Here is a 144,179-nt window from a genome sequence, read left to right as displayed (position 1 = left end):
AATTGAGTCTCATTATAAATGTCCATACTTTTCTACTACAGTTAATCTGCTCACAAGAAGACCAATGGCAGAAGATCAAAGGACACAAGCAAGGGCTGCTGGGCACGGCAGAATGATGACCAGCATTCCTTCCATCATGACACAACAAGACCCAAGTGCCCAGCAAGTCTACAAGAAATTGCAGCAAACATACTGTACCACCAACTCTGTTTCTGAAACAGCTTGGCATTGTGAGTGTCTGAAATTTCAAGTACATTGTTTTTCACTGTTGCAATTATAAACCTCTGAAGTTAAGAGTCATGGAAAAATGTTGGTAATGTCTGTCCTCCGGCACTACATGGGCAATGGATATCAACGATATTTGTGCTTTCCTTGGAGTAGCTCTTATGCTTCAAATTGTTTACTGTTTAATTTTAGATTGAACACCAATAACATCTGAAAAAATAACCTTGAAAACCTATACTTGCAGTGACTAAAGATAATGTTCTGTAAAACTGTAATTTAGCTGTTGAGCATATTTATGGAACAGCTGTGAACCAACAGATTCTGTCAAGATCTGAAGTAGGCACAAAATATATAGATGACAAAGTCCTTTTCTTAAAAAAATTTATACTCCACCTGGGGCCCAGAGCATGGGAAGTAACACTTGAATTTAGCAAGGAAATGTTGAAACTAGTCTGAAATCAAATTGAGAATGTAAATGCTGAGCTTATCAAAAGAAGGTGTGAAACAAATCAGAAAGTGTTAAACATGTCTGGATCCAAACTCAGAGGAGCTTGGTTAAGGGGAAGGTGCAATAAAGGGAAACATTTCCTGGCTTAGTAGAAATGGCGAGAGCCTCAAGGCTGGAAATAAAAATTTTAAATGGCAATAGGAATTTCAGATAGAGAGGAATCAGCAACATTTTGTAAGAATCATTCTGATTAATGCTTCTTGAGTCATTGCCTAGGGCAATAAAAGAGTGGGGTGTTGGCAGGGATACCCAAAGTGCCTGTAAGCCCTCTAAGAGCAAAGATAAGAGTGGTGACACTAAGCACTCATGTTATCAGGAAATTCCAGAAAAAAAAAATAGAGTGGTGTATCTTGTGTGCCTAGTCATACTTTGGGGTTCCACTTTGGAATTTGTAACCACTGTGCAATGGTAACAAACAGTATCAATGCTGCGGATACCAAAGCAGTCACACCTCAACCTGGTTGGTGTTCCCACAAACTTTCAAATAGTTACACGTCAGCCTGAACCATATAGAAAAAGAAAAGGCTGCGAACCATTTGTATAAATAAATCCTTAATATCAGCTTTTCTATTTTCCTTGTTTCTTTCACATAAAAGTACATTTAAAAGCTTCTAGCATCAGCCATAATGGAGTAGTTTGTATCAAACTAATCCATCCCACTGAAAAAATTACAAAACCTAGACAAAATATGTTAAAATAATGGCAGGAATGGAGGGGGGATGAGTACAGGGAGGATTTGAGGAGCCGTGATGCATGTAGAAAAGAAGGAACCGGTAGTGGGCTTTGTCATTTTCATCTGGCTCTTCCCTTAGGTTGCTTTCCAGTTTTCTGGAAGCAGAGGATTAGAGCTCTGCCAGAAATACACTGGTCTTAACGGGCTATGGAGAGAGTTTGGTATCTGGGCAACCACAGGGGCTAAAACTTTAAGATTAAAATCACAAAGAGAGGGGAGCCCTGGGAAAGAAACTTCCATGATCTGCATGTAAATTTCCCTCAATCATTGATCACAGGAAATTTCACTAAATTTCCCTAAACTTCACAGGAAAAGTGTGAGCATAAAAGAGGTAATTCATAGCTAATCCAATAAGCAAGAAAGAAAGCCATACAGATTGTGACCTATTCTCAGACAACATGATTATCATAGTGGAAATCCCACTGAATCTGGAAAAAAAGAAAAAACCCTAGAACTAATAAGTGAGCTTAGCAAGATCGTAAGATACAAGGTCAATATTCAAAAGTCTATTGTATTTGAACACACAATTAAAAAATGGAAATTGAAATTTTAAAAACTGTACTACTTATAATAGCACCTCAGGTACTATTTAGCAAAATATGTGCACTGATGAAAGAAATAAAAATTAGGTCAAAGACCTAAATAAATGGAAAGATATACAGTGTTCATGGATTAGAAGACTCAATATTGCTGTCAATTTTCCCCAAACTGACCTGTAGATTCTATACAATCCTAGTAAAAATCCTAGCATTCTTTTTGTAAACAACAAGCTATTTCTAACATCTATAGGAAAAGCAAAGGAACTAAAGAAGTCAAAACAATTTTCTTTTTAAAGGAGCAAAGCTGGGGGATTCCTTTACCTGACTTCAAGATAATCTGAAGCTTTAGTATTCAAGAAGTAAAGCACTGGTAAAAGGATCGACACAGGCCAACCTAACAGAGTAAAGATTCTAGAAATAGGTTCATGGATATATATTTCACAAAGATGTATATGCAATTCAGTGCATAAAGACATAGTCTTTTTTTAAAAATAGACATGCATATGAAACTAAAATAGTCTCCCAAAACTAGAAATAACCAAATGTCTATCAACAGCGGACTGGATAAATAAGTTGTGGTGTATTCATACAACTGAATATGTCACAACATTGGAAGAGAACGAATAAATTTCACAGCCATAATGTTAGAAGCCAGACACAAAAGACTTTTTATTCAAATGTATACGTTAGGCAAAACTAATCCATGAAAATAGACATCAGAAAGTGGTTTCCTTTGAGAAATATTGACTGGGAAGTGACAAAAAGGAGTCTTTTCGGATGGGGATAAATTTCTATATCTTGATCTGGTAGTGATCACACAATAAAAAATTCACTGAATTGAAAATTTAGGATTTGTGCACTTTGCTGTATACATGTTATTATACCTCAGTTTTGAAAATCAAGAAGAAAAGAAAAAGAAAGTAGAGGGAGGAAGGGAGAGGGGAAAAGCAAAAGAGAGGGACAGAGAGAAGAAGGGAGGGAGAGAGAACTTCATACACTGCTCTGTGATTGATCTCCGGGATATAGTATCAAGTGGAAAATCAAAACACAGAACAATATTTATTATATGACAGCCTTTATCTAAGAATGGAGGTAGGAAGATATAAATATGCTTATTTGCCAAAAAGCAGCAATTGATGAATAAACCAAAAATGAATAAACTAGGGAGGAAGAGAATAGGGTACAGGCAACAAAGATGAAAGCTATGTCTCTGAATGTACTTTGTTTATTGTTCTGATTTTGGAACCATATAAATGTTTTTATGTAACTTTAAAAAATAGATTTAAAAAAGAATACTCTATAAAAATAACAATCTGAAACAGATGTATTTAATAGTGTATCAAATTAATAGTATGACTACATCGAGAAGAATCATATCAAGTGACTGTTAAAATATTATATTTTGAATGTATCTTCCTCCGGGAATGAATACAAAAGACAAAAGAACTGCCATGAAATCACAAGCTACATTCAGCTATATTATTTTTAGCAGAAATATTATGACTGTTACTTTTAAAATACAGTAAATAGGAAATGTTATTAGGAAGTAACATTTTTTGCATAGGAGAAAAGAGACACAAACATAAAATCAAAAATAATCTGTTCTAGTCTCAATCTTTATCCCCATATTTCTTCAAAACAAGTGTTATTCATCACCTCAGGCTTGGGAACAAGCTTGCAGATCTGGGAAATGGGGAATCAAGTTTGGGGCCCAAATAAATTTGAGGACTAACAAGCACTACATTACACTGATTTGATTCTGCTAGGAACACAGCGGCAGCTTAGCACTGAATCTGCTCATCATAAAGAACAGCAAGGAGAATAAACACGTAAACTTTATTCTCAGTGAAACCAGGAAACAGAAAATGAGAAAACTTTAAATAATTCCTGCCCAATGATGGAGTAGTCCTGGAAGGGAAGAATAAAGAGTCAGAGAAAGACAAATACCATATGATTTCACTCATATGTGGAAATTAAGACACAAAACAAATGAGCAAAGAAAAAAAAGATAGACAAAAAAGCAGACTCTTAGCTATAGAGAACAAACTGGTGGTGACCAGAGGGGAGGTAGGGGAGATGGGGGAAATAGGTAAAAGGGATTAAGAATACACTTATCACAGGGGTGCCTGGGTGGCTCAGTTAAGCATCTTCTTTCTGCTCAGGTCATGGTCCCAGGGTCCTTGGATCGAGCTCCACATTGGGCTCCCTGCTCAGCGGGAAGCCTGCTTCTCCTTCTCCCACTCCCCCCTGCTTTTGTTCCCTCTCTCACTCTCTCTCTGTCAAATAAATAAATAAAATCTTTAAAAAAAAAAAGAATATACTTATCACAATGAGCACCAAGTGATGTACAGAAGTGTTGAGCCATTATACTGTCTACCCAAAACTAATATAATGCTGTATGCTAATTATACTTGAATAAAGAAATAGTAATAATTTTAAAAGTTGGAACCACACAAGAAGGCCATACTTTAGGTTTTTCACTAGGGCAGCAGAGGAGGATGCCCTTGAGCTGTGAAGCCTAGGATCTACCCTGGCCTTATGCCTCCACAAGAACCCCCTGTAAATATCACAAAAATCCATCTCATTAAAATATGATTAACAACAAAGCAATATGCTCTACATTCACACAAAGGTCCTATGAAAAAAAATTTAAAAGATGGAGAAGAGTTTATCTTTGTGTATGGTGTTAGAGAATGGTCAAAGACAACTCAAAATGGATGAAAGACCTCAGCGTGAGACAGGAATCCATCAAAATCCTAGAGGAGAACATAAGCAGTAACCTCTTTGATGTCGGCCACAGCAACTTCTTTCAAGATACATCTCCAAAGGCTAGTGAAACAAAAGCAAAAATGAACTTTTGAGACTTCATCAAGATAAAAAATCTTCTGCACAGCAAAGAAAACAGTCAATAAAACAAAGAAGCAACCCACAGGATGGGAGAAGATATCTGCAAATGACACTACAGACAAAGCGCTGATTTCCAAGATCTATAAAGAACTTCTCAAACTCAACACCCAAAAAACAAATAATCAAGTCAAAAAATGGGCAGAAGACATGAACAGACACTTCTCCAAAGAAGACATACAAATGGCTAACAGACACATGAAAAAATGTTCATCATCATTAGCCATCAGGGAAATTTAAATCAAAACCACATTAAGATACCACCTTACACCAGTTAGAATGGCAAAAATTGACAAGGCAAGAAACAACAAATGTTGGAGAGGTTGTGGAGAAAGGGGAACCCTCTTACACTCTTGGTGGGAATGCAAGTTGGTACAGCCACTTTGGAAAACAGTGTAGAGGTGCCTCAAAAAATTAAAAATAGAGCTACCCTATGACCCAGCAATTGCACTACTGGGTATTTACCCCAAAGACACAGATGTAGTGAAAAGAAGGGCCATATGCACCCAATGTTCATAGCAGCAATGTCCGCAAGAGCCAAACTGTGGAAAAAGCCGAGATGCCCTTCAACAGATGAATGGATAAAGATGTGGTCCATATATACAATGGAATATTACTCAGCCATCAGAAAGGATGAATACCCAACTTTTACATCAACATGGATGGGACTGGAGGAGATTACGCTAAGTGAAATAAGTCAAGCAGAGAAAGTCAATTATCATATGGTTTCACTTATTTGTGGAACATAAGGAAGAGCATGGAGGACATGAGGAGAAGGAAGGGGAAAATGAAGGGGGCGGAAATCGGAGGGGGAGACGAACCATGAGAGACTATGGACTCTGAAAAACAAACCGAGGGTTTTAGAGGGGAGGGGGGTGAGGGGATGGGTTAGCCCAGTGATGGGTATTAAGGAGGGCACGTACTGCATGGAGCACTGGGTATTATATGAAAACAATGAATCATGGATCACTACATCAGAAACTAATGATGTATTGTATGGTGACTAACATCACATAATAAAATAAAATAAAATAAATAATTTTAATATTTAAAAATATATTTTATATTATAAAAATATAATAATATAATATATAAATATACATATTTAAATATATAATATTTAAAATAAAAAATAAATAAATAATTAAATTTAAAAAACAAAAGATGGAAAAGAGTAAAATAGCTTTTTTACAGTGAAAACACCAGAAAAATACCAACACAAAGCAGATAAGAAGTGTAATCTAACATTCCAATTGAGATTCTTAAACTTTTATGCAGTAATTGAAACACCCAAACTCAGAGAACAGATGGCCAGATGAGAGGAAGTGATAGTAGATAACAGGAGGATATGCAACAGGAACTGAGAGCACGCAGGACAAAAAAAAAAAAAGTAAGAAAAAGACAAAGCCATTTCAGAAATGAAAACTAAATTACAAAGAACACAAGGAGGAAGAGGCACCAAAAAAAGCACAGTAAGGATGTAGAGGATAGAGAAAATAAAATAAAATAAAATGCAAAGTGGGGGAAAAAGGACTACATTAAAAATATATTTTTTTAAGATTTATTTATTTGAGAGAAAGAGAGAGAGGGAGAGAGAGAATCCTGAAGCAGTCTCCCTGCTGAGTGCAGAGCCCAATGCAGGGTTTGATCCCAGGACCCTGAGATCATGACCTGAGCCCTGAGATCAGGACATGTCCTTGCCCAACCGACTGAACCACCCAGGCACCCCGAAAATATACATTTAAAGAATAAATAAGGGGCACCTGGGTGGCTCAGTCATTAAGCATCTGCCTTCGGCTCAGGTCATGATCTTGGGGTCCTGGGATTGAGTCCCACATCGGGCTCCCTGCTCAGTGGGAAGCCTGCTTCTCCCTCTCCCACTCCCCCTGCTTGTGTTCCCTCTCGCTGTGTCTCTCTCTGTCAAATAAATAAATAAAATCTTTGAAAAAAAAATAAATAAGACTTAAGGGAGTTTTGCCAATCAAATTTTTCTTCATAGATACATTTCACAAATATCCAATATGATAATTCACACCTGAAAACTTTCAGAGCACAGAAGGTATCTCTTTGGTTTTGATTGTCACTGTAAGACTGTTGAGATAATTTTTTCAACCTTAACATGGACTTTTCTAGACTAACAGAATCACAGGCTCTAGTTTTATAAATCTCTTTTCTTCTTATGTTAATAGTTAAAATTTGTGGAACAAAAGCATTTTCCTAAAAATGCAAAATCAGTGACTACTCATGGGAAAAAAAGCTCCTACTTTCCAATAACTTAACATGAGATAGATGGTTGATTGGAAGACTGGTAGATGATGAACACACATAAATAGGTTAGATAGATAGATGATAGATAGATGATCAATAGATAGACAAGCAGGATAGAGTGTTTAAGAAAAGATGTAACTTTTTCATTCATGTTTTATTTTTCCATTGATTGAAAGAATAGGAGTCAACAATATAAATTTTGTAAGTAAGAGAAAAATATAAAGATTTGAGAAGGCCCTGGATATGAATTCAGTAATCAAGTAGACAAAACACATCCATCCTACTGGGTTTTTCCCCTCAATCTCTAAGCATGCCTAGAAACTACTCCAGCGACTCATCACTTCCTTTGTGAGGACTACTGTGAGCCTCACCAGTCATACCATGAGGACCTTTTGTAGGACAGGTAGTGCCAAGGGGCCCCAGCCAGAAGCAGTGTACCCTAAAAAGTTGCCTAGTTGGTTCCAGAGTAAACTGTGTAAATGGAACAAAACGAGAAAAGGGAGCCGAGTGAAGAGGGAATGGAGGTGGGAAGATGTGAGGCAGACCTTTAGGAATAAAAGGAAGGAGGGACTCTGAACCAACTCTGGGGCTTGCCATGGCTTTCTAGGCACTACCCTCCATTCCATGCTTGAGGTGGGCATGCTAGGTCTGGCACATCAGAAGATGGTGCTATGCTATGGAAACTAATATACAGCAGGTATCAAAAGTACCCCACCTGTTGATGCACAGCCTGTGGAGGTAATATCACCTTGAGACAGATAGATAGAAGATGGATGGGTGATAGACAGATGGATAGGTAGGTAGGTAGGAGGATAGATGATAGATAGATAGATAGATAGATAGATAGATAGATAGATAGATAGATAATAGATAGATAGATAGATATCCACCCCCCACCTTGACTAATCTTCTTCCTCTAGTTAATGCCCCCTCTTCTACTTCCATCAACATCTACCTTGGCTCCCTCCATTGTTTCTAGTACCCATCCACTTTTCAACCCGGGATGTGCTAGCATCTGCCCCCATCATCATTTTAAAATTGCTTCCACCGCGGTCACTTGTGACCCTCTATTACTGAAGCCTGTGAAGACTGGTAACTTCTTCAAATAGAATATTCTGCTGCCCTTGACGTTGTCCACTGGTTCTTGTTATGAAACTTTTCCTTTCACTTGCAGAGCACCACGCTGAGTCTTCTCTTTCTCTCCACTGATGATTTCCAAATTTACATCTACTGCCTCCTCATGCCTGATTTCCAGTCAATCCCATTATTTTGACTTCTTATAGAAAGGTGGAGGAGTGTGGTAGTTAAGATCGTGGACTTGAGCCAGAATGCCTGAGCTGTGTGGTCTTGGGGAAGTCACCTAAGCTCTCTCTGTGCTACAGTTTTATCTGTAAAATTGGGGGCGGGTAGTAAATAACAGTGTCTACTTCATACGATTAATGTTCCAATTAAATGCTTTAATTTATGTAAAGGTTTTTTATATGTAATATATGTAAAGTTTTAGAATAGTACCTGAAACATAATAAGCGCAATGTGTTTGTTCTTCTTATTTTGTTATTAGGTATCACTTTCTAGAATTTCCTATAAGCATCTCAAGCTTATTTCCTAAATCTGTTCCTGATATATTCATTTATTCACTTCTCTCCATCTCTAGTTCCAACATCCTATCTGATATCAACTATCTGGATGATTAGTCCATATTTACCACTGTAGCTTTATTTCTGGTCCTTTCTCCCCTACCTCACTACCCCATTCTTTCACTCTACAACAGAAACTAAAATCCATTTTTTTTACTGCTTGACCATTTCATGGTTACTCCTACCTCTGAGCTCCTATCTTCTCTTGTGGCCTACTCTTCCAGGAACTCTCTCTCTCTCTCTCTCTCTCTCATTCCTTTCTACCTAGAACACCCAATACCCATTCCCATATAGGATCAGCATATATGGTTGCACAGGTTATGCACTGAAGAACTCCATGGGAACTCCATTCAGATCTGAGTCCATATGACCAGAATCCCCTGGAGTCGTATAGTATCTACACAGTTACATATGATGGCTCTGATCTACCAATCTTATCCAGATAACTCTTGTTCTTTTTTTTTTTTTAAGATTTTATTTATTTACTTGACAGAGAGAGAGATAACAAGAGCAGGAACACAAGCGGTGATCTGCCAATCTTATCCAGATAACTCTTGCTCTTTTTTTTTTTTAATTTTATTTATTTATTTGACAGAGAGACACAGCGAGAGAGGGAACACAAGCAGGAGGAGTGGGAGAGGGAGAAGCAGGCCTCCCACGGAGCAGGGAGCCTGACACGGTGCTCGATCCCAGGACCCTGGGATCATGACCTGAGCCGAAGGCAGATGCTTCACAACTGAGCCACCCAGGTGCCCCTTGCTCTTTCTTTAAGCATCTCTGTAGAGGTGCCTTCTTTCAGGAATCTCTTCTGGACTTCCTCACTTGGTCAAAGTTAGTGCCCATCTTCTGTTCTCCCTTGGTACCCCATGCTATTGATCACAGCCCTTTTCACACAATATTGCAACCATGTTTTCTTGTATTAGCTCTCACCAGACTGTTAGTGGTACAACATGTCCAAACCAAATTCACTAACTTCTTCATACTCCAACCCTCTCATCCAGTTTTTTACTTTCTATCACCCAAACTTCCCTTCTATATTCTCTTCTATATTCTCTATTTAGATGGAACCACCCATTCACCCAATCCTTCCACCTACTTTCTGACAATATTCTCATTTTCTAATCAGACTTAATTCGTATCCATAGCAAATTCATGTAGATTTCCATGATGGCACATATCAACCTGAGTTATACTGTAACTACTGGTTCCTGTGCTAATCTTTCCATAAACCATAAACTTAATAAAAGCACAGGATAACACCCCATCACCAATACCTGACATAGTGCTTTCATCTATTCTGTATTAATATTTTTGAATATGTGAAAAATAAATAAAATAACTTTATAGGATTTAAGTAAAATACAAATCCAAATAAACCATTTATTAGGACCCTGTTAAATTCAATCATATGTCTTGGGACATTTTTCTTTAATATATTTTATTCATTTAAAATATTGGTTTTCATTCAGAAAAATACTGAGATGGGCATGTTTCTATAACCAAATGAACATATTTGTTTACTTATATTACTCATATAAGTAAAAATCATTTTAGTATACACTCACATATGTCACTAGTTGCAAAATCTATTTCAGTGCTGACAATTTAACTGGCATCAAAGAAATATTGACAATTATGGTGATAAAAGGATGTTGCTTCAAAGAACACTGTAAATAGTAAAAACCTCCAAAAATAAAATCAAAGTGCTAAAAGCTGTTTTTTAAAGTAAATTCCCATCACTTTTCTGATACCAAAACATTTGTATTGCTCATAGATGTAAAAACATAAATGTTTCCTTTTAACAATGAAGTTTCTCCTCCCCCCCCAAAAAAAGAAAAAGAAAAAGAAGTAACCACTGTATTTGAGTTTGGGTTCTGATCCTTACTGATTTGGGGACCTTGGACAAGTCAGCTAATCTCACAGACTCTCTGTTTCCTTATGTGTAAACAAAAGAGAGAGTAATAATAATATGATCTCACAAAGTTAAATTAAATCAAGATTAAATGTGACTTGGCGTACAAAAGTGATTTCTAAACTGTACACTCCTAGGTCACCATTATTACTACTAATATGACTCCTACCAGGAAAACTGCTTTCCAAAGAATGACTCAGTCCCAGATTGAATTCACTTCTCACATCCCTATGTCTCTTTATTATTGGAACCAACACTGGAAGATAAAAGTTTCAAGATAGTGTTATCTTGAAAGTAGAGAAGAAAATCTAGCTTGTATGAGCAAAGTGTACGTGCACATTAGTATTTGAGTGTACATTTTATTTGCATTGGATTTTGTTTTTTTAACTGCATTGGATTTTAATGATTTTTAGAAAACAAAGCCATAAAAAGCCAATGCTCAAAGTTTCACTTCCAGCCACCAAATAGTGTAGAAAAGGGTCAGCAAATTTGTTCTGTAAAGTACCAGATAGTAAATATTTTCAGCTTTGAGAGCCATATTGTCTGTGTCACAACTACCCAACTCAGATGTTGTGCAAAAACAGCTATAAACAATATGCAAATGAATGAGTAGGGCTGTGTTCCAATAAAACTTTATTTAGGCACACTAAAACTTAAATTTCATATGATTTTCATGTTATGAAATAATCTTTTTCCTTTGGTTTTTTAAAAAACATTTCATGATGTGAAAACCCTTAGTTCACAGGCTGAATGACAACAGGTGGCAGGCTGGATTTGGCCAGTGTGCCAATCCCTGGTAGAAAAGATAACATCCCACATTGGACAGTTTTCTGGTAAAAGAGCAAAGCAAGTTAATTCTTTTTGGTGTAGTGATTTAGCCAGGGTTGGTAGTTTTACAAATTAGAATACTTTTGAGTTAAAATTATATGTAAAATTCTTGAAAATCTGCTCCTGAGAACATTGAGGAAATGGGGAGGTCACTGTTCCAAGGGAGGTCATTGTTTGCATTAATTCAAGGTCCACCAAATTGGTACTTGTGCATATCCTATACCACAGCATCGGCCTACAGGTGACGTGTCATGTAACCTGGAAAGACATATATATATAAATGTGCAACCTCAAAATCCTTGCATCCTGCTCATACGTTCTATTGCCCAGGCAAGGTAATGAGCACTTGAGAGCTACTCAAACCGGGTTTTGGGGGGTTTTTTTTAAGATTTCATTTACTTATAAATAAATGAAGAGAGAGACAGAGCACATGAGCAAGAGAGCATGAGTATGGGGAGGAGCAGAGGGAGAGGGAGAAGCAGACTCCCCACTGAGTGTGGAGCCTGACATGGAGCTCAATCCCAGGACCCTGGCATCATGACTTGAGCCAAAGGCAGCCGCTTAACCGACTGAGCCACCCAGGCGCCCCTCAACCGAGGTTTAAATCCCAGCTTTGCCACTTCATAGGTGTGTGATTTGAAGGGAGTTTGTCAGATCCTTTAAACTTAATCCCTAATCTGTAAAACAAGAAAAATGACGAGAATATTTGCAAGGTTGATGGAAAGTAAAAGGAGATCATGTATCTAAAGCACATAGCGAGGGGCTCCTGGGTGGCACAGCCAGTTAGGCGGCTGCCTTCGGCTCGGGTCGGGATCCCAGGGTCCTGGGATCGAGCCCCGCATTGGGCTCCCTGCTCGGCAGGGAGCCCGCCTCTCCCTCTCCCTCTGCCTGACTCTCTGCCTACTTGTTCTCTCTCTCTCTATGTCAAATAAATAAATAAAATCTTTAAAAATAAATAAATAAAGCACATAGGGAAACACATGGTTCCTTTTCCTCATCCTATTTCCAATTTCAAAAAATGTTTCAAAATCTACCTGCTACTCTAAATTAAGGTGAATTCTCACATTTTATTTTTCCTTTTGTCTGAATCTATTGATTATATGAGGAACCACTAATGTTTCTAAAATTCTTACCACGTATTAGTACAATATTATCACATTTTTACCTACATTTAAAAATGCCTTTTATCAGTGAAGGTGCATACTCATTTAATGGAAACAAAAAGCAAAGAGATTCGCAAGAACATCCAAGCATTAACCTCAAGTGTACAAAGTGCCAAAAAGTTTCAGAAATCATGCTTATTTTCCCATGTAAAACATTAATATCCTTTAAATTTGTCCACAAATACAAGCCTACTTTGTTTTCTTTTTTAGATATACAGTTCCTTAATTGTAAATCTTTCCATTCTATTAGACATCAAGCCAAAAATCTCCTGAGAATTCTCATCACGAAACTGGAAAAGACTGAGGGGAAATAAAAAAATCTCTTGACATTGAAGAGACAATGACATATGGCTATCAGAGCCAATCAAGTCTAACTGCTCAGGTATTCTCTCCCTTGCCCATCAGGTCACTGTTTTGGTGGGCAAAAAGTTTGGGAGTCAGGGTGCCTGTGTTCAAATCTCAGCTCTTCAACTAGTAGGCTGAATAACCCCAGGTAAATCTATCTACCTCCTCTGTGTGTCAGTTTCCTCATTTTTATAATGGGGTTAAGCATTCCATTATCTCACAGGAAGACCTATTGTGAGGACTAAATGTGTATGTCTCAATTTGGGTATTCCCAAAAGTGGAGCCTGAGATAGGACTCAGGTTCAGAGAGTTTGTTTAGGGGGTGTTCCCCGGGAGACGGGAGGGTAGGGCAAGAAAAGGAGGAATGCCAAGCCAACTAAGAATACATTGTTGGACTGGTTACCATTCCAGGCAACTGGTGTTCAATCCTGCAAGGGGCCTTTGGAGGAACCTTATAAGAATGGCCCTCCAAAGTGTGCTTCTGCAGGATAGGAAGCTGGGACATTTATCCACTAATCCCACTCCTCATTCGCTAAGGAGCTTTAATCTTCCCCTCACCTCCCAGCTGGCTTGTTCACTGGCTAAGCAGCCTCCCCAGCTTCAGAGGAAGCCCTGAGGCATGTCCTTGGGGTAGGGTGATGGCAACCAGCACAGAACTTTTCACCATAGCTGCACTAAAATCAAGCTGATATAGGCCATATGTCATGGGTTCAGAATCTATCTGGTACATGTATGAAACACTAAGTACACGATACGGAAAATCCTAACTGCTTAATGAATTATAGTTCTTATTATTAATATGAAGACAACACCATTAATCTTCTGGGTCCTGAATACTGAACAACGTCACATACCCAGATAGAAAATGTAGGCAAGGGTGCAAGTAGCAGAAGGCCACAAAATGATGAGCTTATTTAGGACTTCGCAGGGTTCTAGGTGGCTGTAGGATGTTGTGGTGCAAAGATCTAACAAACAGACTAGAACTTCAGTCTGGAGCTCAGGAGAAAATGGGTGCAGCTGAAGCTGGAGACTGGAAACCATCAGTGTCAACATCAAGAGTTCGAATAGTGATGTGTGACCACAGAGGAAGACAAGTGGGATGGAGAAAAGAGAGCTAAGAATAGGACCTCAGCCACAAGAGTATTTAAGAGACCATGAAAGGAGGTTGATGCTGGATAACAGACAAAAAAATAATCCTGCCAGGGAAGTAGGAGGCAAGCAGGAGAGGATGGTGTCATGGAAACCAGAGCAGAGATGAAGACAAATGCTTCCAGGAGGAGGGAGTACTCAACAGTGTCGAATCCTGCCGAGACCAACACGAAAACAGCTGAAAATGCTCAAAACATGTATTTGTTTTTAATGGAATAGGATTTTAGGTGGGAGAAGTAGAAACAAGAACAATTTAAGAACTGAGGCACAGAGGGATCTATAAAATTCAATTAAGTGCAGAAGGCTTTTATTGAGTACCTATAGTATGCCCAGAGCATAACTGAGACAGATTATCCAAAAATCATCCAAAAGTAATAATTAGAGATCCTTTAAATCTCTTCTTCTCATCTTTTTCTGTCCTTGGAAACACTTCATATTATAAAATTGGCCTCAAGCTTTAAGTCTACTTGTGTGCATTATTTGATCAGCAAGCATTCCCAACTGCGCTTTCTCCACTAGAATGCAAAGCATGTCATCTGAACAATGGAAGCTTTGCAAGCCAACCTAATTATTAATACGCCCACTGGCTTTTCCAAACACATGCTTAAATATCTTCTTCACTCTAGGATTCGACAGCCTGGTATTGCAAAACCTCACTTGTTCCGCTGCCATAATAACCAATTGTCTTTTAGTTTTGTGGTTGGGAGGCACTGGCCACTAGGTGGAGAAAGACACCCAGTGACCCCCGAGGCAAAGGCATGAACTGAATTTTTAGTTTCTAAGATTCCTTTAGTGACTTCTCTGAACAGTAGGTTGGGTTCGGTTGCAAACAAAAGAAATCTCTATGAATGGCGATGCCAAGTATTTCATGCACTTAGAGGTCATTACTCTTTCCCCTGGAATCTATGCATTCACTTTCCAAGAGTGATTTCCCTGCCCTTCTGATCAAGATAATCCTCAGAATTTGAATTAACGAGTCATTGTTCTGATTCTCAGCGTTTAGCCTTCCACATAGCTCTGGGTAACACAGCTCTTGCTACATCTGTGAAATAGAAGGCATTATGCCCCTTTGTCTCTTCCTCCAGTCCCTGGGCTACACTCAGATACCACCCTTGCCTTCAAAACAACAAAGGACAACAATCATATCCTCCAGAAATATTTCCCCTTTTCCTGGGGGCCTTGGAGGGACAGAAGATCTTTCGAATCCAAAGGAATAAAACTCATAAGGGTGAAATTTGAGAACAACTGTCACACCCATAACCCACCCTAAGATCTGTCTTGATCTGGTAAATTTCCCATTATCCTTGAATAACTTACATGAATAGTATTTCATAAAGAAATCTGTTTCTCTAGTCAAAAGACATTTTTATTCAAATACATAAATTAACTCCATTAAATGCCTTTTGCTATATCCTTTATCTCTCAAACTTTTTAAATCACGGCATAATTTTTGTTCTTTTTCTTTATAATGTTTTCTTCTGGATACACATCTCTCCTATTTTTAATGCCTTAATCACTTTCACAAAATACCTCAAATACAGACTTTTAACTATCGCTTCAAATAAAGTTATACATTTATTTTCTCATCCCTCATCTAAACAGTTAGGCATGTCCAAATACGTGAGTTATTTACTGGAAAATGTTTTCTTACTTTCCAACTGATCGTTGTTGGCAGAGAGAAGAAATGAGAAGTCAGAGTTGTTTCACAGATATGCTTTTCCTTTTGCTCAAAGATATTACAGAATCTGCCATTTTAAACCTTATAATTTTTTTAAATATAAGAGAGTAGATCCTATGATTCTTACCACAAGTATAAAAATTTTTTTTGTATCTGAATGAGGCGATGGATGTTAACTAAACTTAATGTGGTAATCATTTCATGATACATGTAAGTCAAGTCATTATGCCATATACCTAAACTTATTTTTTTTTAAGATTTTATTTATTTATTTGACAGAGACAGAGATAGCGAGAGCAGGAACACAAGCAGCGGGAGTGGGAGAGGGAGAAGCAGGCTCCCCGCTGAGCAGGGAGCCCGACGTGGGACTCGATCCCAGGACCCTGGGATCATGACCTGAGCCGAAGGCAGACGCTTAACGACTGAGCCACCCAGGTGCCCATACCTAAACTTATTTAAAAAATGAAAAGATAAAAGTGGAATAGTGTAGACAGACACAGATACTTAGAGAGGGAGATCATAAAGCTAAAAAGAAGCTCAGTGAGAATATGAAAGAAGTGAGGACTGAATCAGAGAAAGACAATTATCATATGGTTTCACTCATACATGGAATATAAGAAACAGCACAGAGGATCATAGGGTAAAGGAGGAAAAACTGAATGAGAAGTCATCAGAGAGAGAGAAAAACCATGAGAGACTCTTAACTACAGGAAACAAACTGAGGGTTGCTGGAGGGGAGGTGGGTGGGGGGATGGGGTAACTGGGTGATGGGCATTAAGGAGGGCACTTGATGTCATGAGCACTGGGTGTTATATGCAACTGATAAATTATTGAACATTACATCAGAAACTAAGTATGTACTATATGTTAGCTAATTGAATTTAAATTAAAAAAAAGAAGAAGAAGAAGTAAGGACTGAATGGGAAAATATCTGTTGGGATCCTGGGGTTGTATCTGCAGAACTTGGTGGCATTTTTACTCTAGGATGGTCCCTTTCATATTTGATGCCTTACTCCTTTCATCTTCAGATTCACTGTTTTCCCTGATGTTTAAATCTTGCAAAGATACCCAAAAATCTAAAGATACCATTAACTTTGATTATTCCAAGAAGAAATCACTTTAATTAACTTAGCGATTAATTACTAATTTTACCTTTTATAATTAACTTGGTCTGAAAAGTATGAGATCAAATCTTTGGCTCTGCTTGATTCTTTCAGCCTTTAAGAAAGTGTGCCCCATGCACATGTACACTCTACATGCACACACAGGATCACAGAAACCTAGAGCCTAGACCTTTGGAAAATGAAATCCTAGCCCCATCATTTGAATGATAGGGCACCGGAGCCTGGAGAAGAGAAGCACCTTCGTCCACACCTCCTGATGCTGGTAGATGGAGTCAAACCTTAACACAGTGCTCCTCATACCTAGTCCAGTGCCTGTCCCACATAAAGATGTTCCTGAAATAAAGATAAGTTTAACCTAAACTGCGTGTATCTGTTACACTGATAGGAGAAGAGCAGACGCTTTCTGATTTCTACCAGCAGAAACAGAATAGTGATCTGTACAGCTCAGGTTTCTCTTTCATTGAGGCTTATCATGTAAGGGGCTAGGAGGGCCATTAGCCCGAGCTTCAAATTTAGACTTTTCACCTTAACCCCCAATAACGTTAAACACTCAGTTATAGAAACACCCAAACAGAACTGAAGGACATTCCCCATACAACTTTAAACCTGAGGCTCTTTCAGGCTCACCAGGATCATACGAACAACACAACCATGTTGCACAATGCTGTGTGTGTGTGTGTTTGTGTGTTAACAGCAGTGATTTGTTAAATGCAGTTATGTAAACTATAAATCTACTTTTATATTTCGCTTCTTCATACACCAGAAGATTCGAAAATGAAAGTGCTCTGACCTCTTTAGACATCTGAGAACTCTGCTGACAGGAATACCAGGTTGTTTTGTGGGAAAATAGGGCATTCCTCCAAAACAAAGGCACTGTTCCTAAACATTCACCACCTGCCAGACATTCTATTTGGAGCTTCGTAATATCATGTTGTGTAAGAACATATGATCCCAAGCAATCCTCACAATACCCTCTGACACAGGTACTATTATGGTACCCAGTTCATAGATGAGGAAAGTCAGGCCTAGGTTAAGTGCTCAAGCATAAACAATTAGCAAGTGGTTGAGCTAGGACTAGAGAGCGCCCCATCCTGGCTGAGACCAAAGCCATGTCCCAGCCACTCTGGATCACCACCTCCCATGGTTGGCTGAATTTCCATGCAGCAACCCTATTGCTTCAAGAAAATCACAAGAAGTTTTTCAATTCCCACTTAGTGACCTATCAATCACATATTAAGCTCTTCCCATCAGCCTGTACTGCCCTTATTAACCTGGAGGAAGTAAGGTGCTCCAGCCTGTCCCAGAGAGGTGAGCGTTTACGTGAGCATCTGAGTGTGTACATTACATCAAAGTTAAATGTTAGTGACGGGAGGTCTAACTGCTCGTCGTCTTGCCTGTGATCCCGCATCCTTTCCCTGGCCTTTATCCCTAACTCAATTCTGACACTAATCATTTTTAGGTGCTTATTTTACATTATAATCTATTGCATGGTGCACTTACGGCTCATTCCTCGGCTTTTCTGCCCACTTCCAAATAATAGCCAAATCCTGTTTCTGTTTCTTTCTCCATTGGCCCTAAAGGACAATATTTTTGCCCAATATTCTCTCAGTGTCCAAACTATATCAAAGTCTAAAGTGACGTAAGCTGCTATCCCAGGACTGGGACCAGATAAGGGCAGAAAAATGGGAAGAGTTGTCCTCGATCCTCCCTAACTTGTTCTCTGTATAAGTCTCCCTTCTGCTCTCCCTGGACTGCCTGCTACCCTTGGGCAGGCAGGATTCCTGCTATGTCTGCCTGCTACCCTGGATTCCTATAGTTAAGAAAGATAATGACATTACTAACCAATGGCCATAAGTGTTTGTAACTCACTGGTCACTGTCCCTCTCCCTGTCCCTCCTGGAGAGAAAAGTGCCTTTGACAGAATTTCAGACACTGCACACCTGGCAGGAAGGAGTATTCATTATAACATTTAAGTGATTATTTGCTCATATAAAGTTGGGTCCTTCCCAGATCTAAGCACCACATCTCAGAGGATGGATAAGTATGCACCCTCTTCCCTGAAGCAGGATCAGGAGGCTTAGGAAAGAACAGACATTGAACCAGACCCACCCAATAGAGAGAGCCAGGCCTCAAGGACAAGTTCAGAATACCATGTCCAGAGGATTCAAGGCAAAAGAGAAAGGAAGTGGTCCAGGGGAGCTGTCAACTTCAGGAACATAACACAAATTGCTAGGAGCATCTATATAGGCAAGTGGAACAATAAAGAGATTCACTCTGAAAGAGGTCACATTCCAAGATCTAATTAGAAAGGACCACTGGGGAAACTAGGAGCAGTAAGTAGGCTGGGGAGCAGAGCTCTGTTCAGATTCCTGGCCTGTGAATGGCCAGACCAAGACAGGTCCTTAACTCCAAAGGAACCAAAACACCAGGCATGTCTCTCAGATAGCAACTTGGCTCAGAAAATAAGACAAGAATCTCTCTCTTAGGTATAAGTGGAGAGCCTTGACCTCAGAATAAAACCTCCCTGATCAGAATGGAGACCCAGATTCAGGGCCAGATGCTCTGGCCCCTGGACAGAATCCTACAAGCTCTCTGGTTTGCAGTCAGGATGGAGACGTGGCGGCTGCTGGCTCAGCAACTGAGAGGGCAGTGGTCTCAGTTTGAAGGTCTGAAATGGGGTCAGGTTGGGCTATATGCCCACATAACACTTTATGCTAACTAGGAAACCGTATCCTGTCCACATGGAGGTAAAGGTGTGGGCACAGCGCTCGGCAAGTGGACAGCATCTTTGTGTTATCTATAGAAATACACCCCTCCCAGCTGGACACAGACCTGTGCAGGGCACAGCCTAGTGTGTGGAGCACAGGCTACATTCTAGCCCCCTTCTGGTTCCTCAGTCAGGCCCCTTGGGCAGTGAACAACCCATCCAACCATACCTGGCAGTCCTGGAAAGTACAGTGGCTTCACATAGGAGAAGGTTTTTTCCAGAAAGGTCTAGAATCGAGGACAAGCCAAGCGTTTTCCTTCTCTCCTCTAAGGTGTAATCAAGTGTCCTCCTCATATCCCATGGGACATAAAAAGTAGAATCAAGGAGAATATATATCAGCAGTTGATTAATAGACCCTTTTTCCTACCAGAAAGGACATTTCCATATGAATTCAAGCTAAGAAATATGAGAAACTCCAAAATGAATGCTTTGGCAAAAACATCTATTTCATGACTTTCTTTTCAAAGTCAAGTTATGCTTCTTCCTTGTTTTTTTCCAGGCTTCCTAGCAGAGTTTTCATCATCTATGATCAAGCGGAGATAAGTTGGACAGATGCACCATTCAGAGGCCAAGTTCCACAGCACTTTTTTTTCTAGAAACAACATCTGGCTTGATGGTGCTTTTTCCCTTGGAGACTCCGTGGCTGTGGACGTGGCTGGCTGCTTGGCTTGCTTCTCAGCTGTGGGGCCGCCTCCCAAGTCGCTGCCGGCGTCAGCTGCAGCTGGGCAGCATGTGGCTCCGTCCTTCCGCATCCCCTCCCTGTCCTTTGACATGGAGCAGACCCCAGAGGGGTCAGGGCAAGATTCTGAATGGCGTCAGCACTCTGGCCCTGGGCCCCTGGCAGCCACTGGAAGCGAGACCTGGCTGTGTGGGGACCCACGTTCTGTACCATGTTACAGGAAAGAGGCTAATCTCCTCCGTCAGGCAGAACCTGGGGCGTGGAGGGGATGAGTTTCCACTCACAGGGGAGATGAAATGAAAGATCTTTTTGGAGAGTGGGGCCTTTTCTGTTAGTGAAGCCTGAAGATAAAGAATGAGGAGAAAGAAAAGCCTATAAAGATATTTAGAAAGGAGTGCAGCAGTCCCTAAAGGTTCCAGAATTACCTTTGCATTGGAAGGACTCTGGTCCGGCAATTCTTTGAAAACAATGTTTTCATTTTCCAAATACTACATACTCATTAAAGGAGCTATAGGAAAAGAAAAAAAGTAATACACACCTGGAGAGAACCATGTTTCTACCATCCAAATTCAGCCCATTTGGGTATTTCCTTCCTACCCTTTTTCCTCTGTATATAGAATGCTGGGGGTTGGGAGTATCCTATTAATCGTACATGATGTATGTTTTCATAATTGTAATATCGAATTATACAAATTTTGCCATATTCATAGTCTTTGCCATTTTAGTGGCTACATAGCAGTTATATCAATTTTCTAAATCATTCTCTCATAATGTAGGCTCCGTGGACACCAAAGAGACATTTTTAAAAGATGAACAGACTCAGCAAAGAAAAGATTGCAACAGGCAATGAGAGGGAAGAAAAAGTGGAAGGAAAGTGCGAGGTTTCCCCAGCCTGCGAAACTAGAAGGCTGGTGACACAAAGAGCAGAAGTATTATAACTAGCAGGAGCCCCCTCAGAGTGTGGTCTACGGACCAGCCGCGTCACATTTCCTGCGAGCCTGTTAGAATGCAGAACTCCGGCCTCCACCCAGACCCACTGAACCCGAGTTTGCATTTTCCAAGCATCTACGAGCAGTTCATACGCATGTTAGAGATTGACAATCACCAGTTTAGAACAATTCCTCTCCCTAACCAGAAATACAGAATCTGTCCACACTCGCACAGCTGTATAATGGCAGACTTGGTCTCGGCTTCTATTTAACCCCAAATTTATCTTCTTCAACTAATAATAATAATAATAATAATAATAAATAATAGATAATAGTTATCAATGCCCAGGTGCCAGCAATTACTCTACTGGCTTTACATCTAGTTCTCACAACAGCTCTGTTAGTGCCTCGATTTTACAGATCAAACGACTGAGTTATAAGTAACTTGCCCAGTGTCCTATAGTAACTGGCAGAGCTAAGACTGAACCCTGGCTCCACCACTTGTGTTCCTTTTTTTTTTTTTTTTTAGATTTTTTAAATTTATTTATTTGAGGCAAAAAGAGAGCAAGCACGAGCAGGGAGGAGGGGCAGAGGGAGAGGGAGAAGCAGACTCCCCGCTGAGCAGGGAGCCCGATGTGGGACTCGATCCCAGGACCCTGGGACCATGACCTGAGCCGAAGGCAGACGCTTAACCGACTGAGCCACCCAGGCGACCCTACCACTTGTGTTCCTAACCACCAGCCTGGACTGGACGGATGGATGCAAGGATGCATAGATGCATGGAGCCTTTTGCTCTATTTAGCCCAGCTTATCTGACAAGTATCACATTTAAGTAGGGACATACTTAAATATGACAGTATGCATAGCTACGTGGATTTGAACCAAAGAAATCTAGTTTCCCACCTGCTCTTCATCAATCACTCTGCCTATAGAACTGCATCAATCAGTAAACCCTACTGACTGAAAAATCACGATCGGCTGTGCAAGGAGGTTTACATCTATAAGAAACTGGCTATGTGTCAGGCTTCCCTCCTTGTCGGATTTTCTATTATTTTCTATTTATCCATTGGCTTTTTCTCCCAACTCAGTCACTGACTTATTCTTTATGATGTTTATGTGTTCCTTATTAGTTATTACAGCCCTGCTCAGAGGATTATGATGATCAAAACAGGCAGTCTCTGCCCTCATAGAGTCTGCATTCTAGAGGGAAAGATAGAGATCAAATAAATCATTACACATATATAGGAAGCCATGCTAGGAAGGAAAAGTATGTAGTGCTGAGAAAACCCAGCAATGGGTCGAGACCTCATCTTGGAGTCCCCCTTCTTCTGCCCAGCCCCTCCCTGCAGTTCCCACATACCTTACCTTTCTCCATCATCATCTCTCCCCGCTGAACGTCAAACTCCTTTTCCTAAATCCCCCATTACCTTCAGCACCTGTTACCGTCCCATTGCTGCTATAACTAATTACCTCAACCTTAATGACTTAAAACAATTTATTATCTTAAAGTTCTGGAGGTAAGAAGGTCAAAATGGGTTTTCCTGGCTAAAACCAACGTGTTGGCAGGGCTGCATTCCTTTTGGCGGCTCCTAAGGGAGGCTGGGCTTCCTCGCCTCTCCCAGTTGCCAGAGGCTGCCTCCTTCTCACAAGCAATTGCACCATCCTGACCTCTAATTCTGTTGCCACATCTTCTCTGACTCTAATTCTCCTGCCTTCTTCTTTCACTTATAAAGATCCCTATGATTACGTTAAACCCACTAGATAATCCAGGATAATCTCTACCTCAAGATCCGTAACTTAATCACATCTGCAAAGTCCCCTTTGCCACATGTAGCAACATATTTACAGGGTCAGGGGGTTAGGACGTGGACGTCTTGTGGGGGCCATTATTCTGCCTCCCATATCAGGCTCATTCTATCTCCCTTACCCTGTTCCTTGGTTCCATCTGCATCTAGTCCCTTCATCCTATTACCCGTCTCCCTCTCATTCTTTCCCCTCATAACACAACCACGTAATGATTCCAGTAACACATCAGCCAAACAGGAAGAAGGAAGCGAAATGGGTCAACCTGTGAGCCATGACTTTTCCACTGGACCATAACCTTTCTTCTTTTTTTTCAAAAAAAGCTTTTGTCTTGGATTAGATTTTCTGAAAACCAAAACAGCACATTTCCTGGTTCAGAATGTGCCTACAAAACAATAGAAAGACTGATCATTTTTTCCAGGTAATTTTTGTAAAGGAAAGTTACATTGAAACATGTAACAAAGTTACATGAAGTTCATTATATTGGTACAGATGTAGTTAGTTAGTAGTCAGTTAGTATATATCAAAAAGAACAATTCCAAAAAGCTATCCCCAAAATAATTAGGGATAAATACAAAGATGCACAATTATTTATCATGATGAATAGAAAACCTAAATATTCAAGATCACAGGATTACAGGATCGCGACAATTCACTATGTAGCCTTTAAGATAATATTGTAACACATATTAAGTGACATGGAAATAGTGATATCAGTTTTCAGAACAATACAACATGGCTGGTTAATGTACATGATTATGTCCAGAATTATATACCTAATATGACCAGGATTGGTTTTTTTTTTTCTTTTGGCTTTAAATATGGTTTTCTAATTGTTCCACTGTAACTTAGATTACGAAGCAATAAAAAAGCAGAGTTTTAATAACTCTGCTTAAAGGAGGGTTTACTGATGAAAACATACAAATAAAAATTTAAAATAACAGCAATAATAACCAGAATGCATTTAGTTATTTTCAGTTCACAAAGCATATTCTCATGCAAACTCTCCATCCATAAGATGATTTGGACACTAACCAGGAATATTTATATTCAAAACAATCCATGAGGATCCACATAGCATAAGTAACAGGCACAAGATGACCCTTATCATCTACTCTTTTCCCCCTTGTCCACTGTGCTCCTGACACCCAGGCTTACTTTGGTCCTTTCAACACGCCACACTTACTATCACGGTTGAGCCTGTTTATTGGCTGTTCCATCTGCCTGGAATGCTTTTCCACAGATCTTCATATGACTGGCTCCTTCTTATCATTCAAGATTGAGCTCAAATATCACCCACTCAAAAGGCTTCCTTCATCACCTGATCTAATATATTCTCCTCTTACCCCTTCTCTAACCAATTTTCCTCATGGCCCATATCTCAAATAATTTTATCAATTAAGTCATTTATTTATAGTTGCTTCTCCCCGCTACACATGAACCTTTTACCTTGCCTAAAATGTAAAGCATATGCAAGCCAAGCTTGTTTTTGCTCTGTTCACCAGTTCCTAGAACATGCCTTATACACAGGAGGTACTCGATGCAGTTTTGCTAAATGAAATAATTACTAGTCCATGTTAACTTCAAAGAAATTTTATCCATTGCATTATAGAACATGGACTACAAGGCAAGTTTTATTTTTCTCTGTAATATTCAACTCCTTGTCATGATTCTATTTTTCTTAATTGAATTATCATTTCTATACAGCGAAATGCACAGATATTAAGCACAGAGTTTGATGAATACTGACAACTATATAAGCCCATTTAACCCCTATCAAGAGATGGAGCATTTCAATCCCCTAGAAAGTTTACTTTTAAGCTTTCTACTTCATTTAGGTAATGTTTATTGATACGGTTTTAAGAGCACTGATCTTTTATTCTGTGGTGCCCAATCTAGTTGATGTCCATACATTGTTCTGATTTTATTTCAGAAATTATATTTTTTTCAATTTGATAATTTTCATTTGGTTCTTATCTAGAATTTCTACTTTTCTCCTCAAATATCCTATCTCTTCACACGTTATAACCATCCTTCCTGTAAATTATTTTAACATATTTTAATGTCTTTGCCTGCTAATTTCAATAACTGGGTCATCTACAAGTCTGCATCTAGTGGTTCTGTTTTCTTCTAATTATTGGTCAAATATTCCTGCTTTTTTTCATGTCTCAATTTTTATTGTATTATAGACATTATATATAAAAAACAGTGATGACTGCGGTGCATGGGTGGCTCAGTTGGTTAAGTGTCCAACCCTGATTTCAGCTCAGGTCATGATCTCAGGGTTGTGAGATGGAGCCCCGCATCAGGCTCACACTGGGCATAGAGCCTGCTTAGGATTCTCTCTCTCCCTCTCCACCGGCCCCTGCTCCTCCCTCTCTTAAAAAAAAAAAAAAACAATGATGACCGAATATAATATTTTTGTTTTCTTTTGATTTAATGTTTTTTCAGAAAGTAACTCTCCTTCATCAGACAGTTGAATTGAGGAGTTCATATTCAATCAAGCTGAAGCTAGGCTACAGCTTTATTTTGTTTATGTTCACCTGTGATTAGCCCTGTGAGCCTCTACCTTTTGGTCAGTATGGGGAAACAATTTTTCACTTTTCACACATCTCTAATACTTCTTCATATCATACAAAGAAAGGCACTGACTATGATCCAGACTGATAGTCTTCCAGACTGTCTTTTCAAGGATGTTTGTATAGCACACAGTCTTGGAAGACAGGGATAGCAACAAAGAGCAGTCATGCCTACAACCCATTATAAAATATTTGGGTTCCCTGAGCTCAGGTTTACTTTCTTGTAACAGAACTCACTGCCTGTTCAGGAATCATCTGACCCTCTCTGCAACACCCTATATGAATTGGAGCTTGGGGAACCAATGCAAATATTTTTATTTTCTGGCTACTGCTATTTTTGTAATTAACAGACTAGCCTTCATCTATGAGCCGGGAGTTCTGCGTCTTCTCCCAGCATCCATGAACCTGTGGCAGTCTAACCTATTAGCTTGCGATTATGGTAAAATCTGACCCTCAGAATCTTTGACAACCAGCATTTAAGCTAGGAAGGGTTTGGAGACAGATTTTTTTTTAAATTCATCTTTGTGGGGCGCCTGGATGGCTCAGTCGGTTAGGCGACTGCCTTCAGCTCAGGTCATGATCCCGGAGTCCCGGGATCGGGTCCCGCATCGGGCTCCCTGCTCAGCGGGGAGTCTGCTTCTCCCTTGGACCCTCCCCCCTCTCGTGCTCTCTCTCTCACTCTCTCTCAAATAAATAAAAAATCTTAAATAAATAAATAAATAAATTCATCTTTGTATTTAACTCTGGTAGAGCCATGGAATCCACTCCTATAAGAATATGTGAAACAAAATGATTGCTCTCTGCTGTCCAGTGCCTTATCCACTGTAGCTTTCTCAACAATCTTCAAGGATAGTGGGAAAGGGAGAATTTTCAGATGACTTTGCTTTGGTCTCTACTGCTCTCCCAGATTTCAGTCCATCCCAGCAGCCCACACCATCATCTAAGATTCGGCTGATTACTCCTCATCCTACAGGAGTTCTACATCTATGGCAGGTCCGCAACTCCATCTACCCAAACCTGGAGTTGTGACTTGCCCCATGTATGGAAGCTGCCACACTTCTTTGTTATCTATAAAAGGCTGCTTGCTGGCTTGCTTTTGTTCTTTCTTTCTCTCCCTCTCTCTTTTTCTTTTTACCTAGAATTTGGTTCTTCAAGGCTTCCTGTGTTCACTTTTCTTCCTAAGCCCCATATAAAAGAATAATTTTTTTTTTTGACAGGAAGTAGGTTTTATTGGTGGGCATGAGTCGGGAGGGGGCAGTGCCGAGGTTCTCATGAGTGCAGAGCCCTCCATTTGTCCTAGGGGCCACGATTAGGGATGTATTTGACCCCACAGCCATCTGGGATAAGCCACTTTTCAGCCACCATGTCTTCAAATTCATCCGCATTAAACTTAGTAAAGCCCCACTTCTTGGAGATGTGGGGCCCCAAGATCCAGGTCTTTTTATTCAGAGAACATCTCCTCCTGATTATACCCCAGATGAAGTCATTCCCAACCTCAGGTGCCCTCTAGTGAACACAACTAACATGTATCCACACATCAAGCCTCCTAGTTCCTTGAACACACCCCAAAATGTAAATACATTATACCATAGGAAATCCAATAGTGTGTATCACCCATTCAGAACCAGACATTCTTTCATAGTCTCTTAGCTCCATCCTGGTATGCTTCTTGTCCTGATTGTTCCTTAGGGCAGAATGAAAATGGGAAGACCACAGATTCCATATATTTCTTATGTGAATTTCAGACCTGATCAGAGCATCTCTCAGATTTCCCTAGGTGTTCTCCAAGCCTAGATTTTTAGATGTAGAATTGCCTAGTATTTGTGGTAAATTGTTTAGAAAGATGGACACAACAGTTCCCATCCCATAAACCCTTTGCAATTAGGGTTTTCCACTATTTTCATAATGCTATGGAAGCCCCAAGAAGAATCAAGATGCCCCACCTGCAGCTCCAGTTGAACCCAGTCTTACACCAATCTGCCAGCTGAATGTATCCACCTGAGTGACTCCAGGCAACAGAAGAACCACCCAGCCAACCCACAGAAGCATGAAAAATAGCTACATTTGGGGATGGCTGTTACACAGCAACAAAAATTGAAAAAATATTTAAGGCCAATATTTCTAGAACAAGATTGCCTGGGCATTAATCTTACTTATTTTTCCACTTACTAGCTATGTGGCCTTAAGGCTAATTATCCAACCTCTCTGGAGCTAAATATTTACCCCTTCTTCCATAGTCACACAATATTCACTGCAACAGGACTGCTCAGCTACACTACATTTCCCAGCCTCCCTTACACTTAGTAACCACGTGACTAAGGAAGATGAACTGAATAAATGTGTACCATGTCTTGATCTGGACCTTAAGACATTGAACATGTGCTTCTTCATGCTCCCTTCCCTTTCTGAAGAATCAAAACATGCGTGTGCCCACAACCTAGCTTCAACCAAAGACAACCTAGCTTTTTTTTTTTTTTTTTAAATGCAACCTAGCTGGCACCTGGGTGGCTCAGTTGTTAAGCATCTGCCTTCGGCTCAGGTCATGATCCCAGGGTCCTGGGATCGAGCCCCGCGTCGGGCTCCCTGCTCAGTGGGAAGCCTGATTCTCCCTCTCCCACACCCCCTGCTTGTGTTCCCTCTCTCCCTGTGTCTCTCTCTGTCAAATAAATTGAAATTGGAGGGGGAGACGAACCATGAGAGACGATGGACTCTGAAAAACAAACTGAGGGTCCCAGAGGGGAGGGGGTGGGAGGATGGGTTGGCCTGGTGATGGGTCTTAAAGAGGGCACGTTCTGCATGGAGCACTGGGTGTTATGCACAATGAATCATGGAACACTACATCAAAAACTAATGATGTAATGTATGGTGATTAACATAACAATAAAAATTTTTTAAAAAATGCAACCTAGCTTCAAACCTAGCCCACAACCTAGTTTCAAGTTCTAGACAAAGACAACATCTGAGAAAATAGGGGGGGGAAAAGATGAAAGGAATGTTGTCCCCTGAATGACTCCATGGATCCCACTGCCTCCCCAGCCTAGACTCATTAGACTACAGCACAAGAGAAATAAGCTTCTGTGCTCTTTACGCTACAGTATTGTTCACTTTCTTTGGTGTAGCATCTGAGCTTTTATCCTAACTAATATACTCTCTGTGCTTTAGCTTTAAATAATGCTTAAGGTCAATTTGAAATTGTCTGATATTCTTTTCATGAAGAAAAGATGATAGGGACTTCATAATAAAATTATCAGTGTCTTTCAATATTCCTTTACAGGAAAAGTGTCTTGCTGCAATTGAACACTGTAAGACAGTCTGAAAAATTCTGTTCAAGAAAATGTCTTATAACTTATTATAAAGCACAATGTACTAAGGATACAAAAAAATTTTCTAGCAATTTTGACATTAGTTGAAAAGTATTCTAAGGGCATTCAATGTATTCAGGCTATTATTGGGCTAAGATTAGTTGCTCATCTTAGCAATGTATATTTTTGAAGTATCCAATCTCAATACTTGACCAAATGAGGTGAGATTCCTGTTTCAACTTGGATATTCAATAGTTTTAAATTTATTCATAGTAAATGAGGCAATTGACTTTTGCCAGATTTGACACACTACTTAACAGCATAAGATGTGCTTTCCTTTCTATTTTGTGGTCCATTCCATTACCTTGGGGGTCATCATGGAGACAACATGATTGAATGGAATAAATTTTTCTTACTGTTTTTAGCCCAGTGGAATTCATTTGAGGGTTAAATAACAGGAAACCAGGCTAAGAAGCCAATTTTCATGGGAAGATATTAAGGACAAATGTCTTATTTAAATATTCATGCTTGAAAGGAATTATTCTCTGAAATCTCTTTCATTTCATATACATTTCATACAGCAGGAATTTTGATAAATTTGTTACAAGCTTTGAGCAGATGTGGAACAAAGGCAAAATGTGACCCAATGTTACCAGGGTCTGAAAAATCATAGAACTGCACTATTTTACACTAGTCTGCCAAAATTCATACTGGATGACTCATTAGAAGCTTATAAAATAAAAATGGATAAAATATGCATAAAGCCTTACACAAGTATGTTGTTTTTCATGTTTTTATGGTTGTTACAAAATTTGTGTTAAAACTAATGATTACAGGGGCGCCTGGGTGGCTCAATCGTTAAGCGTCTGCCTTCAGCTCAGGTCATGATCCCAGGGTCCTGGGATCGAGCCCTGCATTGGGCTCGCTGCTTGGTGGGAGGCCTGCTTCTACCTCTCCCATTCCCCCGGCTTGTGTTCCCCCTCTTGCTATCTCTCTCTCTGTCAAATAAATAAATAAAATCTTAAAAAAAATTTTAAAAAAAACCCTCATGATTACAGGGCTGAGAGAATAACCATTTAATTTAAGAATAAAATGAAAATAAGCTCATTTATACATTGCTTCTTATTTATATGAGTAGATTCTTGGTGTTTTAAGGTTCATTTTGGCATCCTAAGATTGGTAAGTATAGGGAATGAGACAAGGTAAAAAGCCAATACCCAATTCCAGGATATTATGAATATTAGAATCCTTGTGTATGTGGGGAGCGGGGGAGGGGGTAGGAGAGATAAGCCAATGGTAATTTATGTAAAATAGTTTGGATGTATATTGAATAATCATCAGGCAAACTTTCTTTAGTACTGGGCTGTGAGGGAAAGTAAGGATGGTACAAAGACCAGAAGTTTTCTTCTATCTACCAGAATGGGCTGGAACCACATCATGAATATAATCACATACCACCCCTTTCCATCTTAGCCCTATGGTGTGATTAAGAGATTTAAACAAAATTAGAAGGTGAATATTAGAAACTGAGGAAATTAACATGGGGCTCCATGGCAGATTCTGTTAGTTGACCTCTAGATTCCTAATGTATCTTCCTCCTAGGGATCTGGCAATGAAAAAACCAGGTTCTGAGTTATAGATGTAGTAGCTATTACCTTAAAATTTAATTCTTTCACATTACTTAATATTATAAAGGGACAAATTATAATTTTGTTATGAGGAAACCTGACAAATACCACTGTAACCAAGAGACCAAAGTTAACACCACCAATAATCAGGCAAACCAGCATCATTTGCCTCCTAACATGGTACACCGAGAAGAACACAACCTTAACTTTTGTTGTATTCCTACCAAAAACTCATAACCTGAATCTGATCCTGAAGAAACATCAGACTAACTCAAAGTGAGGAGCATTTTACAAAACACGTTTATATATTCTTCAAAAATTACATCTTAAAAGACAAAGGCTGAGTAACTGCCCAAACTAAAGGAGACTTAAAGAGACATGATGACTAAATGAAATGCATGACCTTCGGTTGGGTCCTCTACTGGAGGGAAAATTGCCATGAAGAAATTTTAATATGGACAGCAAATTATAAAGTGGTATACAAAGATGTTATATTTCCTGAATTTGAAAATTATACTGTGGCTATAGATGAGAATGAACTCATTCTTAGGAAATATATGTTTAAATATTTAGAAGTAAAGGAATGATACCTGCAACATATTCTCAAAGGTCCAGGAAAGACTACATATAAAGGGAAAAGGCATGATAAAGCAAATATGGCAAAATGTTAATAATTGGTGATTCTGGATTAAGAATTTATGGGAGAATAGAGATAATCCAAGATGGCGGAGAAGTAGGAGACCTTAGTTTCATCTGGTCCCAGGAATTCAACTAGACAGTTATCATTCTGAACACCTGCAAACTCATCCAGAGATCTAAGAAAAGAATAGCTGCAACTCTACAAATAGAAAAGCAACCACTTCCTGCAAGAATAACAAGACAGAAAAAACTCACCTCAAAAAAGAGAACAAGAGGCAGGGCTGACTGCCAGGGACTTAACCAGTATGGATATAAGTAAGAGGTCAGAACTATAGTTCAGAATAATGATTATAAAGATACTAGCTGGGCTTGAAAAAAGCATAGAAGAAACTAGAGAACCCTTTTCTGGAGAAATAAAAGAACTAAAATCTAATCAAGTTGAAATTTTTAAAAGGCTATTAATGAGATGCAATAAGAAATGGAGGCTCTAACTACTAGAATAAATGAGGCAGAAGAGAGAATTAGTGATATAGAAGACAAAGTGATAGAGAATAAAGAAGCTGAGAAAAAGAAAAATAAACAACTACTGGATCATGAGGGGAGAATTCGAGAGAAAAGTGAAACAATATTAGAATAATTGGGATCCCAGAAGAAGAGGAAGGGGCGGGGGCAGAAGCAAATTATACCAGGCAACTTCCCTAATCTGGGGAAGGAAACAGGAGGCACAAAGAACCACCCTCAAAAGCAATAAAAATAGGTCAACACCTTGACATATAATAGTGAAACTTGCAAATCTCAGAGACAAAAAGAAAATCCTGAAGGCAGCTCAGGACAAGAGGTCTGTAACCTATAAGGTTAGAAACATTAGACTGGCAGTAGACCAATCCACAGAGACCTAGGAGGCCAGAAAGGACTGGCATGGTATATTCAGGGTGCTAAATGAGAAAAATATGCAGCCAAGAATACTATATCCAGCTGGGCTGTCATTGAAAATAGAAGGAGAGATAAAAAGCCTCCCAAACAGAAACTAAAAGAATTTGTGATCACTAAACCAGCCCTGCAAGAAATATTAAAGGGGCCTTTAAGCAAAGAGAGAGCCTAAAAGTAACACAGACCAGAAAGGAAAAGAGACAATATACAGAGTTTACAGGTAATACAATGGCACTAAATTCCCATCTTTCAATAGTTACTCTGAATTTAATGGACTAAATGCCCCAATCAAAAGATACAGGGTATCAGATTGGATAAAAAAAGGAAGACCCACTGATATGGTGTCTGCAAGAGACTTATTTTAGACCCAAAGACTCCTCCAGATTGAAAGTGAGGGGGGTGGAAAACCATTCATCATGCTAACGGACATCAAAAGAAAGCTGGAATAGCAATCCTTATATCAGACAAATTAGATTTTAAAGCAAAGACTGTAATAAAAGATGGAAGGACACTATATCATAATTAAAGGATCTATCCAAAAAGAAGATCTAACAATTGTAAATATTTATGACCCTAACATGGGAGCAGCCAACTATATAAGCCAATTAACAACAAAATTAAAGAAACACATTGATAATAATGCAATAATAGTAGGGGGCTTTAACACCCCACTCACAGCAATGGACAGATCATCTAAGCAGAAGATCAACAAGGAAATAAAGGCTTTGAATGACACATTGGACCAGATGGACTTCACAGATACATTCAGAGTATACCATCCTAAAGCAACAGAATACATATTCTTCTCGAGTGAACATGGAACACTCTCCAGAATGGATCACATACTGGGTCACAAATCAGGTCCCAACTGGTACCAAAAGACTGGGATCATTCCCTGCATATTTTCAGACCACAATGCTTTGAAACCTGAACTCAATCAGAAGAGGAAATTTGGAAAGAACTCAAACACATGGAGGCTAAAGAGCATCCTACTGAAGAATTAATGGATCAACCAGGAAATTAAAGAAGAATTTAAAAAGCTCACAGAAACAAATGAAAATTAAAACACAACTGTTCAAAATCTTTGGGATGCAGCAAAGGCGGTCCTAAGAGGGAAGTATATAGCAATACAAGCCTTTCTCAAGAAACAAGAAAGGTCTCAAATACACAACCTAACCTTACACCTGAAGGAGCTGGAGAAAGAACAGCAAATAAAGCCTAAACCCAGCAGAAGAGAATTAATAAAGATTCGAGCAGAAATCAATGAAATAGAAACCAAAAGAACAGTAGAACATATCAATGAGACTAGGAGCTGGTTCTTTGAAAGAATTGATAAGATTGATAAACCCTTGGCCAGACTTACCAAAAGGAAAGAGAAAGGACCCAAATAAATAAAATCATGAATGAAAGAGGAGAGATCACAACCAACACAAAAGAAATATAAATAATTATAAGAACATATTATGAGCAACTATATGCCAACAAATTAGGCAATCTGGAAGAAATGGATGCTTTCTCAGAGATGTATAAACTACCAAAACTGAAATAGAAAGAAATAGAAAACCTGAACAGACCCATAACCAGTAAGGAAATGTAAGCAGTAATCAAAAATCTCCCAACCAACAAGAGTCCAGGGCTGGATGGCTTCCCAGGGGAATTCTACCAAATATTTAAAGAAGAATTACTACCTATTCTTCTGAAGCTGTTTCAAAATATAGAAATGGAAGGAAAACTTCCAAACTCTTTCTATGAAGCCAGCATTACCTTGATCCCAAAATCAGAAAAAGACCCCACCAAAAAAGAGAATTACAGACCAATATCCCTGATGAATATGGATGCCAAAATTCTCACCAAGATATAGCCAGTAGGATCCAACAGTACATTAAAAGGATTATTCACCAACACCAAGTAGGATTTATTCCTGGGCTGTAAGTGTTGTTCAACATCTGCAAATTAATTAATGTGATATACTACACAAATAAAAGAAAGAACAAGAACCATATGAGCCTCTCAATAGAGGCAGAAAAAGCATTTGACAAAGTACAGCATCCTTTCTTGATTAAAACTCTTCACAGTGTAGTGATAGAGGGAACATACCTCAATATCATAAAAGCCATATACAAAAAGCCCACAGAGAGTATCATTCTCAATGGGGAAAAACTAAAAGCTTTTCCCCTAAGGTCAGGAACATGACAGGAATGTCGACTCTCACCACTGTTGTTCAACATAGTACTAGAAGTCCTAGCCTCAGCAATCAGACAACAAAAAAGAAATAAAAGGCATCTGAATCAGCAAAGAAGATGCCACACTCTCACTCATTGCAGATGACATGATACTCTATGTGGAAAACCCAAAAGACTCCCCCCCTCCCCCCCACAAGAAACTGCTAGAACTCATACAGGAATTCAGAAAGTGGCAGGATATAAAATCAAAGCACAGAAATCAGTTGCATTTCTATACACTAACAATGAGACAGAAGAAAGAGAAATTAAGGAGTCGATCCCATTTACAATTGCATCCAAAACCATAAGATACCTAGGAATAAACCCAACCAAAGAGGCAAAGGATCTTTACTCAGAAAACTATACCACACTCATGAAAGAAATTGAGGAAGAAACAAAGAAATGGAAAAACATTCAGTGCTCATGGATTGGAGGAACAAATATTGTTAAAATGCCTATACTACCTAGAGCAATCTACACAGTCAGTGCAATCCCTATCAAAATACCACCAACTTTTTTCACAGAGCTGGAACAAATAATCCTAAAATTTGTATGGAACCAGAAAAGACCCCAAATAGCCAAAGGAATGTTGAAAAAGAAAACCAAACCTGGCAGCATCACAATTCCGGACTTCAAGCACTATTAAAAAGCTGTAATCACCAAGACAGTATGGTACTGGCACAAAAACAGACACATAGATCAATGGAACAGAATAGAGAACCCAGAAAGGGACCCTCAATTCTATGGTCAACTAGTCTTTGACAAAGCAAGAAAGACTGTCCAATGGAAAAAGGACAGTCTCTTCAACAAATGATGTCAGCAAAAATGGACACCATGTGCAGAGGAATGAAACTAGACCATTTCCTTATACCATACACAAAAATAGACTCAAAATGGATGAAAGACCTAAATGTGAGACAGGAATCCATCAACATCCTAGAGGAGAACAGAGCCTGCAGCCTGTGTTCTCTGTGACCTCGGCTGCAGCAACTTCTTGCTAGACATGTCTCCAAAGGCGAGGGAAACAAAGACAAAAAATGAACTACTGGGACTTCATCAAGATAAAAAGCTTTTGCACAACAAAGGAAACAGTCAACAAAAACAAAAGACAACCAATAGAATGGGAGAAGGTATTTGCAAGTATCTTATCAGATAAAGGGCTAGTGTCCAAAATCTATAAAGAACTTACCAAATTCAACACCCAAAGAACAAATAATCCAATCAAGAAATGGGCAGAAGACACGAATAGACATTTCTGCAAAGAAGACATCCAAATGGCCAAAAGACACATGAAAAAATGCTCAACATCACTCGGCATCAGGGAAATCCAAATCAAAACCTCCATGAGATACCACCTCACACCAGTAGAATGGCTAAAATTAACAAGTCAGGAAACGACAGATGTTGGTGAGGATGCGGAGAAAGGGGAACCCTCCTACACTGTTGGTGGGAAGACAAGCTGGTGCAACCACTCTGGAAAACAGTATGGAGGTTCCTCAAAAAGTTGAAAATAAAGCTACCCTACAACCCAGCAATTGCACTACTAGGGAGTTACCCCAAAGATACAAATGTAGTGATCCAAAGGGGCACCTGCAGGGGGAAGGAAAGATGGTGGAGGAGTAGGGGACCCTATTTCAACTGGTCCCCGGAATTGAGCTGGATATCTACCAGACCACTCTGAGCACCCACGAAACCAGCCTGAGATGTAAGAAGATCTGGATCTCTACAAACAGAATATTGCAGGCAGTGGTTTTGAGGTATGAAGTGGGGAGTCATGATTCCATGGGCAGATATTGGAGGATAAACGGCAGCAGGAGGGTGCCTGGCCATGGGGATCCTGCACCGCTGGTGAGCGACAGCCTCACGCACTGCAGACGGGGCGCAGACTCGCAGACCGGTAGCGGTGGGGAAAGGACTCTAGGGCAGCCCCCGGGCAGAAACCCGGAGCGGCGGGGTCGCGCCTGCGAACTGCAGCCCCCAGGGCAGAATCCCGGGGCAGCGGGGTCACATGGGTGAACTGGGAGCGGCTGGTGGTTTTAGAAGCACAAAGGGCAGAGACGTGCCCCGACCTGGAGGCAGGACTGGGGGCACTGTGGAGGGGCTCACAACCCAGGACGCTGCAGTTTATAGCAGCACGGACAGAAACAGAGATGGTGTGGCCTGGAGAGCTCATTGAAGAACAGACTGCGGTCTCTCTGGCTCTGAGGCAGAGGGTTGGAAACGGTCTCTTCTGCTCTGACTCATGGAAGAGAAGCGGAAAGCCACCAGAGAACAAAAGCCCCAAAAACTGATTCCCGCTGAGCCCAGCCCCCGCCACAGGGGGGCAGGGCAACTCCGCCCAAACAGGGTTGCCTGAGTAACAGCACGGCAGGCCCCTCCCCCAGAAGACAGGCTGGGAAAACAAGAGGCCAGCAACCCTAAGGTCCCAAGAAAACAGGTGCATCTTGCTTGGGTTCTGGTCAATAATTTGGACTCTATACATTCCCTAAAACACCCATCAACAGAATGACTAGGAGGAGGAGCCCCCAAAATAGAAAAGACTCAGAGATTATGACTTATGCTGCAGATTTACAAATGGATGCAGATATAACCAAGATGTCGGAGATGGAATTCAGGCTAGCAATTGTGAAGACAATGGCTAGAATGGAGAAATCAATTAATGGCAACATAGAGTCTCTAAGGGCAGAAATGAAAGCTGAATTGGCAGAACTTAAAAATGCTCTCAATGAGATCCAATCCAATCTAGATAATCTAACAGCTAGGGTAACTGAGGCAGAAGAACGAATAAGCGACCTGGAAGACAATATAATAGATAAAAAGGGAAAAGAGGAGGCCAGGGAAAAACAACTCAGAATCCATGAAATTAGAATCAGAGAAATATGTGACACCATGAAGCGTTCCAATGTCAGAATAATTGGAATCCCGGAGGGAGTGGAGAGAGAGAGAGGACTAGAAGATGTATTTGAGCAAATCGTATCTGAGAACTTCCCTAATCTGGGGAATGAAACAAACATTCGCATCCTAGAGGCAGAGAGGACCCCTCCCAAGATCAAGGAAAACAGGCCAACACTCCAGCATGTAATAGTAAAACTTGCAAATCTTAGAACCAAGGAAACCATCTTAAGGGCAGTTAGGGGGAAGAGATTCCTTACATACAGAGGGAGGAACATCAGAATAACGTCAGACCTATCCACAGAGACCTGGCAAGCCAGAAAGGCCTGGCAAGACATATTCAGGGTACTAAATGAGAAGAACATGCAGCCAAGAATACTTTATCCAGCAAAGCTTTCATTTAGAATGGATGGAGAGATGCAGAGCTTCCGTGACCGGCAGAAACTGAAAGAATATGTGACCACTAAGCCGGCCCTCCAAGAAATATTAAGGGGGGATTCTATAAAAGGAGAAAGACCCCAAGAGTGATATACAACAGAAATTTACAGGGACAATCTATAAAAACAACGTCTTCACAGGCAACATGATGACAATTAATTCATATCTTTCAATAATCAATCTCAACATGAATGGCCTAAACGCTCCCATAAAACGGCACAGGGTTGCAGATTGGATAAAAAGACAGGACCCATCCATATGCTGCCTACAAGAGACTCATTTTGAACCTAAAGATACAACCAGACTGAAAGTCAAGGGATGGAGATCCATCTTCCATGCCAGCAGACTTCAAAAGAAAGCTGGGGTAGCAATTCTTATATCAGACAAATTAGATTTTAAACTAACGTCTGTAATTAGAGACACAGAAGGACACTATATCATTCTTAAAGGGTTTATCCAACAAGAAGATCTAACAATTGTAAATATCTATCCCCCCAACATGGGAGCAGCCATCTACATAAGCCAACTGTTAACCAAAATAGTCATATTGATAACAATACGTTAATTGTAGGAGACCTCAATACTCCACTCTCAGCAATGGACAGATCTAAGCAGAAAATCAACAAGGAAACAAGAGCTTTGAATGATACATTGGACTAGATGGACCTCATAGATATTTACAGAACATTCCACCCCAAAACAACAGAATACTCATTCTTCTCAAGCACACATGGAACTTTCTCCAGAATAGACCACATACTGGGTCACAAATCAGGTCTCAACCGATACCAAAAGATTAAGTTATTCCCTGCATATTCTCAGACCACAATGCTTTAAAACTGGAACTCAATCACAAGAAAAAATTTGGAAGAAATTCAAACACTTGGAAGCTAAAGACCACTCTGCTCAAGAATGTTTGGGTCAACCAGGAAATCAAAGAAGAACTCAAACAATTCATGGAAATCAATGAGAATGAAAACACATCGGTCCAAAACCTATGGGATACTGCAAAGGTGGTCCTAAGGGGGAAATACATACCCATCCAAGCCTCACTCAAAAAAATAGAAAAATCCCGAATTCACCAACTAACTCTACACCTTAAAGAACTAGAGAAAAAGCAACAAACGATGCCTAAGCCACGCATTAGAAGAGAAATAATTAAAATTAAAGCAGAGATCAATGAATTAGAAACCAGAAACACAGTAGATCAGATCAATGAAACTAGAAGTTGGTTCTTTGAAAGAATTAATAAGATAGATAAACCACTGGCCAGACTTATCTAAAAGAATAGAGAAAGGACCCAAATTACTAAAATTATGAATGAAAGGGGAGAGATCAAGACTAACACCAAGGAAATAGAAACAATTATTAGAAATTATTATCAACAACTATATGCCAATAAACTGAGCAATCTGGATGAAATGGAGGCCTTCCTGGAAACCTATAAGCTGCCGAGACTGAAACAGGAAGAAATTGACAACCTGAATAGGCCAATAACCAGTAACGAGATTGAAGCAGTGATCAAAAACCTCCCAAAAAACAAGAGTCCAGGGCCTGATGGATTCCCTGGGGAATTCTACCAAACATTCAAAGAAGAAATAATACCTATTCTACTGAAGCTGTTTCAAAAAATAGAAACAGAAGGAAAACTTCCAAACTCATTCTATGAGGCCAGCATTACCTTAATCCCCAAACCAGGCAAAGACCCCATCAAAAAGGAGAATTTCAGACCGATATCCCTGAGGAATATGGATTCCAAAATCCTCAACAAAATCCTAGCTCATAGGATCCAACAATACATTAAAAGGATCATCCACCACGACCAAGTGGGATTTATCCCCGGGATGCAAGGGTGGTTCAACATTCGCAAATCAATCAATGTGATAGAACACACTAATAAGAGGAGGGAAAAGAACCATATGGTCCTCTCAATTGATACAGAAAAAGCATTTGACAAAATACAACATCCTTTCCTGATTAAAACTCTTCAGAGTATAGGGATAGAGGAAACATTCCTCAAGCTCATAAAATCCATCTATGAAAAACCTACAGCGAAAATCATCCTCAATGGGGAAAAGCTGAGAGCCGTTCCCTTAAGATCAGGAACACATCAAGGATGCCCACTCTCGCCACTATTGTTCAACATAGTACTAGAAGTCCTAGCAACGACAATCAGACAACAAAAAGAAATAAAAGGTATTCAAATTGGCAAAGAAGAAGTCAAACTCTCTCTTTTCGTGGATGACATGGTACTTTATGTGGAAAACCCAAAAGACTCCACCCCCAAGTTACTAGAACTCATACAGCAATTCAGTAATGTGGCAGGATATAAAATCAATGCACAGAAATCAGTTGCTTTCTTATACACTAACAATGCAACAGTAGAAAGAGAAATTAGAGAAATGATTCCATTTACAATAGCACCAAAAACCATAAGATACCTCGAAATAAACCTAACCAAAGAGGTACAGGATCTATACTCTGGGAACTACAAAACACTCATGAAAGAAATTGAAGAAGACACAAAAAGATGGAAAAATATTCCATGCTCATGGATCTGAAGAATAAACATTGTTAAAATGTCTATGCTACCCAGAGCAATCTATATCTTCAATGCCATCCCGATCAAAATTCCAATGACATTTTTCAAAGTGCTGGAACAAACAATCCTAAAATTTGTATGGAATCATCGATACCATTGTTTTCATACATCGAAAAGACCCCGAATCGCCAAGGAAATATTGAAAAAGAAAAACAAAGCTGGGCGCATCACGTTGCCCAATTTCAAGCTATATTACAAAGCTGTGATCACCAAGACAGCGTGGTACTGGCACAAAAACAGACATATAGACCAATGGAACAGAATAGAGAACCCAGATATGGACCCTCAACTCTATGGTCAAATAATCTTTGACAAAGCAGGAAAAAACATGCAATGGAAAAAAGACAGTCTCTTCAATAAATGGTGCTGGGAAAATTGGACAGCCACATGCAGAAGAATGAAACTCGACCATTCTCTAACACCATTCACAAAGATAAACTCAAAGTGGATGAAAGACCTCAATGTGAGACAGGAATCCATCAAAATCCTAGAGGAGAACATAGGCAGTAACCTCTTTGACATCACCCACAGCAACTTCTTTCAAGATACATCTCCAAAAGCTAGTGAAACAAAAGCAAAAATGAACTTTTGGGACTTCATCAAGATAAAAAGCTTCTGCACAGCAAAGGAAACAGTCAACAAAACAAAGAGGCAACACACAGAATGGGAGAAGTTATTTGCAATTAACACTATAGATAAAGGGCTGGTATCCAAGATCTATAAAGAACTTCTCAAACTCAACACCCAAAAAACAAATAATCAAGTCAAAAAGTGGGCAGAAGATATGAAAAGACACTTCTCTGAAGAAGACATACAAATGGCTAACAGACACATGAAAAAATGTTCATCATCATTAGCCATCAGGGAAATTCAAATCAAAACCACATTGAGATACCACCTTACACCAGTTAGAATGGCAAAAATGGACAGGGAAAGAAACAACAAATGTTGGAGAGGTTGTGGAGAAAGGGGAACCCTCTTACACTGTTGGTGGGAATGCAAGTTGGTGCAGCCACTTTGGAAAACAGTGTGGAGGTTCCTCAAAAATTTAAAAATAGAGCTACCCTATGACCCAGCAATTGCACTACTGGGTATTTACCCCAAAGACACAGATGTAGTGAAAAGAAGGGCCATATGCATCCCAATATTCATAGCAGCAATGTCTGCAATAGCCAAACTGTGGAAAGAGCCGAGATGCCCTTCAACAGATGAATGGATAAAGAAGATGTGGTCCATATATACAATGGAATATCACTCAGCCATCAGAAAGGATGAATACCCAACTTTTACATCAACATGGATGGGACTGGAGGAGATTATGCTAAGTGAAATAAGTCAAGCAGAGAAAGTCAATTATCATATGGTTTCACTTATTGGTGGAACATAAGGAATAGCATGGAGGACACTAGGAGAAGGAAGGGAAAAATGAGGGGGGGGGAGTTGGAGGGAGAGATGAACCATGAGAGACTATGGACTCTGAGAAACAAACAGGGTTTTAGACGGGAGGGAGGAGGGGGGATTGGTTAGCCCGGTGATGGGTATTAAGGAGGGCACGTACTGCATGGAGCACTGGGTGTTATATGAAAACAATGGATCGTGGATCACCACATCGAAAACTAATGATGTATTGTATGGTGACTAACATAACATAATAAAATTTAAAAACAAAAACAAAAGAGCACCTGCACCCCAATGTTTATAGCAGCGATGTCCACAATAGCCAAACTATAGAAAGAGCCCAGATATCCATCAACAGATGAATGGATAAAGATGATGTGGTACATATTATACAATGGAATACTACTCAGCCATCAAAAAAATGAAATCTTGCCATTTGCAACGAAGTGGATGGAACTAGAGGGTATTATGTTAAGTGAAATAAGTCAATCAGAGAAAGACAATTATCATATGACCTCACTCATATGTGGAATTTAAGAAACAAAACAGAGGATCATAGGGGAAAAGAGGAAAAAAATAGAACAAGATGAAATCAGAGAGGGAGACAAACCATAAGAGAATCTTAATCATAGGAAACAAACTGAGGGTTGCTGGAGGGGAAGGGGGTCAGGGGATGGGGAAACTGGATGATGGACATTAAGGAGGACTAGTGATGTAATGAGCACTGGGTATTATATAAGACCAATGAATCACTGACCTCTGCTTCTGAAACTAATAATACATTATATGTTAATTAATTGAACTTAAATTAAAAATTAAAAATTAAATTAAAATTCTTGGATATATTACAAAAAATTTTAAAAAAGAATTTATGGGCGATCTTTGTACTATTATTGCAGCTTTTCTTTAAATTTATAATTATTTTAAATTTAAAAATGTTTAAACTTAACTCTTTTAAAATATGAGCTTATTTTAAAAAATAAATAAAATATGAGGGTATTAAGATTTGAAAGATAACAAAAGTTATCATTGTTTTCAATACCCACTATCTTGTTTAATAATGTTGGTTGAGTTCTAGAGAAAAAAAAAAAAAGCTTATCTCTTAGCAAACTAAGAATGTAGATCATTAGAGCTATTCATTAAGCAGACAGTTTTAAGTATTCATGTACATATTCAAAATGGATATTTTTTTAGAGGGCTCTTCTTTCACAGTCATTCCATGGGAAATATCTGAGAATGTTTTGAGTGAACATTGTTAACCATCTAACAGCCAGAAAGCAAAACTCTGAATTCATGAGTTGGTACTATGTATGGTGCATTCCAAATCCAAAGATCTATAGCTACTCTACAGATTCACTCCTTCAGCATTACTGACCCATGTTACGTACCAGGTACTGTATTGCTTGTAGGTCAACTCAGAGCACAACCATAGTTTCCAATGAACCACTAGTCGCCACGTGGATCTCTCCAATCCAGACCTCTCCTGAGCTACACTTCTACATGGACCATCTTCACTTGGATTTCTCAAAGGCATCTTAACCTGTACCTGCCAAACAGCACACTTGAAATTCTCCTCCAAATCTAGGTATCCTCCACTCTTTCTCTGTTTTAATGAACGTTGAATCCTTCTAGTTGATTCAGGGAGAAACATGGGAGTCACCTCTGCATCTTCCATCTTATTTTCTACCTTCTATCCACAACCAATCAGTTATCAAGTCCTCCTGATCTCACCTCTAAATATATCTTTATCGACTTTTCTCATCTCTATCCAAGAGAGGCAAGTTAGTTTAGTAATCAAGATCATGAGTTATGGAATCAGATCACTTGGATTGAAAGCCAAGCTCCAATTTCATAGCTGTGTAAACTTGGACAAGTTACATTGCCTCATTGTGCCTCAGTTTCCATCATCTGTAAAATTGGGACCAATAATAGTATCTACTTTGTAAGATTCTTATAGTAAGTAGTCAATAAATGTTAAATATTGCTGTCTCCTTTGCCACCACTCCATTCCAAATAACCATCACCCCTCAAGTAGACCAGCCTTTTGTTGATCTCCCTAATTCCACATTTGTACCTCTCTAACCAATACAAGAACTAGGTGATCTTTATTAAAAACACTTGTAAGCATCACATTGCCCTGCTTAATGTGTCCCAGTGGCTTCTTATTGCCCTTGAATACAATTCAAACATTTTTCCAAAGCCTATATGTTTCTGCATGACCTAGTCTAATGTTTCTCCAACCTTTGGCAGCTGAAGCCCATATGATGGGCAGTCAGTTGACACAGTGCTACAAGTTTTAGATTTTAAAAAAAGAAGCAAAGGCTTAATCCAATTTAAAATAATAAAAATATAATTTAAAAATAAAAATGAAAATGGTCACATGTAAGTGAGAGGTAGTATATTGTTTGCAATTTTTCACCAAGGCATCCAGTTCTATATCAACTAGAACAGTTTCCATCCACATATAGGTGGTTTATTTTCTTATATTTTGTTTCTAGTAAACTTTAAAATCCTAAATTACAGTTGTAGATATCAGGAATGGCAATCTAGGATGGATCTTCAGACAGCTCATAACTGAATTAAGCAGATGATCCAAAAATTATAGGATGATTTTTCACTGAAGATTACTTTCAAAGCTCTGTCAGATGCTGAGTCAAGGAACCCAACACACACAAAAGCAGAAAGGTTAGCAACTGGATCTAATTCTCAATCCACTCTGACAGAATCCAATTCTAACAGCATTTCTTCAGGTTCTACTATAGCATTTAGATATGGTTTTCAAATATACCCCTCTAATACATAATCAGTTTTTCCTGGGATCAGTGAAGAACATCATCATGTGCTGAGAAAAATAAAATTCTCAGCAATGGAGCTCTTTTCACTGTAGGTCAGTCTTAGAAACAAATTCTCATTTTACTCTCAATATTAAAAATCTCGATATGCCAAAATAATGGATCAAACTGAGATTCTGATATCAGTAATATACACCATTTGAGCAAACCACTTGAAAACATATGTCAATGGCATAAAGCTGTCATTATCAGATCATCATGAAGAAAGAGTTTTATCTCTTCCCTCATTGCAGATGCTTGTGAACACCTTTCCTCTCACCAACAATTCTCCCTCTATCTCCTATATCAGTTTTTTTCCTTTTTATTAGGTCACTCCCATTAGCATAAAAACTATGCCGTTATTCCTTCTTTAAAAAAAAAACAAAAACAAAAAAACTCTGCTTTCTCTGATCCCTCTCTTAAACCTCTCCAGTAAGGTTTTTGTTCCCATCAACTCCACCAAAATCAGCCTTGTCAAGATCACCAGTGACCTTCACATTGCAAAATCTCATAGTCAGTTACCAGCCCTCCTCTTACTGAACATCAGCAGTATTTGGCACTGTTGATCACTGCCTCCTCTAGGAAAAACCTTCTCACCTGGGCTCCTGGACACACCACTCTCTCACAGCTTCCTTCTTGAGGCACTCTCTTTGCTCCTCCTCAATCCCTTTGTTCCTCTAACCTCAGGAGATTTTTCCTTTTTCCAGGGAAGCTAATCCACATCTTCAGCCCTAGCTCTCCCCTGAAATCCAGGACTGTGTATGTCCTCTTTGTCTAACAGACACAGCAACCCCAAAACTGAAATCTCGATCTTCCCTACCCTCTATTCTCCACTCACAGTCTCAGTTAATGGAAGTTCCATCTTTCCAGTTGCTCAAAACAAAACCTTTCGGGTTCATCCTTGATTCCTCGTACTCTCTGATAATGTACATCCAATCATTCAGATCACTGGTACACCCAGAATATGACCTCTTCCCTCCACTTCCACTCTAGTCCAAGCCACCCACATGTCATTTGAATTATTACAATGGATCTCCTTGCTTTCATTCTCCTCCCCACCCACTCCCAGTCCATATTTTTCACAGAAGCCAGAGTGATCATTTTAAAATACTACCCAATCACAGCACTCCTCTGTTCCAACCCTTCAGTGTCTCCTCATCACACTTGGCCAAAGTCCACACCAGGACCTAAAAGGCCCCACAGCCGGCATTTTGTTTCCTCCATTGCTTTATTTCTCACCCATTCTGTTCCAGGCACACTGGAGCTCAAACATTCCAAGGATACCCTCACATTAGGGGTTTTGCACTGGCTAGTCCCTCTGTCTAGAATATTCTCCCCTCACATATTCTATCCCCTATTAAACATTCAGCCTTTGAGAACTATTTTCTGCTCCACCCCTCTTCTGACCAATTATTCTTATCTTACTATATAGTCTTCTTATTTTCCAATAGCACTTATCACCTGTTAACTTAAATTACATATTTGCCATGTTCATTGTTTATTATTTACCTCCTCCCACTAGAATGTAAGCTCCACAAGGGCAATGATGGATTTTATCTGATTAGTTCACCACAATATTCCCAGCACCTGGTAGGTACTCAATATTTGTTGCAGAAATTAATAAATCCATGGTAAACTGTACTTCTAGCCATTTTCCCAAACTAATACTATACATTTAAAATTATATAAACAATTGATTATTAAAAATGATTCTAAAAAGGTTTGAAGAGCAAGTGTGATATGGCCTTCAGATTTGGACTTGGACTTGAATTCCCTGATGCATCCCTTAACCTACCAGCTCTGTGACTTTGAGCCTGAGATTTCATTTCCATTTAAGAACAATGGAAATCACATCACCCACCTCTGATTTTTGAAAGGATTAAATGTGATAAGTGTGCAAAATTTCTCAACATAGTGCCTAACATATAATAGTTGTTCATTAAATGTTAGAAGGTCCATCTCCCTTTTTCTCCTTCTTCCTTGATCACAGGAAGAGTTACTTGCTTATTCTGGTAGAGGTTGAGCAGAGCTGGAAAAGGATTTTACTTTACATACTAATCAGTTTGTGGTAGATGCCTAGAGCAACTGGGTTGAGAAGGATTTGATGGCCATGTTCAGATTCATCTAGAACTTGCACCATGATGACATCTAGCTTGGAATTAGGGGGAGGGAGGAAAATGGTGGTATCTAAGCAGAATCTACCATCCTGATTTTAATGATCTACCCTAGTGCCTCACAGAGAACCCTCTATTTCTCAAAATGCTCGTGTGATTTTTCCAGTGTAACTGTCAAAGGAGCACCAATTGTAGAATTATTTCCGAGAGTAAGGAAAGGCTTAAGGAAAGACAGCAGAAAATCTGTATTTCTACAAAAGGCTTATCAAGACAATTGAGCTGTCGCTCCATTTTATGGAGTGTGCCTCTTTCCGTATATTTCAGTATACTCAGGGTCTAAAAGCACAGAAGGCTAGCTAATCAGGCTTCACAAATCTCCAACTCCTTAACTAGATTTTGAAGGCCCACATTTACTCTAAGGGAGCTTTTCCCAATGACATAAAGAAAATACCAGCTTTTTTTTTTTTTAAAGATCTTCAATCCAGAATAATTTAAGATTAAGTATTTTATTGATTCCAATGGTGTAAGAAATATTAAGAAAGGTGCAGGAGACAGATGTTAACTGAAGAAAAGAACATTAGACATGAATATAATTATTCTCCTAAAATGCTGTGTTATTCATCAAGTTGACCTGGCCTAGTAACAGTAGCTTTTGTTTTCATGGCATAGAGAATGTGATAGCTAAATTTTTAAAAATGTGTGTTATGGCCAAGATATATTTTGGAGGAAAGAAGAGAGTGGGCAAAATGGTATTTAGTTCTTTTTTTTTTAAGTTGATAACAAAGACAGCAACTTATCTGATAATAAGCTTTTGTACATAAGAGTAGAAGGAAATAAATGTTTCCTATTATGTGCCAAATTTATCTACCAGACAAAAAAAGAAAACAAAAATTAAACCAAACAAATGGTTGGATGGCTCTTGTTCTATATCAAATCAAGAAACATGGACCTAAAGATATCGTCACAACATCCAAGCAGTTTCACCCTTACCCACAGTCCTGATCCTGTTGTGATTATGCAAACGATAGCCATGAAGACAAACAGGGGAGAAGGGTATTTGACGGTCATCCTTGATTCAGGAATAACTGAAATCAGCTGCAGAGATGATTCACAAAGACATAAGGTGTTTATCAACACCTTCAGTAAGAACAAAGGAGTATTAATAATGACCTAAAGTACAAGTGTTCAGAAATGGATCGGCTACTCCACATGGCTTACAGCATCACCACAAACAGACTAATGTAGGCTTGGATTGTAAAGCACAGCACTGAACATTGCCAAGGCTTTACAAGCTCTTAACTAAAAGGCCAAGGATTATAATTGGAGGGTGGAAATTGCATGTAAGACACTCCTTGTTTGTGACTCACCACCATCCATTGTTAACATAGCCAGGTAAACAGTGCAGGTTCTAGAGCCAGAGTGCCTGTGTGAATCCTGGTTCTGCTACTTCCTATCTGTGCGAACTTCCTCTCTCTGGGTTTTGGTTACCTCATCTGTAAGATGAGAATTTTTTTTTTCACTATCACAATATATCATAAATATATTATTGCAAGAGTACTGGTATGTTCCAAATAAAATATATTTTATGGCTTCAACAAAGGAAAAGATATATTTGTAATATTTAGATATTTCGGAATATGAATATACATCTTCATTTAACTCTAGAGGATCCTTAAGTTTGGCTCCTGGGTAATATACTAACATCTATTCCCCATCCCGCATTCAGGAAGTCATACAAATATCCTATCAAATGTGTGATTAATCACAATATTCAATAAAAGGTAATCAATTAGACACATGGTTAAAAATTAAGGAATATGTATTTTTAAAGCTTTCCTTATTTTTTCTTTTCTTTTTAAAGATTTTATTTCTTTTTTGACAGAGAGAGACACAGTGAGAGAGCAACACAAGCAAGGGGAGTGGGAGAGGGAGAAGCAGGCTTCCCACTGAGCAGGGAGCCCGATGCGGGGCTCGATCCCGGGACCCCGAGATCATGACCTGAGCCGAAGGCAGACGCTTAACAACTGAGCCACCCAGGCGCCCCAGCTCCTCTATATTTATTTTTTTATTTATTTTATTTATTTATTTATTTTTAAAGATTTTATTTATTTATCTGAGAGAGAGAATGAGAGACAGAGAGCACAAGAGGGGGAGGGTCAGAGGGAGAAGCAGACCCCCCGCTGAGCAGGGAGCCCGATGCGGGGCTCGATCCCAGGACCCCGGGATCACGATCTGAGTGGAAGGCAGACGCTTAACGACTGAGCCACCCAGGTGCCCCAGAGCTTTCCTTATTTTTTCTGTAAGATGAGAATTTAATGGTACCTATACAGTTGTGGTAAGGATTAAATATGCTAATAGATGCCAACATATAATATGTACTGGATTATTAACCATGATTATTATTCTCATTGTAACTTCAAGTACTACTATTATTATTACTACATTTTTTACTCCCCTTCCTAACATCAGTCTCTGGAGTTTCCTCTCTCAACCCCATCTTCCATTTTCTGCCTGGTGGGTACCAGGTGTGGAGCCTGATTGGCCTAAACCCATCAGCACATTTCACTTAACCCAAGTCAGAGAGAAACCTGGCCCTTGTGCAGGAAATCCTGAGACACACACTCTCCTCTCCACCCGGCTAGGTCACTGAAGAAGTGAAACTCACCTGGCTTGTGGCTGTGGCTGTGCTGAGGATGGAGCCTTCCCAGAAGTGGCAGGCCAAGAATGAATCCTAGTGGCAACAATAATAAGTCCTAGGTCAGTCAATCCCAAAGCCAGCTTCCCGGGAATGTTCAGTTACATGATTATAAATCTCTTTTAGCTTAAGCTAATTTGGATCTAATTTTGTTTCTTAGATCTTTTATATATTCATGACTACATTTATAGAGATGTTATTAATATATTTTTATTTAAAAGCAGAGAATTATTATTTGATGAGGTTTCTCAGAGTCTATACAAATGGGAGCTAAAATGACTTGCATCTAGTTCTTAACCATGTGTCTTAGTCCATTTGGACTGCTGTAACAGAATACCACAAATGTTATAAACAACAGGAATGTATTGCTCACACTCTTGGAGGCTGGGAAGTCCAAGATCAAGGTGCTGGCAGATTTGGTATCTGGAAACCTGCTTCCTGGTTCATGGACTGCTGTCTTCTCTCCTTGTCCTCACATGACAGAAAGGGCAAGGGAGGGTGCCTGGGTGGCTCAGTCGCTAAGCGTCTGCCTTCGGCTCAGATCATGAGCCCCGCATGGGGCTCCCTGCTCAGCGGGAAGCCTGCTTCTCCCTCTCCCACTCCCCCTGTTTGTGTTCCCTCTCTAGCTGTCTCTCTGTCAAATAAATAAATAAAATCTTTAAAAAAAAAAAAAAAAAGAAAGAAAGAAAGGGCAAGGGAGCTCTCTGGAGCCTCTTTTATAAGGGCACTAATCCCATTCATGAGGGCTCCACCCTCATGACCTAATCACCTCCCAAAGGCCCCACTTCCTAATACCATCACATTGAGTTTCTACATGTGAATTTGGGGGGAACAAACATTCTGTTCATACTGAATGTAAACATGTAAATACAAAAGCCCGAATTTGAAGAGCAACTCAAATTATAATCACATGTGCCCGAAATGATACTCCGCATTTCACAGCTTTGTTAAACAAGTCATCTCTACATGCATTGTCTCAAATATCATGTGGCAGTTTATCCAAGATTTCCCCATTGCTCTTTCGGGCACTAGTCGGGGCTCTTCCAAGTGCAAATAATGGAAATCCATCCCAAATTAATTTAAACCAAAAAGATAATGTAATGGTTCATTCAAAAGGGAAATCCAGGGCTCTGTTAGGAATCGTTTGATCCAAGAGCTCAAATTTTGTGATCAGGAATCCGTTTTTCTCTCTTACAGCCATGTTTTTCTTTAGTATAATGGGAAAAGCATGAGCTCTAGAATCAGGCTGCCAGATTTAGAATCCCGGATCCACCACTTCCTAGCTGTTTGACACTAAGCAAATCACCCGACTTCACTTAGCCTCAGTTTTTTATCATGAAAATGGAGGAAATAATAATATTCACCTCATAGGTTTGGGGGGAGGATTAAATGAGTTAAAATATATACTACTTGGAACACCTGGGTGGCTAAGTCAGTTAAGCATCCCACTCTTGATCTCAGCTCAGGTTTTGATCTCAGGGTTGTGAGTTTGAGCCCCACATTGGGCTCCATGCTGGGTGTGGAGCCTACCTAAAAAACAAAACAACAACAAAAAAACTACTTTATCATCATCATTATGATCAGTATGGTAGGATCTTTCCACTTGGTGATCCTTAGTGAGAGTAATTCCAGGGGAGAAGAGCACCTATTTCCGGAGAGCAACAGCAAATGCCCCAGAGATCATTCTTATTTGCCAAACCTGGGTCAAGTACCCACTCCTATGCTAGAGGGTGCGATTAGCCTGAGCTGAACAGCTTGGACTGTAGATAGATGGTAGAAGGAAAACTGGAGTGCCATTCCCAAAAGAGGAAAGAGACCTTAGATCGGCAAAAGCAACAAATGTCCACGACAAGCCCAACTACACCATGATTATTCAAATAGTAAATAACAGTAGCTGCATTTTACATAGTGAACAGCAGTACTCATGAAAAGGGCACAGCCTCTGAGCTTCGTGGTAAAGAAAATTCCTTTATTGTTTAAAAAGTTGGATTTGATAATTATAAAAAGTCCCTCCCAGACTCAATGAGATTGAAGTTTGGAAGAATTTTGAGACATAATAAAAAATAAAAATACAACAGAAATAAATCTTTGAGCATCTACAGAATGGGCGGCAATTATCATGAAGTCTCCACATTTGAGATAACAAGTCAATGATGGTACCGAGCATTTGCTGTAATTGGAATTAGCCATGAATGCTTCAGAGATGTGCAGAGTGTTGGAGGATCACCTTCCTTTCAACATGAAAGAACAAAATAAAGCTTGGATAAAAGCTTGCATATGTGAAATTTATAAAAACAAAACCATTTTACCAATTTTCTCATTATAAAGTCAGTAAAAATTATTTTATCATACAGAACTACAGTATAAAGAAGTTACCTTCAGACGTTCAGAGTAGAAAAAAAGATATACACCTCATAAAATCGATGACAATTTCTTCAGTTTTCCAAAAAGTGAGGGAAAGTACAAAATAACTTCCAAACATAATGTGATCGAAAACAAGAGAAGCAAATTAAAAACTGCTAACATTGTTGAAATACAGTACTTTTAATAAGTCAGCACAATAGTGAATAGAAAATTCACAAAAAAAGAAAATTTCATAAAACTGAATGGAAAATAAACACTTTGCAAGAATTCTCCATGTTGACAATAAGAAGGGAGTCTTTTCTAGGACACTCAACCTGAAAGCCATGCGTCCTTTCACATAATGATTCCTCCTACCTTCTGCCCTTGGTTGCTGGGATTACAATCACAGAAGACTTTGTCTTCCTCCCTTTATGCTGGGGGTTTTAATAGATTTGTCTGAAGCTGTTTTCTTTCTCCTCTCTCCCACTTATCCCCCTGGGATTTAGTTTCCAGATCTTTCCCCTCAGTCCCTGTCATGCACAAACACCAAATCTGAGATCCAACCTGAGGTCTCACGTAAGCCCTGGTAGTCTTTAGATCTCTCTTTATTCTGATGCAGGTGATTTCTAGACACAAATTAATTAGCAAATGGGCTGTTCAGGAAGCGTGATCAGACATATTACATCCACAGAGTAGAGGTGCATTTCCCTCTGCATTTAGTGTCTCACCAACAAGGAGTTGGTCGGTAACCTGCAGGGTCTCAGATAGATTTCTTTGTGGGTTTAATCTGGTCAGAATAACCAAAACGCCTCCTTCTATACATGAGAGTCCCACGTCCCCTGTCCTTCAACTCCTCAATCTTTGTGTTAACTTTTCATGTAACAACAATGCATCCTAAGTAGAGGGCAAATTTGGAGTTGTTTTTCTAGCAGAGATGAAGATTTACACCAATCTTTCTCACTTTCCCCGATAGATCCCACATGTAAAAAGGGCAATAAGTTGTGGCAGGGCCCTGAGCCCAAAGAAGTTCAGCCTGAGGCAGTGACACTGACGCTTTCCCACTCAGACAATAACCAATCCAACGACCTTAGGCATCTTAGACCCTATCACTAACAAGTTGAAATAATCATCAAAGATCTTTGTTTGACTCCAAGATGGCTATTTCCAAAACCTATTCCTGCTCCATGGCCTTGACAGAGAAACAACTCAGCAGCCCCTCAACCTCATATTTGTCTGCCTTCCGAAACATACCTCTTCAATCTACAAAATCAGGAATCAATGGGAAATTTCTTTCCAAACTGTTAGCTATCTCCAGATTTTCCAGATTGGGGGGAACATGAAAGATCCCTAACCTCTGGGTTTCTATGGAGGGAGACCAAAAAAAAATTTTTTTAATAGATTATCCACAAATCCAGGACAAAGCTTTATATTCAGAGTTAAATTATGCAATAGTGAAATACAGAACACACACACACACCCCTTTACCACTACTGGCTAAATCAGCCTCTTCTTTCCTAGGACAGAGAGAAGTCCCCATTTGCCCGAGATTCACAAGTAACTACTTCTATCAGAATTAAGAGGTTTGGCAAAGAAAGAAAAATCCTCCAAGCAAGGAAAAAAGAAGCCATTTCAAGAACTATAAAAAGATCATATCCAAGAAAATGTGGCTGATAAATGATTATGATATCTTATCATATCATACCATATGACTTATGATTATAACATGGGCAATAGTCAGAGGCTGAGTACAGGTGGTCTGGCAGATTAAAAAAACACAGATACATGAGTGTTCTTGATAATAATGACTCATTCCTCTTGGGGAGCGGCTGTTCCAGACCAGGCCAGTCCTAGGACAGCCTGTTAAGTTTTAGCAATATCCCAACTGATTTTAAGGGTTAGGTCCAGTGGGAGATTTGGGTCAGAACTCCTAAACTATGCTTCCCCTTTCTGTCTCCCACCTGCCCGCCACCACTAGAGGCCTGACTTCCACGTTAGCCCCAGAGAGGGCTTCCTGTGGAACAGGGGGTGACTCGTGCCTGGGCTGGACATCTCGGAATCACCATAACCACAGCACATCCCACGTTCCTAAGACCGGAGTCAAAATATTCTCCTATGTAGAAGCTAATCCCGAATCAGAGTATCTGGTCCAATTGCCTTATTTCCCTGTGCAACTTCTAGTTTCAAGCACAAAAGAAAAAACAATAGGGGAGAAAAATCTGGGCTCTTTTATTAAAGTCATACTAAAACTGAAAGCAATCAGAGAAGTCAGAATTTTCTGCAAAAATGCTCTGTTGGCATTTGGGAAAATTCGTGTGAAACCACAGTTCAGAGGACAGGAGGGAGCCAAGGAATTGGGATCTCAGAAAAAAGCAGGAAATATCGCCCAACAAGATTTCACCACGTACTGGTAAGTTTGTATAAAGTTGGTGCTCGAGGTAAACCAATAATTAATGGCTACGAAACCACCACTCAATCATTCAAATGGCCCAAGATCCTTAAAATACAGGCATCTGGTTGAGAATATTTCAGCAAACAGTTGTCATACCACTTCTAAATTCATAACTATAAATCTGGAATTAAAGCATATTCTTGACCATTCTACCTGAACAAGGAAGTAGTCACAGTTCTATGGACTCATGGACCTATAAAAACAAGGATGAATTGTCTTCACTTTTTTTTTTTCTTTAAATTCTGTTACTCTGGCTCGAGCCATCTTTTAATATTTATTTATTTTTTTAAAGATTTTATTTATTTATTTTAGAGAGAGAGAGCACGAGTGTGAGGGGCAGAAGGAGACAGAGAGAGAGAGAGAATATCAAGCAGACTCCATGCTGAGTGTGGAGCATGATGCAGGGCTCAATCCCAGGGCCCTGGGATCACAACCTGAGCTGAAACCAAGAGTCAGACTGAGCCACCCAGGCGCCCTGCCATCTTTCAATATTTAAAAAGATTTATTCTCACATGGACAATGTGATCCATATAATCAGCAGACTATTAAAATTTTAACTTTCTTTGCCATTTTCCACAGGATGTCTCACACATTTTTTTCTTATAAATATTCAGTTGGGGTTGGGGGTGGGCAGTAAACAGTGATGAAACAAGTTTATTTTGAGAAATAGAGCCAACATTCTCAACAGCCATGACCCATCTTTGCATACAACCCTATCTGGCTGATGTACCAATCCTCTGAGTTAGAGTTAAATGTCAAGGACCACAACTGGATGCTTCCAGTCTCTTCCTCGACATCCCAATTTTTAGTCACATACCAATTGGCATGGACTTAAATATCTGTGTGTGATGACACAAGATTCAGGTTAAACACAGATATAGCCACATTTCACCCAATCCAATTTCTCAGTTTTTTCTTAGTCCAAGTGTTCAGTGGGCTCAAGCATATTTGTAGTGTAAGAATACAGGTGGGGCCAGGCATTGCTCGAGAATATTTACTCCATGCCATACTTACTGCCTGATCTCAGGGATGAGGTCAAAGTCAGAACGCCTCAAAGTTCTGCCAAACACAAATCAGCCCGCTGTGCTCAAAGTGGTCTTGTTCATCTTCAGTTTGGGGTTCCTGACATTGTCAACCACTCTACCTGCACAGATTTGCTTGGCTGCCACCTTCACCCTTGAGGGTTTTTTCTAGAAGAAAAACATAAGTTTTCAAGTTGCAATTTTATTATCACATATTCCCAATGTTTTGCGTAGACTAAATGAAAATAAAATGATATAAATCACATGCAGTCATAGGTGCCTTCAAATGCTCCCAAATGACACCAACCATGAAGAATTCAACTTTCCTACTGCTAACGTAATCTCAACTAACTAAAATATCTCTGTGATCTGAACTACCTCTAAACTGTTCAGGCTGTTCTCCAATATTTGGTTCCCTCCTTCCTGACACATGGTAGGATTACACTTCTGACTTTGTTGAACCTAGCATGGGTATGTGACTTGCTCTGGCCAATAAATGCAAGCAGAAATGTCACCTTGAGGAGGAAGCTTTAGGAGCCAATGCCACTTGACCACATTAATTTCTTCCTCTGCCACAGCGATCACCTCGGTTCTCAATGTGGCTGCTCCACCATTCTAGATCCCTGAATGCGCGTGACAAAAATATGCAAAATGGGTAACAATGTGAGCAAGAAATACACGTGTTACTTTAAATAATTGAACTTTGGGAGTTGTTTGTTACGGCAACACAACCTAGGAAAAAAATATTGGGATACTAAGCACTATGGTGAATGTTACTATAATCTAAAACAGAAGAAATTTGGGGCTCTATCTGTTACACTGTAGCATATATATGTGTATGTATCATTTTACATATATACATTATTATAGTAATATTCTATATTATTATATTACCTATATTATTTTTAGCCACCTATTAAAACAGACTTCTCTCCCATCTCCTCCCCACACACACACAAAAACCTTCTCAAATCAATTGGGTAATCTAAATGCTTTAAAATAAGTGCTCACAAATCTCAAATTAACTGAGACTCCCCCATCAAAAAAGTCTTGATCCATTTGTCAAAATCATTTGCAGAGTTCCACTTCTTCTCCAAGACCAAGTACATTAATCAAACACAGGGCTTCAAAGGAGCTTCATTTTGAGCAACCCAACAGACAAATAAATGAGCTGCCGATGGCTCCTTCGTAACGGCCGAGGACCAGGCTGACCCAAGCGGATAGGAGTAAAGCTCAAAGGGAACCATCCAAGCAAAAGCAGCATTTGGGGACCTGAAGCAAACCAATAAAGCCATCCCACATACTCTCAGTTCCAAGACTGTGAGCCAAGCACGTGTGTGTTTGTTCGCTAAAATAAGAAGATGCAAACGTCCCACGTCTGGTTGATTTCTTATGTGCTACAACCATAAAGATGTTCATGTCTGGAGTACACATCTGAGCGTTGTGCTCAAATGTGGCAACTCATAAACTTGATCACACATACCTATGATCTATAAGAATGTTTCCCTTTGAAACAGTGTAATTCTGGAAGGTTTTCTTCTCTATCGCCTGGATGAATTGCCTATAAAGTTTCTCATTTAAGTATGTGAAGAACTGTCCATTTTTACTCTGCAGAGTTTTGCACTGGTGACTCAGTGAGGGATGATGTCATCTGTTATCCTACAACGGCTGGTGTGGTTCTCTCTGCTCACTTAAACCATTCCCTCTGTTTCTGTGGCAGACAGCACTCCCCAGTTTCCATCCTGTCGTCAGCTTCTTCCCAGCCAGCCCCAGGCAAACAGCCTCCCCAGCAGCAGATGAAACAGGAAGTCGGACAGCTTGAGCCTGCAGTGGGACCCCTAGTGTTTTCCCACTCCATGCCCTGGCAGCGTTCCCCACAAGTACAAACACACACACACACAGAGCTCCCATTGTTGCAGCCTTCCCCAGCCTACTGATCCTAATATGGAATGCAGCAGGAAACCCATGATTTCCTGGTACTCGGCAAGCTGGAGGAAGCAAGGGGAAAACTCCATTAAAAAGCCCAGCTTCCCTCCATGTTAGATGTGAAGTGGAAAAAGGGGAAGATTTAGCGGAATTCCACCGTGTCTTCTAGCCAGGCTGGAGAGTGGAAGAGCACAGCGAATTCGGAGAAAAAATGAGGGTTTCTTAACTCAAACTAAAGGGGAAAGGGACAGATGCTTTTAATCATTCTCCCAAATGTGTGCTACCTTTCCTGACCAGTATGGTAAGCGCGAGGGCATGTGCCGGCTGCCTGGGACAGGTCCGTGTGATCCCAGGCGCCCTAAGTAAGGCAGGGTGATCTCGAGCCCGCCGCTCGCCCGCTTCCCGCGCTCCATGGGCTTCGGGAGAAGCAGGAGAAGCCACAGCAGCTGCCGGATGCCGGCAGCTGGAGCCGCCGGGATGAGCTGCACCGAGCGCGGTGACAGGCGCTGCGGCTGCGGGGGCACGGAGGAGAAGAAGATGCTCAAGTGTGTGGTGGTGGGGGACGGCGCCGTGGGGAAAACCTGCCTGCTGATGAGCTACGCCAACGACGCCTTCCCAGAGGAGTATGTGCCCACTGTGTTTGACCACTATGCAGGTAAGGGAAGGCGGAAAACCCTGCCCTGCGGACGGGGTGCGCGATGCGGGCCACCACACCCCAACTTCAGAGGGGCCTGCTTTAGCTCGCAGGGCAGCCGGTAGGGGCTGCGGGCCTGGCCGCCGCCGGGTCCCGGAGCGAAACACACAGCCAAGGTCTCTGCCGGAACGGTTAGGACAATTCGTCCGTCCATTGGTATCCTCACAACTCCCCACCCCCTCTCCTTAAATCAAATGACGAATACTGGGGAAATACCCTGAACTGCCCTCCAGGCTTTGGGGCCAGAGATTTCACGCAACGTTCTTGGGAAGATTCATAACTTTTTATGGGAACATTCTAAAATGTAAGTGCAACACCATTAAAAAAAAAAAAAAATCACCACTAACCACACAACTAGTGAAAGAAGTATTGTTGCCACTTTTCATATATTTACCTCACGCCATTCTTAAATGAAATGGTAAGATTAACAAACATTAGAACACTCATTTTTCTGTAACAATCGGTGGCTGTACTCCTGTGATTTTATCTTCCTGGGGCTGTAGATGGGCGGGGGTAGTACTGAAAGGTTTTATCCATTAGGCAGTCTGTATCTTGAATTCAAAGAAACACTTTTAATTAATGTGTTTTTAAAGTAAAAATAAAGAGAAAAATAACATCTGAATCGTTTTAGAGTATGTCCAGAAAGGATTAAATTGGACATAAAATATTTGAAGGCATGACAGTTAAAATACGGTAGTCACAACTTAATCCTTTCAGTTACTTTTATTTTCTGAGTGTTCTAAAGTTTGTAGGTGTACTTGACAATGTGATAGCTTATCTCAATTTTTCCATTTTTTTAAAGATTTTATTTATTTATTTGAGAGAGGGGGGAAAGAGAGCACAAGCAGGGAGAGGGGCAAAGGGAGAGGGGCAGAGGGAGAAGCAGACTCCCCACTGAGCGGGGAGCTGATGCGGGACTCGATGCCAGGACCCTGGGATCATAACCTGAGCCAAAGGCAGACGCTTAACCAACTGAGCCACCCAGGCGCCCCATCAATTTTTCCATTTTCATTCTTACTTTTTCTCTTAATTTCCAAAACATATCTATTGTTCCTCAAAAACAAGTTCATGAAATTCTTCAAGTTTATAGTACCCTAATTTTATAACTCTTTTCAACAGAGTGATCAGCTTGGTGAGTTATCAGAGATTGAGATTTCATAAGAGAAAATTTTCCCTTCCTTTACCTTGGCTTTGGGTCAGGTTCAGCAAAGGGGAAGTGGCCCACAGGAAACCTGTGTGAATGTTGACTTTGCTATGTGGCCTTTTGAAATCCTCTCTCTGTTAGGAAGTAGCTTCTTTTCCAGAACTAAACAATCACCTAAGTCCCCTCCTTCTCCTACAGTTACATGATTTACGACACTATTACATGGCACATTGGGAGAGTACCACAGTACCACAGTGAAAATAATATCCACTTCCCAGAGGCTTTTTATATATATATATATATTTGTAAAATTAAGAGCAAATTTTAAGTCTGGCTCCCTTAAGCTTTTCCGAAAGTATAATGACTGTGACCAGAGAAGAACATTTTAATGAGAACAGAATAAAGAGAACAGAAGACTCACTCTGAGGAGGGGGGGGGGGCATCTAATAAGATTAAGAGGTCCGGGACTTAAGTAAGTTACTAAGATACTTGACATGGAAACATCTTAGCAAAGGTTATTTATTCTACACCCTCTTTCTGCCACGAAAGGAAAACTGGCTGGTACCTAATTTCAAAAACTTTTAGATCAAAGGTGAGGCCCAAAATTGACTAAAGGGAGAGGCCTCAAGTGCTTTTGAAAATGATGTATCCCAATCCCCATCTATTGGTTGAACCAGTTATCAGCCTAGTATAAGAAAAAAGAAGATAAAACCATCTTTAGGGATAAAGTCAACCTATAAAAAATATATTAGAGCTCAAACAAAGGCTGAACTACCACTAGATTCCACCAGGATGAAATTATTTTACATTTCAAATGTGTATATACTTACTGTTATTTGAGTACCAAAGCACCTTAAAGATTTTGGCCACTCTATGGTTTTACCTCTCTTCTCCATATGGACAAGTATCCAGTATCCAATCCCTGGGTCCTACTGGTGCATTCTGAAATCACAAGCAGCAACTGAATTCCTGAGTCTTTAGAAAATTGCAGCTGAAGTCTAAGAGAGACTATCCCTTGAAGATTTTTCCCTAACAGCTACCCATCCCAGGAAAGTAGAGCTATAACAATAATAAGGATGGAAGCATACTTGAGCATACTATTCAAGACGGTGGGCTTTGAAGCCAGAGAGCTTAGTTCTAATACTGGCACTGCCATTGCTGTGTGGCCTTGAGCAAGTTACTTAACATTTCTGTCCCTCAGTTATCACAAGAAAAGAAAAGGGACAATAGAAGTATTAGAGTGTTTGTAAGAACAAAATAAATTAATACCTGCGAAATTCTTAGAACAGTGACTCACACATGGTGTGAGGTACATAGTAGCTATTATTATAAAGAGTAAATTCTCTACACTTGCACACAGTTAGGAAAGGAAATTAAAATGTAATTAAAAGATAAAGATTACAGGGGCGCCTGTGTGGCTCAGTTAAGCGTCCAACTCTCGGGGCGCCCGGGTGGCTCAGTCGTTAAGCGTCTGCCTTCGGCTCGGGTCATGATCCCAGGGTCCTGGGATCGAGCCCCACATCCGGCTCCCCGCTCAGCGGGAAGCCTGCTTCTCCCTCTCCCACTCCCCCTGCTCGTGTTCCCTCTCTCGCTGTGTCTCTCTCTGTCAAATAAATAAATAAAATCTTAAAAAAAAAAAAAAAAAGGATCCAACTGTTGATTTCAGCTCAGGTCATGATCTCAGGGTTGTGAGATCAAGCACTGCATCAGGCTCCGTGCTGGGCATGGAGCCTACTTGAGATTCTTCCCCTATCCCTCTGCCCCTCCCCACCTCTAAATTAAAAAGATAAAGACTACAACAAAGAAAAATACAATTTGAAGAGTATCCTCCAAATGGAGTAGGATGTGATGAGATGTATGTAATGTCCTTATAATACAGTAATCGCATGTATTGATAATTGATAAAATATGCATGGAGTAATAGTAGTGGGATATTAAATTGGGAGGGGAAATAACAGTTTTGAATGAGTGATTGTAAAAAAAATTAACAACCAGCTAGAAAAAATATTTAAGTTTTATGAATCTTAGTTCTTTTCCCTCCGCCCAAAAGTACATCTGCTGCAGGCATCTTTCCTCCTGGCTTCCTTCTTCTCCAAGCCCCCTTGACTCCATAAGGAGAGTTCCTTGCTCCATCTTCAACCCATCTCCAGAAACTTCTTTACATTTCTAGAAGACAGCTTCCACAATATAGAGCAATTTATCTGTTTTCTTCTTTTTCCCACTTCCACTGTGCTTGAATCTCCTGAGGGAGAAGGTTGTGTCTTGCCAAATCCCATGGTCAGTTCTCAGCTCTCATCTTACTGGATGGCTTGGAGGCTTTTTTATGGCTTATTACTGTTTCTTTTTTTGGTTTCTGGGATAACAGCTTCTCCTGGCTTTTATTCCCTTTATTGTCAAATCTCTCTCCATCTCCTCTGCTGCCTACTCTGTCTCTTCCCAAACAGTATATGTTGGCAAACCTCAGTGTTCAGTCCCTCAGTTCCCTTCTTGATTTATACTCATACCCAAGTTGGTTGTGTTTAGTCTCATGGCTTTAATTATTATTTATCTACCAATGGCTCCCACATTTATATTTCTGGTCCCAATATTCCCCCTGAGACCCAGCCTCATAGATCCAACTGTCCCTCTGAATATCTAATAGGCATCTCCAATTTAACCTGTTAAAACAAAATTCTTTTTTTTTTTTTTAAAGATTTTTTATTTATTTGACAGAGAGAGGCACAGCGAGAGAGGGAACACAAGCAGGGGGAGTGGGAGAGGGAGAAGCAGGCTTCCCGCGGAGCAGGGAGCCCGATGCGGGGCTCGATCCCAGGACCCTGGGACCATGACCTGGGCCAAAGGCAGACGCTCAACGACTGAGCCACCCAGGCGCCTCAAAAACAAAATTCTTTAACTGCCCCAATCTGGTCCTCTCCTAGACTTCCCCATGCAAGTACATGACCACTGTCTTGCACCCAGTTGCTTAGAACCAAAACCATCACGTCTCATCTAAACTACTGTAATCACCTCTCAGTTCCCTGCTTCCAACCTTGCCCCCCTCTAGTCAGCTCTCCACACAGCTGGCAGGGGGGCTATTCACAGCCCAAATCCCCCAATCCCTTCACACTCAGACCCATCATTCATCATGGTCTACAAGGCACTCCATGACTTGGTCCCTGTCATCTCTCCACCCCCCACCACCTAAGTCTCGTCTTCAGTTATTCTGCTCTAGCCATACCAGCCATCTTGGTATGCCTCAAACACACCAATATCCCACTTTCCTTGAAGACTTCACACTTGCCCTTCCCCCAGCCTGACACTGTTCCCCCAGATCCTCTTCAGCTTCAATTGACCACATTATTTAATACATACACACACAAAAACACAAACACACACACACAGAGTCACTCTTTAACCACTTATCCTGCTACATACCTATAACATTTCACACTACTGGCATTATACTTCTATTTATTTGCTTACCATTTTTATCCCACACTTGAATGTGAACTCCATGAGGACACTAATCACTGCTCTATCTAATCACTGCTCTATATCCAACTTTTAAAAAAGACCCCAACATACAGTAGATTCTCAATAGATAGTTATTGAATAAACGAGTTCATATGTCTTAATCACCTTTGTCCCTCAAGTGCTTAGGTAATTTCTAGCCCATTGAAACTGCTGAATAAACGAACAAACGGCTGGTCCAATCTTTAGGAATGAATATGTTTAGAAATTTATTAAATTTATTCTATTTTTGAACTATTTTGTTCACAAGTACTATTTTATCTCTACTGGAATTGTAACATAGCATTGAGTTTTCTTGACCCAAGCATCCAATGTCACATCTGTTGAATAATGTAACTCTGCAATGCATAAATTTCATTTGGAAACAGATGAGCTGCAAATTGCTCCATGAGCATTATATTCAAAAGCCTACCTAAATTTTGAGAGGCCCCCTCAAAGACTTACAGTTCTTATATACAGAGCATGCCTCAGAATGACCCCAAGTTCAAACAAGGGCTAGGACTACAAGTTAGGGGCAGCAGGATGAAAGTCGATAGGGCCACTCATGCTTCTGTTTCACAGAACATATGACATAAGGATAACACTTCCATTTTCTGTTTTCTTAGATTGTGTGTCAAGTTAGATCGTCCATGGTTTATATGTTCATGTACACAGGTGTGTCAAATAAGCCTATTCATGTTGGGGCCTGTGCACGGTGTACCTCATTCACCATTTCCATCAGCCTCTGGCTTAGAACTGATTTTGTCTGTGGCCCTTTCTTCTATCACCCGTACCTCCTAGAATTTGTCAAAAAACCACCTGCGTTTCAAAACTCACTGTTGAAGTTGCTATTTGCAAATCCAGCCATCTATGCAGGAAATTCACAGCATTCATGGGGGTGGGGTGGTAATCTAGCTGTTCTATCAGCTGAGTGAGATATAAAAGGAAGTCGTTTTCACAGAGAGCTGAAAGTCAAGTCTAACTTTTTCACCTTAAATTAAATGGTGATCCATCCAAGGTAGACTTAATCACAACTTAATGGCCAGATCAGGGGAAACTGTCCAATCCACCAGGGAGGGGGAGTAACACAAAATAATAGAAAGTGAATAAAACCAAATCCTGGGCCTATAAAGGTTTGTGACATAGTTATACCCATTTGGGAATATTTACTCAGGAGTTTCTCTTTTGCTCTTTCTGAAGACACTTGAGAGTCTCTAGAGAATGGATGAGATTCATTTTCTATAAGCTAAAAGGAAACCTGAAACAACTCTCATGGGACTATGAACTAAATCACCAGATTTTAACCTCAGATGAAAATATAAAAGAAGTTTGTGTAAGAGGAGACAAGAATGGACCAGTGGACTCACTTACTCTGTTCCTTCTAAATGCAGTGGGGCTCAAAAACACAAAATCTTGTAGGTATCCAACCTCCCAATATCTCCTTTTGAGGGGGTGTAATGTGTGGCTCATGCTTTTTCTGGATGCTTGGAGGCCACACCAAAGGGGCAGTGGCGGGAATCACATGAACAGTTCCTTCCACCCTGAGATGCTTCTGGAAGCAAGCACATTCAGAGGCTTCAAGGGTGCAAATTACACTCGGAAAGCCAAAGCAAACCGCAGGGACTATGAATTGTGAGCTGCAGCTCTTGGGAGTAAGAAAGAAGAACAGAAGAGGGATCAAAAAAATTAAGTATCTGTGACCCAAAAACAACCATGCTCCCAGGATTGGAAACAGCATCTGCAGTTCTCAGCAGTCCTGCATTCCAGTTTTAGCTGGCAACAAACCAAGGAGCGAGACCAATTCAGGCTCCAGTGGACAGGCTCCCTGTGACCAAGACACTTAGTTCCATATGTTCTAACTCCCTTCACGTCCAGGCTAGGAAATCCTTCATAAATTTTACTACCAACCTGCCCATGGAGGTTGGGCTTCAGGGAAACAGTATTTTATTTCGGGAATAGCTTTTTCAAAATCTGCCATTTCTCCCTCTTAGTGTGAGACAAATAACAAATTTGGCTCAGGGATGGCCCAGCACATTGGACATTTATGTTTTGGGTACAGTTGGCCTGTTTTAAAAAGGCAGCATGAAGATGGGCAACAAACAAGACCTCTCAGGAAAGGACAGGTAAGAAAACTCAAGAGAAACACTCTCCCTCATCAATCCTGAGCACAAGATTGCAAGGGCCTATGATGGAGACCCTACCCTCTGTGTATGGATGCAGATGCTGATATGATGCTGAAAATTTACCTTCCCACATACAAAAGTCCATGCCACCTGTTGGGTTAGTCAGCAGAATCCAAACAGTCAATTTTCCGAGTGTAACTCAGGATAAATTCCATCATGAATTCAATAGAGACCAACTGTGAGTCACAGAGTGGCCTGGCATTGTTCCTAAAAGCTCTGAAGTCCACCAGCTTCTTGAATGTGTCCAATTTTCATGAAACAAAAGGACTTGATTCATGTGTATCCACCTGGTTTTATTTCCACAGCTTTTATTTCCAGTGCTCTTCGTTTCCGGTCTTAGCATGAGTCTCTACGGCCATGTGTGATCCAACAAGCAGTGTGGTAGTGTTAATTATGAAACTCAAGTGTCACTAGTACATGTATTAACAACAATAACAGTAGCTGTACACTTTCAGAGTCTTTGCTATGATTCAGGCATTTTGCAATATTTTCATACATCAATTCACGGCTTCCTCACAATGCTCTTGTGAGGTATATTCTTTTCCCAATTTTACTGATGAGGAAATCAAGGCACAAAGATATTAACCAATATGCCCAAGGTTAAATGACTTGTAAAGGAGTAAATGGAGGCCATGAGACAGTACACAAACAACATAAGCAGTGTAGAGCATTATAGCTATTAGCATTAATCAAAAAGCCACTGTTAGGGTATGCTAACCTAACCCAAACATGTAAGGGATTAACACCATGGCAGGGTGTTTCTTGCTGATGTTACGGTCCTGGGCAAGTAATCAAGTCAGTGGGGCCACTTCCCTCCATTTAGTCATCTAGACACCCGGGCTCCTTCCATCTTGTGACCCTGCCATCCCCTGAGATCTCATAGTTACCTGCATCCAACCAGCCTAATGAAAAAGAACATGGACAAACTCAAATGGAAAGTTTTGTGGGCCAAACCTGAAAGTGACAGACATCATTTCCAGTCACACTCCAGAGGACTTGTAAATGAGTCCCGAGGCCACGCCTCAGTCTAAGAGAGGCTGGGATAGGAAACCCACCTGCAGGCCCAAGAGAGGGAAGAATAGATTTCAGTGGAGACCAGACATCTCTGCTTGTAACAGACTCTCCAGCCACTAAATATCCGTCCACACTTTTCCCCCATGTAAAACCAACTTGCCCTTTTCCACAGAAGGACCTCCCAGAGTCCTATTCTGTCACCGCACCAGGTCAGAGTCCAGTGTTTGCAGGTGATACACAGCTCTTTCTATCTGATGGAGACATGGTTCCTTGTGGTGCAATAGGAGATTCATCATCTGCCCCATTTATACCCCTTAAACAATGGTAGAACAGGGATGGAATAACTAAAATTTTCAAAACCCCTTCAGAAAAGGAAAGAATGGGAGACACATGGCAATAACAGAATCCTGGTAGCAAACATTGGGAAGACCCTCTGTGCTGTCAATGGAAGAAGTGTCTGGGAATTGACCCTGATGCTATTCTCTGGGAGGAGAAATTCAGGCTTCCTTTAGTCTTGACTTTGCTTCTATTAGTCTTGACTTTTCCTGGCTCAGGTCTAGGAGGTTCTTCTTGTTCATCCATTGCCCTCCGTGACACACATCTCAATGAGGCCTTTGGGAGCATGTTTTCCTCAGGGACTACAACATTTTCACAGCCTGCTTCTTGCTTGTACAATTTGGGGACTCGGTGTAGTTTTATAGCTATAAGCATATTCCGTCCAAGTTTGGCATTTCTTTGGAAACACAAATCTCAAAAACTTACCAGGTTTCTGGTAAATTCCATGGACCAGTAACAACATCCAAGACCAAAGTATGTCTTCCTTAGACATACTTCTTAAACATACTTTATTTGTCTGCCTCCTGTAGCCAATGTCTTTTATTTTTCCCCTCAAATTAACAATAGCCACCAAGAGGCCGTATGAAGGAAGAGGTTTAGATGCAAGGGATCGTATCTTTGATTCTCCTGCTTAAACAGAGAAATGGACATTTATGGCTCCTTTTTTAATTATATCTTCTATTTGTGGAATCCAAAAATAATCAATTTTACAACTCTGTAAGTCCATCAATACCTGTGTTCTATCAATCTCTGCTTAAAAAAAACAACCGATTCAGCTCTTTTCTTTCTTAGAACACCTTGCTAAACACAATAAGTAACAATTAACATACAATAACATTCTGGTTTTCCCTAGTCTTTCCTTTGAGTGCTACAGACACTGTAGGAACTCAGTTTACCTTCCAGGTTTCACAGATAATAGTTTTGCAAAACTACAGTCTTGCCACAGGAGAGCGTAGATCTCGATCTTTCCAGACTCTTTTATCACTTGCCACTGAACAGCTAAGCCAACAGTACAGTTTTGCTGTTGTTGTTTTTTTTTTTTTAGGTTCTTGTAATAACACCACACTCAATAGACTAGGATACTGTAACAAATAGACTCGAGCATATAATGATTCAAACTATTAGAATTCTATTTCTTGCTCATATAACAGGCGGGGCAAGTGTTCGTACTGATGAGATGGTTCTGCCCCATGTGGCCATTCACGGACTTTTTTCCATCTTGTGACTCTGCTGTTACCTGGGGCTTAATAGTGCCATGTGTCGAGACAGTGGACGATAAAAGAATAGGGAGGAGTGAGGGCAAGGAGCGGTTCTGTGGGCCAGATTTACAAGTGGCATGCTTCACTTCTGTTCACACTTCATTACAGAGAAGTTAGACCCTGGGCCACATGTAATTGTGACAGAGGTTAGCTTTACACCCAAAGAAAATGCAAACAGATTTTATTGGACTCCTAGTAATCTTTACTATAATCACTAAGTTGAGATTTCTTCTGCTAAAATATAGTAGACCCACATAAACAATAGAAACTGCCCTAAGCACCATATTGAATGAGGTGTTTATTCTGCTACAAATGACATACCTGTACTTCCCAAACTTGCCTGCTCATCAGAAAAACCTGCTTGTTGAAAATGCAGATTCTTTAGTCCATGCCATAGCCTTAGTCTGCTATATCAAACCCACTGAGAGAAAGAGAGATAAATATAGATTTCAACAAGCATCCTAAGCATTTCTTATTAGATGGAACCTACGAAACTTCCATTTTACAGCTCAAAATCTTTTGGATATCATAAGGTCATATAGTTCAATCTAATGTAATTTAGCAAGTTCAGAAAACCTTTCTTTATACTATAAGGTGCCTATAAATCAAGTCAAGAGGGACAGTTCTATGATAAAACATTCCATCAGTAAAAAGCAATTTAAAAATACATATCCACATATACAATTTCTTGACTTGGGAGTCTCTGACAAGGAAAGTCGCATAAAACAGAAAAGGCCTTTAGAACCTCTCAGAAACAACTAGCAAATTCCTAAGTGAGGACCAGAGTGCTCTCGTCAAAGACCTGCTGTCAAGGCTGGGCGTAGAGAGATCCTGGAAGAAAGAGAATGCAGGAGGCTGAGACTCAGAAAGTGTTGGGAGAGGGCTGGGGCGGGGAGGGCTGGGAAGCCTCAGAGCTTAGAACAGAGAGGAGTAGGAATTGTAAGACAGCAGAAAGGGGCCAACTAAGCAAACTGGGGTGCCCTGAGCACCAGCCTCGGCTGTGACTAACAAAGTCCCACAATCAATCTCTCTGTTCACTGAGCCTGCTGTTTGGAAAACAATCATTGGCCTGACCGGGAGACTGTTGATGGGCTCATTGAGGGAAATTTTAGAGAACGCCTCCTCTCAGGGGAAGAAGCAAAGGAGTCTTAAAAAACAGGAAGGAGCCAGGGACCCTGGGGGTGGTTTTGGTGTAGCTCTGGACGTCTTGGATGCTCTGTACTATTCTTCCACAACCACCCAGCCCTACGATTATGAAATGAACATAAACATCTGTTTCCCCTCGGCCAATCCTTCTGTTCTTCACGCTTTGACCTACATTGGGGAAAAACAAAAATGGAAAACCTCTTAAAATGCAGTTACTGAGCATCCAAAAAGGCTCCTCCTTGGGCTAGAATCCGGTTCCTGAAAGAGATAGCATGTCAATTCTGGGGGAGGCAGAAATCTCAGAACTGGGACTCAGGCACAGTTACCGGGTCAATCAGTTGACAAACAATCCTGCTAGTGGGGACCCAGCCTTCCTTTGGAGTTTCTCCAGCTGTTTTAATACAAATTAGCAAATCAAGCCTCAGAATGTGATTCTGCTTGCCAAGAGGGGAGAAACAATGCTCTGTGTAGCCTGAGCAGAATGCAACACAGTGAACAAAATTGCTTCCTGATCCTTTTGCAGGAAAATCTACAGCTGATTAGTAAAAATAGTAATTTGCAGGGTGCCTGGGTGGCTCAGTCAGTTCGGCCTCTGACTCTTGATCTCAGCTCAGGTCTTGATCTCAGGGTTGTAAGTTTAAGCCCCGTGTTGGGTTCCATGCTTTGCATGGAGCCTACTTAAAAAAAAATAATCATAATTCACTAATACTATTTAGCTAAGTATTTAGTACGTGTCAAACCCTGTGTTACTTTTGCTTTCTTCTTCGAGCCCCACAATTTCTCTAGGTAGTAAGTATCTTCATTTCATGGATGAGAAAACTGAAACTCAGAGAAGTCACCTGTCCAACATCACAAGGCTGGGAAGTGGCAGAAAGGATTCAAATCTATGAGCTCAAATGTTATCTCCTCAGTGAGGCCAGACCACTCAGAATAAATAAGGCTTCATTTTAAGACCTATTTATTTCCTCTGTAATTATATCCTAAGCATCATAAACATACATTCAGAAATATTGTATTGGCTTGGTTTAGAACTTGCAAAACAATTTTATTTTTCTAGGAAAAAAATTCTAAAATATTTTGTTCTAGTCATATTTCAAACTTGTGAGATCTGGGGGATTTAACCAGGCAAAAGTTGTTTTCCTAATTATATAAAGGAGTTCTGTTTTGTCTCTGTTTTTTGGATGTTATAGAGACAAAAAGAAAAGCTTAATTCCTTAAAATATATGCCATATAGCTTTTTTTTTCCAGATAATGAGATTAATTATGAGGAAAAACAGTAAATCAATAATCTCCTTTATGTATAACAGGCATAAAACTCCTAGGAATTATGAATGATATATAAAACACAAGCATTCATTAGCTAGAAAGCATACTAATTTTCAGCTGGTATGCTTGCAAGAAATGCAATGAACATGTTCATATATATTAATAATGAGGCATTTTATACTTGCCAAAGTAAGAGATATGAGAAGGAAACTGGCTTCTCTCTCTCTTTCTCTCTCTCTCTCAAGACTCTTTTTTGCTCATGTTGGATAAGCTTGCACTATGAGCACTAAATGCTTCTTTCCTCAACTAAAATGAATTTCATATGACATTTGCCATAGTTCAAGCTGGTAAATAAGAGCCTTAAGAATTTTCCATAGTAGGGGCGCCTGGGTGGCTCAGTCATTAAACATCTGCCTTCAACTCAGGTCATGATCCCGGGGTCCTGGGATCAAGCCCCGAGTTGGGCTCCCTGCTCAGCAGGGGGGGAAGGAGGGAGTCCTGCTTCTCCCTCTCCCTCTGCCCCTCGCCCTGCTTTGTGTGCGCATGTGCATGAGCTCTCTCTCTCTGTCAAATAAATAAATAATCTTTAAAAAAAAAAAAAAAGAATTTTCTAGAGTAGACATGTTATTAACCAAACTTTTCAAATGAGATATTGAACGTTAAATCTTAAGTGTCAATATTAGGTACAAACTTTGCTGTAGAAGTTTTATTCTATTCATTCCATTCATTTACCCTCTTACTAATTCTCCATACCAAGTCCTTCCTTTTAGATAAACGGAATCCATCAGGCAGCAGATCCAAGCTATTTCCTCTCACCCAAGCTCAGCAAAAATGGAGAACTCCTTATTATCATCCTCAGAATGATGACTCTTAATATATTTGAAGACTGAGGAAATTTCCCTCCTTCTTTTCAGACAATACTCCCAGATCTTTCCAACTCCCTTCATAGATATCTGACCTTGTATTTCCCCATTTTTAATGGGTAGCTTCTCACAAATTCAGTTTCAGTCAATCATTATCAGCTTGCCTTTCAAACCCATGGCTGGCACGCGGTAGCTTTTGTAATGGTTCCATAGGAATGGGTATCTCATCAAAAGGGTTATGTACAGTCCTTAACAGGATGTAAAAATCTAAACTAAATAATCTTTTCAAGCACTTCTGTCTTTTGTTTTCTTTTTCACTTGTTATTTAAGTACATCAGTCTGACTAGTGTAAAGGACTGAAGTTCTCAATAGAAGAGTACTGCATTTCTCCCCCAGCATTTTAATACGTCTCTATTAAGTTTTTCCCAGGTTTATCTACATTACAATATCATGTTACGGCTTTCAAAACACGGGATTTCTTCGAATCCCAGAATTAATCTTGGCTCCGTAGGTTGACACATTTTTTGGTATTCTAGGAGCAATAGGGTTAATTCTATTAACCCTGCAATTAACTCAGAGCCCAGAGAAAAAGCACCAAGTAAAGCATTTCGAGGGTGAGAAGGATTAGCCCACAGAATGATCTATTTGTCCATTAAAAGTTGTTGCCATTTTTCTATTTCTTTGTAAATGGACACCAATAAACCTTTAAACAAAGTATCTTTGAAAATGGAGACTGCAGAGGATTTAATGCACATTTTTTTTCTTTTCATGGTTCTTAAAATCAATAATCTGCCTTTGAAAGATATATGGCATACTCAAGAAAGAGCTTCATAAAAATTGTTTTTGTTCTTATTTAGTCTTTCCATGTTCTACTTTTTTTAAAGAATCCCAAACTTCCTGTGGTGTATGCATTAAGAGTTTCCCTGCCCCTCTGCAGTACCTTCATCCAGTGAATTCTACATGAAAGGAATGTACATCTTTTAAGAGAAAGGCCTCGTGGTGTATTAACTTGACAAGAAGCCCCTGATCAGCCAAATTTCATGCTAATACTATTTAAATTTTGTCCTTTATTAGGAAAAAAATACTTCAGAAATATTTTAATGGTATATGTGAGAATCATAGAAATTCAGTTATGGAAATGATACTGTGATGTAAAAGAAGTCAGAAATGACTGCATATCTCTGCTGTGGTGAATTAATCAGTGATTCAGAAGGAATAATGCAAGTCTACTCCTGAGCAATGTCTATCCAATCTATGGAAGGAGAAAATTAAGTAAAAATTTTCTCCATAATTCTTCAAGGACAGGGTTATTTCAGCCCCAAACTCTCAGGACTTTTTCTACTAAGACCCACTAGGATCCTTTCCTCAGTACAGAGGGTGATCCTCCTCTATTACTCCCCAAATTTCTGCTCTTTTCTCATTTTTTTTAGAGGGGGTAGGGGAGAGGGGCATAAGGAGAGGGAGAGAGAGAATCTTAAGCAGGCTCAACACCCAGTGCAGCGCCCAATGCAGGGCTCGATCTCACGACCCTGAGATTATGACCTGAGTCGAAATCAAGAGTTGGACGCCCAGCCGACAGAGACACCAAGGCGCCCTATCTGCTCTTTCCTCATTTTAACATCAAGTCTCAGAAATATAAAGTTTCTTGTATTCTAGGGATGAAGACAAGCACAGTAATGCCTGGTCCTGGGACTCCCCAACTGGGTAACTCCTTCTCCCTCCCCAGGAAATGTGCTGTTGGAAGGCAGGGGCTGCCTGGAGTTCTGATCCATTAAGTCAGAGCAGGTGTGTCACGTGAGAGCTGCAGTTCTTAGAAAACATCCAAGTGTTGCCCAAATTACAAAAGACTGCCAAACTCCTTCCTCCTTCATTGCTCGATGACTAGACATAGACATTCAAAAGGCAGAATTGGAATTTTCTACTAAAGAATCTGGCATTATGCCTATCTCTAATATCTATATTGTCATGCTCAGTCTCTTGAGGCAATAAAATCCCCCAAGCTTTCTTCCTCCTTCTCTGCTGTCTCTTGGTGGTGTGAATACCCCCCTTAAAATAACTGCTTTTCTCCTCTGCCAGGCTCTTCCTACTAAGGCAAGGCACTTCCCCCCGTCATACATAAGGCTTATAGTAGGCACTGGATTATAAATGTTGATTATATTTCTAACACCAAAGAAAGGCTGTAGCACTTTTTCCAGGATCAGGAACACAATGGATGCCCTAGTGAGGACAAGTGCATCATACATCATCATAGACGCCCAAGATAATTGTCTTAAGCCATAAAATGAGGGATTTAGACTAGAAAGGTTTAAATATGACCTTGCTGTACCATTTCCAAGTGGTTTTAGCATCTCCCCCTTCAAAGAATCTGAGATGATTTCAGTGTGAATGGACCCACTTCATAATGGGAGTGGCCTGGTATTGTGTTGGGTGTGAATGCCAAGAGAACAAAGGTGGAGGAATGCAACTTCAAAACGGGTTTTATTTCTTGCTCTCCTCAGCTCTGTGTATCTGGAAAACAAAAAGGAGCTAAGGAGGAGAGAAGGAAGGACACTGAGGAGCCCATACTGCTCTAAGCTCACCAATCATTGTTGATAACAAGTGCTAAGAATGAGTAAGAGCAGAATTTGGGGCTCGTCAGCAGATAAATGGACCTTAAGTTTGTTTCTCATGGAATTCAAAGCTGAGAGCCACTTCTGCAGATGCTGGGGGCACCTCCTCCAGGTGTTATCCACACTGCTGCGTAGAGTTGAAAAGGAGGAAATTATGATCAACCATGGAGACTGCTGCTAGAGTAGGACCTATTAGTCTAAGAAAGAGGTCCTGTGGTTCTGTCTGTCTCTAGGTCCCCACAGCTTGTCTCTGCAGTGAACTCCCAGCATTGACAGATGCTCTTCTTTCGAGTTACAGATTTTTTTGGTCTCATTTCCATCCCAGCTCTGGAGTTATGCATGACATTTTTATCAATTGGCCTACTCTACCATCATCCTAGGTGATCCACAGAGGTGCACAGCGGGAGGGAGCACATCTAGTGAGTTGATTATTGCCCAAATGCCTCATTCTGTCACCTACAGGTCCATGTTTTCCATCCTGGGAGGTTACTATCTGCAGACTTTCATGAGAAAGTTGTGAAGTAGCCAGAGACTAACTTTCATACCAATTTTATCAGCTCAAGGCTGGCAGCAATGTTTTCAATATGAGCATTCCAACCTTGAATTTCATGGACATATCTGGAAGACTGAAATATAAGTATAATCCAACTCATTGTTGATACTGAATCTGTGTGTGTGTGTGTGTGGCAGAGACAAACAGAAACAAAGATAGAGAAACCCTAACTCTCTTGGTAGAAAAAAGAAGGAAGGATATATATTAACATATTCCTCAGGTATCCATTACACAGCTGTGCTTTTCCAGATTGGGGTTCTCGTCCCTATAAGATAACTTCAACATGTCTGTCTGTTTTTTTAAAAAGATGGTATTAGGGGCACCTGGGTGGCTCAGTTGGTTAAGCATCTGCCTTTGGCTCAGGTCTTGATCCCAGGGTCCTGGGATAGAGCCCCACATTGGGCTCCCTGCTCAGCAGGTGGCCTACTTCTCCTTCTCCCTCTGCCTGCCACTCTCCCTGCTTGCTCTCTCCCTCTTTCTCTCAAATAAATAAATAAAATCTTAAAAAGATGGTATTATCCTTAAAAGCTCTTTAGAAATGTCTATAGTCTCATTTCATCAAACAATTTCACTCTACCACAAGAGCCTCTAAAAATATCTTGTTGAGTAAATTAATTACCACCATAACTCTAACATGTAATTTTGCATTGAAACCAGGTATCTATGAAGTAACCTGTCTTCTTGATAACACAGTGTTGTAGGGGTCCCTAAGCAACTAATCTATATTAGCCAAACATTCCCAAGAAATCACAGATTGTATAACGTACATGAAAGCATTTTGTGTGTTTGGAAAACACTATCAAATGTTATTGTTTCCTACTAGCAATAAATCACTTTATTTATTAAATGCACCACAAGTGTAGAATGACATGATATAATTAGCCACAAAGTACAGCAAAAGCATAAAAGTACATACATCCTCTTTCCCAGGACTGCATCTCTAAGAATGCAGTTAATCCTGATTTGTCCCTTCACACATTCATCCGCAATGTGGATGTGTGAGTGCCCAAAATAGGGCTCAGAACCGGAGGTATTGCTTCCTACACTGTAACTTGTACATACAGCCCACTTGTTCCTCTTAGGGATGGAAACGCCTCAGAACTGTGGGCATTACCTCAGTAGCAGGTGTGAGGTGGGGCTGGGGGAGGGTCTCCATGGCCCAGATCACCCAGCTGCAGTACCAGAAGAATCGTTTCTAATCAGGAATGTAAATCCATTTTTACGACCTTAAAAAGACTCACAATGAGAACATTTGGATATTAAAACACTCTATTCTAAAGACATACTTGTAATTGTACTGTTTACTATTGATAATATACCTCAAACAGTCTATTGCCTAGTGAAAAATCCAGGCCTACTCTACCAAATTCACAGAATAGTTAATAAGGGCAATTAGTCCCTACTAGGATGGATCCAAAAGTTAGTTGTTTGGAAGACTGCATTTGTTTCCTTCTTGATTTCCCTAGCATTCTCTGACTTCGAAAGTTAATGCTCACCTTTTCCCATACCCCCACCCTGGGGTCCTCTTGCTAACTCCCAGACTTGTTCTTCAGACCCTCAACGCATCACAATTTGGGAAGTGATTGGAGTCCATCTTCAAGGAAAAGCATTTTCCCCAATTGCATCCAACTATCACTTAAACAATCCTTATCAGTTAAACACCTATAATTTATACATTTTTAAGATACAGTTGGGAGTTGATGGAGGAGAAAAATTTTCCCTGGGACCAATATAAATTGCCTCAAGCTTTCCACGAGAGAGCGAAATATTTGCTATCAAAGAAGACAAAAAAGTAACTTGTAATAATCTCATCCCTATTTCTATAAATAATGAAATCATTCCCTTCTGAATTTCAACTCTAAAATACCTATTGAGAGCTTGTGAAAATCAATTTAATATTTGTATATTCACTTCTGTAAAAATTTTATATTTATATATTGGGGCTTCTGATATGACCATGATTTCAGTTTTCTCCTCTTCCTGAAAACCATCCAAAAGAAAAAAATGGAAAACAAAAATACAAATTGTTTCCAGTAAAACTAGGATATAAATTCCAGAATATTTTTAAAAGGATGCCCAAAACAGCAGAATTCACTGAAGAAAAAAAGGAAGGAAGTAGAAAGAAGCTGAGGAGACAGAGCCCAGTGGTAACAGGCCTCAAAATTGCAAACAAAAATGTACTTTTTAAGGTGAGGGGCACATCTAGATTTATATACATTCCATGTATATAAAGAAGTGCAAAAAAGAGAATAATCTGAGGGTTTTACAAGCCTCCATAGACCTGGTTCAGATCACAGAAGCTAAGGATCTCATGAAGAATCATACAGATAAAGCCATGTGCAAAAGAGATTTATTCCAAGTATTTAAGGATAGTTCAATATTAGAAAACCAGGGATGCCTGAGTGGCTTAGTCGGTTAAGCATCTGCCTTTGGCTCAGGTCATGATCCCAGGGTCCTGGGATCAAGTCTCGAATCGGGCTCTTTGCTCAGTGGGGAGCCTGCTTCTCCCTCTGGCTGCCGTTTCCCCTGTTTGTACTCTCTCCCCCCCCCCTCTCTCTGACAAATAAATAAATAAAATCTTTTTAAAAAAACCATAAAATTCATCATATCAATAGGTCTAAGGAGAAATAGTATGGTCATCTTCATGAAGATTGACAAAGCATTATAAAAATTAATAGCAAAATTTGATTTAATAATAACAACAGCAAAATAGGGAATTGATGGTATGATAGCCTCCAGAGATAACCATTGTCAATTCCTCCCCTCCTTCTATAAATATGACACTCTACCATCACGAGGCGGAGTTTATTTCCCAACCCTTGGATCTCAACTGGTCCTGTGACTGTTTTGCCCAAGAGGATGAAGAGAAATTGATTTTCTAGTACCTTGGAGCCCAGGATTTCCTTCCTCTTAGAACCCAGTTGTCAATGTGATGAAGCCCAAGCCATATGGAAAGACCAAACAAAGTAAGAACTAGGCATTCTAGTCAACAGCTCCAGCTCAGCTCCCATACAATGTAACACCAACTGCCACACATGTGAGTGAGCCATCTTGGTAGCTCCAACCTAGCCAAGCCCCCAGGCAACTACAGCCCAAGCTGAAGTATGATAAAGCAGAAAAACTGATGAGCCAAGTCCAGTTAACCCAGAGAAACATGAAATAATAAAGTGATTATTATTTTAAGTCTCTATATTTTGGTGTGGCTTCTTATGCAGCCATAGGCAACTTAAACACATGGGGGTTTTGTTTATATATCTATGTCAGCCTAAAAGCCAGCATCATGCTTAACAGGAAAAGGCTAAAAATATTTCCACTAAAGTCAGAAATAAGGCAAACATTCCCATATTACCATTATTATTCAACATTTTATGGGAGGTACAAGATAATGCACTTGGATAAGAGAAAAATATTAGAGGTATTTTTTTTTTAAGGGTTATACTCTCACCTCCATCCATCCTGATCTCTTTGCCATTTTTTGAATACAAATTTCCCCTTTGGAGATTTTGCTCTTGCGGTTCCCCCTGCATGGCACTTATGCCCAGTAGTCATGGGACTGGCTTGCTAACTTCCTTCAAGGATCCACTCAAATGTCACTTTTTCAGCAAGGTCTTCCTCAATCACACTATATAATAATGAATTTTTCTCCATTTATCTTGCATTATTTTTCTACAGAATTTATAACCACCTAAAAATATTGCATGCATATATGTGTGCATTCACACACCACATTGCTTTATCATTTGTCTAGTCAGATGGGGATGGGGAGCCATGTCTTTAGCATTTAGAAGAATGCTTAGCACTCAATAGATATCTTCTGAATGAGTGAATGAACATTTAAAAGGTTACAATGCTTTCTAATTATTTGTATATGTTGGTTCTTCCTTAATTCCAACAATTATTTGCATCCATCTCTACCTTTCCCCTCTGATTTTATGAGTCCTTTATAGTGGATATTAGAGCATACTTATGAAAAATCACAGAGAAGTTGACCAGTTCCATAATTCAGTGAACCCAACCATCTTGCTGGGTGACATTAACAGCTAGTCAAATAAATCAAAATTACTTTCTTTATGGGCAACTGAGTGGCTCAGTCAGTTGAGCATCCGACTCTTGATTTCAGCTCAGGTCATGATCTCAGGGTTGTGGGATCAAGCCCTAAGTCAGGCTCCATGCTCATTGCAGATTCTCTCTCTCTCTCCCTCTGCTCTGCCCCCCACTCACACGATCTCTCTCAAAATAAAATAAATAAATAAAATATTTTTTTAAAAATTACTTTCTTGGGGTGTCTGGGTGGCTCAGTTGGTTAAGCGGCTGCCTTTGGCTCAGGTCATGATCCCAGGGTCCTGGGATCAAGTCCCACATCAGGCTCCCTGCTCAGTGGAGAGCCTGTTTCTCCCTCTCTCTCTGCCTGACTCTCTGCCTACTTGTGCTATCTCTCTATCTCCCTGTCAAATAAATAAAATCTTTAAATAAATAAATAAAAATTACTTTCTTTATAACACGTCATGCTTGAACTATCATTTTTTTCTGGTTATGTGGGCAAAGAACTAGCCATGCTTTTGCAAAATGTTATCATATAATTATGTTGCATAGCCATGTTAAGAATGGATGCAAATACATGTGGAAGAGTCAAGAAGATTTGCTTTCAGGGTGGCTGGTTAGCTCAGACGATGGAGCATGTGACTCTTAATCTCAGGGTTGTGCCCCACATTGGGTGTAGAGTTTACTTAGAAATAAATTCTTTAAAAATAAAAGAAGAGGGGCTTTCCACCAAACATACCTAAATTAGACACACAGCTCTATCATTCTGTGGTCATTTTGATTTTGGCCAAATCATTTAACTCTCTAATCTGTAGTTTCTTTTTTTTTTTTTTTAAGATTTTATTCATTTATTTGACAGAGAGAGAGAGAGAACAAGTAGGCAGAGAGGCAGGCAGAGGGAGAGGGAGAAGCAGGCTTCCCGCTGAGCAGGGAGCCCGATGCAGGGCTCGATCCCAGGACCCTGGGATCATGACCTGAGCCGAAGGCAGCGGCTTAACCTACTGAGCCACCCAGGCGCTCCTAATCTGTAGTTTCTTTATGTGTAGAATGAAGATATAATGGGACTTACTTCATCTAGGACATATGAAGATTAATTGAGCCAATGTGTCAGTATATTTATCAGTGTTGAATAAATGCCATTGTTGTTTTTGTTCATGTGGGAGAGACACTTGACCCAACTTCTTTGTCTTTCCATAACATCTGACCTCATAGACTGTAATTTCCCTGACTATGGTAGTTTCCAACATTCAGGAAAGAGTAAACAACACAAAGTGTCCATCGACTAACTCAATATACTCTGATGTGTTCATCAAACACTGACATGAGGATGGGAGTTACAAAGTTACATACGTGAAGATCTCTTCACAAAGAGAACAGTCTCGTGGTACTTGAGTGCTTAGGACACTGACATGCCTGAGGCAGGGGATCCCATGAAACACATTTCTGGGGTCCCTCTGAAACCTGCATTTTATTTTTCTTGGCGAAGCTTCCCCCATACTGTGGGTTTCATCGAATGATCTTCAACTAGAGAATCATAAGGGACAACCTCAAGTAAATTCTTACATTCTCAGGCATTCACATATACCTTCTTCCCTTCTGATACTTGAAAAGACTAATTTTCACAAGTGCTTGTTAAATTTAAATTCAAGATAGGAAAAGCCATCTCACCTTCCCAAAACTACACTTGGCTGATACAATAATCTCAAGGAAGATTTAGACAATGGCACACGGGAGAAAGATAAATTAGTGTACCTGGAGAGTGGGAAAGAAGGAAAATAAACACAAGCTATTTCTTAGAGCCACTTCACTCAAGGAAGTTTGCTAGAATAGAGAGCTGACAGCTGATGCATCATTGACCCCTGCGGACAGCTCTTCACAGCACAGTCTATATCCAAACAATAAGCCAGAGTTGGTTTAACATTGAATCAGATTATCACGTTTCTCATAAAACATTGAGAAGAAATAATAAATAAAATGTGATTTCTGTAATCATAATCATTATATATATAAATGCCTATATTTTTCAAGTAATGAGTCTTATCCTTTGGCTGGGTGATTAAACAGGAATTACCCTGACCCACTTTCACAATAGAGCTTTCTCCCAACCCCATCTAAGGATGGGGAAATGGGGAGATTCTTAGTCCTACCATTGTTTAAGAAAGACATGTTTTTATGTGTTTTCTTTTTTCTTATTTGTTGCAGTATTTATTCCATAGTCCTCTATTGAGGTTTTACACTTCTATGATACACTATGCCCACTGTGTTTATTTTAAAAAATTTAGATAGTATCTTTGGTTGCTATTATTTTCTTTTTTAATTGAAGTGTCGCTGACACACAGTGTTACATTACTTTCAGGTATACACCATAGTGATTCGACAAATCTGTGTAGAATGCTGTGCTCACCACAAGTGCAGCTACCATATGTCACCCTACACTATTACACACCATTGACTATATTCCTTACACTGTACCTTTTATCCCTGTGACTTCCTCATTCCGTAACTAGAAGCCTGTACCTCCCACTTTTTGTTTGTTCATTTGTTTTATTAGATTCCACATATAAGTGAAATCATATTACATTTGTCTTTCTCTGTTTGACTTATTTCACTTAGCATAATACTTTCTAGGTCCATCCATGTTGCCACAGATGGCAAGATACTATTTGTTATGACTGAGTAATATTCCACTGTACATATATATGCCACAACCTCTTTATTCATCAATCTATCATGAGTTTTCCTAATGCTTCAAAAGGTGAGGCCAGTAGCCAAAAGATAAGTGAGCTACTCCAAGTTGAGGAAAATGTGAAGATCATGAAAAGTGGCAAATAAAAAAGAAATGGAAAAGTTACCTGGGAATTAAAAAAAATAGGGTGCTTCCTGTTCTCAAACAGTAATCGAGAGCATGGCTTTTGAGCTCATACAAAGTGAGATATGAAATAAGTAACCTCTTGCCTGATCCTTAATTTCCTTACCTATAAAAAAGTGAAATACCTACCTCATAAATATGTTGTAAGGAATAAATGGGCTACTGTACATAAAGCATCTAACAAGCATTTAATGCATGGAAATATTATTATGTATTTTTATGATAATTTAGAGGTAGCATCATTACTGAAAAAAAATTTTTTTACCTCTATCTGGCCTCTTACAGAGCTCTAAGCAACTAACTGTACCTTCTCTGGACTCTATAGTCTTTGGAGGGAAAGGGCAGATTCTCAAAGGTTTTCTCCATTTTTTAGTCCCCTCCCAATTTCCTGGCTCTAAGGATGAGCAAAAGTAAAGGTAGTAGCCAATCACAAAAGAACATATTGTAGGACTTTGTTTTATAGAATGCCCAGTGTAGGCAAATCCATAGGGACAGAAAGTAAATTAGTGGTTTCCAGGGACTGGAGAATGAGTGAATGGGGAGTGATTGCTAGTGGGTACAAGGTTTCTTTTGGGAGTGATGAAAATCATCTAAAATTGATTGTGGTGATGGTTGCACAACTTTGTGATTATACTAAAAAAAAAAAACCCACAGAACTGTACACTTTGAATGGATGAATTATGTGGTATATGAATTATATCTCAATTTTTAAAGCTGTAAAAATAATCGGGACTGGAAAAAAAGTGAAGATAGTAATGCAATCTCTTTTCTTATAAAAGTTAAACTAACATAATAAAATTAAATTAAAAAAAAGATGAATGGGGGAAAAAAGTTAAACAGAAACTGGGTAGTAGCTAAAGACTGAAATAAAATGAGGGACATTTTCATTTCTAACCCTTATAAAAATGTATCAAAGTTCTCAGTTCCTAAATGCATATGCAGAGTCCTATCTAATAATTACAGTAACAACTGACTACTAGGCCAAATTACTCTTCAATCTGTCCTCATCTCTATTCCTCCTGTCACTGATTTATTCATTGTCTCTTCTGTGGATTATTATAAGTGCTTCTTAATCAGCCTGTCTTCCCTCCTTCAGTTCATTCTCTGCCACCATCAGAAAGGTTTAAAAAAAAAAATCCAAGCACATCAATTTTCTACTCAATATCCTTCACTGGACCTCAACCATTTCCAGAATAGAGTTGTCTGTTCTTCATTGTCTGTGCTCCGACTCCTCTTTTCAACCATGTCCCCCCACCACCACTCCATGCGAACCTTGACACTGGGCCAACTGAACTATACGTGTTCCCCATACTCTTGCTTCCATGTTTGTACAAGCCACCTGGTATGTTCAACCATCCTTGTCCACTTGGAAAACTCCTGTTCAGCCTTTAAGACACAGTTTAAACTTCACCTCCTTCTTACAATCTTTTATTTCTCCAGTTCTAGGAATCACTAGATGATTCCTACTCTATGATTCCTTCATTCATCCATTTATTCAAAAAAAATATTTTTTGAGGGTCTGCTGTGGGTCAGCACATAGCACCTCCTATGTCCCTTTATTATACCAAGTCTCATACAGCTATAACTTAGTACATTTCTGCCTCCTCCCCCTAGACTGTGATCCCTCAAGGAGAGGAATCATGTTCTTTTGTTCATCTTTGCATTCCTGCCTCAAGTGTACCGCCTGGTACATTGTAAGTGCTTAACAATTCCGTCAGTAAATGAAAAAAGGAAACTACAGAGATTATTTGAACATTGCCAACATTACTTATGAACCCCCCTTTCACTTCAGTATAAAATACCTGATACCAAAGAGATGGGCTTTATTGGTATTAGTAACAGTAATGCTGTTTTCTGGTTGTTCAGATCTAAACAATATAGATATGCAATGCATATACACATATATAATTATATATACTTTCATATGTGAAGAGACGAAATTAACCATAAAAAGAAGATGGCTTTTCTCACATCTCACTTTCCACATGTATCTTTTTTAAAAAACATATGTAAACTTGTACATGTGGGAAGAAAGGTGAAGCCTCCTGTCCCCACAGTTCCCAATCCACACTGTGACACAACCAACTTTGTTTTCTTTAATGGCAATTTCTCCTGTAAGCTGCCAACCGCCATTCCCGGCCATTTGCTAAACATTTCCACTGAAGAATGATGGCCCACTAAAGAAATCGTTTCCCTCTCTTTTGACTTTAGAATATTTTAAAACCAATAAACTTGTAAACATTGTGATCCCAAAATACTATTTTCTTTCCTGCCAAATTTACTCCATCTAATCTAAATCTCCCGAGGCGTCTATATTAATATAAAAGCTTTTTGGGGCGCCTGGCTGGCTCAGTTGGTTAAGCGACTGCCTTCGGCTCAGGTCATGATCCTGGAGTCCCTGGATCGAGTCCCGCATCAGGCTCCCTGCTCGGCAGGGAGTCTGCTTCTCCCTCTCCCACTCCCCGTTTGTGTTCCCTCTCTCGCTGTGTCTTTCTCTGTCAAATAAATAAATAAAATCTTTAAAATATATATATATATAAAAGCTTTTTGGTAACTCTTGTTTACCAATACACTAAACTAAGTTCTTAGGCTGCTTCTTTGTGATTCTAAATGATCAGAAGCCATATCAAAAACTATTAGTAGTTTCAAATATGATACATTCCACAGGAAAACTGGTTTGGACTCTTCAAAAAGATAAATAAAAGCAATACAGGGAGGGAAAAAGTAAAGAGACCACTTTTGATTAAACACTATGTTTTAACCTGATTGGATCCTGACTAAAAAAAAAAAAAAAAAAAAAAAAAAAAAAAAATTTTTGGGAAAAAAAAAAAATTTTTTTTAATAAAAATTTTTTTTTTTTATTATTTTAATCTTAAATAAAAAAAAAAAAAAAAAAAAGGCTACTGAAGATATGTTGTGGGCAATGAAGGACATTTTAATATGCAATAATTTAGATTAATTATGAAATTAAGGTTAATTTTCTTGCATATAATAATAGTATTGTGGCTTGGGAGGAAATGTCCTTATTTTTGCTAAAGTACTTATGGGTAATATGTCACCCATATGTCTGCAGCTCAGGAGGTTCCAGGGGAAAAACTGAATGCATCATAGACATGGAGATAGAAAGCATATGCAGTAAAACATTCACATTATTGAATCTAGGTTGGGAGGTAGTGTGTTCTTATCGTTCTTTAAACTTTTCAGTATGTTTCCAAATTTTCCAAAATCAGGATAAAATCCACTTTGAAGAAAGTTTTTTTTTTAAATCATAGTTGTGCCCTGTGCAGCCACATACATTTTTTTTCCAGTTGAGATGGTAAGTTCGTGTTAAACATAAGTCTGTTGTTGGAACTGATACAGAGATGGCAGTGTTTGTTTCTGATTAACTCTGGAACTGTGTTTATATCAGAAGAGCCAATTAGCTAATCCTACCCTAAACCTTCCAAAAGACCTGGAATTAGCATTATTTTCTCCCAGAGAGGAAATATCAAAATGCAAATTCATTTCTTTCTTTAACAAATATTTTTTTGCTTGGATAAATATTTCCCCAGGAAAAAAAATGTCATGTGGGACACATAGAAGAAATTCCCCTTCATAAACACATTTCATTATTTCAATGTTCTGAAAGCTAAATGCAGTTCTCACAAAGACTTTTTAAGTTGTTTCTGCATTTTTCTACATATATCACATTTCCCCTTCTACATCCATTCTCCTTACTCTGACTCTAGAAAGTCTCTTAAATGGCTGGCAAGTTCCAAGAAAGGCTGGAGGTTCTAGGAGAGGCTACAAGGGTTGTGAACCATTTGGCATAGTCCCTTTGCTTTGAACAAAGCCTTGTCAACAAAACCTGCTATGTGAACCAAGATGGCAAATGACCCAGCTGAATGCCTTTTGGGATATTCTTTCCAATGTCCGTATGGGGCATGGAATGTACTCTCGGGGCCAAAAAGCAGTGAAGGCTCCAGAATTCTCTCTTTGTAGAAAGAAGTCTGAAATACACACGTGCGCATGCGGAAACACACACACACACTATGGGAAACATTACGTCAATGGGACTTGAGTTGACAAAAGAGGATATTTCACAAGATATAATTTGCCTACGGAAATAAGAGAAAATAGCAAGAGGAAAAAAAATCAGGAGTTTCTCTATTGTTAAAAAAGAGCTTGACACTAGCAGGAGACAAGATGACATAGCCTAGAAAGCATGATTTGACAAAACATTAACCAGCTCAGTTTATCTCATGAGAAAAAACTTTCAGACATAAAAAGATAATTGTCTTTCATTTCCAAGTGCTCTCCACGGCACTTGAAACAGTATGAATGTTTCGATACCACCCCCTGGTATTCAGTACCAATCAGATCAATGCCAGTCTCTGGAAAATTTTAATTTTAAATATTAAAACACATCTGCTCTTGACAGTCAGTATGGTTTCTGAAACCCTCCTGGTCTCTCTTAGGCCAAGAGCAAGAGAATGGTGTGTGACATGGCATTCTGTTAGCTGTTAGTAAAACATTCCAGCTACACTCTTGTTATGTTTCAGTTTAATTATGGCCTCAAAGAGTAATTTCTTGTTCAGTTTTCCAAACAGTATCTAAATATAGGAGAAAACCAAGAGCTACAACTGAGAAACTGATGAAAATTTAGGTACTCATTTTGTAAGTCAGATTTTATCGTGAAGTTCGACTGTATTTGAAGGTGAGGCTCAAGTAACTGATGTGTGCCATCGGACCATCTCAGCCACGCCTGGTCTTGTTAGCTCAGCACAGTGAGATCAAGGGATTTCCCATTCTTCGGCAAGTACAACTTGGGTGTCAGAGGCATTCTCCTTGCCACTTAAGCCCGGCTGCTCTCCCACCCAGCTTTGCCCTGCTGCCAGGCACTGGCGAGATTCAGACCATATTCGACACACTTCAGAGTCCCTGTAATGGGCTCGCCTCTCGTCCTAGGTTCCCGCCAGCAGATCATGGCCTAATATAGCAAACCTTTCACAGAAAAATTTTTTCTTGATAACTCCTAAGTGAGAGATGGGGGGTGCGGAGGGGCGGAATGCAGAGCTCAGGTATATTCAGAGAGCTGAAGTCAGAGTCATCTTAGAAGTATTAACGGTAACTCCGGTATTTTGCTTGCTTGTTTGTGTCTTTGTTTCGCTCAGGCAAAGAGAAAAAAATAGAGTTTAGACGAGGCCGTGTCGAGGAAGTTGTAGAAATAGTTAAAGCAACAGCTATCATCAGCATGGTATTAAAGTTAGCTTTCCAAAACTCAGGGTCGGGGAAAGTCTCGAGCTATGTGTTTTTAGTCATGCTTAGGACAGTAACACAGTCAGCATGGAATTTATGGCATGCCATTCATGCTTCAGGAACTGTGAGGAGAACTTCTGTATTTATCAGTACATTTTCATGGTGATCCTGGGAGGTGACTGTGATTTCTCCATTTCTGGAAATGAGAACAATGCAAGACAATTAAGAAATGTGCCCAGTTGTATCATATATGAGCCAGTGAGCAGGGCTGACATCCCACACCCATGCTCATAACCATAAAACCACACTGCCTTATCACACCCTAGGCTGGGGGCTGAGTGAACACGGGCCCAAACCCAGCCTGTGGCCTTTCTAGGTCATTACACACTGCTAAACACAACTTACGGGAATGAACAACAAATCATTTTAAAGTGGAAATTGAAATGAGAGTTCATCCAACAAATATGACCCATACTATCAGAAAGACTTCAGGGGACCCTCAGAGACTCTTTGGGGTCCTGTGTTGTTCTAGAACAATAGAAGTCAGCAGCCCAAATACTTTTATGGATACCTTTGGGAAATTAAAATGGCCTCAAGTTGTTTCTGAAAGTTGCTTTGACCAGAACCACTCATTTAGTTGTCAGACCCTGACATGACTGACCTACTGCCCCTGTCAAGAGCTTTTTCTGCATTTCAGGGGTTAAGAGAGTCAGGTCAGGATGCCTGGGCTGTAATTTTGTGATGGTCACAGCTGACTTCCTGCAGGACAGAAATACACAAAAGCCGCCTTCTTTAAGATGAGTAGAGGAAGGGAAACAGAAGGTTCTTTACTGATCCATGTGTGATATTTTCTGGACTTAAGGGCAGTGGAAAGGGTCATCATGCAAGTCAGCTCCAGGCTAAAAGACCAGAGATGAAATTCTGAAGAACTAAAATAGAAACCTCTGTGGCTTTCTGAATCCCACTACTTCCAATCCTCAAGGGCAATGGCCCTGACCTGCATTACCTTTGTAAAGTGTCATGGCATTTTATATTTTATTCTGTACGGTAAATACTCTATGAATATGGTGGAATGATAAATTGAATAATTTATAATATTGAAAATAAGGCCCATGAGAAAACCCTAAAGGAGCTGGATTTGGTTCATAGAAAGAAGCAAAGGCTGGGAGGTGACTCATGGTCAAACAAAAACATAAAAAGTCTTAATAATAAGAGTATGTGAATACACTTTCTTTCTGGAATAGTCTAAGTTTTCTTGTGTTTAAAAGATAGAAAGTAAAGATCCCATTCTTTTCTAATGTATTTATTTATTATTGTCATCAAAACCATTAAGTACTTTTTGGCATGAAATATTACTCTATTAGTTGTTATGTGGAGCAGTTTGGACAGAAATCTTCTCCATTCCTTTAGGAATTATAGCCTAATTCCTGCAAAGCCTGTTACAGCAACAACATAAAATACTTGCTGGTTGATTGATCTCAGAGGGAAAAAATGATATGGCTAAAGATGTGGAGGGCTCTGGAGAGCAGAAGAGAAATAGTGAGTAAATAGAAAGATACTGGAATATTTACATTGAATACATGGCAAAAGCAATAAGGGAGGGAGGAGATGATAAATACCCGGCTCAAAATGTCAAGAAAAACAACCAAGCCCACAAACTATAGGACCACCTTATAATCTTGTTATTAAGTCTTACAATGGATACTGCATAAATACCTACTGGCTTTACAGAACCAATAAGAACATAATGAAATCAAGTTGTATCAGGATTTTCATGAAATTAGATTTTTGAAAGAAAATTATCCAACTTACTTAATGTAAGTAAGATATTTAAGGGGTGCTTGGCTGGCTCAGTTGGTAGAGCATGTGACTCTTGATCTCCCAGTCGTGAGCTCAAGCCCCAAGTTAGGGGCAGAGTTTACTTAAAAACAAACAAACAAAACAAAACAACAACAAAACCCACAGATCATCGAAGACATTTATAACAGGATTCCAATGTATTTGTTTTCCCATTTGTGAAAGCTTTTGATTCCAAATCCAACACATGGCAAGTCCTTTGTCAATATTTCACTTGCTCTCTTCCCAGAGTACTCATGAGAAGTAATGATTAATATAAGTTCCAGATATCAAAGATTGCACAGGAAAGTTCCTTTGAAGTTACTATCAGTTCCCTAGAGTAGCTCACAAATGCTACTCAGGGGACAGCTCTTGCATATTGGAAGGCCACACCATACATGCATTCATTCCATAGTCACTGGAGGTTCGCATTTAAAAAAAAAAATGTTAATTTTAAACAGCAAGTCAAAAAGGCATTGCCATCCTGATAGTATCGCTCATTCATCCTCTAAGCTTTCTGGGAAAATAAGGACCAAGAAATTGTTTGTATCCTCCCAAGTCTTGGATACAGTCATAATCACTAGAGAGAAAGAGGAAGAGATTTCTAGCCCCATCACCGACTTGCAGGCTTTATTTTTACATTTTCAACAAATACTTATTCTCCTTGTCTCTGGGCACACATTCAGAAGAATGACTTGCCAGTCGTTCGTGGTGACTTCAACGGAAGGTTTAGGATTTATTGATGTGAAGAAAAGCAAGTACAAGCAAAAGACACTCACATTAACTACCTTTATGTGTTCTCTGCAGCTTTGCAGGCGACAAGGACATCAATACCCAGTTAGCTTTGCAGAGCAGTTAGTTACGTGGTTAAGAACTTCAGAGGAGAAAGTGCAGGTTGGCACCCAGGGCCCACTGTGAGGCCAGCCTGAGGCCTGTGGGGTGTCTGCAGAAGCAGAGCCCCCTCCAGTGCTGGTTGATTCAGTAGCTCAATGTCAAGCTAATTTATATTCAGGTCAGGAGATTCCATGTTAGGAGGATAAATGAATAAATGGAGTAAGGCTTCCACTTTGAAGACCACATTACCCTCAAGTGAATTCGAGGGTCCTGGTGGCGTCACCAGTGCCTCACAAAGGTTTCTGCCGAAGGTAGTCTTTTGGTAGAAGTGACTGCAAAGGCAACCCTTTGGTGCTAAGCCCAAAAGAAGGGGAGCAACTTGGAAATAGCGGGAGCAGGACGCAGGGAGTGATGGGGGGGGCGGGGAGGGCATACCTAGCAGGGACAAGCAGAAAATGTCTTTAGAGTTTCATGTTTTGCCTTTAATATCCTTATGAATTTGGCATTCTGTCCCATCATAGCTCTCTCTTTGTTTTAATGTGAAAATGAAGCGTTGTCATCCGGCTGTTTTATTGGGAGTTGACGTTGCAGGAAGAGTCACCCCTTTTCTCTCTCTTCCTTGTCACTCAAACCCACTTTAAGAAGCTGGGTGCTGATGAAAAGGCACACATTAGCAATCACCGTAAGTTTCTTTGCCATAACTCTCCTTAAATAAGCCATTCTCCACTGCCATTTTTTTTTTTTAAGATTTTATTTATTTATTTGACAGAGAGAGACACAGCGAGAGAGGGAACACAAGCGGGGGGAGTGGGAGAGGGAGAAGCAGGCTCCCTGCTGAGCAGGGAGCCCGATGTGGGGCTCGATCCCAGGACCCTGGGATCATGACCAGAATGGACAGCAGACGCTTAACGACTGAGCCACCCAGGCGCCCCTCTCCACTGCCATTTTGAGAGAAAAATCCATAAGCTCTTATTCAAACCAAATGCAACTGTCAACAGACCTATACAAGCAGTTATGTTTTACAGTTATACAAGAGAGGTAACTCAGAGATTTAAAATTAAATGGTCACAATTATTTGCTACATTCAGTATTTTTATAGAAATAAGATCTCTGGCAGGGACACCTCGGTGGCTCAGTCGGTTAAGTGTCTGCCTTCGGCTCAGGTCATGATCCCAGGGTCCTGGGATAGAACCTGCTCAGTGGGGAGCCTGCTTCTTCCTCTGCCTGCCGCTCCCCCTGCTTGTGCTCGCTCTCTCTGTCTCTCTCTCTCTGACAAATAGATAAATAAAATCTTAAAAAATAAATAAATAAAATCTCTGGCAAATAATTCAAACTCATTTGAATTTCACTCATCTCCTATGGAGTTTTGCAGTTCAAATCAATAGAGAGCATGTGCTGTATCATCATACCATCAAATACAAGGAACCCACCGGATTCCAGGGGGCGTCGGAATATATATTGTGGGCACAGAAGTGTTCAAATGATAGGGTGGCCAAATGGAGAACTATGGTACTTGCACCTTCTCATTATTGTTTTAATTTAAACTAAAAACTTAATTGAAGAAAAACTCCCAGGGGAAAAAAGGGATAAAATATGCCTTCAGACTCTCCCCACTTCCTATCTGAACAAGCCCTTCTAAAAGCCATAGAGAGAAAAGTATTTCTCCCCCTTTTTGTCTCTCGGTAACCCAGATGGCATCACTAACTGGTCTCTCAATTAGAGTGATCCACCCATGGCACCAAAACTAGCTCCTTTTATTCTCCTACTCTTTGGAGTAACATGCTTGCATAAAACTCGGGATTTCTAATGCATCAGCAAAGGATTTGACCCAATGACCCACACAGTGACCCACCCACCATATTTTGCCTAAATGGCCAGAATAGCTTGAAAAATATGGCCATAAAATAACTCCTCAGCCATTAAGGAAGGCTTCACTCTTGACTCCTTCAGATGCAACATGGGAAACACAACAGTAACAGTGACTACTCTGGAGTGGTGGTCTTCTCTGAATTAGGCTGTCAGAGTCACAGACTCTTCCGAGATGAATGGCAGTCATTGACACAGTTGCGCAATAGGCACTATCTATGATATGCTGCTAAAAGGGTGGCATCGTGACTAGCATATTTTACAGATGAACTCCTACAACTGACTAATACAGATTGATCAACAGCACCTATTCCTGTCCACAACGTGTACCACATTCATTTCTGAAACAGATGGTTCTATTAACTTCTCATCTTCAGTCTCATCATCTCAAAGATGGGGACGATAGAGCTTTGACTTCACAGGCTCTTGGGGAGGAATATGTGAGAGACAACATGCTCAGAAAAAGCGCTTGACAATTCACACACTGCAAGAAGAAAAGAAATGTTAGCTTTCTAGTTTGTGACACCATGAGGGACATTATCAAACTGAGGAAATGCCTGGTCTAAAATGAGCAGCTTTGGAAACTGATAACGGCCACAATATTGAACACCTGTCATATCGCAAGCATTATATTAGTAGGATGTCTACACATTATCTCTAATCCTTACAACAATTCTTAAGTGTTAAGATCCCAGTTTCAAAAACAAGGAAACTGAGACTCAAATCCATTAATTAATTTTCCCAAGGTCATAAAACTGCATAAAAATTAGTTTTTCACAAATAAGGGAGTTTTCAAGTAAGCAAAGCTTTATACTTGTCTCTGATTGAGTCCACTCACACATGGGTATTCACAAAAGCAGCACGGCTTACTGAAAACAGCATGAGCTTGGAGTCAAACACTCATGAATTTAAATACAAATCCAGGGTTTTCTGGCTGGGTGACCCTCTCTGCACATCAGTGTCCTTAAATATAAGATGGACTCACATGTACATTGTGAGTCATCCTATGACCCTCCTCACATTAGCTGCCGAAATAGCAGGACCAAATCTGTGTTCTACTTCTCACAAGTAGAACAGATTAGACTGTTAAGCTGTGTACAGCTGAGACTACTATTTTGTATAATAACATCTTCTTTATCTTCACTTAATTTTTCCTGCATTAATTTTTTTTCACCCTGATTTCCTCACTTTACAAAAATCTTACATTTGTTCTAGTAACCCCCTTTAGACAGTTTCTGGAAAAGCATAATATTGAACACATAAAGAACAAAATTGAATAATATATCAATTATTGATAAATAATCGATCCAGTAATATGAAGTCACTGAATAACTAAAAAACCAAAAATGTCCTCAATCACATCTATGGAAATGTTAAACCCAAGGTGTTTTCATCTAGTGCTAAAGAACTCTGGATGCATTAAGGTAGTAAGGCAGTTCTTTCAGTGGTGTTCCTCAGCATTACTTTGTCTTACCTTTGAGTCATCACAGTGTAAGCTCAATAATGGGAGTAAGTACAAGATTGTTTTGCTTCATTGAAAAGAAAGGTAGAAGATTCAATTTGGCTGCATTAATACACACGGTATATTTAGAAAAAGATGTATTTCCTAAGCTGTCCAAATCTGACCTGAGCATAGACCAGTGTATAAATCTGGGACTATAATTTCTTTCTGGCCAAATGCTTGGAAACTGAAGGGTCTGGCAAACTTCTAAAATCCATAACCACCAATGGCAGGGACATCATAGAAGACGTCCACACCCACTCACAGTAGGTCCGACCATCCGAGACGTCAAAAAGGAGTGGGTAGAGCCTGGGCTTTGAATTCGAACAGGCTTGGATTCTAATTCTCATTTTGACACTTATTACCTGCGCAGCTGGTGTTACTATTAGATGATTGATGACCTTTTCCTACCCCCGGAGGATGTTCTGTAGTTAGGGAAAGGACTCCCAATGTTTCAAAGACCCAGCTTAGGAGTGTCTCACCCTTCCCTCCCGGACTGCAGCTCCCTTCTGACAACAACCAAGGCAACTGGGCTCAATCCCATACCTGTTTCCCAACATCTTCTCCAGCACTCACTCGCCTCTCTTCCTCCTCAGGTCCTTGCTTCCCTCCCCTCATCTCAACCCCTGCCTTTCACCCTGGGCTTCAAAATCTTTCTCTTTCAGGCTCTTCTCTCTCATTTCATGCGTAAGCCAAAAGGATGACATACAATAAAAAAGTCAAGCGTCTGAGTTTAAGAAAATTGGCCTTAGTAATAAGCCAGTGACATCAAGAGCCTGGTAAGTTTCCAGAAGTTTTCTTCAGAATCTCTACCAAAACCACAGAGTGGATAAAGCCTGGGCTCTGAAATTAGACAAGCCTACGGACTCTTACTATCAGTGTGTTCTTGGGGAAATCACATAATCTGAGACTTTTTTTTCCCCTTAACTGTTAAAGTGAGAAATTAAATGAGATGAGTCATATAAGGCACTTAGCACAGTGCCCACATGACAAGTATGCAGTGACTGTCAGCTATTATTAATCCCATTGGTTCCCTCCTCCTGTTTCTGGAACCTAGCTTTCCTTTGACCACTAAGATTCAAGATGCAGTTTTAACAACTTTTTCCTGTTTAACAAAGTGTGGAGTAAGAACACTTTCTACTACTGTTTTCATATATATTTATAAGAAGTCAGCTGTAGTATGTGCTATTGTGGGCTAGCCTAGAAACCTGAACATTGAGGGGGTGGGGAGACTCTATTCCAAGTTGCAAATTCAGCTAGACAAACTTCAGATCACAATCTGTTTACCGGCGCATAAGAGATCTTAAGAGTCAGCCCTTGGTGGAAATAGGCTTATTAATTCCCTTTAACTATTCCCTGTGTTCCTACCCAGCTCCATGTTACAGGTCTGGAGACAGAATTGGAAGGGGATGCAGAACAAGGCTGGGATCAGAAAGAAGCAGAGCCAATCAGAGAGGTTCCCAAGGGACAGATGGGTCTTGGCCCTTATTGTTAGATGAAGTGAAGAACAGAGTAGAGACATCAAAGAGTAAGTTCGTGTAGATTATGGTGGAATAATACACTGAGGTTTTCTCAGTGTAGACACTCAGGGTTATAGTGGCTCCCTAGACCCTCAACAAGTCTCTTCAGCAGGAGACTTGGAAGGATACATCTTACAATAGGTACCTAGTTCTACAATGGCATCCCCAGTGGCAGGTACCTGCTCACCAAGTGTATCTGGATTTCCAAAGCATGAGATTTGAAATTAAAACCTTTGCAGACCCTACCCTCAGTTTATCATTTTCTCTGTCTACTTCCCCCTTTCCTGTAGGCCCAGAATCTAGATTTCTCTAGTGAATAGGGGGAAAAAGACAGGGGAAAAAAAGCAAGAAGGGAAGAAATGATGAAAATTTTCATTGCATAGTGTCCTAGAAGACACTATTTAAGCTTCTATTGGCAAATGCAAAACTATCTTTTTTTCTCATTTATAAAAGTGAGTTGTCTCTTTCTCATACTTGGATATGTCCTTGGATAAAAATCATCAATAGAGGTCACTGGTCTGATCACTGGTCATCATAGAGATCTTTTTCCTTTTGTCTTCTTCTCACATGTTATAGGTGAAATGGGATAGAGTCCTTATATAAAATACCTTATAGCTCTCAATAAGGTAACAAATTATGATGGGGATCACTGGCTAGGTATGTTTATCTTTTGATTAGTGTACTGAAACAGGTGAATACATTTTCTTTCATGATATAGTGACTCTATAAATTCATATATGGCCAAAATTTTGATAATCTATGTCAAGGTAAATGCGATTAAATGAAGGGAATCGTTTGTAAAGCTAAGGAAATAATAAAATACTTCAGCTTGGCAACTTATTGACTTACATGCCTTAAATCTGAGCCAGATTCCCCTTGATACTAGTGTTATGGAAAAAGGATTTGCCCCCTCCCATCCACCTCATGGCCAGATTATTATTTATGATTGCTCTTTTCCATTTTAGCTCCCTTTGTCATTGTAAGGTAATTAGAAGGAAATTCCATACTTTGTTAATTCAAGGAGATTTCAGAGTCAGAGAAATGATGGGATTTGGTGTCTTTGAAAATGACCTTTTCGGGGCGCCTTCGTGGCTCAGTCATTAAGCGTCTGCCTTCGGCTCAGGTCATGATCCCAGGGTTCTGGGATCGAGCCCCACATCTGGCTCCCTGCTCAGCGGGGGGAGCCTGCTTCTCCCGCTCCAGCTCCCCTCCTCCTTGTGTTCTCTCGCTGTCTCTCTCTGTCAAATAAATAAATAAAATCTTAAAAAAAAAAAAAAAGAAAAAGAAAATGACCTTTTCTTCTGTAATTACAAAAGTTCCATACTGATTTCTCTCCTAAGCTTGCTCTTTTTCCTCTGCTTACTGTTCATTCATTCAACAAACATTTATTGTCAGGCTGGAGCCACAGTGAACAAGGGACACTGTGCCTGCCAGCATCTTGCAAGTTACAGGGGGAGTCCTAGCTTTATTTATTTTTTTTTTTTTTAAGATTTTCTTTCTTCATTTGAGAGAGAGAGATTGGGAGAGCATAGAGTGAGAGTGAAAAGGAGAAGCAGACTCCTCTGTTGAGCGAAGAGCCCAATGCAGGACTCAATCCCAGGACCCTGGGATCATGACCTGAGCCAAAGGCAGAGGCTTAACCGACTGAGCCACCCAGGTGCCCTGAGTCCTAGCTTTAGATGAAACTTGATACATGACTCAAACATCTTTCAGCCCTGCCTTCTCAACACTGGTTCCACTGTCAGATTTCTTTTCCTAGTTCCAAATGGCTACCAGGAGCTCCTGGAGCTATCTCCTTACTCACTCACTTCTAGCCAGAAGGAGATCCATTCTCTTGTAGCTCAAGTAAAGGACCTGGAATTGAGTTTTGTTGGTCCCAATTGGTCTGACTTGGGTCATGCGTAATTCCCAACCAGTCAACCAAATAGGGATACAGAATATGTGACAGGCTTACAGTAATCACAGCTCCCTCTTGCCACTGGTCTGAACCCGCTGCCTATTGCTGAGAAGCTCGGGGCACTTTTAGGAAACAGAGGAAGGTATGAAATTGGTGCTGGAAGAAACAAGATACATCCATTCCACTCCCTGTCCCTACAGAGCTAATAGCCTCTGAAGAATTGGCAGGATGATGGGAACTCACAACTCAGTGCATGCATGAATCATTTCTGATACATGAGGGCTAACAAGTGTGAAGCCCTGGAAATTTTCCCCTAGCAACAGAATTCAGGCTGACTTTTCTGTTAAAAACCACCACTGAGCAGCCACCATATGCTCAAAATTGCTGGCCTCTGGCAGTGATTTAGAAGGAAAACCTTTCATATCCAATTAGCTTACACTTTGATTCATGCAGTGCCTAAGAATTCACCTTTATTTATAAGTGCAAGGCTTCAGATGAATTTGACAAGAGCTACTGAAAGTTAAAGCGTTTGTAAGGATGTTAGTTTCCTCGGTTGATCACGATTTAATTTTCCCCGTGTTGAGCTGGTTAGAGAAAACTGCAAACAGGGGGTTCCATCCAAACCTCACATTAGTAGAAATATTCGTTCTCCACCTTGTTTACAACATTATATATTGGATTTAATTCTCACCCCACGTGTTACCCCTCATCATCAATCTAATGCTCTAAGTCAGTGTTTTTTAACCTCGGCCACACAGTGTGATCTTTTGGGGAGGTTTCGGAGATATCTATGCCTCGGTCTCAGCCCCAGAGATCCTGTTAGCATTGGTCCAGGGCATGGGCAAGGTTGAAAACCTTGTTAGAGATGAAGTGTCTCCTAGGAAACATGTCCAATTTGCACATATAACTAACTTAAATGCTATAGTCAATCAGTTAAGAAACAACATTGATTTAGGATTAAATCAAGTTCAGAAACAGGGAGAAATGTTCTCTAGGTCAGCAGCAAGCCACCTATCTGTGCATGCTTTTGCCCCCAGCACCGTAGACATGTCACGTCTCTGCTGCCATCACCCGGGCTAAGCCACCGCCATCTTCCTCAGCCATGAAAGCACGCTCCCGATTCTCTCCTGCTTCTGCTGTCACAAAGCAGCCAGGGTGAGCTTCTTAAAATATAAATAAGAACATGTCACTTCCTTCCTTAAAAACCTTCAAAGGCTTCCCATTGCTCATGCTACAAAACATACAAACTGTCCAGCCATTGTCCGCCCACTCCCTTCATTTACTACAGGCTGGCCACCTTGACCTTTCATTTCCTCCACATCTTTTCCATCTCCGGGCTTCTGTGTGTGTTGTTCTCTCTCCCTTAAACACACACACACACACCCCTGATCTCTTTCCACTAAACACGCAAATATTCTTTGCCTTCCTCACTTTACTTATTGCTACAATCTCAGCTTAAAGTCACTTCCTCGAAGAGGTTGTCCCTGACGCCTAATCTAAAGTGAGTCCCATGTTTTATACTGAGTGCCTGATTTTATATCTTTCCAGTGTGGGGTTATTTTTACGGCATCTGACTTCCTCTAGACTATAAGCTCCTTGAAGACAAGGACAATTCTATAAATCATTAACCAATTAGGCTTCCCTCTTTGCTTTGACTGATAAGAAGTTCAGGGTCAGATTTGTGAGCCTCCCCACCTCAAACCCTGCCGGCACTGGAGGAGACGCTCATGATTCTAACCTCATTCTACTTTCATCTAATCAATCCTTCCTTCATTTCCCCTCTACTCCTCTTTTTTTTTTTAAGATTTCATTTATTTATTTTAGAGAGAGAATGAGAGAGAGAGACAGAGAGAGCACATGAGAGTGGGGAGGGTCAGAGGGAGAAGCAGACTCCATGCTGATCAGGGAGCCTGATGCGGGACTCAATTCTGGGACTCCAGGATCATGACCTGAGCCGAAGGCAGTCGCTTAACCAACTGAGCCACCTAGGTGCCCCTCTACTCCTCTTTTTTAATTATAATGTATTTATAAGCCATCTTAAATACTCTCTGGAACTAAGCAAGACATAATAAATAAATTAAATAATGACACATAAGTTATTCAAGGAAAAGAAAAAGCATATCTATGTGATGAGTTGTGTTTCACTGGATTCAATAAATAAGACCTCTTTTCCCTGCTTGAGAAAGAAGAATCCAACAGAAAAAGACTAGAATGGGTTTAGGCACATGGGTAACAGTGGGCTTCTTAATCCATCACAAAAAAAAGCATTGGAAAACAAAGACCTCTGTATCCAAAGAGAGCAGAACTTTTACTTTTCTGGACAGATGGATCCCAAAGGGGAAGTGGGAAGGGCTAAGCCAGGCATGCCCAGGTGTGGCTCCCACACTTACCAATCAGGTCATTCTAATTCTCTCCACTCTCCTGGGGGAGGTCAGGCCAAGAATATTAACACTAATTGATACCCTTCACGTGGAAACTCTAAGTTAAGGGAAAGAACATCCTCTCTCCCCAAACATCATTGACTTGCAAACATTTCTTTAACTAGTAGTTATTTTACAATATAAAATTTACTGTGTTCATTTTCTATTGCTGCTATAACAAATTACAAGCTTATCATCTTACATTTCTGAAGATCCAAAATGTATCTCACTAGGCTACAATCAAGGTGTCCACAGAGCTGTATTCCTACCGGCTCTAGGGGAAAGTCCGTTCTCTGCCTTTTCCAGCTTCTGTGGACCCCTTCGTATCACTCCAACCTCTGCTCCCATTCTGACGTGTTTGACTCTACTCCCCTGCCTCCCTCCTTCCCTTATAAGGACACGTGTGACTACATCAAGCCCACCAGGTAATCCAGGAAAATCTCCCCAACTTAAGATCCTTATTTTAATCACATTAACAAAGTCTCCTTTGCCGCATAAGTTAACCTATGGACAGGTTTGGGGAATTAGGAGGTGGATACCTTTGGGAGATGGTTATTCTGCTTTACCATTGTTACACTAAATTAGGTGTCTGTGGATATGCCAAGGTATAAATTTGGGATATGATTAAAACAATATCAAAGAACTGTCTCCAGTATCTGGAACCATCCACTCAAACTAATTCCTTTATTAAAACAGTTAAGTCGAAAGACATGATAAAAAAAAAATACTTTTTGGCCCTGGAAAAGTAGTCCAGGAATATTTCCAAAGCTGATTTTAACCCTCACAAAAACATCACTTCCTCCTAATCAATAGCCCTCCAGCATGCAGCTGTGATGAAAAAAACTATTTTGTTATTCTGCTCCCCCAACCCCCCGCCCCCCCCCCCCCCACCGCCTGGAACTCTCAGCAGTCTCTGTGGTCCTCCAGACCCTCCCACCCCCACTCCTAGGATTTCCTGCCCTCTGGTCACTCCACCAGTCCCATTCCCAGAAAGGCAGCAGCATCAGAACAGGAACATGAAGATGGGGTAAGAAGTATTTCCTAAGAACAGGAATGTGAAGATGAGATCTTTGACAGAAATTAGGAAATTCCCACAAGTCTTTAAGAAGAATCTGACTGGATTTTTAGATCATTTTTCTAGCCCTGCTGCTGGCTCTGGACTTTTTATGTATATTGTTTATTCTCTTGCCTTTCCTTATGCTTGAATAAAAGGTCAAGGCCTCTATAATTCTCAAGGTGAAAACCCTTCAGAATTCAGGGTGGTGACATGCAAAGGGACATTTAATAGATACTTGTTTGTTATTAATCATGAGCATCCGGCTGTCATTTGCCTGCAAATGCCAATCCTTAATTCCCTCATCTGCTAAAAATACACTCACCTGAATACTTCAAAAGCACGTAGGTTTTAGATAATATCATAAATCATTTCTTTAGTATTTTCTCTCACTGGTTTAGACCACTGCCCCCTTCTTGCCTATCTCTGCTTTCCTCCAACCATTTCTATTTTTAGGTGGGTCAGCACTTACTGATTTGTAAAACTGATCTCTTCTCACTCTTCCTGGGATCATGTAACGACAACCAGTCACAAAACATACCTCATGGAGAGCCAGAAGACCTGATCTTTAGACTTTATTTTTTTTTAAGATTTTATTTATTTATTTGACACAGAGAGATACAGCAAGAGAGGAAACACAAGCAGGAGGAGTGGGAGAGGGAGAAGCTGGCTTCCCGCTGAACAGGGAGCCCGATGTGGGGCTCGATCCCAGGACCCTGGGATCATGACCTGAGCCGAAGGCAGATGCTTAACGACTGAGCCACCCAGGTGCCCCTGATCTTTAGACTTTAGACCAAAGTCTAAAAGAGAAAATTTTTTGCTGACCATTGAAGGATCAGCCAATGTGATGATTTAAGAAAAAAAAAAGTGTGAATTTGTCTCAAGAGGTATGGTTAATGCTCATTTATCCCTCACTAATTCTGTATTTTCAAAAAACTATCTGGAACATAATTAGCAGATGTGTTTAGTTATTTTTTTCTCTCCTTCTTGGCTGGGGAGTGAGATCTGGAAGCAGAGTCTGTGGTGCCCACACTGTCCCCCAAAGGGCTCCTAGGCAACATGGTGGTTGGAGTGATGGTGGAGCCAGTCCCTGGCAAAGGTAGAGGTCAAGGGCTTGGGCTGCTCCCCCCAGGCCCTGAAATTGACAACCCCAAGGGCTGCCTTATGTCACACAAGACCAGATCAGGGCTGTCTCAACTGTCAGTGCTGGGAACTAGCCAAACATGCCATCACTGTCTATCTTGGAGTGAGCCCAAGGCTTGGGCTCAATAGCTTTCCTTGTTTTCTAGAATTGATCAGTTTCAATTCAACAATTGTGTCTCCTGGCATCTACACCAGAAAGTATCACCAGGACCCTCGGCTGTGATTTCCTGAGTGTGAGGAAAGCTGCAAGTCTGCACAGAATCTCCTCCAACCTATCAGATGCTCCTGAAATCCTTATTAGAGATTTATCAGTTTGGTGTGATTGCCTTTAAAATGTATGCTTTCCTTGGGGGCCGGCGGCGGGGGGGGGTGGTAGTTTAGGCTATCCATTCATTCAACAAATACCCATTTATTGAATACCCATTACTTCCAAAACACTGCTGGATCCTAGAAGTTTGTCTTTGCTTGTAAGTAATTCACAGTCTAGTCAGTTATTAATCATTTGTAGAACCTCAATGTGTGGGGAAAACAGAGGACGATAGATGTTGGTAAGGGAGCAGGGGAAAGAAGGACACCAGTTACTGAGCCAGAGAGGGGAAAACGAGGTGAGGGGAGCTCACCCAGACAAATGAAACATGTCTGACTTCACCAGCTGCTCCGAAAGCCAGGACTGCACAAGCCCTTACACTGGACAGACAGACAGCAAGAGTAGACACTTCCACAGGTCCAGAAGCGCACTTTTTAAAATAGGTCACAGAACTTCAAAAAGACACTCAGAAATCCCCATATACAAGAAAGCACACTGGTTTTTATTATGCTCCAAGCTGCCAGGGTACAATCTACTGAAATATTGAAATAAATTACTGAACAAATCAGCCCTTTTCATGGTCTCATTTGCACAAATCACTCGCCTCCCTCCCTTTATTCATGCTCTCACATTTTGAGGTCAATTTCCCCTCAGTGATGACCCAGGGGAATGAGACAACATTTTCCAAGCCTCAAGATTACTTGTTTATAATTTCGTCTCTTTACAGTCCTCGTTTTTGGCACACATTCCTTCCAAGCCTCAAATTCCCACCAAGGAAACCAGCAGCCATCTCCAGAGCCTTCACTCTTAGCAGGACCAGTAATGTGCTTATACCCCCAGCCCCTTAATTCCTGAAGACCAGTGAGGGGGCAGGTGAGAGTGAGCCCTCCAGCTGCTGGACCTGGCTCCTTCCTGCATTTCTGTGGTTCAGTACCCTTCCCCATTCATAGATACCTGTCAACCATCTGATCCTGTGTCCAGGGGATTCCCACCGGTACAACCTCATTTTGCTTTTGACAATCTGCGACAACTGAAGAGAGCCATTATCTTACCTCTAATTCCGCTTTCAGCCCTTGAGCCTTTAACCTCTGGTCTGGTAGAAATTGCCCTTCCAACTATCCCTGGTGTCCTTGACAATGTGGTAGTTTAAACTACTGAGTGCCTATGGGTTCCAAGAGAAAGACATGATGTTAGTATCACACCCGAGTTCAGCAAGTGAGCCCCCTGACCTGTAAAACAAACAGCTGCATTATAAATGCATCAGGGATGGGCGCCTGGGTGGCTCAGTTGGTTAAGCAACTGCCTTTGGCTCAGGTCATGATCCTGGAGTCCCTGGATCGAGTTCCGCATCGGGCTCTCTGCTCGGCGGGGAGCCTGCTTCTCCCTCTGACCCTCCCCCCTCTCATGTGCTCTCTCTCTCTCTCATTCTCTCTGTCTCAAATAAATAAATAAAATCTTTAATAAATAAATAAATAAATAAATAAATAAATAAATAAATGCATCAGGGATACAAGAAAGGATATTAAATTATAAATGTTTATTATTTTCCCCTTCCCCCTCTTCCTGCCCCTACCCCCACTGCTATGGAAGAGCGAAAATACCTCTGACTACTCAGTTTCCCTCCCCTCCAAAGCCCAATGGAGAGCGCCACACAAGCCTTGGGCTTCCTTGTAGGTTGGCAGACAGAAGACTAAAATATGTACGGAAGGTGTGCTGGTGAAGAGTGGAGGATAGGGGCAAAGCTTCAAGGCTGTTGGTAGGCTCTGAAAAATACTGAGAAGATGAATTTAAGAAGCAGTGCTGCGGTTTATGATTTGAATCTCCCTTTGGTGTCTTTATCTTTCATTTATGGTCAGAATGGTTGACAAGAAAAGCATCAGCAAAACCAAGAATGAGAATTCAAAGCCGCAGACCGCTAATCCACTGACCCAGTTGATCTGAGGCACCAAGCCTTGTACGAACCTTCTTTCTAGCTTTGAGTGACAGTGCATGTCACAAACCCACTACTATCAATGTACCTGTCCTTAACAGAACTGGCTAGCCATGCACTGTGTGTTGCTGATAAGCATTCCCAAAACTCTAGTTTTATTTTTAGATGGTTTGAGGAGAAATAGTTGGAGAAAAACCTGTGAACAAGGACATAAAATTGGCAGACATTACCTTATACAAACTGAGAAAATACTTAACAATAAAGTTACAAGATGGTCTCACAGATATTTATTGCAGAAAGGCTCCAAGAACTGCTTTATCCCAGACTGTCATACATACATCCTCTTTTGATTACAATTAACCAGAAATTATTATTTCTGGACAGTTGTTAAGAAGTAAAAAACAGCGCCTGGATGGCTCAGTGGGTTAAGCGTCTGCCTTCAGCTCAGGCCATGATCTCAGGGTGCTGGGATCGAGCCCCACATCAGCCTCCCTGCTCAGTGGGGAGCCTGCGTCTCCCTCTCCCTCTGCCCCTCCCCCCACCTGTGCATACCCAAGCTCTCTCTCTTTCTCTCTCAAATAAATTTTTTTTAAAAAGCAAAAAATAAAACTTTAAAGAACCCCTATTTTGTGCAGATACTAGACTACAATAAATGAAATAAATAAAGGGAAAAAAAACCACAAGTACTCAAAATTCTAGGCTTCTGAATAACAAAGAGGCAGAGGAGTAAACATAATCTAGGACAACCACCATGCACAAAAGTATAAAATAGAGAAAAATCGTTTAATGTTCTCCAAATTATCTTGTCATCCTTTGGTGGAGAAGTTATTGAGAGCACAAACACATACTCTAACTATCTGCTGGGCTGGTTTATTTCACTATGCCTAGACATTGTCAATAAAGGGCTATATTTGGAACCAATTTACTGCTGTTGTCTTTACAGCTCATACACTTGTTTTGGTTTTACAACTAATACATTTTGGCAGATTCCAGCATCCTCAAATGCACAATATTTTCTCGGTACCTTTGAAAAGCAAGTATAGGTAGAGCATTAGGGGCTTGTCATAATCCTCTGAAGAAGATAAGCTGCTTCGGAATACAGTTTATAACCTTCCGCGGCAGCAAGCATCGCATGTGCCTCCTCGTAAGAATAAAAGCTCGGTCCTACAGCCTCAAATAAATCTGAAGGAGCCTAAGACAAAATCAGAGAGTGAACCTAGAAACAATGGGAGAATGTAAATGACAGGAAACAAACCAGATGACATTTAATCTAATCTATATAGAACAGTGATAATCAGAACACGATAACCACAACTGGTGAGCACCCAAATTTTTTCTGACTTACGTGTTCAAGGTAACAAAGTATGGAAAAAATAAAAAGTATTTTCTATAAATATTTTTACATAGGCAATGTAGAATTTTATCTCCTTCTATCAGACATTATATCCTCACTATTTTGCCTCACTTCTCAGTATTCTTTAAAAGGTTACATTTTGGGGCACCTGGGTAGCGCAGTCGGTTGAGCAACAGACGCTTGGTTTCAACTCAGGTCTGATCTCAGGGTCGTGAAATTGAGCCCTGTGCTGGGCTCCATGCTCAGCATGGAGATTGCTTGAGATTCTCTCTCTCCCTCTCCCTCTGTCCCTTCCCCGAGATCCTTCTCCCTTTAAGATAAATAAATCTTTAAAAAATACAAAATAAAAGTTTACATTGTAAGGTTGCTCCATAACTGAAGAGGACCAATCCCCAATTCCTGAACTTTTAGGCTGTTTCCAATTGGTAGCAATTATAAATACTTTGATGATAAACTGTCTTATTATGTATATATTGTTGTGCACATGTATGATTATTCCTGGGGATACACCATAGAAATAGAATTGCTGAGTCAGAGACAGACCTGTGCTTAGGCATTTCATCTATATTGACAAATGGCTTGCCAGAAAACTTGAACCAATTTACATTTCCTCCACCTTCATGTATTCACCAACACTGGGTGCCATTCTCTTCATCTTTGTCAATTTGATAGGCCAGAGATTATATCTTGTATAACTGGAATATTTTCACTCCGATATTCATTGGCCCTTAACTTATTTGTAAATTGTACATATTCTTTATTTCTTTTCTTTTGGATTATTCTTATTGATTAGAATACACCCTATGTATCAGAGATAACCTTCTTCAACCTTCATATATCATGACCATTTTTTTCCAGTACACTTACCTTTCTTTTTTTTAAATCAAGTATATCGATCATTTTATTTATGGTGTTCTTCACTTGCTGTTTTATTTCCAAATAGTAACCAACTGTCTAAATACAATATATTGACTACTTCATCTTTTTCCACTGCCACTTATATACTAAATCTTTACACAGGTAGCATCGGCTTTGTAGCTGAGATTCCTGTTCTGTTTCATTGATTCTTGTGCTGGTGCTATGCTCCTTTAATTAGTATAACTTTATAATACATGTTAATGTGTCTGAACCCGGTTATCCTGTCATTTTCTTCATTATTAGCTATTCTCACCAATTTCATTTTCCATACAACAACTGTAATCACTCTGTTGTGTTCCCAGTTCAAAAATCCTATTGGAATTATTTTAAACTTATTAAACTGAGGAGGCCTAAAATCTTAATGCACAGCTTCCTACCCAAATCCATGTTTCTCCACGTCCTTCTTTTATGTCACTCAACAGAGTGCTTTTTCCAGAAAGGTCTTGCACATTACTAGACATTTTATAGTTTCTGTTGTCATTGTGAAAGGATACTTTCCATCATATTTTCTAACTAGTTATAGCTGGTACCCGATAGAATTTTTATGGGCCAATAATTCTTTGAAAATTCTTCACAGGAACACACTATTCCACTTTCATCATCACCCAGGTGTTTGCATTTCCAGTGACTATTTCTAGACAAGGAGGGGAGAGTGCCATTATACCCAAAGTGCCTCATCCCCATATTATAAGTCAGACATGGCCAAAAGGATAATAATATCTGTGTAGCATTCTGTAAACTTTACAGTCTTCCCCACATATTACCTCATCTAATATTCACAACACCTGTCTAAAGGGGATGGGATACTCTAGAGTAATTGAGTTGTCATTAGTCTCACCTTTAAGATGAGGAAACAGAGGTTCAGATCTGAATCAGTCTCCTGAAGAGCTTGATTAAAATGCAGACATCTGGGTCCCATCCCACACCTATTTCCTCAAAATCTTAGGAGCGGGGTGTGAAACCAGGGACTCTGTGTTTTTAACTAGCTCCCCCTGCTGGCTGCCATGAAACATTTCGATCACGGAGTCAAAAGGCTACAATTGAACATTTCTGCCTCCACCTTAGGCATCTATCCCACCATACCTCAATGCAAGCCTAATAATAGTGAGGGTTTTTTTTTTTTAAAGCAATTTATGAAGAAGCTGGCATTTTTTAAAGTATCTCTTTATATAGGGGATCCTGCAAAAAGCATGCTCGGGTTTGCCACGACAAGCCCCTGTGTGCAGGCTTCACTTATCATTCAGTCACTTCTTCCCAAAGTCTTAATTAAAAGACAGCTCCCCTGTACTCTGTGACTAATGCCAAGCTGCCTGGCTGTTATGGCTTCCACAGCCCCAGTGAACCTCAGGACACCTTGGCAGTGGTCCTGCCCTACTGGCCTAGAATCCGACAGCCCCATGGCTGATGAGAGTTGCCTGGAAAAGTGGCAGAGGGCTCCAAGCACAGATCCCACCCAGCAAAGCCCCACTGCCAGGGTATCCTCTCGTGGCAGGTGGGCCAGCACCAGGGGAGGACGCCATTGCTGGTGACCCCATCCTGCCCATTACTGTACAGAAAAGCTCATGGTAACCCTTCAGGAAACGCCAAAGACTCGTCTACAGAGAAAACCTTCAGTTTGGGTAGAGTTTAACGTATTTTTCAGTCACTCAACCACTATCTGTGGAGTTACAGGGCAGGCCCATGCTAACTCTGAGACGTGAGAATAAATAATATACAGCGTTGTATGGCCCAGGGAGCAAGGAGGCGTGGGAAGAGGCTTAATATTTAGAGGGAATTTTGGAGGGAAATTTGGAGGGAGTTTTATGGTGGTGGGAGTTTTCCAGACTGACAAGTGCAGAGAAAGCATTCCAGAATTGCTTTTTCCAGAATTCCGGAGGGACCAGCTTAAGCAAAGGCATCATGAGTATAATAGGTTGCAAGAAGTCTGGATCACTGGAGGGTCAAAAAATAAAACAGAGCTGGAAGGGTAAGCTAGGGCCAGCTTACAAGGACTCCATATACTCTTGGAAGGTATTTGAAGTTTATCTTGGAGATGTTCGGGAACCACAGCTGCATGAACTCTAGTGGCAGTAGGGAAAGCACAGCTGCTGAGCCTGGAGACCGGATGTGGATTAGGCAGCTTTGGCAATGACAAGGCTGGGAGGTTGGGCCGCACAGGGTCAGCTGCAAGGATGGTAAAGAGGACTGATTCCCAAGCTGCCGAGCAGGTAGAATTGGCAGGATGTGGAGACCAAATGAATGTCGTGGAAGGAAAAGTGAGGCCAAGCAGAACTCTGAGATTCCAGGATGTGGACGTCATGGAATCATGGCTTTTTGAAATTCCTTGAAAACCCTTGACAGGAACAGACTATGAGTGTGTTCATCCCCGGTTGGCTCCAAGAGTCCTAGAACTAAACAAGCTCTGGCCCCTCCTCCTGTCCTCCTCCTTCTTCTCTTCCGCCATCAGACAAGTACTGGCAAGGGCAGACCTTTCCTGAACGCGCACCCCAAACCCAGAACCTAGGCAGCTTCATTCCCTCAAACTCTGTCCTCAACGGTATTGTTCTTTAAGAAGCCATTTGTCCAGTGATGCCACCTTCCATTTGGGTAAACTTTGCTGTACAAAATCGTCATACTCATGCTTTCTTTTGCTCCCCAAACTTCCAATAAGAAAATCAAGACTTAGGGAAGCTGTAGCTTGCTAAAGCTCCCCGAGCTCATTTGCAGTGAATCCACAGTTCCAACCATTTCTTCTGCCTTAAAATCCAGGGCAGTTACAACTTGTAATAATTACAAACCCAATCCCCTGTCTTAATACCTAAATGCCTAAAGGAGAAAGAAACATGACCAGGGATGGAAGATGCATGCAGATAAGTGGTAGCTGGTTCAAATGGGATTCTCATTGTTGTAGGGCACATATACAGACCTAAAAACAACAACAAAAAGTCCTCAACTCAGAGTCCTAACAGAATCTCAGGTAGCCTGTCGGGTTTTCTCCTTGGTCTGTGTTCTGCAGAAACAAGACCTCATGCTTGCATATCAAATAAGAGACCTCCCCAGGCAACTTTAATTGGGGGGGGGGCGGAGAAGAGGGTGGAGGGAGAGAGAATCTGCTGCTCAGCAAACAAGAAGCATCCCTTGCAAAGAAGGGGAAAGAGCTGCCTGGGGTGGGCCAGTGTAGATGGATGAGAAAGGTTTCAAGCCACATGAAGAGGATTGTGTATGCTGGAAGTTTGAAACTGACCAGGAAGAAATTCACTACCACTCATATTCAGGAAAATATATCATTTACTTCTAGTTTCATACAGCTTTCTAACTTACTTTAATTTGAAGAAAATCTCAGATGCTTCTGAGTTGGTCCCTTATAAAACAAACATGCCTGTCGTGAGGCTTCAACCAGGTCACAAACATGCACAAGCAGCTCCTAAGAGTGGCCAGGGGAGCTAGGTACGTCACTGCCCCAGACGGGCTCTTCCAGAAAAAAGAAGAGTGGGGGATGAGGGTCGGTTCAGAGAGGGGAAAGGTGAGGCTGCTCCTGAAGATGTCCAGTCAGCTAAGCATGATGAGAGTCAGAATCAAGAATTTTCATTTAAACTCTCCATTTCTTATAGCCCCCTAGACACGGACAGAATATTGTGATGATTACCCCTGGCTTTTGAACAGCTTAGAAGGAGTTTTTATGCCCCCTTAGGGTAAACATGATTCATTTTCCAGGTGAGAGAGACCTACTGGCTTGCCCAACATCTCACCAATGAGTCACAAAGCATGGACTTAGATTCAGACATGAACAAAAATTATCTGAAACTTGGATATAAGGCCAAGAGCATGAAACTGTCCTTTTGCTATCATGTTGGGGCACCCGCCCCCCAGGGATTAATAATCTGGGGGAATGTACCTTTGTACAGGTACATGTTAACTTGTATATCTTGTCAGGTAGACATGCAAAGATTTCTCATTTAGTAGAAAAGACAACACCGAAGGTTATTTTTTCCATAGGACAACTAGTTTCCCATTGAACCTAGTCACTTCCTCCCAACCTTCTGCTTTTTAAGTACCTATAAATGTCAGTCCTTCAAAATGTTCCTTGTATAAGATTTGTCACCTTACTGGTTCTCTCATCAGTAAGTTAACGAATCTTTGACATATCTTCATCCTATATTTACCTGAGAGCCACGTTTTAAACTTTCTTAAAATTCAATTTCTTGCTATGTATATCATCTAGTGTTTCTTCCTCCAAAATAGCACCTTTATGGTATTACATGCACACACCTCGTCAGGTCTGCCTCATCCCACCTCCCAAAAAGAGTACACTCAACATGAGCCATGCAGGCAGCTAGCTAGGTGCTGGGAATGAAAGGGTGGCTTCCTCCCAGCTGACACGGCATTTCCACCATTCCAGTTCTTTGAATTCATCATCTGTGCATCATGTTGACTTCAAAAGACTGCTCTTGGCAGATGAGATGGCCAGCCCACCACCTAACAAGGGAGGGACTTTGGATCAGGCTCCTCGTGCTGCTGATGAGCTGGGCTGAGGGTCTGAGGGTTGGAGCTGGCTTACAGGGAACGACCAACACTTCCTCATCCAGGTTTGCAAATGACACGCAGGGCCAGACACGAGGTGACTGAAATGCCGAGGGGAGTAGGCTCAGAGCCCACCTGGGACATTTTCTTTCTGGGTGAAACTAACTGATCCTCAAGAGAGCCAACCACTGACTTAGACTTCATTAGCACCTCATCCAGCTCACAAAATTAACCACTCCCGTCTGCGCAAAGAACCACAAGGAAGCAAAAAGTTTCATGGATTTGGAGAAGAAGGCCTTCATTTTACATCTTAACAGGTCACTGACAACTTTCACACTTTATTGAGAGAACCAACAGAGCCATTAGCGGGTCATTTGACCCACTCTCTTTAAAATCTGAGCTCAGTAAACAACTCTAATAGCTCCAAGAATAGACGGTGATCTGGGATTGTAGCCTGACGGACGTCTGCCAGGCAGATTTGCTGGCTGCAGGCGCTTCCCAGCAGTCAGTGTCTTGCCAGGGAGCTTCAAGCTGCAGCTTGGTGCATTTTGAAGGACTTTCTTCCACCTGAGTTGCCCTGGTGTTCCATTTCTATACCATGTGCTCAGCTTCAACCGCGTATACTAGGAACTGTGCTGTGTACCGTGCGGGATACAAAGTGTGGACATTCTGTCCTCAAGGGTCTTCCTATCCAGTGGGGGATACAAGACATAGATCTAAAGAGCTATCATTTGGGGTAGAAAGTGACCAGTAGGGGCACCTGGGTGGCTCAGTTGGCTAAGCGTCTGCCTCCAGGCCAGGTCATGATCCCAGGGTCCTGGGATCGAGCCCCGCATCGGGCTCTTCACTCAGTGGTGAGTCCACTTCTCCCTCTGCCTCTCCCTCTGTGATCTCTCTGGTTCTCACTCTCTCTCAAATAAATAAATAAAATCCTTTAAAAAAAAAAAAGTGACCAGTAATTCACAAGTATTATAAACTTTTGTGCCAGTTAAGGTGCACTGGTGATTCGGTGGAGAGCAAGTCCTTACTTAAGGTTCAGGAAGCATTTGTTGAATGAAGGAGAGGAGGTAATAATTGCTCAGCGCTTACTATGGACCAGGCTGTGTGCCAGGCGTTTTCTCATTTAATATGCTCTTTACAGGTGCTCTCTTTGGTAGGTGATGTTATCCCCATTTTTAACAAATAAGAAAGGCGGGGCTCAGAGATGTTAGGTGACTTTCCCGAGGTCACTCAGATTGTGAATAGCAAAGGAAGGTATCGGACACAGAACCATCTGACTTAAAAGATCCTGCTCTTTCAACCTCACTACCTTTACTATTAGCACTGCAGTGCCTCCCTTCCTTCTGTCCCGTCTGACTGATCTGTTTCCAAACTGAGGAACTTTGCAGGACAGAGGTTGGCGAGCAATAAGGCATCCACTGCTCCTTTAAGATAAGGACTCACAAAGCCATTTGCACTCTCGACAGCATGGGATTGATGCTTGGATCTGTCCCTTCATGTTCCCTAGCATCATCTGTGGGATCCCCTTACCTCCCTTCCAAGAAAATGGGAGACTGAAAGGGCAGAAAAGAGAGAATAACCGTGATTGCCAGGGCTAGAGGTACAAGCTCTGCCCCTTCCTTTAGGATTCTTCCACCAGGGCGGGCCACATACACAGAGTGGACACCCAGCAAAGCCGAAAGCCAACGAGACTTCCACCTGAAAAATGCCCTCCCTCCTCCTTCCACCGTTTTTACTTAGTACGAGGAAATGATCTCAATTCCTTCTCTTTCGCTTTCTTTGGGAAAAAGAATTCCAGACTTTCGTCGCTTCACAAAGCCTTCGGAAAAAAATCTAAACTAGTGAGTCAGGACAGCCAGACCCTGTGCGCTTACCTCCCCCAGTAAAGCCGGTGTAGCTGGTGAACCACCCCCTGTCCCTCCCCCACGGCACCCTGAGTAACTCACGGCCATCCCCGGGCTGCGCCTTACACCGGTCCTCCAGAAAGCCTTCTCTGATGAAGTTCCGCAGAGCGGGTGTGCGCGCGTGCGTGCGTGCGTGTGTGCACGCGTGTGTGCGTGCGCGCACGCGCCGTGCGTGTTCCCACCCCCACCAGCACCCACACTCATGCGCACACACACAGTAATACAGCAATGGCCCTACTGTGTGCTCCCACCGCCCTCCGTGCTGGCCAGGCATGGTGTTTACTACGTGGCGCTGTGCCCAGCCTTGCGGGTGAACTCCTCCTCCCCACCCTCCAGGACAGGAGGAATTCTAGCTGGTCTTTCTACTCCCAACGCTGAGCGCAGTCCAGGAACCCCATAAACCCTGGAGTCAGGGAAGGACAGACAGAAGGGAAAACTCTGCCCGGAGTCTCCTCCTGCCCCGCGGCCTCACTGGGCTGGCACTCCCTCGGGCCTGTGCAATTCCCTGCATCCAAAGCTGGGGCCGGAGGGGAAGTGGGCCAGAGGGAAGAGCCCACAGCTCTCCTGTGACAAAGGTCAGAGCCATTGCTGAGGAACATCTGCAGTGTCCACATGGGCCATGAGGATGACCAGGCATCTGATGGCCCTGGGCCTGTAGGTCCTGGGACGCTCCAGGAGGGTCTCCAGAACAGCCGCCCCTGACCCGCCTGTCCTGGGCTCACCAGAGGCAGGAAATTCCATGTTGTAATGGTTGGATTTCTTCCCTTCATTCCTGACCCATGACTAGGTAGTGAATTGGTCATTAAAGAAACCACTTTGGCAGATTTCAGGAACATCTGACCGCGCTCCAAGCATGCAGGGAGAGGAAGATGGAACAGGACCAACCTTGGGGCCACACGTTCTCACCTTCATTCCTGTTGCTTGCCTGACATGAAAGGGAATCAAAATGTTTGGAAGCCCTTCTGTCAGCATCGTGCCCAGCGTTGCCTGGAGCTGCATTCACTACGTCAACATACACATTTGAAAGCTCCTCTGGGTGAGAGGCGGCAGGCACGTTATCAAGCTCGGCAGCCACGTTATCAAGCTGCACACCTGTTGACCTGGGCAGATTAGAAACATTGTTCCTGGTGTCTAGGGACGCAGCGCTTTTAAACAAGTGCTTTTCAGAGAATGAGCCATTGAGACGTACTTAGCCTACATGTAGCCCAGGAACCTGAAAACAAAAGTCCAATCAGTCCTGAATCAGCAACTCTGAGCAACAGGTTGGAGAATGGGGCAGTGGGTGTGTGCAGAGAGCTGGTGACAAAGGTTACTACCCGGTAGATCTTTCTCTCCTGCACAGCTAATGGTTGAAGGAAACAAAAATCATCTTTACACTGCATTTGCACATTTTTTGATCAAGCAGGGGGGGAAAAAAATCACATTCTCCCTCACATTTTACTTCCTTTTTCTAAAAAGAGATTAAATGGGGGGGGGGTTAAATTCACTGTTTCCATTCGCCATGAGGATTTTGCATTCCATGTGATCCATCTCAGTTTAGTTTCAAGATGAGACTTTATTTCATTTCCAGACATGTACAGAGTGCTCCATACCCCTCCATTACTTCTTCCTTTTGGACACAATTGCTGGGCGAGGCAGTAAGCCTGCTGGGTAAATCACACTGTCAACTTTCCACCCTATGCACACCCTTCAGGTCTATGAAAGCAAACCCGGACAACATCTCCTCCTGCACCTAACATTCAATATTGCGATAAATCAGGTGGGCTAAAGCACTGTACTATTTAATTTAAAAACAACAACAACAACAACAAAAAACTTTTTAAAAATAAATATTAAGCCTTGGGCGCCCGGGTGGCTCAGTTGGTTAAGCGACTGCCTTCAGCTCAGGTCATGATCCTGGAGTCCCGGGATTGAGTCCCACATCGGGCTCCCTGCTCAGCGGGGGGGTCTGCTTCTCCCTCTGACCCCCTTCCCTCTCATGCTCTCTGTCTCTCATTCTCTCTCTCTCAAATAAATAAATAAAATTTTAAAAAATAAAAATAAATATTAAGCCCTTCTTGTTTCATTATTAGCTTTGCCTTATAGACTATAAAATATGTAGGTGGGTTACTATTCTTGGTTTTTATGGTTTTATTAACATTTCAGAGACAGACCAAAGCAGAGAGATTTGGAGCAGAGAAGCTGTTCACACAGTTCTCTATCCTGAAAGGTGGCTCCAACAGAACAAAAGAAAAAAATAACCGAACCAAGAAAGGGTCCAGCATCCTTTTCCTTTCAAGAGCTTGATATTCGAGGGCCTAATAGGGATCCATGAGTAGCCTACAGAGTGCCCTCGTGGGACAAATAATATTCATCTTGGTTGAGAAATGTGGACTTGGCTGAGCCCATCTGCTCCCACTGCAGGCCAAGGTGGCCTTTCATTTGGAAATCACGCTGTCAGCTTGGTTTAGAATATACACGATGAGGCATATGCTTCTTACTGCCCAGGAAGAGGTTGTCATGGAGAAATGTGAAGCCTCCTGATGAAAGCTTGCACTTATGGACTCTCCTCTTCTCTTCTCCCCTAGTTACTGTGACAGTGGGAGGCAAGCAACACTTGCTCGGACTATATGACACCGCGGGACAGGTAACGTTTTGCTGTTTTGATTCATTAAGGGTTTGGGAGTGGGGAGAATGATCCATGTGGCTAGGCATATGGGAACAGATATTACCTCTTCTGATCACTTGGGACAAATTTATTGTCTATCTAAATGACAACCAGTGGTACATTCTTAATATCTTAACACATATAATTACAAAAAAACCAAATCATTACTCAAAGTGTTGATGGGCAAATAACGGTTCATTCATTGGTTGATGACTATCAATAACCAAAATAACATATTTGGCCAAGAGCCTCAATTTCTTCCTACCCACACCAATTTTGAACTCAGAATGAATGAGTCAATTTTATAAATTTTACTTATACCCATTATTTTTTTTTTACATTAGATACTTTGCCCAGCCTTTATTTGAATTGCCTAATGAGCCCTGGAAAGGTCCAAAAAGAGATGGGGAGGTGGGTGGGGGTGGGAGGGAGATGGATTAAGTATTGGAAAGAAGAAAAGCCAGGATCCTGAATGGTTTCCAAAAGTGAGGGTTGAGCCCTGAATAACTGGAGGTTGACTCTAAATTCTCTAAGCTTCTTGAAATATCCTCACTCTGTCAGAGATGTGTCTTCAAGCTGGAGAACGTGGCCAACCAGTAATGTAAGGCCGTAGACTAGAAAGAACCCTCAACACTTATCAGTTAGCACATGCCCTACTTGGGTAAAAATGCCACCTCATCTTTCTTTCCTCGCACCCCACACTCCACTATGAAAAGTTTCTAATGTTACAAATTCATGGGTTAAGCAACTGATGGCTGCGGCCCAATTTCTTTGATAGAGCTTTTGTTACCATTGGGTCATTTATTTAGGTCAAAGTCAGCGGGTTGTTCATACATCTTAAGTCCTTTGGAGTGAACATTGACCATGCTCTTTCCCACTGTGAGTTTCCTGGTCATTGCTCTTTGTGGTTATGCGTTTGTCTGGGCCTTTTGTTCACAATTATCTGGAGATAATGTCTTTTTGCTCAACTTGAAAACTCTGTACTAGGAAAAATAATAATAAATGGATTTCCTTTGGGGGTTTCTGTATGTATTTGCAAGGACCATGTATAAATGCCTGTGGGACATCAGAGGCTGATGTCCCACTGTCCCCTGGACAGTGGGGAACCTGGAAAATCTAGCACCAGACTCAAGACTTCTAAGAATTAGTCAGTTACCCTTCATTTGCAGATGGTTGTTTTAGCCAGCTACTCTCAGGAACTGGGGAGTGGAGGAGACTTCGCACATCGATATCAAGACACACAATTAGGAAATGATGTTCCAAATGCCTAAATCGGAAACTTGGTTCAGCTCCTCTGGGTTAAGGTACAAAGGCCTCCGTGCACCCGCTACTTGACTGTCCCCCCCACCAGAAAGCCTTCCAGCAATAGAGGTACACTGTTTTTTGGACTGAATTTGCCTACTTTCATTCAGTCATATAGTCATTAGAGTGTCCCCATTCATCAGAATCTCACAGCCTGGAAGAGAGAGAGTTTACACCTTTCATCCCCATAGTCAGAGTTTATGAATACAATCTAGTTTGAAAAGTTCAGTACAGCAAGGATTATTGCCTGGCTCTGAAACCTGTTTCCCTCACCTTCTAAAAAGTTCCCTGTGCCCCTCACGCCCGTCCAGTGCTCCCCTCTTCTATATCAATCCATGACAATTGTTAGCTTCTACCCATTCATTGTCCTCAGAACAAACTCCCTAAGCCTCTGTTTAATTTCAAATCCAATATAACTGTTTAAAAGCTCCTATAGAGTTTAATTATTCTTTCCCACTGCTGTCCATTTTAGAAAAAAATTTAAATAACACTAGTATAAGACTTGAAGCTCTAAAGCAGTATAAAAATATCCTAAAACTCCAAATTGAAGAAAATAGAATGATCCAAACCTGACACAGAAGAAGTGATGGGCACTGATAAACTATCACAACAAGTGGGTTATAAATATTCAACTTAACTTGTACTCTAATGCTTTCCACCAGCTACTTTGAAAGCTCAAAAGTGGACAAGGTTCATGGAGGGGCATGCAGCTTGGGGAAAAGGAATCAGAACACATCTTAAGCTTCCTTCTGGGCCTAAAATTCTATGATCAGGACTTTAACAGACTACTTCAAGAAGGCCTAAAAGACCTGGAGTAATTAAAATGATTTGAGGTCAGACCCAAGGGAAACCTTCCAGCAGCAAAGGATTATTAAATATTGGAGTGTGTTAAAGGGTGACATGTAATTTATTTTGTACAATAGTGGTGGTTCTCAAACTTGAGCAGACATCAGAATCACATGCAGGTCCTGTTAAAACCCAGCCCCTGGGCCCCACTTTCAGAATTTCTGATTCTACAGGTCTGGAATGGGGCCCAAGGATTTGCATTTCTAACAGGCTTCCTGGTGTCTTGGCTGCTAGTCTGTACACCATATTTTAAGAAACACTTCTGGGGCGCCTGGGTGGCTCAGTCGGTTAAGTGTCTGGCTCTTGGTCTCAGCCCCGGTCTTGATTGTAGGGTCATGAGTTCAAGCCCAGTGCTGGGGAAAAAAAAAAAAAAAAAGAATCACTGTTCCGGAACCTTGCCACTCAAAGTGGTGGTCCACCAGCAACATCGACATCACCAGGGAGCTTGTTAGGAATGCAGATTCTCAGACTCCAGCCTACTGAATCTGAAAATTCATTTTAGGAAGATCCCCACATGATCCATATGCGAAGCACTACTCTAGAAGTCTCTGGTGATCAAAGCATGGCTCTAACATTAGGAGGGTGCAGCGGAAAATACCCCTTACCTGAGTTGATTCCCCTGGTTCCACACCTCTGCCAATAACGCTTTGTGACACATTTAACTTAGAAGAATGATCCCAAAATACCCATTGCCTGCCTCAGGCAGGATCATCCACTGTCCTCAGTTATATTTCAGCAAACGTCACTGAGGTCACAAGGTTAAGGAACATTCAACTAATTCAAAAATACTCATATGGCCAGAGTTACTAAGAAAGAGAGGTGATCTCAAAACCAACCGATTAATCTCTGAGCCACAAAAAAGAAATAAGTCTGAAACCAACTCTAGAATGCTATCTTGCTGGGAATAATTAGATTTTCTGACATGAATAAACCAGGAAGTAGTGTCCCTCCTCTTTGTCTTGAGCTAACTCTGGGTCAGAGTTGATGAAAACAACCTCAAGAGGCACATGTTCTGAAAAGTAAAGTGATTGGAACTCGGTATTTCTACCCTCAAAGTCAGTGCTGGACAAAATGCTTTAACCTGGCTCTGTCCACATGGCCATACCTAGTCATACCACTGTGGCCCCACCAGCCCCCCCTCCATAGATATGCTCCTGGCCCTTCAGAAGCCCACCAAGCATTTGCTAAAGACAATTTAGAATGAAGTCACATGGGGGCTCCTGGGTGGCTCAGTCCTTAAACGTCTGCCTTCGGCTCAGGTCATGATCCCAGGGTCCTGGGATTGAGCCCCGCATTGGGCTCCCTGCTCCGCGGGAGGCCTGCTTCTCCCTCTCCCTCTCCCCCTGCTTGTGTTCCCTCTGTTTAATGAAGCTCCCTCCCCAAATCCCTGAAACAAAGGAATATTGGGACTTGGAGTAGAATCCTTTGAAAACAAAGAGTCTTCAGAACTCTGGTTCATCTATTAAGTAGAATTCCAAACATTAAGCTAAGGCAATGGGGCGAGGGAGTTTTTGCAGGGTGACTCTGCACGTGACCCCTCAGCTCACACTGGAGAGGTAGTAAGGCCGGGCCTGGATGCCAAATCTACTGAGGTTGTGCCAAGTCATGCCGTACAGCCCAGGCCCCTGGGAGTGTATTACTCAAAGGTTCTGAAAGGGATTTCTAGAGTTCAGATCTTTGGCTCAGCTACAAAGAGTCCCAGAGCTGACTTTTCCATGACGTACTTGCAGGCCAGTGTGTTTCGAGTGCGTCATCAGAGACCAAGCAGAGAACAGGATGCTGGGGTGGGGATGCTGCAGCGAAGCCTGGGCGTTCGCCAACCGAGGAATGCCAAACTGGGGGACCGGTCTGTCCCAGGTCATGGCTCAGAGCCAGGCAACCTCCCATCCTGCTCCCAACCACCTAGGAACAGAGCCTGCCGTGGCAGGAGACATCTTGCCTCCTCCTGTCAGTGAGCCCTCAGCTACACGAGCCGTGTAGGTGAAGCCCTACTCAGATCGTGGCCCCTCAGGCCCAACTCCAGGATAGACATGGCCCAAAGGCCACATTTGCAAAAGTGGTGTTGGCGGCCCCATCAGGGAAGAATAGGGACCTCCTGGTGTCAGGAGCTGGGTATCTCAGCAGCATGAACCCTCGGGGTTCTCTGCACACAAGCCCCACAGGATGGGGGACTATCTGTATGTTGGCAAGCATGGAATGGTGTCCGTCACTGCGAAGTCACAGCCCCCAGCAGCTCAGCTGTCACCAGTGACCAGGGAAGTGTGGGAGTAGAAAGGCCATATCAGCCACATGCCGCCCTCAGCCGGGACTGCACACCGCATGTCTTCACCTGCCCTGATTCCGGAAGCGCCTCTGCCCCAAGAGTTTGACGAGGCATGCGAGGCAAGTACCACTGGGGTTCACTCATGGCAACCCAGGGTCCACTTGGAAGGACATGAGCCTTCCCTTTGGCCATTGGCTGACCCCATGGGGCCATCTGGAGCACAGAACCTGGCATCAACCCTCCATGGAAAGTTTGCCTAACACCTCAAAACAAATGTTTTTCCCCAATGAGCAACTCAACTTTTCTTGCTCATAGGTATCTTAGTGTGGTTTTAGAGGTGTGCAATTTGGAGATTAGGAAGAAGTTTGCAACATGACAAGTTACTGGTAAAAGTAAACTTAGGACACAATCTTACTTCTCAAATTACTTAAAAAAAAATGAGCTGTAGGGACATCGATTCAGAGGTGTAATTAGAATATGCAAGTATGTGGGTCTTGTTACTAGTCAGTTTAGAGAAAGTGAATTTCAGATTCAGCCCTGGTATCCACTGAAGGCGGGGACACTGAAGCTATTGTTCACGGGGATGGACTCTTGACCACTAGAGAACTTACTACATTCAAGACAGTGCTCTAAGTGGTCAACACATACGAATGCACTTTATTCTCAAACAACCCTATGGGGCAAACACTACTATCAACTTCATTTTACAGATAAAGAAACAGGCCAAGAGAACTTACACAACGTCACACAGTAGTCCCCAGGCAGTGCTGGGATCTGAACCTAGAGAATGTGTCTCCCTGGCCCACGCTTTTAAGCACTATGCTACACTCCCACCCTCTGGCTATTATTCACATTTTCCAAACCAAGCCTGACAGATATGAGTGTACTTATGGGGGAAGACGAAAATGAGACTTATGCTAAAATCTAGGATAAATGTCACTAAACCCAAGAGGACTTGGAAGCAGAATTCTATTTCCAAATGATTGTGGGTAGGGGGTGGGGTGGGCTTGGGATTTGGGGGAGGGGTAGTCTCAATGCAACTCTCCTTGTCACTCAAAGTGACAAGATCGGTTGAGGAAGAGGTATCTTCCTCTGGATACCTACGGAAGAGGTATCCAGAATACGGAGCAAGATAAAGCCCAGTGAAGGACAAAGTCACAAGTCGCTCAGCATCACCCGGAAACTTGTTAGAAATAAATTCTCAGGCTTCATCCCAGCCCTGCTGCTGAATGAGAAGCCGCACATTAACAAGATTCAGGGGTGCCTAAAGTCTGAGAAGGATTGGTTGAATCGTTTCACTTCCTCACCACCTGGGCCACTATGCTCTGGCTATTCCAAACATATGTGGAAGGCGTGTGGCCATCTGACGAGGCTGCCCATGAACTGTTCTTTCTTCATAGTGGCTCACAGTCATCCTAGAGCACAGGATCTGCCTTCAAACCAGTCTCCTGCCTTCAGGGTAAAGTTAGTGGAAAGTACTCAAAAGCCTACCTTGCCCCAGCTCCCTCCCTATCCCCTGAAGCCCCCCCCCCAAACCCCTTGTCCATTTTAGCCCTCCAAACGCCACTCAAGTCTCAATTTTAGATTGACACACTGTCCCCTCTAGAAACATTCAAGCCCCGGTCTTCCATTCTCAGTCTCAACATTGTAAGGGGCCTCAACTACCAGCTAGACGAATTCTCCATTTCTCATAGCTCCTTTACAGCATCTCCACCTGTGGTCATCCAACCTAGGCTCAAAATATGCCCTGTTTGGGAAAACGTATCAGCTGGTACAAATTCAATCCCCCCCCCCAACCTCCCACCGCCCAGCCCTCACTCTCAAGAGGACGTTTCCCCTTATACATTCGGAAGCCCCTGCCACGTGTCATCACTGCAGCCTGTGGCTAAGGGGGGCGACAGGAGTCCTGCCAGCCTACATGCGAGCCTTCTATAGAGGTGTGTTTGCTCTGTGGTCCTGAATAAATCACTCAGTCTGTCTAGAGTCTGGCTTCTTCAACTATGAAATCAGCTGAGGGGACCAGGAAGTACAGTAACCTGTAGTTGTGACATTTGAATTGCAGCACGGTCACCCGGAGAGCTTGCAACACAGATGGTGCCCCCCCTTCCCAGGGCCGCAGCCGCAGGAGGGCAGGGAAGGGCCTGAGAATGTGCATTCCTTACATACTCCCAGGCCAAGGCTGCCAGGTGGGGACCACACTTGGGGAGCTCCTGCACTAACCGATCTCTAAAACCTCTTCCTGTCCTGCTCTGTGCTTTTCTGATCCAGTCAAATAAATATTCTACCTTATCACAGAGCTAACAAAGAGCAAGAGAAACTTGGCCTACCTCACTTCCAAATAAACTGAGTTCTTTCTATATTTTCATTTTCTTTCCCCCAAGTGGAGAGTCAATTCTTATTCATATTCTAGGCTTCATATAGCATCTTTAACAGTGCAGGAGACAATTAATCCATCTTTCTGAATGGAGTTACACAGCAGAACTAAGGCTTCTACGGAAGAGGTATCCAGAATACGGAGCAAGATAAAGCCCAGTGAAGGACAAAGTCGCAAGTCGCTCAGCTGGAGGGCCCTGGCTACCCTGCCAGGAGTAAATGATCAAAAACCCAAGCTCCTCTCACACTCCACCTACAGGCCCCCACAGCAACTCGTGGTCTTCCTAACTCTTCCAGAATGGGAGCAGGATTGCTTTGATAGCTTCTGGGTATAGAATCAAATAAACATGTTCCTTTCAGACCACTAGTTATTTGTTCCTACCTTATTTAGTTGTGACACGTCTGATTGTGCAGTTTTTGGTTTTTGGCTTTGAGGTTTTAAATATGCAGTGTCTGCTGCCATCTGGTGGTAATTACTAGCAATTGCAGGCCATGAAATAGATACTAAACCTGGACGGTCCAACATTTCTTAGATTCCTGGGTTAAGTAAGCATTTGCATTAAGATTCCCACATAACTGAATTTTCCAAAAAAAAAAAATGCTTAATCTGTCACTTAAAGTTCTGAGATGAAGCAAATAATGTTCTCACAATTAAGAGCTGCAGCTGGATTTGGGCTAAATAGCCCATCCCAGTATTTAATAGATCATTATCAAACTTCTCTAAAACTTAACTTCCTCTTCTATGAAATAAAGATGTGGATGCTACCATCTCTCCAGTGCTATGGTGAAGATTCAACAAGGTAATGAATGTAAGTGCCTGAAACAAGGCCTGACCCTTCATGCTAAGCCCCTGATGCAACCTCAGTGATGATGAAGATAAGGATGATGCAAATCAGTTATTCTCAATTCCACATCAATTCCAAGCCCATGATACCAGAATGCCCCAATACCCCGGCCCACTCTCCAAAAACTGATTTAATTGGGTCTGGAGTGTGGGGAGAGAGGCAGGTAGTTGGCTAGCAGGGTGTCAGGATGGACTTAAAAGTTCCCCTGGTGATTCTAATGAAAATTCTGCCATAAATGACCAACAGAAAGCCATGTGTTCATTTGCAGGTCACTGCCCCAATCTGTGAGCGGCATTTATGGAATGTGTGCTGTGGACAGAGTATAACTAGGGCATGAGGAAAAAAACAGCATGGTCCCTGCTCCATTCATCACAATCCAGATGGGAGGATGAAGTGGCAGAGGGCAGGTGGTATCATGAACAGCTGTAAGTTATGGCCTGGGAAGGAGAGTTCTTAGCTTGTCAGCCTCACAGCTGCTCCCTAAGGGAAAGCCCCAGAGAGAAAGGAGAGCAGTGAAGAGACCATGGGCAAGAAGGCTTGGTTACAGGGTTCTCGTGTAAAGAGGAGGGGATAGTGACAAGAAATGAGCTGTCCACTTCCCCACTGCCTTGTCACCACCAGCACCGCATACACACACACACGGGGAACAATTTAGCTGATACGAACCTGTAGGCCCAGCCCAACAGCCCAGTAGGACCAGCGTTTATTCAGCAATGCCCCCAACTCCGATTATTGGCTTAATAGAAATATGATCAATGAGCCACTATAACTGATTTTTTTATTCTTTTAGTTTACTTTTTAGGACTTAGGATTTTTCAGCATCCTTGCCATCTTATACTGATTTTGTTTAGATAATTAAAAACCTTTGCTTAGGGGCACCTGGGTGGCTCAGCCGTTAAGTGTCTGCCTTTGGCTCAGGTCATGGTCCCAGGGCCCTGGGATCGAGCCCCGCATCGGGCTCCCTGCTCAGCGGGGAGCCTGCTTCTCCCTCTGCCACTCCCTGCCACTCTGCCTACTTGTGATTCCTCTCTCTCTCTCTCTCTCTGTGTCAAACAAATAAATAAAATCTTTTAAAATAAATAAATAAATAAAAATAAAAATAAAAAACTTTGCTTAGATTTTAGTAGGATTAGCAGTGGCAATAGCTGCAGCCTCGTGTGCTGAGTCCCTGCGGGCTGGGTACTTGGAGTAGCTCAACAGTAAATCAGCTCATGCCCACCCACCAGGGACTTCCTTCCAGTCACATGTGTTCATGTCAATATGTCCTCCCTTTTTATAAAGACATCCTGAGAGTCATCAGAAAGATAGCAAAGTTGATATTTTTAAATATCCGTGACATAGCAAGTTTAAAAAATCAAGTGGCACAACAATATGAACTATGCAATCAATTTATCTTTTTTAAACTAAATACATGTCTATTATATCTGTAAATAAATATATAAAATTTGGAAGGATACTCTTAAATCATGGCTCCCTCTGGAAAGAGAGGAAAAACTAGTAGAGATCACACAGAGGGTGAAAACAACCTTTCACTTCTTCTGTATCACTCTAGGTGATGTTTGAATTTTTGCAATAAACATATATGGGTTTTATCATTTTTTTAAATGTTAGGAAGATTAGTCAAGAGCCTGAAAAATGAATTGATATGTTGCCCATGTCTATGTATGTGGTCAGTGTGGACACACAGGTTTCGTTGCCCTGTGTGTGGATAGCGTGTGCATGGACACAGTGTGTGTGCCTATATGAAGAATGCATGGTGAGTATGACCGGTACGTCAATTGTGGTGTGTGCAGACATGTATGTGTACATGGTATATACTTATACAGTGTAAGTATACACACACATAAAACTACTTTTGGCTTATGTGTTACTAAATTTGATGAACATATAAAATGTTATATTGAGATAGCAGATATACCTTGGAACCTCCTGAAACACTTCACATACAAAAGGTACTTGCTGACGTTTTCCCAAAGTTGAGATGATCCAATGTTTTACTTTGTCTTTATCATCTTCCACTAAAACAGCATATACATAAACATCTTATGTAACCAGGAACTCTTCGACCAGAGCATATTCTGATCTGAAAAGTGGGGAAAAGAATAATTAATCTAGTATTTTATTTACTAGGCCACACTATGGCCTCTAGGTAGAAGGAAATCCCAAATTCTGAACTCTAAACCCTCACACAATATTATTTCTACAAAATTGTGGTGTCCGATTTGGCAACAACTCTTTGTTTTACGTTTATAGCTAGCTTATTCTAAATTAAATTTGCATGCAACTTTTAAAAATTGTATAAGAAGAGAACTGCTGTGCCTTGGCCGGTGGTGTGCTAATTTAAATCCTATTCAATAGGACATAATTCCAGTGTGACTGGGAATTGCCACAATACTTATTGAATTATATACATTCAAAGGGTGAACTTTATAGTATGTAAATTATCTCACTAAAGCTGCTAAAAATTTTTCTTTTTAAGTTCTTCTTTAAAAGGGGGCAATTTACGGGACGCCTGGGTGGCTCAGTCGGTTAAGCGTCTGCCTTCGGCTCAGGTCATGATCCCAGGGTCCTGGGATCGAGTCCCGCATCGGGCTCCCTGCTCCGCGGGGAGCCTGCTTCTCCCTCTGCCTCTGTCTCTCTCTCTGTCTCTCATGAATAAATAAATAAAATCTTTAAAAAAAATAAAATAAAAAAATAAAAAATAAAAAATAAAAGGGGGCAATTTACAATCTCTATACACAACAAAAAAGGTGTTTTCCTGACTGACGCCTCCCTTATTTCTGGTAATACCTGGAGGGAACCAGCAGATCCCAGGGCTGGGAAGGAACCAGGCAACAGGGCGCTTCAGTGACGTCTTGCCCAGGACACTCAACCACAGGGGACCCGCATTTTCCTAAGCTGTACAAACTCTTTGCCCTTCCCGCAGGAGGACTACAACCAGCTGAGGCCGCTCTCCTACCCCAACACCGATGTGTTTTTGATCTGCTTCTCTGTCGTGAATCCTGCCTCTTACCACAACGTCCAGGAGGAATGGGTTCCAGAGCTGAAGGACTGCATGCCTCATGTGCCTTATGTCCTCATAGGGACCCAGGTTAGAGGCAGCGATGGCGGGCAGGGTGGGCAGGGCGGGAGGGCAGCAAAAAAGGAAAGACCCTTTAGATGTCTCCTGAACATCTATTTCACCAACATGAGAGAAGAGTGTCTCAGATATATCAATCCGATAAACAGCCGTTCTTAAGATCTGCATGATTATTTAGCCCGTGGTCGAAAAAACAATAGAGCTATTTAATATGAAGCAGCAGGTTTTGATGTGGTCTTTAAAAATTGATCTCTCTGCTTTTTATTTTTAAATAACAAAGTACATTTCGAAGTAGGCGCCCTTCTCCAGCCCTGAGCAGGAGGAATGAGGTGGGAATGTCAATCACACTTATTGTCTAATATTTTTTATATCTGAAATCTACAATTGTTTGGAAGTCACAAAATAGGTGTGAATGTCAAAATGACCCCACTAGTCAGAATGGGCACATTATGACAGGAACTCCTTAACACCACTGGAGAAGGAAGACAGAAATTCACTCTTCTCTGTTCCCTTTAAACCTCTTAGTCTTCTGGATCTTAGGAAAGAGGTTAAAAACGGATGTAAACAAACCTGTGATTGTCAAAGGCTTTGAAGTCTTTTGAAAGCTAATGAAGTTCTATAATTTGAATTTCCAACAGTAAGCCAATTGCACAAATGTGTTTGAGATTTTTCCTACTTTTTATAGTTTTGAAAGGATTGTGTTCTTCTCTACGTTAAAACCTAAATTACTATCCAAAGACACAGAAATGTAGTAATACTGACGGGTTTTATTGTTATCTGTTTCATATGCTCCTGCTTTCTATTTCTCATTTTATATTCTGTTTAACAAAGAGAAATTTTTAAAAATAATAAAAGAAAAGTACTTCCTAGAGAAGATATGGACAGATAATTAACACATCCAAAAATCAGAATATAGTTAGTGCTTCAACTCTGATAGATAATTGTTTAAATGCAGTCTTTTACCTTAACTCCAGATGATAACGTTTGGCCATATTGGCCAAAATATGTGACAGGACCTAAACATCTTTGTGCAATTTGAGCCGATTTTACAATTATGGGCACTACATTGAACAATCGAGACCAAAAAAGAAAAAAACCCCCACAAATTAGAAAAGCTGAGCAATGTGCTTATAAATGGAACTCTCATATATGAATACATTGGCTTTTCCTTAAAATTCAAGCCCACATTTACACCCATTCATGTATGCATAGGTTCACACACATGGTGAGATTTTAAAGCAACTAAAATATTTAATTAAATTATCAAAACTAATCCAAACATATATGCCATTTTCAAAGTAGTTCCGCCTTTGAAAAGATTAATGCTTATTCCTTGAGCAGACCCTTTGGGAATTCCTTTTTAGGATATGCCTTCAGAGCCTATAGTGACATTCCTTGGAATATCCTCACAGGAGGCAAATCTTTATCCTGGTGAGGGTAAAGACAAAGATGTATTCAGAGCCAAGAAATAGACTATTAAGAAATGAGTAATATAATTTGGGATCAAATGAGGCATCACTGTAAGGTAATAAGACTGATCGATCATCATGCATCTCCTATAAGTGGGATCTAAAAATAAATAGGAAATTTCAAGGGCGCCTGGGTGGCTCAGTTGGTTAAGCGACTGCCTTCGGCTCAGGTCATGATCCTGGAGTCCCGGGATTAAGTCTCGCATCGGGCTCCCTGCTTGGCAGGGAGTCTGCTTCTCCCTCTGACCCTCCTCCCTCTCATGCTCTCTGTCTCTCATTCTCTCTCTCTCAAATAAATAAATAAAATCTTTAAAATAAAATAAATAAATAAAATTTAAAAATAAAAATAAATAGGAAATTTCAAAAATGCCTGAGACAAACCACGGGATTATTGGCATTAAGTCCTCAGCTTCCCGGGGGACTTGCTTTTGAAGAAGAAAGCACATGGAAAGACTGATGTTTACAAAGAAATCACTTTACTTTTTTAGATGTAACGTGGGCATGTGTATGTGCCTCCTTAAAGAAAAGTAAGCAACTTCATTGATCTTAAGGGAGGGGGGTGGAATCTCTACCATATGGTGGTTTAAAATCACAGTTAAAATCGCTGGTTAGGTAAAAAAAAAAAAGTGAATTTATCACATGTGTATTTTTTTTTTTTTTGCCAGATTGATCTTCGCGATGACCCCAAAACCTTGGCCCGTTTGCTGTATATGAAAGAGAAACCTCTCACTTACGAGCATGGTGTGAAGCTTGCAAAAGCGGTACAGTCAGATTTGAATCTCATTTTAAGTATATGCTGAGAGAAGAATTTGGTGTATGATTTGGAATGGGTGAGCTACGTAGGCTTTTGCTTTAAAGTGCAACATGTTCGAGGATCTTCTGTCTGCTTCATGCTGTTCCCTCTGTTCTAAGTAGGCTGGAAGGGACCATTTGGTTAGCATTCTTCCCAGCCACCATTGTCTGTTTCTTGTTAAGAAAGAAACTTGGTGAATTAAACCACTGAAGCACTTACCATTTGATTTAGCAAACTTTGGAATATCGAGTTGCTGTATTCAGTGTGAATCAAGGCAGTCATTAGATATATATATATATTTGTACATCTCACTGCTTATTATCAATGTAATTCATTGAAATGACCCCATAAAAGGCATTTTGTGATTTCCTTGGGAAAAACTTAAATTAGCATCTGATAGGGTTATATTTGTTCACCATCTAATGAATAGCCACTTAGAGAGGCTGGATTATGTTACAAACAGCATCAAGAAGAGTAACATAGACCAGAGGGTAACCAGTTGGGGAATCCAAGTGCCTGCTGACAGATAATAGCAACTAGCCCATAGCTGGAACTGTTTTCACCGACCTTTCTTCGTTCTTGAGAGCTTCACATGAATAGTGATTCTGACAGGGAAATTATTTAGACCAAATTATTTAGACCAAATTAATTACCACCAAGATGTGTGTAAAAGCAGACACTAAAATGGACACAAGAGGAGGAGGTGTTTTATGCAAGAGGAGGCTTTTAAATCATTTCCATAACCTGAGTCCACCTCATTGATTTAGTCACAAACCCAGAGGCCCGGGCCAGAGGTTTCAGAAATTGCTCTTTTTCTAAAGTAACTAAAGCTTCTGGGGGCACCTGGGTGGCTCAGTCACTTGAACATCTGACTCTTGGTTTCAGCTCAGGTCATGATCTCGTGGTCATGAGATCAAGCCCCAAGTCGGGCTCTGAGCTCAGCGGGGAGTCTGCTTGAGATTCTCTGCCCCCACCCGATACTCTGGCTCGTGCTCTCTCCTCTCTCTCTCTCTCTCTCTCAAATAAATAAATAAATAAAATCTTAAAGTAACTAAAGTTTCTAAAGTAACTAACCCTGCAAAATGCTGGGCAGAGACGGAGTCACCCTTTTAAACCCATCAAGAAGAATATTACCTACAAATTCTTTGTGAATAAAGATGTATGCATTTCTTTTTTTTTTTTAAAGATTTTATTTATTTATTTAACAGAGAGAAACACAGCAAGAGAGGGAACACAAGCAGGGGGAGAGGGAGAGGGAGAAGCAGGCTTTCCGCGGAGCAGGGAGCCCAATGCAGGGCTCGATCCAGGACCCTGGATCATGACCTGAGCCGAAGGCAGACGCTTAATGACTGAGCCACCCAGGCGCCCCTAGATGTATGCATTTCTCTTCTTAAAATGTTCTTATAGGCACCAGGACTAAGTGATACACTCAAATAGAAATGAATTAAATAGAATTGTGTTTTTATGGACGCTACATGAGAATGTCTCACACATACTTGAGACAACACTTCCTACTTCTGTGACTGTCATGTCAGAACTACTAGTATGAGCCATTCACCGAGTTCTTATAATACTAAGCACTTTACAGGCTCTGTCTCATTTCAGCCTTTCAGTAACCCTCTTAAGCAGATAGTGTTTGTCTCATCTTGCAGGTGAGGAAACAGAGTCTTAGGGAGATGAACATGTTGGATTCACACAGCTGATAATCACACGACCAACTTTAATCCAGATCTGTGGGTGTCACCCCTGTGCACCTGACCATGGTGTAAACTGTCTCCTCCAACCATTTATTTTGCCTCCTGTAAAATGGGTACATGCTTATAGGTTCTTCTACCTCCTCCTCACACATTCAGCTTAACTTCCCTTACTAAGGCACATGGACATATAGCTCCACAGACTATTGTATATGATTCCCAGCTATGCATTTTTCACAACGAGGAGGCCGGCCCCCTCTCCCCCCAGAGAATCAGCTGGTGCATTTTGCAGGAGTTTGGTCTCTGTGTCCCTTGCTTCTGTCCTATCTCCACCATAATGTTGGCGTCCTGGCCTGACTTCTCATTTAGGAAGTTGTTTTTCCCTTTGAAAAGAAGTCACTCCAAAGCCTCCCATCTCATTTCGTACTTATTTTAGGAACAATGGCTGAGTTCACCACTTTACTGCCTTTTGCCAGTTTCTCCTAGCAACTGCTCTCGGATACGGAGAGAATCATGTTTAGCTTACACAATCCAATTTAGAAGAAATCCAAGCAAGAGTTTAACTTGTTTCATCACAATGCGTGTAATTATAGAGATGCTTTAAGTTTCTCTGCTGCCTGACTTTTCTGTCAAGTAGTTTATAATAACAGCTAACATCTATGGAGTGTTTGCTGTGTGCGAGGCATTTTGCCAAGCACTTTGCATGCTTTGTCTTAATTAATCCTCACAGCAACCCCCTGAGGTGTGTGTATTATTAGTTCCTTAGAGTTCCTAGAGGAAACTGAGATTCAGAGAAGTGAAGGTCACACCGCTAGAAAGTGGCAGAACTGGGATATGAAACTGCTTTTGACCACCATGCTCCTCTGCTTCCCTCCTAGATTCTGAAAAAAAAAAAAAAAAACCCTTAGGTTTGGGGCTTCTTTTTTACATACTGAAGCCCCATATTTTAACGTGCATATTCTCCCCCATAGTTTAAATGGTTTGCAAGTTCAGATTTTTCATATTTGATTCCTTTTGTTCAGTACTTTTCAACTTCCAAAGCATTTTTCATCTATCATCTCTTTTTAGTCTCAAAGGGCATTTTATTTTTAAAGGATATTTTCATATCATACATATTTACAATTCTTTACATTTGTCAAAAGTCAATCACATTTACATAAATATTTTGTATCAATTGATGATAAATATTCATTGTTATCCCTCTACTTGTTTTATCCTCCCTCTTCTTGTCATTATTGCATTTCTTAATCTCCAGCCAGCTTTCCTCATCTGCACATGTCTTTACTATTCCTGGGTTTACTTGTCAATAACTCACCGAACACCTAGTGTGTGCCAGGCGCCTTGCTACACTTTAGCTTGAAGATTATAATTCTTGGTGCATTCTCTTTCCCAATTCCATCTGACACAACCTGAACCTGATTTTCTAAGTTCAGACTTCCTAAGGTATTTCTGGACAAAATGTTTCCCCTTTTTCAGCCTCTGGCCTCTTTTTGCCTTATCCTGCTGTCTTCTTCACCCTGTGCCTTTCTTACTGTTGTTCTCACTCTTTGTCTTGGTACCTGTTTCCTGCTGGCTTTGGAACAGGCATGCACCAGTGGGTTTAAAGCAGCAAAATTGCTGCAGAAATCCTGTAATCAGTGTTCAATCATCTTTTTTTTAAGGTTTTATTTATTTATTTATTTATTTATTTATTTATTTGAGAGTGAGCGGGGAAGGAAAGGGAGAGAGAATCTGAAGCAGACTCCACACTGAGCACAGAGCTTAACACAGGGCTTGATCCCACGACCCTGAGATCATGACCTGAGCCAAAACCAAGAGTCAGACACTTAACTGACTGAGCCACCCAGGTGTTCCTCAATGTTCAGTCTCTTAATCGACCAGAGTCTTTAATACCCACCTACTGAGGTGCTTAGGTGGCTCAGTCGGTTGAGCATCTGCCTTCGGCTCAGGTCATGGGTTCCTGGATTGAGCCCCGCATCGGGCTCCCTGCTCAAAGAGGAGTCTGATTCCCCCTCTGCTTCTCCCTCTGGCTCGTGATCTCTCCCTCTTGCTCTCTGTTAAATAAATAAACAAAATCTTTAATAATAATAATAATAATAATACCCACCTACTGACTGCAAAAGTCACCGTTACCCTCCTTGTTTTATGTGCTGGCCATCACTTCTTTTTCTCATGGTCATTGAAAAGTGGTTACTACACTGCTGGGATCTGGGTTGCCGAAATGAAGCCCTTTCCCTCAAGAGGCCCATAGGCCAAAAGAGGAAGGTGACCAGCAAACAAAAGCATGCCCCCTGAATGAATACTTAGTACTGAGGTAGCGGGTGGGGCGGGGGTGGGGGGAGGGAGTGATGGACACATTCAGGGAAGGAGGATCCCGAGACAACTTCTTGGAGCAGGTGACGTCTGAGCCAGGTTTGAAGGATAAGGACAAGTTTGTCAAGTGGACAAAGTTGGGGACTAGGGAGAAAAAAATTCCAAATAGAGAGACCAGTACATGTAAAGGCATCCTTTAAAGCATAGGGAGTACACTGGCAAGTGATGAGCCAAATTTCACCCACAAATGCTTTCATCAGTCTACACGTGTATTTTTAATGTGATCTAGTGGCCAATATTGAACAACGGAAAGTTTTCATGAAGATACACCTTTCTGTCTTCTAAAAAAAAAAAAATCAGAAGGTCTGGCAACACTAGGCCAGCATTTCCTCATCAACTGCAATCCTTCAACAGTCTTTTAGACAAGGTATGTAACCTTCAGTTTGCCACAATCCCCACCACTCCATATTAACCTACACACTCGAGCAGTGCACTCACATTATCTAGCCACCCCTGTGCTGGCAATCGCTGCTTTATAGTCTTACCAAAAAATCAGCTGCAAATCCATCCAGCCTAGAAACATTTTTCCTCTTTGAGCAATTCGTTATGATGAAATTTATCGCACAAGCTCTTGGGTTCCTTTTCCTTTTCTTGGCTTTCAAATTGCCTGTACCTTTCCTAATTCTTAAATAAGCGAGAAAAAACTTCTCAGTTATTCACTGGTTGTTGAGATAACAGCTTCCTCTGTTTATTCCACTAATATTTTCTCTTCTCTCCATTTATAGGAAATGCCTTACTCTTTCACCCCATCCTCTCTCATCACCCTCATTACATCCAAAACAACATCTCCGTTTGTTCATTAGTTTTGCTCTTTCGGCCACATTTCTTTTCACTTGCTAGAGGCAGCCCCACAGAGCAGTTAAGACTCTGGCTCAGGGAACAAATTCAAACCTCTGACATTGTTTTAGTCATGTGCCCTTCCGGAGGGAACCTCTTCTCTCTGGTGTCAGTTTGCTGAGCTGCAAATGAGGATGGTGACAGACCTACCTTGCAAAGTCCTTACAAGGATTAAGTGACCCAAGAAACGTGAGGTCCAGCTCAGCAAACTATAGTTGTCATTAAATTCATGTGCCTCTCAGAGGCATCTATAGCTGGGAAGACCTGTCTTTGCCTTTATTCCTTCCAGTTACACTCTATTTTATTCTATAACATGTCCTACCTCCAACAAGACAACCTGGAAGAAGTAGGAGGTTTTCTTTCACTCGATTGGTCACTGTGGGTTTTGTTGATCCATTTGTTTGTTTGTTTAATTTCTTCTTGTCAGACTCTTGTATGTTCTCTACATGTCTGATAAATTTCCCAGCTTGGGAGTGATAAATTTCATCTATCATAAAGCTATGAGAAAAGTGTTCTCTCAGTGTACATTCCTCAATCTCTATTTTTTTTTTTTCTGGAAAATAAATCATTTTGGCAAAGCATGTCACAGATTGCTAACATGTGTATCTAAACAAGCATCCACAAACCCTGAGCTCTTACAGATTGTTGTAAATATTTGGCTATGTAGGTCACTTTGCTCCAAGAGGACGAGGAAGCTATAAGGAAAGCCATGTTTCCTTAAGACAGTTTTCCATTTCATACTTTTGAGGTCATTAATGAGGTGGTTTATTTTTAGCAATGTCTATAACATGGCTGTGCCTTTTCCCTGAACCAGGGTGAATGAAGTCTTCTTTCTGACCCAGAGCACTTGATACATGGTTAACAAAATACTCACCTCCTAATTGGGTTCTCTTTCTTACACATAGTTCCTGAATCACACCCAAAATCTGTTGGCTACTTTTCCTGGAACTCTCAGTCCGAAACAATGTTATATTAACGCAGTTACACAATAATGCCTTGATCCACTGTTCCGTTATCTTCAGAAATATCTGAATTGGGACAGACACATCCGGGCTCCTCCTCCACCTTCAGAAGGCATGCTGTACCGTGCTGTTAGCAGAGCTCTGGGGGGCAGACAACACAAGCCCCCCGCCCGTCTTGCAGGATCGGATGGCCCAGAGCCCCGCGTGTGAACTGAGCCCAGCTCCCCTGTAATTTCCGGAATCAAGTGAGGCTTGGGATCATAGCGGGGAGGCATTCCAGGCCGGATGGCCCCACAGCACTCTCTGTGGGTATATCTCAGGATGACAGAGAAGAGGCAGCACATTACAGGCAGTCATTCAGTTGACATCTTCACTAGAGTGGTGTGCGTTTCACACGCTCATAGCCAGCGCTGCCTACAACCCCAAAACGTAATCAATGATCTTTCATGACATTGCTAGGAAAATTTTCTCTATTTTTTATCCCTCTTTTGCATCCAACTGTTTTTAATGATTTTAAAAAGCCATTTTGTTTGTTTCTTTCAGAGGTAGAGTTTAGTGATTCATCAGTTGCAGATAAAAAAGCCATCTTTTAATCCAAAGGCCAAACCATGGTTAAAATGAAACCATAAGATAGGTTCTTAATATCCAACATCTTTCCTGTGGGTATTTTCCTTTAGCTCACACAGTATGTATTCTTTATAGGGAAAAAAAAAAGTGCATAATATCTGGACCCAACCAGAAAAACTTTATTTCATGCTTAATTTTTGATCGGCTTCTTTTTTTTTAAGATTTTATTTATTTATTTATTTATTTATTTGAGAGAGAGTGCGAGAGAGCACAAGCAGGGGGAGCGGCAGAGGGAGAGGGAGAAGCCCACGTGGGTCTCGATCCCAGGCTGAGCCAAAGGCAGACACTTAATCAACTGAGCCACCCAGGCGCCCCTTGACCAGCTTCTTGCAGAGTTGAGTGATAAGGGTAATCATCATGAAACAAAGAAAAGAATACACGCCAAGAGACCCAGATTCTGGTCTAGTTCTTCTACTTTCTAGTTGGGTGCCCTTCAACAATTCATTTTCCTTCTGGGGCTGTTCCCACTCTATCCTAAGCTAAACTACAAATTCCTTTAGTCCACGCATTGCGAACTGGCTAGTCGCTGACAAAGAAATCACACATTAGTGTCTTGGTTGGCCCACAGAGTATTTTCTAAATTCGTAATTATTAACTAAAAATCCAAAAGTCCAACTGTACAAAGATGGGCAACAGCAAACCACGGCAATGATGTTGTCCACAGCTGGGTAAGACTGCTAGCTCTAGAAGGGGTGTGTGCTTCAGGTCCACCCCAGTTTCCACCTGTCCCTCCTGTCTGGCACCCGCCCTGCTTTCCTCATTCACGGAAGCTACTGGAATAGGCATGTGATTTTGCTACCCTGCTTTAGTCATGTATCTGCTGTGGCTTCCAAGGGCTCACCATCCAACTACCCTCTTGTGAATCTGCTTTGGTTCTTCCGTGATTCTCATAATGTGAAGTATATAATAAAAGCATTTCTCCAGACATCCCTAATATTAAAAGGCCCACATTATATCATTAGCTCATACCAAGCTTATGAGCAATTAAAACCCTGAGTCTCCCTCACACAAACAATTTTGACTGCCAAACATGGTCTGCTCTGGCTTGCTATTTTTCAAATGAGAAGCTCTAGTTTGGACTGAATTCCTATATTTCTCAAAGGGATTTTTGTGATTATCAAATATACCATAGTATGAAATCATCAAAAGCTTTGAAATAAAGCCCTATGCAAGAACAAAATATTTTTATCATTTAAGTACACGTAGAATGTATAGTAACAAGGAGGGTGTCTCCATCAGTAAATGTATTTTATGATTTTTATTTTACATGTTTTGGGTTTTTCAACTCCTTAGAAATATGCCTTTTAAAGTATGTTAAAACCAAATAATAATACCAATTGGATATTACCTTGTTGAGACAGACTGCATCAGAAGTGCATTTTAGTGAAGAATGACCTAGCAAACCTCATCACCCAGTCCCTTTCTATATGCTTTACCAACCAAGTTGACACTTTGCCTTCCCGCTTACAGAAGGAGATACATTTCACTTGTACCACATTTACACATTCCAAATGCATATGAAAGGGTGCTAAAAACAACATCATGTAGCCCTGTTGTTCGCAAAGTATATTTAAACCATATCACTGCTTTTGAATCCTCTCTCAATTTTTACATTTGTTATATTCTTATATTAGGAATGACTGGCTATGGCTCACTTTCAGAACTTACTGCTTAACCAAAAGCAATCCACAGCCATTTATTGCTAATATCAGAAAGTAAAAATTAAGGTAGTAGGTGCAAATGGAAATGCAAAAAAAAAAAAAAAAAGAAGAAGAAACAAAACAAAACAAAACAACCCCAGGGCTGTTTGTGGGACAAGCAGAGGTAGCACTTGGCTGGGCAGGGGCTGATCCCACTCTGCTTTTCTCTTTTCTTTCCCTCTCACGCCTTTCTTTCTCCCTTTTGTGTTGAAGATCGGAGCACAGTGCTACTTGGAATGTTCGGCCCTAACTCAGAAAGGTCTCAAAGCGGTTTTTGATGAAGCGATCCTCACCATTTTCCACCCCAAGAAAAAGAAGAAACGCTGCTCTGAGTGTCAAAGCTGCTGTTCAATTATCTGAGGCTGCTGGGGGACCGGCCCCCACCCACCTAAGGGTGAGAGTGGCGCCGACCTCTGAGACCAAGCTCAAGCCACGAAGGAGGGCGCGACCAGAGAGGAAGTCCCTTTGCACGGAGCCTTGCTCCTCCACCCCGGGAGCCCCCATCACCACCCGCAAGCACAGCACACCAGCTGCCACGTCCCCCCTACCAGCCCGAAGCGTCCACATTGCGCAATCTGTGAGAATGCTGAGCCCGCCGGAGGTCACCCAGCGACGTTGCTGACCATGTTGCAAACGAAGGCAAAGACCATGCTGCGTTTTGCGTCTCCCCTCCACGAACGTGAGGCTGAGGATAGGAAACCATCCCCAAGAAACCAGAAGAGGAACTCGGTTCCTGTATTGGTGGCCTTACCCCGTGTCTTCTACAAAACACAGGAATACTATACTAACCTTGTTTTCTGAATCTGTTGTTCGACCTATGTGTCTTGCATTTATTTGTATTATTTTAAGAAATGTACTAATTTACCAATTTACTCAGGCCTTACAAGTCCATACCAAATTAGCCTAAAGACAAAATATTTTTTATTCATTTCCATTTTCAGCCTGTTTCTACCAAAGCTATTAGAACCAACACGTACCTCTGAATGCCTGACTGTAAGAAGAAAACAAGAAATTGTTACAACTTTTGGAAATGTACAAAGCCAAGATTTTTGAACCTGGTTGAAAGAGAAACACCACCTGAATTGTTGCGGGGCCACATTTTTGCCAAAGATTCACCCTGGAAATGCTTTTGCTGATGGGTAGCCTTATTTTTCTTCTATATTTATATTGTCATGGCAAATTACAAATGAACTGTGTTCAAGAAAGTAGTACTTCTGCTTCTTAATCAAACTGATCGGGGGAGAATATGGCAGACCTAGGTTTTATAATATTCTCTATTCAGCAAAGTGAACTTCCCTGTTCCCTCCCTTCCCGGGCTCATGCCCTTTTCCTCCCTTAATTTCACTTTCTTCCTTGCCCAATAATAACCTGATCTAAAAGAAAGACCTGGCCATGGGGCATGAAAAAGTAAATGTTTAAAAGTCCTCAAAGGTTAAGCAAAGTGTTTCCATATTTCCACTTGCTTCAACCTGAAGGGTTTCTCAGCTGGGTCCCCTTGGAACTCTAAGGAACTAAATGACGTTTTCCAAGTGCAGCTGGGTACTAATATATTGCCTCTCCCTATTTCCTACACTCATTGTCCCAAATGTGCATTTAGGGGACGGATCTGCGGGTACCAAGCTCTGAATCTGTTTATCCCCTGCTTTCAAAATGCTGTGTTCTGTAGAACAGGACCTTCGGTCTTGGAAAGTAAAAGCCCCCAGTAAAGAATGATGCACCCTTTCCATATGCCTCTTCCAAACAGCCAGGGATTCTTGTATCATAGAGTGAATTATTTCCTAGCTTTTATTTAGAGACGATAAAGTCTCCTAATTAGTCTTATTTGTTTACAGTTACCTTGGAAACACCCAGGTAGGCACTTCACTTTTTATTTCAATTGCATAAGCAAAGTGCCTCTTTGCAGCATCAAATTACACCGATTTTAGCATAACAATTTCCGGATTCACACTGCTTCTGTTGGAAAAATCCAGGCTTTCTAGTCCCTTCTGCTCCTGGAGGAAATCCATAAAAAAGAAACATATGATGTGGGTCTTTTCTGTTAAGACCTTCCATGACATCCCCTCAGTTGTTTGGATTTGTTTGTTTGTTTAGAATTTCTGAAAGAAGTTTTCCCTTGTTCCACGTTGCAAGACCTATTTCCCTGCTCTCCCATCTAGTTGCTAAACATTTTCTTAAACACGCACATACATGCGTGCACACACACACACACACACACCCCAAACTAAAAGAAAACAGGAGTTTTGTAAGTCAAAGCTTGACATTTAGAGACAAATAGGACTTTCTTCCTCTGTAAATGGAAATCAACCGTGCATAAACTATAACTCTGCAGAGGTTATGGATTCATTCTTTACAAACAATAATGAGCATTTAGCCCTGTAATAAATGAAATGCTGTGTTAGCCAGCTTTGTTGCATTATTGCATAGTTACATCTTACTAAAGGGGCCATTCCTCACTTCTCATTAATGTGGATGAAAAAGTCAGAGCTGTATGTTTGCTCCACCAAGGAGAATTTTCCAGATGTGTGCTTCCAATAGGCAAGTGGTTCCCCAGGCCATCACCTCCCTACTGGACCACAGGGATTAACTTGTTCACAGTGAGAAGATCATCCTCTCACCTAGAACCAGAACCTGAAGAGAGACTGTTAGTGTCTTCGTGGAGAGGCTCCTAAAGATCACAGGAGCTCATTATTAAATAAAATGATGAAGAACAAAGTGACCTAAATGAGTGAATGTCATTCCACCAAATTAACTATGTATTCCCTGTTTCATGACAAGAGGTAGTTCATTTCCTGCCATAAGATTAAACAAAACTATATTCTGAAGCCAAAGATCAGAAGAGATTTGAAAGAAGGATCTGAAGAAGGATCCTTGACCTTTGACCATCTGCCAAAGTCAAGAAGGAGCAGCCAATCTCCACTGGAGGGTAGAATCTTAGCTTTTCAAAGTTAGAAGAGGCCCCAGAAAATATAGTCCAACTCCCTCATTCTACAAATGAGGAAACTCAAGTCCGGATGGGTCAAAAGAAATGTGTGGTGGCAGAGCTGGAACAGACCTCAGCCATTCTGCTTCTCATCCAGAGCCCTGAACTCCGCACTGTAATCTGTTCATTATCACAGATACTAAGTTATAGTTTTGCAGGTGTATTATTGGAGTTGCATTTGTTCATCCTACAGATCTTAGCCCCATTTCAAATACATGACTTAGGCCACTATAAATTAGATAATCCATCACACTAGTAATTACGTAGAGACAAGAATTTGATCTGCAGTATGCTTGGAATCCACAATATACAATGTACTATAATCCCAATCTAATTGCACAGTATACAGCAATGTAATCAAGTAGCTGGTTTGACAGATATTTTTTTTCTTGGTTAAATGGTTGGTTATTTGGCAGAATTAATGGACTCCCTGGGCTATTTTGGAAACACAAAAGACTACCACAAGAGTCAAAGCCTTGTCACGGTAAGTAATCTGGGCTGATTTCTGCCAAGAAAAGGTATACTCAAAGAACAATTACTGAATGCAATAACTACAGCAAGCCTAAACCAAGAAGCAGTAAACTGGGAAATGAAAAAAATAATTCATACACATATGACAGGAAGGAAGTTTTGGTCCTGAGACTCCAATAACAATATGTCTGATCATGATACGCAAAGAACCATTTGGAAGATTTCTGGTCCATAAAAGAAGTGCCAGATGCAGTAACCATACACAATTTTCATAGAACCATCAACGAGGAAATAATATTTAACTGGTAGTAAAGGGGCAATCACAACCATGCTCACAATTTTAGGAGAAATTAAAGAAAGTTAAACCCCAAACTTGAGGCCAACAAAAATGTGCATTATGTAGAGTGTAGGTTCTTGTGAGCAGTTAATAACCTCGCCAAGTAGAGTGTTCAAAAGAAATACTTGACCTGAGATAAACATTTAAAGATGCAGTGTTGCATTCACAAAGGCAAACTCATGCATGAGAGCAAAGTGATAGAAGATTAGAAATTGAGGTTTGCTTTAAAGGAATGTTTGGCACCATGCTGGAGATGATTATCTAGCCCTTTATGTCTTCGGCCTCTATGTTTGGATGCCAGAATGCAAAATGTGCCTTCTCTCTCTACGGTGAGAGCCACAGGTCACCAGCTACTCTCTTACGAGTCATTGAGTAGGCTGCCCAAGTACAAATAAGGAAACTCAACAGAATATTTTCATCTCAAGAACCATTAGGAACAGAAAGGGAAAAAGAAGATGGGGGAAACCAAGTTTCTTACAAAGGAAAGTAGGTACTTTTAAAAAGGAATCATTTAGAGAATGGAGAGAAAACTAAAACGAAACACAAGGCAAAACACACACACCTGACAATTCTCCCAGGCAGGGGCTAAGTTCTGCCTGGCCTCCAGAGCCCTAAGGAAGAAAGGAGGACCGTTCATGTGAAGAGCATTCCAGAGTCAGCCTAGAGGGCTCATCATATGATAATTCTAGATAATTCCACCTCAACATTCCCTAAAAATGTTGAAATTCTGGACAGTGCTCTTTGGGTCTTCGGGAGCAATGTGGTGGGGTCATCATGCTCACACCTTCCCTGCTAATATGGAGCAGATGGGGGAAATTTACCAAGGAATATGAGTGAATCAATTATCTTGAAAGTTTTTTAAGCACTAGCATGACTTAAAATCTGAAAAGGATGACTTTGTGATATCTGGAAAGACAGTAACTTATATAAAAGGTATGTATTCATCTTCAGTGGACTATCTCCGAATAGAACGATGGCCTTTAGCATGCACAACAACAGTAACAGAACTCAAAAACATGAGCTAAAGCAACAATGCCTGGTGCTTCAGTGTCAGCAAAGCCCAGAAAGGAGATGAAAACGCTGAGCTCCACACAGAGGTATTTCGGGCTTCAGAGGCTGGGCAGCGCTCGTCGGAGATCTCTGTAGGTTAGGGGAGGAATGAGTCAAGGAGGGTTTGGCTCATCTGTGAATTCAGGGATGCAAGTTCAACAACAGTTCTTGGCTTTTAACTTCCAGGACAGGAAACTAGAGTGAAAGCTGCATGATTTGTCTTGGTCACAATCTATTTTTTTTTTCTCCTTAGGGAATATTATGTCAAAATCCAGAGTCGTTTTGTGCCTGTGTGCTTTAAACATGTTCTACCCTGGTAATCGCATTGTGCCCTGAGTTCTGCAGTGGCTCAGAAGCTTCTTGCTGCTATAGCCAGAGTGATTTTGTTGTATCTTCAGCCATGTCCTCCAAACCTCTCAGTGTATGCAGTTCTCTTTGACGAACGGGGTCTGATCAGTGGTTTAGGGGATATGATGTCTGGGGCAATATGAGGAGAGGGTCCCCAAGGCACAGAACTGAGTCTCACCGTACAAGCCACATTAGCTCCCCGAGCTTCCCAGTAACCCTGCACGTGCCCGTCTTTTGAGTTTGTTAATTCTTCTCAGGAAGAAATAGTAAGACTTTCATGGCAGGATGGTATGTTTGGGACAGCTTTGTAAATACCTAAAATTAGCACCACCTGCCATTTTTTAAATCAAATTTTTAAAGCAATCCTCTCCTAGAGGAACCATGGGAAGGAAGGTTAATGAATTCTACATTCTTTGCATCACCTGGCTTAAATTGTTTTTTTGCCCTGAGTAAACAGTAATTACCATTTAAGTACATCTCAGCAGAATTTTATCCCACCTGAAACAGTCCATGTTGCTCCCGATGTGATCACTACGGGGGGAACAATAGAGAAGGGAAGGACTTTGCCTTTCTTACAACCTGTTTCTTATGTAACGGCTATTCTATGTACACTTTTGTAATTCATGGAATATTATTTCACGTTCTCTTTAACCTTGCAGTTTGCTTTATGCCATGTTCTGACGTTAAAGTCATTAAATAGTTTTTTTCTCCTACTCTCATTTCTGAGTTTTCTGAGGGTGTCTTCATCAGCCACGTGAGCAAACTGCCTTCCCCAGGCCTCCATTAGAATGGGAAACCGTCCAGCGCTTTGCTTCTCCAAGTGTGTCCTGGGGACCAATAGCCCGCATCACTGTGGAAGAGCCAGTTAGTGCTACAGAAACTCAGGCCCAGTCCAGACCTACTGAATCCAAATCTGCATTTTAAATCTGCACTTAATAAGACCCCCCAGGTCACCTGCACATTAAAATTTGAGAGGGACTGATCGACGAGATGACCCACCACCAGTTGTTAAATCCAAATGTGTAGCTGCCTGATGAAGAGACCATCCGCTTTGTTTGTCCCTCTGATGCTACCCTTTGGGTATTCGTTAGGCTAATATTTTGTTGTTTGCATTTATTGGGTGAATAAAAAGTCTTCCAGAAGCCTGTCATGTGATGCACAGCTGCAGTAAAGCAATAAGCCTATTTTGGAATTAAAAGCAGAAAAAGCAGCATCTGGTTTGAAAGATCTGCTAAATCTGAAATACTTCTGTTCTTCAAGGTTTTTTGGTGTTTATAAGGGAGAGAGGAAAAAATGCCCTCCAAAACTATTTTCCATGAAAAAACAAGAAAGATTCATATCACAGGAAGTTATGAACTTATAAAAGGAAGATAAAACAAATTTCTGAGGCATAAAAGTTTGGATGAAGCTTCTGTCTGCATTGCTTAAGACGTGCTCTAGATGCCAAAATAAGGGTTGACCACAAACGTGTCCCCTAAGCGGGGCCTTCCACAGATTTATATCCTTATTGTCCTATGCACAGACCAGAGTTGTATTCACTTATTCAATGTATTTTTACTAAACATCACTGGGCGCCATACTTGATTTCCCCACACACACCCGCCCCCTCCCCCACGTACAAGAGCTCTTTAAAAATTGCATGCACACATGCAAACACACGCATGCAGAAGTAGATCATCTTATTCAAATCCCATTTTTGCCGAGTAAATTCTGAAGGCAAATCATACCTACCCTCAAACAAATGAAGAAAGAGCACAAGGGTCATCACTTCCTTTGTACCTGCAAATGGCCTACTAGTTATCTGGCTAGGAGATCCGCGATTCCAACCCAGAATGACCCGATGTCATTGTGCAGATACAGTCTTTCGGGGACCACCTCCTCTGTGAAGGACCACCTTCCCCGTCTGGCAGCAGGCTTCCCTTCACACTGCTGACAGAGTTCTGACCTTGGTACTCAAAATCAGGTGTCCTCCTTCACGCTCTAGGCTGAGGGAACCCACTGGTGTCCCAAGATTCCTTTAAACTGAAGTTACTTGTAAACTGGGACAGCTTTTACATATGGGAGCAGTTTGGCTACCAAAAGCGGTCAGCATTCTTGGAAGGGTTTAGTCAAATCCCAAAATAGAATCTTACCAAAGATTATTTTCATTATTGCAAATGTATCCCTGATTTCTTGCTCTTAAACCACTGGTCCAAGCCGCCAAAAAGTGCTCCTTACACCAGGGACTGCCACAGCCCTGCACACCCACCCTTCACTTTCTTCCCCAGGCCACACAATAAAGCCTGTTTTCTCTCTTCATAAGAAACTAATAGAGCAAGAAAATTGGCATCAACAATCAATCTCTCTTCAAGAATCCATTTACTCGCAATTTTTAAATGTTTGATCTCCAGGCCCTTTATGGCAAGAGTAAAAGAAAATCCCAGTCCAAGATATCTGAGAGCCACCTTTTTTGAATAAAAACTATTCCTACTAAATTAAGCACATGGAAATAATAAAGTGCTGAAGAAGAGAAACCCCCCGATCAGAGCCCACTCTTCCCCTCGTCTGCAGCGTACAGCACAGAGCTTGGCATGAGTGAACCGATGGCACATTAGTTCTTTTTGGCTTTGTCCTGAAGTTGGCTCAGATTTTGGTAATGCTGAAATTTGCATCCCATTTCAATTGGACTTTATTTCTCATTAACTGGTGTTTATGTTTCAATAGGGAAATGTTTCAGCATTAGCTTCCTGAGGTGGCTCAAGCAGGAGCTAAAAGCTGAACAAAATCTTCCTCTTAAAAACATTTCCAACCTATTTTAAAATGCTGATGTCTTAAATCCACTCAGTAAAATTGGCTACCCACCCCTCCAAATATTTTAATCTTGATATGCAGATTTCAAGAGGGAGACAGAAGATGGAGGTTCAGAACAGCCTAGAATCTTAGATCACCTCCCTTAGACGGTGTACCTCGTCATGCTGTAGACATACCTAGATTTATAAGTAGAAATCTCTGCAGGAGCAACACAGAGAGGTCAAGAAAGCATGATCTGTTCATACATTTCCTGTAGAAAGAACCTGCAAAGTAACAGGATTAAATTTCTATTTTAAGTGCATAGTTCTGCAAGAATCTTTCCTCGAGATAATGACAATTCTTAATTCATCATAATCTTTTTTGTGTATGCATAGTTTAAATTTATTTTAAGTGAATAAATGCTCTTTTAAATAATTTTAAGTTGTATATTATTTGTGACTCAGGGATATCTATATTTCTTGCTGGTAATGGTATCTTCAACATCACCAAAAGAATATTACCATTCTCATCTCGGTAATATTGATATTCTATGTTAAAGCAAAATATTTTCTTTGAGGGAATGTTGTTTGTTTGTTTGTTGGGGAGTGGTTGTATTTGGGGTTTGAGTGATTTTCCCAAAGCCCTAGTAACCCACAATCAAGGTCAAAGTATATATGATCCAGTACATTGGGAAACCTTAAAAAAAAACAAAACTCAATTATTCAGTATGCTAATGAAATTGTACAGTCAGGGGAACTTAGAGTCAATTATAAAGCGAAAGAGCTTAGGAAATGTTTACTTTACTCCTGATAATGAGGACCTGGAACAGAGGATAGAATAACCCCTCTAAATTCCTTAACATTGGAGCCAAGTCTCTGTCATACACTACCAATTACAGCACTTTGCACCTGCTCCTTTTCTCATCCTTTCCCTATTTCTTTTCTTGTTGTTAGACATCACCTCTTCAGAGGTCTTCAGATACCCCAGGATCACAACAACCAGCCACTAAGCATTCTGGATCTCCCTGTACACAATTCCAAACAATCTCATTCATTAAAACAAAGGGAACTCAAAAAATAAGAAAATAAAACAAAGGGAACTCATTGTAAAAGAAATCCCAGAAGATTCATCTAGCCACGAATGACCAAAATTCTTCTACTCCAAGTAAACTTTCACTAGTAGAAATTTTCAACAGAAAATAAAATTTGCAGAATTTGCTAAAGAATGGCTTCAAAGTTACTTCTTAATAATTTGCTTTAATGTTTTGAAGAAAACTAAAAAAGATAAGGTGCACATTATTTTATAGAAAACATCTGGGTGAAGAAGGCAAGCAGTCCTCTGGGAAACTTTATAAAATAAACATTTTAATCAATGCTGTGTTATTTTCAGTTAGAGATACAACTCACTTATGATCCCAGAAATGCTTTCTATTACATTTAAAACCTAAATAATTTGAAGAGTGAATTGGGTCACTGCAGCAAGATTTGGTACTCTCCTGGTGGCTCTTTCATTTCCCAATCAATGA

General features: G+C 40.9%; 1 protein-coding gene across 1 annotated transcript; it reads left to right on the top strand.

Moving 5' to 3' along the window:
- The first annotated feature begins 57,635 nt into the window (after positions 1–57,635).
- On the top strand, positions 57,636–136,920 carry RHOJ (ras homolog family member J). Its single transcript, XM_021701430.2, has 5 exons — positions 57,636–57,856; positions 113,457–113,515; positions 124,092–124,256; positions 126,379–126,474; positions 134,913–136,920. Exons 1-5 carry the CDS (start codon positions 57,655–57,657, stop codon positions 135,057–135,059), a joined length of 669 nt encoding a protein of 222 aa, XP_021557105.1. The 5' UTR covers positions 57,636–57,654; the 3' UTR covers positions 135,060–136,920.
- The last annotated feature ends 7,259 nt before the right edge of the window (positions 136,921–144,179 follow it).

The sequence above is a fragment of the Neomonachus schauinslandi genome, chromosome 9, assembly GCF_002201575.2.
Source record: "Neomonachus schauinslandi chromosome 9, ASM220157v2, whole genome shotgun sequence".
Lineage (NCBI taxonomy): Eukaryota > Metazoa > Chordata > Mammalia > Carnivora > Phocidae > Neomonachus > Neomonachus schauinslandi.
Note: the sequence above shows the minus strand (reverse complement) of the source record. Positions and strands in the feature narration are given on the sequence as shown.

What these genes read in the sequence shown, in the direction of transcription:
- RHOJ (XM_021701430.2), top strand. Translation starts at nt 57,655, where the DNA reads ATGCCGGCAGCTGGAGCCGCCGGGATGAGCTGCACCGAGCGCGGTGAC. An exon ending in ATGTCCTCATAGGGACCCAG is followed by an intron (nt 124,257 to 126,378) that starts GTTAGAGGCAGC and finishes TTTTTTTGCCAG; the next exon opens with ATTGATCTTCGCGATGACCC. An exon ending in GTGTGAAGCTTGCAAAAGCG is followed by an intron (nt 126,475 to 134,912) that starts GTACAGTCAGAT and finishes TTTGTGTTGAAG; the next exon opens with ATCGGAGCACAGTGCTACTT.